Raw genomic sequence first — 144,179 nt, 5'->3', positions numbered from 1 at the left:
AAATCCCGTCAGGGGATGGTGGTATATAAATATAATATAATAAAATAAATAAAATAAAATAAAATAAAATAAAAAGCAGAGAGACAGACACATAGACAGAGGAAGGAAGGAAGGAAGGAAGGAAGGAAGGAAGGAAGGAAGGAAGGAAGGAAGGAAGGAAGGAAGGAAGGAAGGAAGGAAGGAAGGAAGGGAAGAGGAGGAAGAGAAGACATGATGATGATGATGATATTGGATTTATATCCTGCCCTATACTCTGAATCTCAGAGTCTCAGAGCTGTCACAATCTCCTTTACCTTCCCCCACACACACACACAACAGATACCCTGTGAGGTAGGTGGGACTGAGAGAGCTTTTACAGCAGCTGCCCTTTCAAGGACAACTCCTACAAGAGCTGTGGCTGACCCAAGGCCATTACAGCAGGTGCAAGGGAAGGAAGGAAGGAAGGAAGGAAGGAAGGAAGGAAGGAAGGAAGGAAGGAAGGAAGGAAGGAAGGAAGGAAGGAATGTTGGAAAGGATGGAATTATCTCATAATCTCACCAAGTATTTATATAGCACTTTTAGGGTATACACATACTTAAAAAAAAAAATCCATGTTATACATTCTGCACAATCATCTGCTTACACTTATCTTGGATGGCTTCACATCAGGCTGCCGGGCAGCAATTGCTCATCTGAACACTCTCCCTTAGAGAAACAAAGAATGTCGGAGACTCAGCCTAGCCTTTCCCCTGAGATGCTACTCTTCTGTGTGTGGAGAATTTTCTCACCCTTCCCCAGTGTACTTTTTGTAAATCTGCAGGGACAGATAAAATCCCTACACAACTTGTACCCTGCAGACGGAGGGAGGGGGGAAACAGGTTGGGGAAGGGGACCCTGAACTTTAAGAAAATGCAGGAGTAAGTTAAGCAGTCTCTCTCCACATGCCATACGCCACCTGCTTTGGGTTGGTAGTGGAAAGTGGTGTCAAGTTGAAGCCAACTTACAATTACCCCAAAGAGTTTTCAAATCAAGATATGAACAGAAGTGATTTGCCATTACCTGCCTCTGTGCAGCAACTTTGGCCTTCCTTGGTGGTCTCCCAACCAAGTAGAAGCCAGGGCTGACCCTGCTTAGCTTCAGAGATCTGACAAGATTGGATTAGCCTGGCCCATCCAAGCCTTTGGGTTAAACCTGCGCAACAGCGGAGAAAAGAGCCACCACCTTGTGTGTTGGTTTGTGCAGGTACTGCAGTCTCACAGACAGAACTCTTACAGAATCACAGAGTTGGAAGGGGCCATAGAGGCTGTCTAGTCCAACCCTCTGCTCAATGAAGGATCAGCCTACAGCAGGTGTGGCCAGACTTGCTTAATGTAAGAGCCGCATAAAATAAATGTCAGATGTTTGAGAGCTGCAACTAGTTATGAATGTCAGATGTTTGAGAGCCACAAGACATGAAGGTTAGATATTTGAGAGCCATAAGGAAGGCAGGAAGGCAAAGAGATGGGGGAAGGGAAGATGGAAAAGCAAGCAACTTTAACTTTAAATGCATTTCCCAAGCTGCCAGCTGGCTCGGCTTGGAAAAGTGATTTGAAGAGAGAAACTCCTTCTCCAAGTTGGCCAATGGGGCAGTGAGAGCTTCAAGAGCCACACAATATGTGAAAGAGCCACATGTGGCTCCCGAGCCACAGTTTGGCCACCCCTGGCCTACAGCATCCCTGACCAGTGTTCGTCCAGCCACTGCTTAAAGGTTGCCAGTGAGGGGGAGCTCACCACCTCCCTCAGTAGCTGACTCCACTGTTGTACAACTTTTACTGTAAAAAAACTTTTTTCCTAATATCCAGTCAATACCTTCCCACCGCTAATTGAAACCTATTAGTACGGGTCTTCTCCCCTACTCCTCTGATCTTCATTACACTGAGAGTTCACGGCCCAGATCCCAAACATACAAAAATCCCTAGCTGACCCTTTGTCATTTGGCAGAGGGAATCGCATCAACCCTTTCATACTGAACAGGTGAGTGCAAAATTTCACCGATGGCAAGACAAACCATGGATTCATGGGCAGAGGAGCCATTAACTGGACGCGACCAGGCGGTGGTGACCTTTGCACCTGGTGCTGCTGAATCAGAAAGCTGATTGTCTTTGGAAGAACGATTCACGCTGACCCTTTGCCCCAAATGAGCACAGTGTTCTACTGGCTCCTATTAAGCCAGAAGGCAAAAAAGAGATATTGTCTTAATCACATCATTTCTAGGAAGATATAAAGACATTCCCTAGCAGGCAGGCAGAAGTGAGTAGTTTTGTCAGTCCCCCACTGGGCAGCCATCCCTGACTTTTGGAGCAGGGAGGGTGAGCATGGGTCAGTCTAAGGGTGTGCACTTGAATATCCCTGACTCAAAATTTCCTGTTTTCTTTCAGGTCAGGAATACCTAAAACCAAACACTCCTGATATTTTGGCATTCCTGAAATTCATCACCCTGAATTTTCAGGAGAGTTTCAGCTTTTGGGTTCTGCTATCATCAGTGTTCCCTGGAAGATCAGATACTGAAGCTGAAGCTGAAATACTTTGGCCACCAAATGAGAAGGAAGCACTCACTGGAGAAGACCCTGATGCTGGGAAAAACTGAAGGTAAAAGAAGAAGAGGACGGCAAAGGATGAGATGGTTAGACAATGCTATCGATGCAATGAACATGAATTTGAACAAACTTAAGAGGACGGTGGACGATAGAAGGGCCTGGCATGATGTGGTCCATGGAGTCGTGAAGAGTTGGACTCAACTATGTGACTGAACAAAAATCATCAGTGAGTGGTAAGACCTGGTGTCCAGAGTCTGGCTGCCATGTCTGTTGTCATTTTTGTCATCAAGCCACTGCTGGTTTACAGCAACCCCATAGGGTTTTCAAGACAAGAGATGTTCAGAGGTGGTTTGCCATTGCCTGCCTCCACGTCACAGCCCTCGTATTCCTTGGAGGTCTCCCATCCAGGGCTGACCCTGCATAGCTTCTGATATCAGACTAGCCTGAGCCATCTAGGCCAGGGCGATGAACTCTGCCAAGTCTACCACCTAATTAAAACAGAGGCAGTAGAGTCCGGATGCCAGGTCTGTTGATATTCTGAACAATTCCCTGAAACAATATCAATACGCCCATCATTTTGTACGCTTGGTAATTCTTCCCTTTCTGAAACGCTGAAACGAAATTAAAATGAAAGCTTTTGAAGTGCACACCCCTAGTGCAGTCTGAAGTATGCCTATCATTATATACCTACATCTGTCATTATGTCTGAAAAAGCCCCGTGCATTATTGCCCATCATCATATGGGAATTTCACAGAAACGTTTTTTGCTGCTTGTACATTCTTCCCAGCTGGCAACAGATCCTCCAAAATAAGCTATTATGTGATCTGTACCAACAATAGTACACAAGGCTAACTGTATACACCTTCAAAGCACAGTCCTTGTGTGAATTATGGTCCCAAGAGGCTTTGTATTTGACTAGTTCTGTTGAACTGGGCCTAAAAGGGCTTGCAATAACAAGGAGATATTTACTGGAACTGTCCCTGGTCCCGCTGGATGAAGAATTCTGCAGAAACCATCTCATGTGCAGCTATCAGAGCCAGTTTGATGCAGTGGTTAAGAGTGATAGACTCTAATCTGGAGAATTGGGTTTGATTCTCCACATACAGCCAGCTGGGTGACCTTGGGCCAGTTCCAGTTCTCTGAGTTGTTCTTTCAAGAGCAGTTCTCTCAGAGTTCTCTCAGCCCCACCTACCTCACAGGGTATCCGTCAAGCCCATAACTATGGGGGGGGGGGGGTTCTGGAGGCCCTGCCCTGATTTCCCATGGAGACCCCCAACTCAGTCCCACAACCTGGTGGAGAAGGAAGGGAGGGCGAGAGGCAACTGCTGTGGATCTTTGAAGCCAGCTGTGAAAGCTGGAAGACTTGGCCAGGGAAGCTGACTCTCAGGGGTGTAGCCAAGATTTGTTTTAGGTTGTGGGGCTTTTGAAAAATTTGAGTCCACTCCCAGTTTTTAAAGCCCCCCACTCAGGGCTTTTTTGGTAGAAAAAGCCAAGCAGGAAATCATTTGCATATTAGGCCACACCCCCTAATGTCACTATTATTTGGCACAAGACTTTTTTTGTAGAAAAAGCCCAGCGGAAACTCATTTGCATATTAGGTCACACCCTCTGATACAAAGCCAGCCGGAACTGTGTTCCTATGCATTCCTGCTCAAAAAAAAGCCCTGTCCCCACCTAAAAAAAAAATCCTGGCTACGCCCCCTGTATCTGTTGTGGGGAGAGGAGGGGAAAGAGATTTGTAAGCCACTCTGAGTGAAGAGCAGGGTATAAATCCAATCTCATCCTACTACTCCTTTTTCCCAAGCTAAACCATCAGTCTATAAACCAATAATATATTGTCTACTCCAACTGGCAGCAGCTCTCCAGGGTCTCAGGCAGAGGTCTCTCCCATCACCTCCTGCCTGATTCTTTCAGCTGGAGAGGCCCACAGCTGCATCTGGGATCTTCCGCATGCAAAGCAAAAGCTCTACCACTTGGTCATGGCCATGTCAAAAGGAGGGCAACAATGTCACCTATAAAAGATATCGCCTTTGGAAGCAATATGACAATCTCTGTCTACTTGCTTCTGAAGCAGAAGTGGCCATTCAGGAGTGCCACAAAGTATTAGCCCGAAGAAGCCCTCCCTCCCCAAAGCTGGGATGGTTTTGCCCCTAATCTATTAGACAGAGGAACAGGCACCAGAGCAGTATAGGAGAGACAGGGGAAGATGGACCTGACTCAGTACCATAATTTGGTCCATGGCATTCCTGCTTCCACTCAGGAGTGCTACAAAACCCTGCTGCTGGTGCCAATTGTTCCATCAGCTTTCAAAAGACCCACTGCTTTTTAATCCCCATCTGGTTTGGATAGGATCCCAAAGACTACCTCTCTTGGTATGCAAGCCAACTTAAACTAGGAAATTACAGGAAGAGTTCCCACCTCCAAGTACCTTCTCAGGCATGCGTTTGGATGGGCAAGGTGGAACAGTCTAACGTGCACATATGGCAAACACATGGCTAGCAAATAAATATGGGAAAACTCATGTGAAATGAAATGTTGGCCTTGTACCTGAGTTTGAAACCCCACTCTTCCAAGAAAGTAGCCTTGGGCAAGATGCATCCATCCAGCATGTAGACTGACCAGATGTGTGTATAAAGTGCCATCAAGTTACAACCAACTTATGATAACCCCAGCAAGAGGATTTCAAGGTAAATGAGAAGCAGAGGTGGTTGGCCATTGCCTTCCTCTGCAAAGTCTTCCTTGGAGATCTCCCTTCCAAATACTGATCCTGCTTAGCTTCCAAGATTAGATAGGATCAGGCTCTCTGATGCCACCTTCCCTCCCCCTGACCAGATGTACCTGCTAAATTCTCTGTCTTGTGCCATTGCGAGTCCTTTCCTAGACAATGGGAGAAATGAGGGAATGAACACAAGGTATGATAATATTTACACCTTACTTGGCAGTGTAGCAATAAAGATAGAAATTAGATGGGAATTGGGCAGCTCTAGCTTAAAGGAAAAGATAGCCAAGGGCAGTGTATTGGCCTACAAATCTAGCTCACTCATAGCAAATGTCTGAGGAAAAGGAAATATCCACGAGAGTGCTTTTATGCCCTTGGAGTTCTTCACAAATATCCAGTGTTTTGAGTAGGAAAATCAAAAAAATTTCAACAAACATTGGTCTGAGAAGTTTAAAGTTCAAAATTCAAATTTGTATTTTGATAGTGTGAAAGTTTACCTCAGAACATAAAATATAAGCACTTGAGACATGTTGGCACCCCTTGGGCCTTCTGGCGGGCATCAAATACGAAGTCTCGTGAGAGAGCTGTCAACTCTCAAATAATATCAAGTGCTAAATACCATTCAAAATGTCAAATACTGAAATCAAATATCACTGGATGCCAAATAACAGATATATCTGTGGGTATCTGGCAAATAACCAAGTATTCTGGGAACACATGGGGGATATTTGACATTAGAAAAACCACAAAGGAGAATTCTGAAACAGCTGGTTTTGTTTTGGCTTTGCTATAAGCCCACGAAAAAGTGAACAGTGACTCACGAAAGCTCGCCCCCTGCCACAACTTCTGTTAGTTTTTAAAATGCTGCTGGACTCTTGCTCTTTTCTACTGCTATAATCCATACCCAAAGTTTCCTTGTAAGGCAGTGGTTCTCAGGCTTTTTGCAGTGAGACCCACTCCTGTGTTTACTCTGTCTTTCAGACCCACCACTGCACTGCCTCAGGCTGAGGCTGGGTTTGGGCCCAGCTGCTGCCGACTGGCAAAGACCCAAGAGGCAACGGGCATAGACTATACCTCCTGCCTCCCATATCTGTGCCACCTGGCCCCAAGGCCCGGCAATAACCCAAGCTAGCCCCGGCCACCAGCAATGCAGTTTGGAGAACTATGGGCATAAGACTACACCCATCACCTCCCACACTGCAGGTGGCTGAGAGTGAGGCCACCTGGCAAAAGGAAGGGGAAGGAGTATGGCTGCTCTGTTTAACTTCTCCTTTCCCAGCTGCTAGGAAGAGGGGGGGAGGCTCACAGGCTCTTCTCATACTCATAGAGAGTATGGAGACCCCCTGAGCACTGAGTCATCATGGCCCGCCTTTCCCAGTAGTAAGACACAGTTTTGAGAACCACTGTTGTGAGGGAAGCATGAGCCAGTGCGGTACAGTGGTCACATTCAGCCTGGATTGTGCGTTCTACCTTTTTCATGACTTTTGCGACTGCTTGCTTTTACATGGCATTCACTTCCTACATCCACTCCCCCCCTCATCTTACCACCTATATATCTCTGGCCAGTTTCCATGTACCCTTCATGCGTATGACGAAGGGAACTGTGTTTCTTGAAAGCTTACGCTACAATAAAATTTGTTAGTCTTAAAGGTGCTACCAGGCTTTTTGCTATTTTTGTGATATAATGGAAACAGAGGGTTCAAATCCTGACTTAATGATAAAAATCAATGGGTAACTTTGGGCTAGGGTTGCTAGGTGCCTGCAGAAAGCAGGCGAACTCCTTTCCCTAGGGCTGTCACCCCCTGGGTGGTACTTGGAGATCTCCCACTATTACAGTTGATCTCCAGGCAACCCAGTTTAGCTGCCCTGGAGAAAATGGCTGCTTTGGAGGGTGGACTCTAGGACATTTAGAGTTGCCAAGTGCCCCGCAGCCTCTGATGGGGGACTGTTTTCGTGAGTGCTCTGCATGCGTGGTACAATGACATCACTTGCAAGTGACATCATTGCGCTAGCAACATTGTGCACTCTATGGTTTTCCTGGACACTCTAGCAATTTGTGAGGGGGGACACTATGGTACTGTAGAGTTTTCCCTCCCAAATTGCTAGAGCATCCGGGAAAACCATAGAGTTTTCCTGGAAGCTCCTAAAGCAGCTGGTGCATGACGTCGTCAGCATGACGACGTCGCTGCAAGGATCCCCCCCGCCGGCCGAATGCAGGCCAGCAGGTTGGGAACCTCCCAGGCAGGGGAACCCCCACCTGGCCTGGGAACTTGGCAGCCCTAATGGCATTGTATCATGCTGAGGCCCCTCCCCTCCCCAAGCCCCGCCCTCTCCTGGATCCACCTCCAAAATCTCTAGGTATTTTCCAACACAAATGGCAACCGTAGATCTCTCCCCATGCCAAACTTCATCCTCCCCAGGTTCTACCTCCAAAATCTTCAGGTATTTTCCAACCCAGAGCTGGCAACCCTACCTTCCTCCCCACCTCACATTTCCTTCCCTTGCTCCAGTGAGTAGCAGGAGAAACACTGTTAATGCTCTATATTACTTTTGGGTGAAGACTTGGAAGTGGGCAGCTCCCAGGGATCACGGGCACTGGCCTGGCAACCCTATTGAGTCAATCATTCTGAGGTCTCCCATTTACCCACCCCCAGTCCCAATTACCAGCCCCTGAGGAAATGAGGAGTAAGAGGAAGAAATGACAGCCATGCGGTGAAGCTCTAAGGTATTTCCTCTAGAGACGAGGGGAGGCAGCCTAGACTGTCACCTGGAAGTGACTTCACAACAAACTCTCTTCTCAAACTCTGGTCTCCCCAGGCCTCCCAAATTTCCAAGCATTTGCCAAGGTAGCATTAAGAATCCTAGCCACTCTCTGCCTGTCTGTCTCTGTCTCTGTCTCTCTCTCTCCTACTTCCAAGGTTACTGTGAGGATAAAATGTAGGAAATAACCATGTACTCTGCCCTGAGCTTCTTAGAGGAAGATGTGATTGCTAAAGTCAGTTAAGGGAGCAAAGTTTCTATCTCCCAAGAAGAGGGGAGAAGAGATAGAAACACAACCTCCTGTCTGGCAGGTGTCCTGTTTTTTAAATGAGAAAATTGTCCCAAAGACCTCTGGAGTAGCCTCTCTCATTTTCTAGATTTAGGGTTGGCCTGCCAGATCCAGAGTTTCTGAGGAGAATGACATACAGACTCTGCATGCCTCCAGCCTTCTTTGTTCTTTGGCTATGAAAAGCCCAACTGTCTCCCCACTCCCCGCCTGCCTGGCTGTAGCTACTACAGACACATCTTGACATATAGTTTGCTGGCATCTACTTTATTTACAGCCATTACTGGAGCTTACTTTGGAACAGAATCTAATCGCCTGGCAAATATCATCCATCTTCCTTGAGACCAAACATCTTGCTTTTGTATTTGCCTGCACTGGAATTTGCCATTCCAAAATATTGTTATATTTTGAGAGCAAGATGTTCTAAACATACATATTTCAGACAAGCAAACATGAAAGCATGTTTTCTGGACTGCAGTGGAAAATAGGGAGGTGGAGGGGAAGGGATCATTCTTAGCAGAGGTGGATTTATGCACAACCTAAGTACACAGCAGGTTAGACATTCAGATTTTGAGCTTCCTCTAAAAACAAACAAACAAACAACTAAAATTTCCTTTTGTGAAAAGCCGTGGAGTTCCTAGCCGTAGTTTTCGACCTGAATATGGCCCTAATTCTAAAATCCTTTTGTAGGGCATGCAATTTAGCTCCATAGCAGAAAATCTCTCCCTCTTTGCAGGGCCGGATATTTGTGGGGGGTCAGAGGGGGGGCTTGCCCCAGACACCGACAGACGGGGGGTGCCAAATTGGATATGGAGTCAATTGTATTCTATGGGACCATAAGACAGAATGGCCCATAAGGGGGCGTCATTTTTTAATTTTGCCCCTCCTCAAAAAAATGTAGATCCGGTCCTGCCTCTTTGCTATATTACAAACACTTAGTCTGAATACAGACTCACAGATCTTTTCAAGAATGGGCTGTAGAGCTCATCAAGTAAGAGAGAGAAAAATGAGGCTCCACTAGGGTTGCCAGCTCTGGGTTGGGAAATTCCTAGTGAGTTGAGGGTGGAGCCTGAGGAGGGTGGGGTTTGGGGAGGTGAAAGACTTTAAGACAGGGGTGTCAAACATGTGGCCACATCAAGCTCCTAGAGTGCCCTGAGCAACTGGCTGTTGTCTGCTTCCTTCTGCATCACAGCTTGCTTTGCAAGGCTTGCTCAACCGCACAGGAGCTACAGAGCAATTTTCTCTACCGGCTGAGGCTTCTCCCTTGGGGAGGAAGGTGGGGAGAGATAGCTTGCTTTTCCAGGCTCTCTCAGTCGCACAGCAGAGCTACTGAGCCAAGCCTCTCTTCCTTCTACTGGCTGAAGCTCCTCCCCTTCCTGGTCACCTGGGGAAGGAAGGAAAGAGCCAGAGCTTCCTTTGCCCAGTTCCCTAGATCCCATGGGAACAGAAGATTCTGTTCACTTACCATGAAGTCTTCCTTCTCTGTGGTCCCAGAGTGGTCCATTCCTTCTACTCCTGGGATCATAGCTCCTCTTCTCTGTGGGCAGGGCCAGCAGACTTGAACCTGGAGGGGAGGTGTTTGACCCTCTGCTTCCAGTCAGTCTTCGAGCCCTCACACCTCCCTGTATCTAACTAACATCATATAACAAGGAGAAAAAACACACAAACATTCTCCCCTAACCATGCCCCAGAATCCTTAGGGCAAAAAACCCTGCCCCTGAAGTGGGCCTATGCCCGGGGTCGCGGGTAACATATTAATTGATTCAGAACCCAGAATAGTGCAGAAGCTGAAGAAACCACAAGAAAAGGGTGGGTAGGAATGGACCACTCTGGGACCACAGAGAAGGAAGATTTCACGGTAAGTGAACAGAATCTTCCGTTCTCCAGTGGTCCCAGGAGAGGTCCATTCCTTCTGCTCCTGGGATGTAAAAAAGTGGTGTCCCTAGGGTGGATCTTCTCAGCTTCCCAACTATACAGCATGCTGAAGCACCCTCCTACTAAAGGCAGCCTCAGCAGAAGCAAATTTGTCTATTCTGTAATGCCTAGTAAAAGAATGGATCAACTTCCATGTGGCAGCTTTGCAGACTACCTCCATGGAGGCAAAGGAATGATATACTGCTGATGTGGCCGCCCCTCTAAGGGAATGAGCTGTAACCTCGTGTGGAGGTTCCATGCCCTTTGCTTTATAGGCCTCAATTATACAACTCCAAAGCCATCGACTAGTAGTGGCGGGAGAGATTCTGCTCCCCATCGAGGCCTTCCTGAATGAAACAAAAAGAGACTCAGTCTTGCAAACTGCCTTAGTCTTGTCTAGGTAAAAGCTAAGTGCCCTACGGACATCTAACTGATGCCACAATTTTTTCTTATCGTGCACTGGATTTGAACAGAAAGAAGGCAAAATAATATCCTCACCCCGGTGAAAACTGGAATTAATTTTGAGGGTGAGAGCTGGGTCCGGCTTAAGCACTACCTTATCCTGGTGGAACTGGCATAGTTCCTTATGACTAGAAAGGGCCTGAATTTCCGAAATGCTACATGCTGAAGTAATGCCAACTAAAAATACCGTCTTAAAAGTCAGAAATTTTAGGCTACATGACGCCATGGGCTCAAACGGCTTGAAGCATAGAGCGTCTAGAACCGTGTTCAAATTCCAGGAAGGGAAGCGGTGTACCTGCAGGGGATTACTTTGGGTAACCCCTTTTAGGAAATCCCTAATATGAGGATGGGAAGAAATATATCTTCCCTTTTTCGCCCCCCTTACCATGGAAATGGCTGCCATTTGCCTACGAAGAGTACTAGTGCTAAGCCCTTTTTCTAGACCAGCCTGAAGAAAGGAGAGGATTGAAGCAATCTTAGCCACTATGGGGTCAATTTGCCTCTCCTGACACCTTGCTCCAAACACTTGCCAGGTCGTGTTATAAACTCTGTTAGTGGACGCTTTCCATGAAGAAAGCATGGTGTCTACAACCTCCTTGGGATATCCCAGACTAACTAACTGATTCCTCTCAACCTCCAGACAGTGAGTTTGAGTAACTCCGGACGTGGATGGGATAGACTCCCTTGGGTGAGAAGGTCTGGCTGACAGGGTAGCCTCCAGGCTGGACCCTCTGCTAGACCCAGAAGGTCCTGGAACCACGCCCGTCTGGGCCAGAACGACGCCACCATGATTACGTTTGCCCTTAGTTCTCATACTCTTTGCAGAAAACGGTGCAGAATCTGGAATGGCGGAAAGGCATACAGCAGAGTTGACGGCCAGTCCGCATTTAGGGCATCTATGCCCATCGCTGCCCTATCTCTTGTTCTGGAGAAGTCCATCTGGTGATTCTGCGCTGAGGCAAACAGGTTGACTTCTGAGGTCCCAAACTGTTTGCAAATTTGAAGGAAGACTGCCCGATGAAGGGACCATTCCGACTGGGCTATGGACTGGAGACTCAGCCAGTCCTCTATCGTGTTGTCCCAGCTGGCCATGTGCATCACCTTGATGGAAAGAAGATGGCTTTCCACCCAAAGGAAGAGAAGCTTCGCTTCGGCATGAAGTGTCTTGAACCTCGTCCCCCCTTGTCTGTTCACATAAGCCTTGGCTGTCATGTTGTCCATTTGGACTAAAACATGTTTCCCTTCTACATGTCTCGCCATACTTAGCAAGGCTAAACGAATGGTCCTCAGCTCCAGAAAGTTGATGCTTTTGGCAGATTCCTAAAGGGATCATTTGCCTTGGGTCACTGTGCTCATTAGGTGGGCCCCCCAACCAAAGAGACTCACGTCAGTTGTCAATACCAACCTCTTCGGATCCCTCATCACTTGACCCTGTGTGAAATGGTCAGGAGCCATCCACCAGCGAAGGGCTTGTCTCAGATGTGTGGGAATTGTCAACATCAGGGGTTTCTTCAGTCTGATCTCCCTCTGAAAGGGTCAAAGGAAAATCTGAAGGGGCTGAGTGTGGAAGTGGACCCACTGCACCACATCCTGGCAGGAAACCAGCATTCCTGGTAGTTGTGCTAGACCCATGAGGCTTTCCGTCCTCATGGACACCTGGACCAGGAGATTTGCAAGTTTGGACCTCCTCTCCTGAGAAAGAAAGACTCTGTCCCTGAGCGTATCTATCTGTACTCCTAGATGAGTCAGGTTCTGCATCGACACCAGGGAACTCTTCTGAGTGTTGATGACGAAACCGTGGGTCGACAAGGTCATAATGGTTTGTTCCAGATGCAGTCTGATCTGTTCCTTGGACGGGGCTTTTACCAGAATGTTGTCCAGGTACGGAAACAGGGACACACCCTGAATCCGAAGGACTGTCCCCAAGGTCACTAGAACTTTGGTAAACACTCTGGGGGATGACTTGAGTCCGAATGGAAGTGCCTGATACTGAAAATGTCGTCCGTCGTATGCGAACCTCAGGAAGCGACGATGAGAAGGGGCAATCAGGATATGAAGATAGGCTTCTGACAGGTCGATCGATGCTAGGAAATCCCCCGATGGGTGGCAACTAGGATGGATCTTAGAGTTTCCATGAGGAACTTCCTTGTCACGATGCGCCTGTTTACCCATTTCAGGTCCAAGATTCCACAGACATCTCCGTTCTTCTTTGGAACTACGAAAAACACCGAGTAGACTTCCAGAAATTTTTCTATTCGGGGAACCTCTCTATTGCTTCTATGTTGATCAGATGGTCGATGGTGAGCAGCAACTATCGATGTTTTTCAGGTGACTGAGATCTGGAGACCTCCAGGAAATGGTCTCTGGGGATGGAGTGAAATTGCAGTGAATAGCCATTGGTGACTGTCTCCAATACCCACTTGTCCAACACCGTTTGCTGCCACCTGGGAGTGAACCTCTGAAGACGCCCCCCAATCCCCATACTGGGAGCCTACTTGGGGTAGTCATGCTGAAGAGTTTTTCTTTGAACCCTTGGAAGGGATACTCTGCCTTCCCAAGAAGGAGAGCCTGTTATCTCTAGACTTGGGTTGCCATTTCTGTCTGAAAGTTTTGTGGGTGTTCTGCCTGGAATCTCTCCTGTTGTCCCGAAAGGACTGAAATCTGCGATTGTTCCTATTTTCCCTTGTCTTGGAAGGAAGGACCTTCTTCTTATCTTTGTCTTTTATTAGGTATCTGTCGAGTGCATCACCAAAAAGGAAACCACCTTTAAAGGGAACAGCAGCCACCTTGGCTCTGGCCGAAGGGTCAGCATCCCAACTCCATAGCCAGGTGTTCCTGCAAGCGATGACACTAGAAGCCATTGCTCTAGCCGAAAGCTGCATTGCCTCCAAGGTAGCGTCCGACGCGAAGGCATTGGCTAGGGTGGCTTTCTTCAAACTATCTTTAACATCCTTGGGAAGGTCGTCCCTTTTGGAAAGCTTCGATAGCCAGATATAGGAGGCTCTGCAGAAATGAGAGGCCGTAGCTGAGACTTTAAGAGAATTTGAAGACGCTTCAAAGTCTTGCTGGAGGACCTGTTCTATTCTCTTGTCTGAAGGGTCCTTTGGCATCCTGTCTGCATCCATAGGAAGGATAGAGTTTGAGGCTAGGCTGTTGACTGGGTCGTCCACCGTAGGCAGTTTCAGCCGTCTGGTAGCCTCAGGAATGAATGAGTAGAATTTGGAGAAGTTAGAAGAAGCAGTCTTGGGTTTTGCAGGATGTTCCCACTCAGACTTGATGATGGTGAGAAAGCCGCTGGTAGGGGAACCTGAAGAGGCTTGTAGCTGGATTTGGGGATGGTGTCTTCATCTTCCACTGGGAAATCTGCCTCTTCCTGCTCCTTGAGCTTAGGTGTATATTGAAGCTTAGGAGTCCTGATAACCTTAGGTAAAAGCCGTGGATAAATGTCCTGAGGAAACAGTTTAGAGTGATTAGTTGCAATCGCCTCCTCTTCTTCCTCTGAGAGTTCCCCATCATCTTTGGGTAGGGAATCCTCAGAAGCATCAGAGTCCTCTTCCTGGTCTGAAGAAGCAGGACTCAGGGATTCGGATCCAGCTTGACCCCCTGATCTTGCCCGTTTGGAAGGGGTGGGGAACAGCAAGTCCTCTCTATGCGTCTGTTTGGATGCCTTCTTGGACTGGGGTTCAGAAGGGTTACTGGCTAGAGAAGCATTCTGAGCCTCTCTTTTGACCAGTTGCTGGATCCAAGCAAAAAGATTTGTTTTGGCCTCTTCCCCTGAAAGGAGCACAGAGTTCTCTTCCTGGATAGGGGAATCAGTCAGGTCTAGGTCACAGGTCTCATTCTCCAATACTGCTCCTTTTGGGAAGGAAGAAGGAGCAGCCATCTTGAAAGTCTTAATCTGAAAGTGAAAGAGAGCAGAAAATGGCCGCTTTTCCCACCTAAAAAGGATCCTGCTGAAAGGATATATTTGCTCCTGTCTTCCCCTTACCTGGAAAGCCATAGGCAAAGGTACCTTCTTAGGATCCAAGTCCCTACAAGCCCAGAGCCCCTTAGAAAAAAATTCCAAAGGGAGGGGGCAGGAAGAGAAAAAAGAGGGGGCGGAAGAGAACTGGTGAGGGCAGACACAGGTCGACCTCCTCGCCCCTGCTCCCGCTCCGAGGCTGAGTACCCTGGCTTCCTTAAGAAGAAGCTCCTACCAGGCTCCTCTGGAGTGTTGCGAACTGCCGCCAGTGCCTGTCGCCGCCACTGGACGCCAGGAATGCGGTCACTTCTCCTCTGGCAGCTTCTGGCAGTCTGGGAGGACAGCGCGATGCCACATTTCCTCTCCCGGCTCTACCCAGCTCTACTGCCACTCAGCAGGCCCCTGGGATCGCCGGAGTGCCTTTGTGCTGTGCATGGGAGCCAGGCGCGGTGATCTGCGGCCTCCCTACTTGCCGCGGGGCTGCAGACCATCGGAAGCAGCTCACTGGCCACACTGGGAACGGCGATGGTGGGAAATTATCCCCCCAGTGTCTCCTTCAGTGCGCCTTGTGCCGCTTGGCATTCAAAGAACTTTAAAAAAAAAACTCTGGGCAAAAGAGCCTAGAGCTCTGCTGGCACGTCCTGCTCCGATGGCAGGGCCACAAACTAGAAGCAGAGGGTCAAGCACCTCCCCTCCGGGTTCAAGTCTGCTGGCCCTGCCCACAGAGGGGAGGAGCTATGATCCCAGGAGTAGAAGGAATGGACCACTCCTGGGACCACAGGAGAAAGAAAGATCAAAGAAATCACCTTTAAGACCAACGAGTGCTAATGTTTTAATCCTGTTTTATTTTAAGTTTTTAAAAGACCTTTGTGTTTGTCTGTGCCCCTTATAAAGTTTATATCTCTGCTATCTGGCATTACATTTTATGACACACATGGCCTGGCCCAACAAGGTATCATTTATGTCAGATTTGGCCTTCATAACAAATGAGTTCGACACCCCAGCCTTAGGTATAATGTCCACCCCCCTCAAGCAGCCATTTTGTACAGAGGAACTGAACTCAGTTGTAATTCCAGATCTCCAGGCACCCCTTGGAGGCTGACAACCCTAGACTTCACTGGTATTGGGGCCTGTTTGATGTGGTGTATGAAGCCAGGAATATCCAAAGGAAGTACATTTCTTTGTGAGCACAGGATAGCTTCGAGCACTTGAAGACTTGTTTGAACCCTCGTGATCTGTTGGTCTCTAGATTTGATTGCAAGTACATTCCCATGCTGATTGCACAAGTACTCTGGATGTCGTGCCTGAACTACAGCAGTGCAAAATGTACCAAAATTAATATATCTTGCTAGTTATCTGTCTAACCTTGGGAACGCTCTTGGATTTAGCCAAAGTTTTATCGCCCTCTAGTGTCTTGAAACAGGGAAGACAGCTTCTCTCACTGCACTCCATTATTTTTCTACTCCTATGGCAGAGGGAAGGGGTGTCTTCTGCTGAGCCTTCTTCTTCTACTGATCCCTTACAGAAAGAAGGGGAGCCAGGACATTGAGTTTTCACAGCTACCTCACTTGACTGCTGTAGTGTATGCTCTCAGGGGACGGAAGAAAGAAGGAAGTATGTTTTCCACAGGACCTAGGGTTACCAACTATCAGGTGGGACCAGGGGATCTCCAGAAATTACTGATCTCCAGGTGACAGAGATCAGTTCCCCTGGAGAAAATGGCTACTTTGCAGGGTGGACTGTATTCCACTATTCCCTGTTAAGGACCTCCCCTACCCAAATCCTGACCAGGCTCTAGCCTGAAATTCTCAGGAATTTCGCCATCTGGCATTGGCAATCCTACTTATGGCCTCTATGGAAAGCAAGCTTAATGTTCTGCCTGTCAGTCCCAGAAACTGTATTGAAGAAAAGATGACACCAGGGCACACTTGATTTTCCTCAAGACAGAGTATAATAAGGTTGTCAGCCCTCAGCTGACAACCCCCAGAAGCATTGGAGCTGGCAGGGATTACAGATATCAACATTGCACAACACCCTGACATCTCTTCTGGATAGACACCTGGAAGTAATGTCATGAGGCACTCTAGGACTTCCCCAAATCTCTATGATCAAAACCACAGTGATTAGGGAAATTCCTAGAGCATTGGGCAGCATTGTGATGTCACTTCCAGGTATGTACTCAGAAATGATGTCATGACATCATGCAATGCTGGTCTCCCCACCCCCCATTTTTGCTCCTACCATACCATCAACTAGCAGTGGGAGGCTGAGGGATGGAAAGGGAGGTAGCATGCCCCCTCTACAGAATAACAACAATCCACATTTATAATTCTGGGAGCTCCTGCATATAGCTTCCAGGAAAACCCAAACTTATATTTTTATTACTATCATTTTATCATATATTCATATACAAACCATTTTTCAGTTCACAAAGCAGTTGGGAAAAATGAAAAGCAAACCAGTACAACAGAATAAAATAATACAGCAAAATAAAAACAGCCCTGTTCACCGCAGTTTCAGTGAAAGAACAGTTTTTCTCTCGCCTTAAAAAAAAAAAACCGGGGAAGGAGCCAAAATATTCCCCCCCCCCCGGGAGGATTTTAAGAATGGTACCTACAAAACTTCAGAATAAGTAACACTTGAGGAGACCATAAGAAAACAATGTGTTACATATGTAAGAAGATTAAAAAGGGAAAGGTAGTCCCCTGTGCAAACACCCAGTCGTTACCGACTCAAACAGTGACATCACATCCCTATGTTTTCTTGGCAGACTTTTACAGGGTGGTTTGCCATTGCCTTCCCCTGTTATCGACACTTTACCCTCAGCAATCTGGGTACTCATTTTACTGACCTCGGAAGGATGGAAGGCTGAGTCAACCTTGAGCCGGCTACCTGAACCCAGCTTCTGCCAGGATCAGAACTCAGGTCATGAGCAGAGCTTGGATTGCAGTACTGCAGCTTACCACTCAGGCCATAGGGCTTGCTATAAGAAGAGTAACAGTACCTTATTAGACTTGACTGTCCTTTTACTGTGTTAAATTAAAGGTCACTCTCGGACCGATTTCGCACTATGCTTGTTCTGGGGTGGAGAGCTCTTTTGCTACCGGAGCTTCACTCCATTTTTACACAAGTTGCCCTGGAGCTGCAATTTGGTGTGCCACTGTTCTGCAGCAAGTGGAAACTGCATGTCAGTGTATCCCGCTTGCTGTGGAATAGCAGTGCTCCATCTTGCAGCTTCAGAGCAACTTGTGCAAAAGAGGAATGAAGCCCCGATAGCAAAAGGGCTCTCCACCTCAGAACAAGCATAGTGCGAAATCGGTCTCTATGTCACTCTCTTATGGTTACAGCTTATCTCTTCATTTCCATAAGTATTTATACAATGCATAAAATAAGGAAAAGTCAGGTGAGTAGCCATATTGGTTTAGCACAAGAGTCAAGAGAACAACATTTGAGTCCAGTGGCTCCTTTAAGACCAGCAAAGTTTAACTCTGGGTGTGTGCATGCAAACTTCATTATAAAATAAGGAAGATACACTTCAAATAAATAAGCTTGAAAGGTGTTCTGCAGATCCGGGGCTGAAGCAGAAAAGGCCCTGCTGCTGATAAAGGCCAATCTTTCCTTCACATAAAATGACACACACAGTCAGGCTTCCTGACAGATCAAATGCAACAGGGAGGTTATGGGAGGATATATAAAGAGCTGCCTCATCCTATGGGCTGCTATCCAGCTCAGTACTGTCTGCTCTAACTAGCTCTCAAGCTGAGTTCCCAGATCAGCTACCAGTGGCACCTCTGTAATCAGAGACACCAAAGATATAACTTGGAACCTTACATTTTGTATGCATGGAGTCATACCCTCCCCTCCAAAGCCAGCAGATGGTGTTGCACACTAACAAAAATAGGTTGAGCTATGATCCAGGAAGCTAACAGTTCAAATCTCCCTTCAGTCACAAACTAACTAGGGGCTTTTCTGCATGTTTCCCCCCCCCATCATTTCTGGGCTCCCACTGCTTTGGCTTATCCCCTGATTTCTACACACATTTTTGTGCCTTTTGTTGTCACTTGACACACACATGGACACACACCCATTTTGTTGGGGGCGGGGGGTTTGGTTCTTTTGAGACCTTGACCTTTTTTAGTTGCCTTTTTCTTTGTAAATGATGTTTCTGTTGGTTTTCATTGGTCTGCCCACTCCCATCTGTTTGATGACCTGACTGTTCTAGTCAAACCACTCCCTCTCTACTCCCTCCAGATTCTGAAGATGAGTGACTTCTTTTCTTTTTTAAAAACGAGGCACTAAAATATTGATATATCACCAAAACGTTGTCACAATCAACTATCTCTGAATTCCCAGCTTTCATTTTAAAAAATGGAAGTCTCTATCCCTTTCCCTCATGGAGATACAAGGGAAAAGTCATATATATATGAAAGAAGATACTTGAGACTTAATCTTTTAAAAATGAAAGTTGGGAAATCAGAGAACCTGCTAAGCCTATTGCTACAATACTCCAGTGATAGATCAATATTTAAGTGCCATTTTTTAAAAAGCAGGGGGTGCTGTGATGTGACCTATGACACCAAAAAAGACAGCACCCTTCCTTGGACATCGTCATTATTGAAGGTACATGAAGAAGAAAATAACTCGCCAATGAAACACAGAGGGAGGGCAGATTTGTGGCAGAACCCGCCCAAACCGATCCCAGTGCTTATGGATTGACTCCCAAGAAAATCAGGAGTAAGTAAAGCATGTGGGAAAGCCCTCAGTAGCTTTAGGCAGGCCTGTCTGCCCTTTATTATGGAAGACCCATTGAAATCCCCCAGTCTGTAAAGTGGAGATAGCAGTAATGGCCTACATTCAGGGCTGCCCCTAGACTATCTGGCACCCTAGGCAAGGCTAATTTCTGACAAACTCCCGCCCCCGCTACTGATAACCAATTTTCAAAAAAAAAAATTGTGGGGAAAATGAAAAGCACAAAACTTGAAATTGTTTCCTGACCTGATAGCCCAGGCAAGTCTGATCTTGTCAAATCTCGGAAGCTGAGCAGGCCAATTCTGGCAAGTATTTGAATGGGAGACCTCCTTGAAAGAACAAAGTTGGGAGGGTAGGCTCTATGCAGCCGCCTTAGGGGGGAGCCTGGGACAGCAACAGCACATCGCATGACTTCATGCGACATCACTGAGTCACTCGGGGGCACCCAATTTGGCACCCCCAGAAGACCAGCATCCTAGGAAATGGCCTAGTTTGCCTAGTGGCAGGGTTGGCCCTGCCTACATTACAGAACTCTTGACAGGGTTATCACGAACAAAGTTATGCTCCTCTTGAAAGAGTACACTTGCGAGCTACTAGACTGCCCCCTGACCCTTGATAGGGGGTCCCTGATCTATGTGCTTTTCCAGGGGCTTAGGTTGTTTCACCAGCTGTGAAGAAGTAGACCTCACACAGTCACAAATGCCTTGGAAACATCCAGGCCTGACTACTACTAGGGTTGCCTATGTCCAGGTACAACCTCAGGTTCTCCTAGAATTAGAACTGTTCTCCAGACTAAAGAGATCAGTTCTCCTGGAGGAAATGGCAGCTTCAGAAGATGGATTCTGTGATATCAGTTCCCCACTGAGCTCCCTCCCCTCCCTGAACTCTGTCCTTCTTAGGTACCACCACCACCACCCCCAATTTCCAGAAATTTCCCAAGCTGGAATTGGCAGCCCTAACTACTGTGATGCATTCTGCATGGAGCTGTATTTGAAGACAGTCCAGAAATTTCAGCTGGTCTAAAATGATATAAGACAGTTTGGGTCGCCACTGGGGAGAAATTAAGTACATAAATAATAAATATAAGAGCAGATGGGGACAGATAAAAGATAGGTTGGCTGTAGGTTTCCAGAACTTTAGTCTGGCCAAGGGGTCTCCTAGTCTTTGGGACTCTAATCCATCACCCCAAAGCTGGCCAGTGGGGGAAAGCCCATCCCCAAACAGGAACATCATTGCACGACATCCCTAACAAGATGATATCACTCAGAAGTGACATCATTGCATTGCAGGCATCACGTGTCAATGTTCTGGGTTTGGGGCAAACCCCATGGTTTTGTAGGGGAAAACATAGTTTTTGCCCCAAACCTAAAGCTTACGGTGCGATGTCAGTGATGTGTGTGCACAGCAAAAGATTCCAGGATTGGGTCCAGGATCCCCCCCACTGCAGTGAGGTAGAATGCGGTAACCCTAGTTTGTTGGTGCATGGGAAGGAGAGGAAGAAGAAGGGGAAAGTCTGGATACGGGGGCTGCCAGGAGGGGTGAAAGGAAATAATGTGGGGAAGGCAATCCAGGGTAAAGTGAGGTGCCCCCTTAAAGCCCTTGTGGTTCCCCATCATGCTACTGGGTCCAGTGGCCAATACTGTGCAACTCAGCCATAATTTTCCTGGATACCAGGGGGAATGAAGGTGGATAAAAGTAGGTTAGCTGGTGGATGGGAGAGAGAGGGGGGCACAAGAAAAGGGGAGATGCTATGAAGGCTTTCAGAGAAGAGAAAGAAGCAATAGCGGGGTGTGTGTATAAAATGAGATACCCCCACAAGTTCACATGGGCTCCCTTGTATTCTGATGATAAGTATATTTTGCTAGAATGCATTGATTTAGTAGTCAATGCTGGTATTTATATGCCCTAGGGACTGTGTGTATTCTGCAAACACATAATTTAGCATCCTGAGGATCTCACCTCCCATTAAAAACATTACTTAACTGCTACTATATTATTAAACTGTCTCTATTTTACCGTTCTGAGACATACACCTAGCCAGGAGGAATATTAATCTCAGCCACATATCCTGACAAGTGGGTAGGACTTTCCTTTATTGCGTCTAAGAATTTCAGTTGACTATCAATGCATATTAAGCAAGCACTAGAGCCCAGAAGATTTTGGAAGATTTCAAAACCTGGAGCCATTTTTCAACTGATTTCCCATTTCTGGGTTGGTTGGTTTGTTTACATCAAGATTTGATGATCAGATTTTAAAATGGAAACTTGCTATCAAAGTGAGATCATTTAGATGAACTTAAAACTATTTATTTATTTATAATTTCAATTTATACGCCACCCCTCCCCCACAAAGTAGAGCTTAGAGTGGTTCACAGTTGTACAAAAACATGGTAAAGGTATAAAACAGAGTATAAAAAGCAAATAATTTATAACTGATAAGACTTTTTTTGTAGGAAAAGCCCAGCAGGAACTCATTTGCATATTAGACCACACCCCCTGCCATCTCCATTGTTTCATGCTGGGCTTTTTGCAGGAAAAGCCCAGCAGGAACTCATTTGCATATTAGACCACACCCCCTGCCATCACCATTGTTGCATGCAGGGCTTTTTTGCAGGAAAAAACCAGCAGGAACTCATTTGCATAATAGGCCACACACCCTGGCACCAAGCCAGCTGGAACTGCATTCCTGTGCATCCCTGCTCAAAAAAAGCCCTGTAACTGATGGTGATGTATCCAGCATTATGCTCCAAAATTACATTTAACCCGGAAAGACCTGATAGAAAAGCACAGCCTTGCAAGCCCTGCAGAACCTAGAGACAACCCTCAGGGCCTGGGTCTCATCTCAGAGGGCATTCCACTAGGATGGGCTACAACTGAAAAAGGCCTCATCTTGGTAGATACTAAATATGTGACCCGAGGGCCTGGCATCACCAGTAGGCTGTGAGATAACCACAGCTGCCAAGGTGAGTTGTGATGGGAGAAGCAGTCCCTTAGGTATGATGGTCCCAGATCATTTATTTCATTTTATTTGATTTATATTCCGCCCTCTCCACCGAGGCGGTTCAGGGCGGCTTTTTAGGTCATAAACAGGGCTTTAAAGGTCAAAAGCAGCACCTTAGATTTTACCTGGAAACCAATAGGCAGTCAATGCAGCTGATTTGAGACAAGCTGTATATGTGAAGATAGGGTTGCTTCAGAGTTATCAGAAAGCGGGGAGGGGGGTGGTTTGAATGGCTGTGAAACACTCTGTTATAGCCTATGGAGCCTGGTTCCCATAGGATATAATGGAGAATCAATCTGTGGGAATTTAGGGATCCATGGGGGCTGTTTCTTGAGGTAGGGACACCAGATTTTCAGTATAGCATCTGGTGCCTCTCCTCAACACCCCCCCCCCCCCAAGTTTCAAAAAGATTGGACCAGGGGGTCCAATTCTATGAGCTCCAAAAGAAGGTGCCCCCATCCTCCATTATTTCCAATAAAAGGGAGGCATTTAAAAGAAGCATGGTCCCTTTAAATACAATGACTAGAGCTACCTTCAGAGTTCAATTGCACTTGTCACAATCTTGCTCCTGGCTCCACCCCCAATGTCCCCAGATATTTCCTGAGTCGGACCTGGCAACCCTATGCAAAAATCAGGCTGTTCTGGTCAGAAGCCTGGCCAGCTGCATTTTGGACAACTTGAAATCTCTGAAGCATCTCCAAGAGCAGCCCTGCATAGAATGATCTGCAGTAGTCTAGTCTGGAAGTGACTGTGGCATATATCCCTGTGGCCAGGTCCAGCTGAGACAGATAGGAAGCTGGCTGACGGGACTGGCGTAGGTTGTAAAAAGCTTGCTCTGCAAATGTCGATCGACACCTCTTAGCCCAAGGTAAGAGGCATCCAGCCAAATGGGATGGAAAACCACCAAGGAAGTCCAGGAAAACCGCCTCTGAACATTTCTTGCCTTGAAAACCCTGTGGTTTTCTTTATGGCAAACAACAACATGAAAAAAGAAGAAAAAGATAGTACGAGAATGCTTTGCAAGTGGGTCCTGAAAAGTGGAATAAGTTTAGAAGTGGATCCTCACTTCAGAAGGTTTAAGAATCTTTGATCTATCACATCTTATCAAAAATTGACTGCTCCAATATATCAACTATTAAGTGCTGGCTGCTACAGATCAGAGACCATCACACACTGATGGCTGCTGAAAAATATTTGGATGTTGAATACAGATAGTAGCAAGCATTTACATACCCAGGGATTATTTTGAGTCAAAATTCACAAGAAAAAATTAGTGGCAGAGATTTGTTTCAGCTCTGGTACACAGAAGTGATTATCTCAACTTTTTGCTTGAAAGATCCATATGTTTCTCTATTCTCACAGTCAGTATAAGGTGCTGGGCTTGAACCTGTACCCAACACACCAGAGTTTACAGACCAGCTTTAGATTTTTCTTCCAAATAAAACTATCTGAACCATTCAGGTCAATATCAAAATTTTATTTTATTTTATTGGATTTATATCCCGCCCTCCCCGCCAAAGCAGGCTTATATAAGAGAATACTCTTCTCTATATGATCTGTTTTCTGGGGACATTTCAGTTGTAGTGCCTAGAGGCTGCAGGGTTGCCATTCCCCAGGTGACGCCTGGAGATCTCCTGCTAGGGATGCCAGTCTCCAGGTGGGATCTGGGGATCCCCCGGAATTATAGCTCATCTCCAGACTGCAGAGATCAGTTCCCCTGGAGGAAATGGATTGTACCACACTGAGGTCAAGCCTCCCTGGGCTCCACCCCAAATCTCCAGGGTTTCCCAACCTGGATCTGGCAATGAAAACATATCCCACCAGTGGCTAGGGGGGACCTCACAGCCCTGTATTGCAACTGATCTCCAGACAACCAAGATCAGTTCCCCTGGAAAAAATGGCTGAATTGGAGGTAAGTTGTTGAGGTACCTCCCCTCCCCAAACCCCACCCATCCCAAGTTTCACACACAGCCGCCCTGAGCCTGTTTCGAAGGTGAAGACGGGATATAAATCCAATGAATAAAACAAAAAATAATAATAAAATAAAATAAAATTTCCAGGTATTTCTCTTAGGAATTAGAGGTGAGGAGTTTGCATAAAGGAGTCAAAGAACATTGCTTATCAAAAGAAATAAAGTTTACTAGCAAAAAACATCAGGAAAAGGTACTTGGGAGTAAAAGAAATAAACACTGCATTCTGCATGCTGCTTATCTGCTACGTGACTACTTTTACAACCCTTTGCTAAGCTGCTTCTTGTTCTCAGAGAACTTTGAGACAGGAAAACAGGCAATTCAACTTGCATATAACATCAAAGCTTCTCAAACACAAGGTGCCAACTGACCAATACAGTGTTTACATTTTCCAGGGCTTAGAAGAAAAAGTTCCTAATTGGATTTAAACTACAATACATCACATCCTCTTTTTCAGCTAAACAACAACAGTTAACTCTATAATGGCTGGAATGTGCATAACTTGCTTTCCAACAATTTCTCAACCTAGAGCTGGCAACTCTGTAAGGAATGCCAGTTCTGTTTGTCTTTCATTGGCTATTAAAGAGCTTGGTGTTCTGAAAGGACTTGGGGCGGGGTGAGGGGGGGTGCGTTATTGATTCTTAGCTGCCAAGTTTCTAGTTTTCCTCCCTTGCTCTTTTCCTGAAACAGTCTTCCTTTTTTCAAGGAGTATGCGTGCACATGAATAATTACACCTCGAATAAAATTTTGTTGGTCTTAAAGCTGCCACCGGACTCAAACTTTGTTCTGCTGCTTCAGAAAAACATGGCTACCCGTTTGAATCCTTCTTCCCTTTTTGCGTTTGTGTTGCTAGTATCTTGTAAAAATCAGTTTTATGCAACTCTTATGCTCCTCAGCCATCTCAGTGGTCCTTTTTACATGGGAAGGTGGGGTAAACACATTTTCGAGAAAGGAATAGATATGACAACGCTCAGGCTTTCCAAGTGTTGAGACAGAAACCCCAATGCTTAAAGCAAAAGCAATTGTGACAGGCCCTTGAGTGAGAAAATGCAATCAAACAGCACGTCATCGAGGAAGGGAGACGTGTGGAAATTGTCATTACATTTCAGAGGCCAGTTTTATTGGGGAGGGAAGAACCAGTGGTGATTTCAGCTGGGCATAATCATGATTTACATGTTCCAGGTGCAGATTGGCTCAGTATCCAGGCAAAGTCCCAGGTTGCAACTCCGAGTCCCTCATTAAAGAGCTGTGAATACCTCCCTTGCCAAGCTGTCTATATTTAGCCTCCCTTGTGGATACCGGACACATTCCCAGCTTCTCTCAGCCCTAGTTAATCTTCCTTCTGGGAGCCTGCAGTCCAAACAGCTCTTTTGTTTACTGCTCTATGCAGGCATCTCTTGGATCCCAAATGACATCATCAGTGGGCTCATCATACTAGCCAGGTATGATGTCGCAGGCAAAGAGTTATGACCTCACCAGGAATAGGAGCCAATGGAAAAATGAGGAGATCTGAATAATATGCCAATAAACTCTAGCAAGATTATTAAGAAAATAAATAGTAAAACCTCAGTTCTCCAACTTTTGAAGTACCCACAGCGAGCAAATAAGGCTATTACATGGGATATACTATTCTGCTGAACAAAGTGGAGAGATAATAATTTCAATTTGCTGGTGATAAATTAATCTCTTCCCCTCAATTCTCTTTTGTACATTTTGGTGGTGCATTTTTTTTCTCCCAGAATTACTTGAGTTTACAAATGCTGAGAATCCAGAGAGCAATTCTTAGCTGAGAATCAATACCACTGGGGATTAGGGTGAAGAGCTCCAAAATAAGGTATACATTACAGTGTGAGATCATAAGAAAATGATGTCTTATTGAACATTAACAGTATATAGTTCTTGTAAAGCTGCTTCTTGCCACTTTGGCACATCTCATTTTTTCCATCAGGAAACCTGATTGATACTTTTTCTTGAAATAGAGATCGGGTAGCAAGATGATGTGGGATCATCCTGCCTCTTCCTCTGCCCCCTCCCTGTTAGTCAAAGCCCTTGTTCTTACAGCTATAAGGCAGCGCAAGAAGGTGAGAATGAGAAAGTCACCGTATCCAGGAACTAAGGAAGCCACAACTAGAAGGTGCTGATGATCATGGATTACAACAATGAGGCAAACCCATTATTACCTCCTCCTCTCTCCCACCCCTCAGTTCCATCACCAGACCTGCCATGGAGCGAGTGTGGTACTGCAAGCTAATTCCATAGTCATCTTCAATCTGTTACTTTATCCAGAGCTGGGCTCTCATTACATCCAAAGTAGTAAAAAAAGGTAACGATCATCCCTTGTGCAAGCACCAGTCGTTTCTGACTCTGGGGCGACATTGCTTTCATAATGTTTTCACGGCAGACTTTTTACAGGGTGGTTTGCCATTGCCTTCCCCAGTCATCTACACTTTCCCCCCAGCAAGCTGGGTACTCATTTTACCCACCTTGGAAGGATGGAAGGCTGAGTCAACCTGGAACCGGCTAACTGAACCCAGCTTCCGCTGGGATTGAACTCAGGTCGTGAGTAGAGGGCTCCAACTGCAGTACTGCAGCTTTACCACTCTGTGCTACAGGGCTCTATCCAAAGAAGACTACAGCAATTCACTACTGCCCTTGAAGACTGTTCAGTAACCATCTTTGATTCAGTATGTGGTGACAAAACTGCTGGCTGAAGGTTAGTAGGAATGTATCTAGACAGTTCTAAAATATTGTTCCATTCATTCCTTGGTACAATTCGAAGTGCTGGCTCTTATATTTAAAACCTTTAATGGCCTGGGACCAGGGTACTTGAAAAAAGTGCCACCTGTTCCCCTAAAAACCTGCTCAATAGTTAAGATCCCCTGGGCAGGCCTCACTCTGTGTGCCTCCACTTTCTGAAGTAATGTGGACTGAGACTTCTCTGTTGTGGCACCCAATTCATGCAACTCTCTCTGTACCTCTGTTCACCTTACACCTATGCTCTTGTGTATTAGATGCTGAGTATTTTTATTCTGCCAGATCTTTGGCAAGAGATTGTATTTTTCTTTCCTTTTTTGCCTTATCCTCAGCTTGTTGTATCATTTTCGAGGTTTCTAAGGTTTGGTTTGCTGGTGGCTGATGTTTTAGTGTTTTTATTATTTGTTTGTTTGTTTGTTTGTTTATTCATTCATTCATTCATTCATTCATTCATTCATTCATTCATTCATTCAGCTTATATCTCACTCCTTTCCCAGCCAAGAAGGGCTCAGGGTGGCTTCTCACAGTTAAATGTACAACAAAATAAACACAGTATAATTTAAAAACCCAAGATCACCAGTTAAAAACCTAACAATCAATCTGCTATGTCAGATGGCACCTCAACAATCCATCACGGGTGAGCAACTGGGTAGGCAGCCAGCACAGAAAAATTCCTGGCCCAACAGTGGATGAAAAAAATAAGCCCTAGAACAGGGGTGTCGAACTCATTTGTTATGAGGGCCAGATCTGACATAAATGAGACCTTGTTGGGCTGGGCCATGTCGGGTTGGGCCGAGCCATGTCAGGCCAGGCCATGTGTGTACCTATTTAAGATTAGGTAGCAGAGATATAAATTGTATAAAGAACACAGACAAACATAAATATATATTCTAAAAAACTTAAAACGCTAGTACTTATTGGTCTTAAAGATGCTTTCTTTGTATTTCTCCCATGGGATCCAGGGAACTGGGCAAAGGAAGCTCTGGCACTTTCCTTCCTTCCCCGGGGACTGGGCGGGTGAGTCTCAGCCAATAGAAGGAAGAGAGGCTTGGCTCAGTAGCTCTACGGTGCAATTGAGAAAGCCTGGCAAAGCAAGCTATTCCTCCCCCCCCTTTATCTCCAAGGGAGGAGCCTCAGCCAATGGAGAAAACAGAGGTTTTGCCATGTTGCTCCTGTGCAATTGAGCAAGCCTTGCAAAGCAAGCTGTTATGCAGAAGGAAGCAAGCGATGGGGAGAAGGAAGCAGATGACAGCCAGTTGCTCGGGGGCGTGATAGAAGCCCTCCAGGGGCCTGATTTGGCCCTCAAACTGCATGTTTGACACCCCTGCCCTAGAAGAAAGGGCAAGGAAGAAGGGAAAGAAGGATGGTAGGTTCAAGACAGGAAGGAGCAGGACAAAAAGAAAAAGATAGAAGGGGAAATGAAAAACAAGAAAAGGGGGGAAAGAGAGGAGAAAGAGGGAGACCAGTTGATCTCTCTAACAGTAACTGTCCTCTACCATATGCCTAGTGGAACATCTAAGTCTTACAAGCCCCGCAGAATTGAACCAAGTCCCACAGGGCCTGAGTCTAGGGTTGCCAGGTCCAACTCAGAAAATATCTGGGGACTTTGGGGTGGAGCCCATTTCCTAAATAAATAAATAAAAATACACCAGTGCAGCTCCCCTGAATACAGTCTTCATTTCCTCATCTCGCAGCAGCTGCACTTCCACTGCATGAAAGTGAACATGCATACACACACTCTCACAAAGCAGCCAAAATAAACACAGCAGGCACACACTTTTGTGATCTCACGGGGGCAATTTCCTCACGGGAGTTGATGAATGTAACCATCTCCTGTATTTCACCCAACTTCTTCAAACTAATAGGAAAGTGAAAGCAGAGTAGCCTAAGGAATGGAATTTTCCTCCAAACGGAAGGACTGTGCTCACTTCTCTTCTTTTCTCACATGCTTCACACACTCATACTGCCCATTCAGCTTTCCTTTTGCTCAGATTTAAAGGTACACAAACAGTCCAAAACACAGACAGTTTGCAGGCTTCTTTTAAGCCTGCACAAATTTAAAGGCACATGGTGGTTGTTGGGGTGGGGCTTCTCCCTGCTGGTCAGCTGGTTGGCAATGGAGAGTAACCTGCAAAACAAGGGGATCCCCTGCTGGAACCTGGGGGCTGGTGAGCCTACCTGAGTTCCACCTGGTTGGGGCTAGAGCTGAAAAGGCCCTGGTCCTGGTTAAGGACAGCCAGACTACTTCGGGGCTACCAACAGGTCATTGCCAAACGAGCATGATTATTTTATTTTATTTTATTTTATTTAACTTGCCAACTCCAGCTTGAGAAACTCCCAGAGATTTGCCTGGGGAGGATGATGTTTGGGAAGGGACAGTATCTCAGCAAAAATGAGATGCAATTGAGCCTGTCCTCCAATGGTCCATCGGGGAGAATTCCAGATCCCATTTGGAGACTGGCAGGCAACCCTATTACACAAGGGGAGTCGGCCCAGCCCCTGCTGTATCACCTATGATCATTCCAGGGCCTGTTTGCACAAAAGGATGATGACAGAGAAGAGAAAGCTTCCTGGATCAATCCCAGGGCTGGCTACTTTCTCAATGGGATACTCTCAGAGAGAATTAGGGCTTGGCTTCTCTCATTGCTGGAGGGGGGAGGTAGCCAAGTGCTCCCTGTGGCTCAGTTACCAATCTCCTTGTGCTATTTACGGGCTGCAAAGTTTGGGATTCTTGAGCTACTCTGGCCTGGCCCACTCACTGGCTCAGATCCCTCCCTTGTGTGCTGTGAAGCAAAATCAGTGGGTGGGCAGTTCAGGAGCCAAAGTGGCCTGATTCCTTCCGTCGTTCTTTGGCTGAGGTTCCTAATGAACAAAATTAAAACCAGCAGTCTCTAGCAAGAATGGGTCATTTTGTAGAAAAATAGGTGGTGGAGTTCATTAGCATATGCCATCCCCCACCCCCCAGCCAAAAGCAACCCAATGCAAGAAAAGAGAGCCCCGGGCGAGCAAGGCCTGCTTGGGCAGGCTAGAGATCCAGCCAGTCCAAGCAGGCCTTGCTCACCTGGGGCTCTCTCCAGCCCCCCCCCCCAGTCAAAAGGCCAGCAAGCTACCTGCTGCCCAAAATCACATAAGAAGTGGAGAAAGGGTGGTGCGGGCTTCTCCAGGAGTTAATGAGGGCTGCTGGGGGTGTGGCAAAGCCCCTGGTGGCTGGCTGGCTGACTGTTCTCCTAATCCAGGGATTGTTATGCAGCTGCACCTACTATTCAATGGACAAAGTAGGTAGGGAGGAAGAGGGAGAACCCTCAGAAAGGTTCAGGAGCTGTGCTTCTGTGAGCTCCTGCTGAACCTGAGGCCTGCTCGCAAGTACTCTGAAATTAACTTGATTTTCCGTAATGGAGAATTTAGAAGGCTCTAACTTAGCCTCTGAACCATTCGTTCTACCGTTCCTGAAGGCTGTTTGCAAAACATGGATTAAGTAGGCTTGCCAGCTCCAGGCTGAGAAATTCCTGGAGACTGATGGAATGGAGCCTGTGGTGGGGAGGGATCCTCAATAGGGAATGATGCCACAGGGTCCAACCTCCAAAGCAGTCATTTCCCCCAGGGAAACTAGTTTCTATTGTCTAGAGACCAGCTGTAATTCCAATAGATCTCCAGGCTCTTCCTGGATGCTGGCAATCCTAGGGGTTATTCCAGCCCCCCAGCCCCCATGTGACAGCCCTGTAAAGTAGGTTAGGCTCAGAAAGAAAGTGAAGGGCTCAAGATCACATGGTAAGCTTCGATGGTGCGGTCTCATTTGGAATATTGTGTACAATTCTGGTCACCACACCTCAAAAAGGAATTATAGCATTGGAAAAAGTCCAGAAAAGGGCAACTAGAATTAAAGGTTTGGAACACATTCCCTATGAAGAAAGGTTAAAACGCTGGGGCTCTTTAGCTTGGAGAAACGTCAACTGCGGGGTGACACAATAGAGGTTTACAAGATTTTGCATGGGATGGAGAAAGTTGAGAAAGAAGGACTTTTCTCCCTTTCTCACAATACAAGAACTCGTGGGCATTCAATGAAATTGCTGAGCAGTCGGGTTAGAATGGATAAAAGGAAGTACTTCTTCACCCAAAGGGTGATTAACATGTGGAACTCACTGCTGCAGGAGGTGGTGGCGGCTACAAGCACAGACAGCTTCAGGAGGAGATTGGATAAAAATATGGAGCAGAGGTCCATCAGTGGCTATTAGCCACAGCGTATTGTTGGAACTGTCTGAGGCAGTGATGCTCTGTATTCTTGGTGCATGAGGGGGGGCAAAGTGGAAGGGCTTCTAGCCCCACTTGTGAATCTCCTGATGGCACTTGGGCTTTTTGGTTTTTTTGGCCACTGTGTGACACAGAGTGTTGAACTGGATGCACCATTGGCCTGATCCAACATGGCTTCTCTTATGTTCTTATAGCCCAAGCAAGGATTCAAACCCAAATGTCCCCAATCCACATCCTGTGCTGTAATCGCTATCTTGAGCCAGTAAAAACTGGACAACTGAGTCAGAGCCTCTCAGAGCTGCCTAGCTCCTGATCAAAATTTCCTCTGATCCTAGCAAATTCATCAAGCAAGCCTTTATCGTATCTGTGACAGAAGGCTAATCACAGGCCTTCCCCTCACAGAAGGCTGCTGGAACAGAGACAATGGGCATGTAGTGCTTTGAGCAACTGAAATGTACCAGATCAGTACTAAATAATACAAGAAGGACAATTGGCTGTAGGGAACAAGTGATCCTTTAAAATAATGTTTAACTTGATTAAGTAAATAGGATAAATGTGCCCTAACCTTAAAGAAGAGCAAAGTTTTAAGCTCAGAAAACCCCAGCACATCACTCATGTGCTGAGTGTAAAAAATAATATAGCTTCCAGCTAAAGAACATAGAGAAAAATTGTTTAGAGACTGGGGAGAATTCATGGACACAGTGGCTGTCTAGCTGCTATTCATAGGTGCCCCCCCTCCACACCCAAACTTTAAAAGGTTACACTCCTGCTGCTATGGCATAGCAAGCAGGGCTCAGCACTCAGAGTCCATTTTAGAAATACATTTGTGATGGCTGTTGTTAAAATTGTCACTGTAGAGTTGGTGTGGCATGAAGTTTCACCTGTAGCTTCCAGTGATGTTACAGGCATTATCCAATACATGCCTGTGAACTTTGTACAATCATGACATTAATTGGGGCAGCATTTCCCCAGTGACAAAACACTGTGGTTTATTTCAGGGGTTTCCTTTCAATGGACACATGAACTGGAGGAATGGTTTTGGATATAATGGCAACAATTAACAGCGATGCATTTATTACATAACTAGTAATAAGGACCATTGTGAGGAGAAATACAATAGACACTAGAAATTTGCTCTGGATGTATGTCATGGAGTTGGGGAGGGAAGGGAAAGGAAAGGTAGAGGGAGGCAAGGTATGTCTAGAAGGCAGCTTTTGGGAAGAAAAATGGAGAAAGTGGGGGAATGTGGGGTAGGTTATCAGAGAAGGGGGTAGATTGAGAAATAAGAGATGGGTGTGGATTGCTTTCCATCTCCTCCTCCCTCTCTACAGCCTCTACCTAAGAAAAGTACAATCTTTCTCTACAGTGGGGAGCTGTAGATCATTCTTCTTTCCCCTTTTTGATCTACACAACAACCCTGTAAGGCATGTTAGGCTGAAAGCTGTGACTGGTCCAAAATCACTCAGTCAGTTTCCACAGCAAGAAGCTGGTTTTGGCAGACCCTGCTCTGAAGTGCCAACTGCCACATCACACTGGTTGTCATAGGGGGGGGGGGGTGACTTCAGCAGGGTATAATGACTCAGAGAATTCAATTTTCTCCAGGGGGACCGATATCTGCCCATCTGCTGTAATTCTGAGTGACCTCCAGGCCTCACCGGGATATTTGGCAACTAAACAAGGGAAACACAGCCAAGGTGACAAAAACGTTGGGGGATGTGAAAAATTACTGTACAAAGAATAATTACAACTCATGTAACACAGCTTAATACAAGAATTACACAATCTCCACAAACATTATATCAATGCTTAATTGCACTCTGCAATATATTGAGTATTTATGTTAACGGCATTTAAAGGGAAAACACCACAACCAACTTTTTAAACAACAATACTTCTAAGAAAAACATGCAAGGTTTGCCAGGTTTAAACAGCAATTACTTCTGTATGCAACATGCAAAGTTTGCAGTATACTTGACCAACAACAACAGTCCTTGAACTAAGCACAGGCTTAGAAGAATGAATCAAAGGTTGTTTTTCTGTTGATTGTTCACATGTATAGATTCAATAGTGTGGTAACACGCTTCATAGGTTTTCTTATCTTTGCGTGTTTCGAATGTCTTTTTCTTTGACCACGTGATTATACTTCTGGAACCAAGGCTCATAGCATTATAAGGAAATCAATTCCAACATTTACACAGGTAAAATAGCCATTCCTTCCTTCCTTCCTTCCTTCCTTCCTTCCTTCCTTCCTTCCTTCCTTCCTTCCTTCCTTCCTTCCTTCCTTCCTTCCTTCCTTCCTTCCTTCTCTCAAACTTCCATCATTTATACTCTTACGTTAACAAGTTTGGCCACCCCTGTAATATAGTTATCACATTCTTCACTGTATTTTGTTTTGGTTGACCCTCCTGGAGGCTGGCATCCCTAACTGCACAGCTGGCTTTTCTTGCATGCACCTTTTCACACAGCCCAAGTTATTTCTCCTCCCTGCTCTGCCCTTGCTGCATAACTGCTCTGTTCCAACACATTGTTGTTTAAATAGCCAATTAGATCAGCCACAAATCATAAAACTCAAGTCACAAATTAACAGCTTTTTTCAGAGATGCTAATGGCTGCTGAACAGCTAAATCAGCAGCACCATTGTGTGCGTGCATCTTTGCAAAAACCTGGTGCCAACCTGTTCCAGCAAGTGTTCGCAAATGTTCAGCATTTGAACATAGTAATTCCAACCATCCAACACATCTGTGGCAAAAATTCAGAGTATCCTTATGCCTCAGTTGTACATTTGTAAATAAAACGGCTATCCCAAAGCACTTTTTCAATTTCCTGTGCTCACTCTGTCCACAAACACTGGCCCTGTCCAAAGGCTTCTCCTTGAATAGCGTGTGAAAGACACTCTGCACCTGCTCAGAGGCATTGTCCCAATTTCAAACACATTTTAGGGCTAAGGCAAGGTGAAGAGTAACTTTAACAAAGCTTTGTTTTGGGTAGGGTTGCCAGGTCCTACATTGCTGCCAGTAGGGGATAGATCTGCCCCCTCCATAAGTAAGGTTCCCAGCCTCCTGCTGTGGGCAGGGGTTCCCCCGGGTTTTGGGGCTCCCAAACCACTGGTACAGAGCCGGCTGGAGGGGGGATCTTGGCCCCCAAAGAGCTCTGTTAACACCTGACGTGCCCAGAGCAATGATGTCACCCACAAGTGACATCATCATGCCAGGCATGGTGCACAAGAAAGGCTCTAGCATTTGGGTAAAAACCTCTATGGTGGCCATAGAGTTTTTACCCAAATCCTGAGTGCCCCCGTGCAACATACCTGATGCAATGATGTCACTTCCAGGTGACATCATCATGCTGGGCACATTGGGCGCCGATGAAGCTCTTTGGGGGTAGGAATCCCCCCTGCTGGTCAGCTCTGTGCCAGCAGGTCGGGGCCTCAAAACTGGGGGAAACCCTGTCCCCAGCAGGAGGCTGGGAACTCTACTTATGGGGAAGAATGGGATACACATGACACCCCTCTCTAACAGTAGTTGCCAAGCTCCAGGTGGGGCCAGATCTCCTGCTATTACAACTTATCTCCAGGCAATGGTGATCAGTTCCCCTGGAGAAAATGGCTGCTTTGGAGAGTGGTCTCTATGGCATGTTACCCTCCTGAAGTCCCTAACCCCAGGCTCCACCCCCCAAATCTCCAAGGATTCCCCCATCCAGACCTGGCAACCCTATAAATGTACAGTACACATTTTTTCCCCCAGTCCCTGCCCGGAACTAAGGGAAAGCCACCTGCTGTCTGCCAGGCAAATAATAGCAAATGCATGACACAATTGTTTTCTCAGCCTGGCTTTAAAGGAGGCATTTTCAAGAGTGGAGGAATCCCAAACACGCAGATCAAGAGACTCTCATTCGCACTGGGAAGGTGTGTGAGAGAGTGTGTGTTTGTATGTGAGCGAATTAAGCTCTCAGCATGAATTCTCACTCTTTTCCCCAAAGGCCAGCATTTAGTCTGACATTACAGTCAGCAAACACTTCACCTCACTGCCGGGATCAAGTGGCCACACGTTAGTCTCTGCTTTTACCCAAGCAGAATAAAAAGAAGTAAAAACTATTTGGGCTTTGTTTCACATAGGAATGTGTGGGGAGGATTAGGGGTTCCCCACCACCCCCTTTTTTCAGGCTGTAAGGACTCTTGCACCTTTAGCAGCTGCACAACTGTCAGAAATCTGGCAAGGAAAACATCTCCATTTGTCAATCACCAAATATCTGTCTGCTATGCAGCTTGTAAAAAGACTGTCTAGGAAAGGGGAAAGTGATAGCACATAGTGGGGGTGGGGGAGGGAAGGATACCTTTGAAAAGGAGACACTCAATTCCAATCATCCAAAGTAGGCATAGTCTGCTCCAATGGCCTTCAGTGCACAGGTCAGGACCCCAATGTGGGCCATGAACCCCTATTAGGGTTGACTGAACCTGGCAACTAGCTGGAGAATAGGGGCGGGGAAATGGTCTGTGGGCATCACTTGCTTGATGATATCACTTCTGGGCAGGACTTTTTTTTAGCAGGAATGCAGTTGCAGTTGGCTTGGCATCAGGGGGTGTGGCCTAATGTTCAAATGAGTCCCTGCTGGGGTTTTTTTCTACAAAATAAGCCCTGTGTGAAACAATGGTGATGTCAGGGTGTGTGGCCTAATATGTAAATGAGTTTCTGCTGGGCTTTTTCTACCAAAAAAAGAGTGCTGCTTCTGGAAATACCTGGAGCGACAGTGGTAGCACTAAGAACTGCTGGGAACTATAGAGTTTCCAACAATTCCTAGAACTACTGCTGTTGCTTCCACAAATTCCTTGGAAGTGATGTCATAATGCTGTCAGTAAGGGTTTTTTTTTAAATTCTAAGTTTTAAGTTGCCCTCTGATGGGAATGAAAATTTGGGGCAGGGATCCCCTGACCTGACTTGGGGTTTGGCAGCCCTGGCCCCTATAGAACAGCCTCTCTCTGTGCCATTGTTGGGTTTTGCTGCTTTTTGGAAGGAGTTCTTAAGTACAGAAAAAGGGTACCATGCCTCTTTCCTCTCTTTGCCCTCAGGCTAGGAAGAGAGGGGAGATGGCAAGGCAAGGTCACTCAACAGTGAAGAAGATTTCCTTTTTAGCAGGGGAGGGTTCAGAATCTCCCTCCCTGCTCTCCCCAGCCTTCTCCGTGCCTCTCCAGCCAGCTTCCCTTCCAGTTGGACCTTGAGTGCTCCATGAGCACTTGAGAATCCCCCTCAATGACCTCATAACTCCAGAACCTCTTCCTGTCACATGACTCTAATATCATATAACTTCCTGTCATGTGTCAGCAGTTTGATGTGTCCGGGGTCTGGAAAGACTTAAGAGGACTGTACAGTTGAAAAGCTACAAGACACCCACATGTTGATAGTAGCACACAGGATGTCAGACTTCTATGCAGATTATAGGTGACAACATGCATCCCAGGTTGACAAAAGCATGTTTCAATTTTCAGTCTTCTTCTTGTTGCAATAATTAACCAGCGGAACTAGTGCTCACCAATGATCACTAATGCAGTACCTAGTAGTTTAAATGTTATGAAGGCACACAAAGTTTGTCTTGTATAAACGACATAGAAGTTTGACAGTTGTGTGCTGCTATCAACGTACAAGAATACTTTGAAATTTTTATGGACTAAACAGTAATAATAATAATAAGAATAATAATAATAATAATATCAACATTTAAAATTATTTTAAATAACTTTAAAGATGTCAACTTTTTTCTGTTTGGGGCAAAATGTAATAGATTTTCAGGGGGCCTAAACATTTCATTTTTTTCTGTGTGAGAAAAAAAATAAAACATTGTCTTCAGCCATAAAAGTTCATTTTTCTTCTTCTGATTTCAAAAGAAATTAAAATATGTTCATGGCCCCCTAAAAGTATCATGGGCCCTAGGTACTGTGCCTGCTATGCCTAATGGAGAAGTGAGCCCTGAGTGCCCCCCCCCCCACAAAAATAAAATAGCAGTGGGGACAGGCAAGGAACGGCAACCTGAGGCTGAGAACACACCTGCTTTGTTGGATCCCTGCAAGAAAAATAACAATATACAAAGTGCTATGAGATACAGAGTTATGGCCTGGGAAGACAGAGGCTGTCCAGAAAAAAAGGAAGCTTGTCTTAAAATAAAACTTAAGAGACAGTTTGTAAATTCTGGGTGAGATTTCAGGGTTCTATTGAATTCCGCCATCATAAAACACCAGCCAGGGAAGAATGTCCTTCCTCTTACCTGAGTCCAGCAGGTAATCCAGGGAGCAGGTGAAGGGTCACATGGAGATGTGGCCCCGGGGAAGGTCAGAGGTCACCAGCAGCTGAGGATCCAGAAGTCACATCACTCCAGCAGGGGTCAGAAGTCACAGAGGAGGCCTGCTCCTCAGGGGAGCTGTTCAGGAGTCACAAGCAGGCTCCCTCCCCACCCCCACCCCAACGAGACGTCAAGAGTTGAAGGGAAGACGGGGAGGAGAAATATGCTGATTCCACCGGGGGAGCGCTCCACTTTCCTGGCCCGAGCTGCTGCAATGTGACACAATGGGGTCGCTCTGTCTCTCCCTGTTTCTCATCAAAGGCACAGCATGAAGAAGGAACCCACCCACTACCATCACACACACACACAGAAAGATGACAGCCAGAACTCACAGGGTGGCATGCGACTGCTCCGTCAAGTCTCTTTCCACAGGGAGGGAGGGGAGGGCCGAGGTGGGGGAGACACTGACGACCACGACACAGGCAGACCAACCTCCACAGACCCATGGAGTGTGGCAGGAGACAGGGACCCCCTCCCTCCTGTCAACCGGGCACCCGTTTTCTCTTTTGGCAGAGAGCAGCTGACGCTGCCCAGTGGCGGATAGGGCTGGGAATTCTTGTCCCTGCTGAGCTGACAAGTTGGGATGGAAAGAGGGTGGGGGGGGGTAGGACAGTGGCACAGCTGGGAAACGGTGTTGGCTTTCAGCCCTCTTGAACTGTGGAGGGGAGCCAGTTCTTGCTCAAAAGCTACAGTGGGGAGGGGAACATGTGATCGGGAAAGCAGGGAGGAAAAGTGGAATATCTGGCATTCTAAAGGAACTACAAACTTACCATGATGATCTCTCCTCCCCCACCCCCTTCCAAAAAGGATTGTGATCTCTTCTGGCTGATACACTTTCCCTAGCCCTGGTGCTTTTTTCACCAGACTAATGTACAAAGTCTTTTCTCACTAGTTGGTGGTGGAAAGTGCCGTCAAATCACAGTTTACTTAGGGTGACCCCAGGCCTCAGATTCAGTGGGCGCTCACAGGAGCACAGCTCCTGAGCCTTTCTGAGAGTTCCACCTCCTCCTTCCCACCTTGTCAATTGAATAGTAGGTGCAGCTGCATAACAATCCCTGGATGAGTTCCACCACCTATTCTTCTACAAAACGACCCCTGCTCCCATCTAATCACCAAGCCTTCTTAACTTCCGAGATCTGAGGAGACTGGGCTAATCTGGGCTCTCCAGGTCAGGGTTTCTCACTACCGACCCCCTACTAAGAACAGCTTCATGGGCTCAATGTCTGTGTAGCAAAGGCTGCAGTTCGGTGGTTTTAAGAAGTAACTTTGCTTTCTGTCTCAGAACATTCAGATGGAGTCATCCAATGAGATTGATTCCCACCCACCCCCAGTTCTGAACAAAAGTATGTTCACCCAAGCTACAGCTTCTGGAGTGCTTGCCACAAGATACAGTGATAGCATACATGGATTTCTCCAACCATTTGGCATCTCAACTAATATCTGCCTATGGATGGTTTACTAGCTGCGATGGTGAAATAGAAGAAAAGTTCCATTTGAATGAGTACTGTTGCCAACTGACCAGAGAAAAGGCCTGCCCTGCTCATGTGCAAGTTTACCAACAATCCATTCTTTCAACTGATAATGGGTTTGTGTGTTACAATTAGGGTTGCCAGCCTCCAGGTGGCACCTGGAGATCTCCTATTATAGTTGATCTCCAGACAGCCAAGATCAGTTCCTCTGCAGAAAATGGCTGCTTGGGAGGGTGGTATGATATTATACCTCACAGAGGTCCCTTCTTTCTCCAACCCTTCCCTCCCCAGGCTCCACCCCCAATATCTCCAGGAATTTCCCAATCCAGAGCTGGCTGCCCTATGCAGAGTGAAACAAAGGAGCATTGTCAGAGACAGAAGTGAAAAAGCAGGATTTCCTGTATGGGCATCAACCTGTGTGCCCAGTGTAAGAAATCCGCTTGTGGTGGAATGTATTTCCAGCATCTGGTACAGTGTCTTGCATGGTTATAGACTGCGTGCTCTTATCTATTTGTTGAGATAATTCATATCTGGCCTCATTTGAAAAAATTAAGAGGGACATTTGCAGTATCCCAGTGAATTGACATGCATTGCAATAAACTATAAGTGTGTATGCTCATCTCTTTGTGAATTTCCTACACACACTGATTCTCTGTGCTGAAAACAGTCACAGTTGAAGCAGTTCATATGTCACTGTGAAAACTCTTCACTCTAATAATCTTGGTTGCCCTCCTCTGTATTTTTTCAGCTCTGCAGTGTCCTTTTTTATCTAGGGGGACCAGAACTGTATGCAGAAAGAATTGCCGAATGCCAGTGCTATTTATAGAGCTTTTAAGCTTCTATGCCCTGAATTTCCCAGTGTGTTTTTACAAAGCAGTGCCCTCATGTGGCATTCTTTGTTATTACAAATCCTTTAGTTTTCCTCCTTTTAAATCTCAAAGCGATATTATGAGCAATACTGCTATTAGGACCAATGAAATCATTATAAAAGTAGTGAACAAGGTAAAACTTCTTAGCACCTATTAAGTAAAAGAAAAAAGGGAGAGTGAGAAAGATGTTATTGGGCATGAAAACAGGACCAAGATTGCTGTGTGCTATAAAATGGAGGTATTTTGCAAGCCTTCATTTGAACAGAAATTTTATGGTAATCGAAACATCTTAGGCTGTACTAAAGGCTACTGATAGAAGATGCAATGGCTGCTCTCCCTTTGTAATAGTAATGAGACTGGTCTCCAGCACCAGTCAGGATGCAAAATAGTAGGATCTTTAAGACTAACACATTTTACCGTAGCGTAAGCTTTTGAGAAACACAGCTCTCTTCATCATATGCATCTGACACAAGGATTTCTCAAAAGTTTATGCTACAATAAAATCTGTTACTCTTAGGTGCTACTGGATTCTTTATTAGTTTGCAGCAACAGATTAACATGACTGACCCCTCTGGCTCTATGAGTCAGGATACTGGCAGCCCCTTGTAAAACAGAGAGCAGGAGAAAAAAAATTCACTTTGGCCACTGTGTTGTAGAATCCCTATTCTGGCATGGAAATCTGCTAGGTGACCTTGGGCCAGTCACAAACTCTCAGCCTAACCTACCTCACAGGATTGTTATGAGAGTAAAATGGAGGAAAGTACGAAGAAACATGCTTTGGACTCCCACTGGGGAGAAAGGTGAGGTATAAATGGAGTAAAAAAAAATGTTTAAACCTTTAATTGCTTTTTGGGGACTTCCATAGATCATCATGCTGCAATTATTCTGTTTCTAGGTTTTCCCTGTCCAGTGTCCAATACACTCTTTCCCAAACCTGCCTTACTCTGATCTTTTTGGAAAGAATGCCATTGAAGCACACTATCACACAGTCTGGAAGGAATGGTGGCACATTCTCCCACAGTCCTCCCATCCATACCCAAAGGCAAACAGATCAAAGAGGGGTGCACAATTCCAAATTTAATTACCCCTCTGCAGACAAGAAACCACAAAAGGGATAAATGTGATTGCGTGGCCAAAGAAATAGTGAATCTGCAGTTTTAAAAGTTACATGCAACTGCAAGCCACAGTGTAAAAGAGAAGACCAAAGTGACAGCAAAGTGAATTTAATGACTTAAGTTTCTCCTGCAGTGTGTAGTTGGAAATCCTATGGTGAAATCAGTACTTGATAAAAACCAATCATTCTTTAGAGAGCATGACCACGTGACACTGGAACTGGGCACATGGCTCTTTACATCAGTAAGTGAAGGCCAACAGGAACTGTTGAGGTATTTGCAAATCAGATTGTACAGCAGGGATTATCTTCTGGTGATATGTGTGTTTTTGCTTGGAAGTGCTGGGATCTAAGATGCTGCTTGCTTGATATAATGTGGCATTGCTGCATTCTTCACATGAATTTTAGGGCTGCCAGACTCCAGGTGTGGCCGGGAGATCTCCCACTTTTACAACTGGACTCCAGAGGGCAGAGATCAGCTCCCCTGGAAAAAATGGCTGCTTTGAAGGGTGGACTCTATGGCAGGGGTGGCCAACGGTAGCTCTCCAGATGTTTTTTGCCTACAACTCCCATCAGCCCCAGCCAGCATGGCCAATGGCTGGGGCTGATGGGAGTTGTAGGCAAAAACATCTGGAGAGCTACCGTTGGCAACCCCTGCTCTATGGCATTGTACCATGCTGAGGCCCCTCCCCTCCCCAAACCCCACACTCTCCTGGAACTACCCCCAAAGTCTCCAGGTATTTTCCATACAAAGCTGGCAACCCTAAATATAAAGTTGGCTAATAGTAAGTGAAGAACCTCATAGATTTGGGGCATTCGCTCAAATAGATAAGATAGATAAGTGGCACTGTAATGATTTTTTTTTTTTACTATTATATTTTGCTTTGGAATTAGACTTTTTTGTACAATCATGACAGATAGACATTTAATAATCTACATTATACTTTTGTTAGCGTTATTGTTGCTTTTGCGCTGCTGTCCAGTTTTTTGTTTTCTTTGTTGTTTGGTCCATTTGACTGTGACTCCTCTTTTCTCCCACACATAAAACAGAGACATTGTGATTAGACTCATGCTTGTGTACTTGTTTCAGAACATTCCACAAACCATTCATGGGAATCACTTCACAAACAAATGTTATCTATTGCAGGGAGAAAATTACTGCAGGAGGCAGCTGATTTTGATCAACATTAAGACTGATGAAACATAAAACTTTTCAAAATTACATTTTAAATTTAAATTAAAACTTAATTCTAATGAGTCAAACTCTCTTATATATAAACCTACACACATTTCCAACCTGAATTTAGATGTGAAGCTGCTGGAAAAGATAAATCCCAACTGTTGTATTATTGGATCTTCAAGCATGTAAAATGTAATTGATACAAAAGTCACTTTAGTAGCACTGTTCCAGTGATTTTAAATTTTATTATATCTGTGATAAAATTTTATTACATCTAACACAAAGCAAAATATAACACTGCTAAGTCAAAGCAAAGAGACTGAAGCCCTGTGTAGGGTTGTCCAGCAAGAACTGGCCAACAGCAGGGGGACTTACCAATGGCAGAAGGGGACTTACCACAGAGTTTAACCATAGAGTCTAACCATAGAGTCTTGGTAAAATGCTAGAGCTTCCACAGTGTTACCTAATAATGTGCTGACATCACCTCTGGGCAGGGCTTTTTTTGTAGCAGGAACTTCTTTGCATATTAGGCCACACACCCCTGATGTAGCCAATCCTCCTGAGTTTACAGTACGCCCTGTATTAAGAGCCCTGTAAGCTCTTGGAGGATTGGCTACATCAGGGGTGTGTGGCTTAATATGCAAAGGAGTTCCTGCTACAAAAATAGCCCTGCTTCTGGGGTGAACAGGGAGTGATGTCAGCGTGTCGGGATGCTGCTAAAGTTCCACACATTCCATTTGCTGTAGTTTCTCCCCTCACTGGCCTTTAGAGTGGCACAGGGGAACTGCTTGCTGGAGAGAAGGGGTGTGGCCAAGGCAGCTTCCCCTGTGGGAGCAGACAGTAAGGGGTAGTAGTATTAAATTTGAGTAGATTCTGGCATAGATGATCTTTAGAGTTTCCAGGATTCCAGTACAGCACCTCAACAATCCTAGTATGTGGATCCCCTCAAAACCAAAAACCCAGTAGAGTGAAGTTGAACAAGAATCAATATTTAGGAGCTAAAACTGGATGAATTCCACATTTTTGTACAAGACACGAATAATCTTACAAAAAAAAAACTTGGACGAACTGCCCAGGGAGAAAGATAGATTTCCCATCATTTATAATCCCCAAATTAAGATTTGATAACCCTTCTAAAGTAAAGTATACGAAAATGAGCTTCCTGCAAAAATGATAAGTGGAAGGAATTAATTTCCCAGGCTTGGAAAGGAGCAAATGCCTTGATGTCTACAGCTGATCCGAGTTTCTGTGCTATGCTATTGCTGGCCTGTATGACACACCAAGCCCTAACTGTTTTGCCACCAGAGGCAAGAAATATTGTCCCCCACATGCTTTGCTTCTAGGGCTGCCAGCTCCCCAGAAGCTGTTGGTGAGTGAGCCTAGGTGGAGGAAGTTTCACTGATGCTATAATGTCATCCTACCCACAATGCTCTGGGAATTCCCCCAGTCTAGGGTTGCCAAACCCCAGGTGAGGACAGGGGATCCCACCGTTTGGAGGCCATCTCCCCACTTCAGGGCTATCAGAAAGCAGATTGGGGGGAGGGAAATATCTGCTGGGCACTATACCCTATGGAGACCAATTCCCATAGGGTATAATGGAGAATTGATCTGTGGGTATCTGGGGCTCTGGGGAGCTGTTTTTTGAGGAAGAGGTACCAAATTTTCAACATAGTATCCAGTGCCTCTCCTCAAAATACCTCTAGTGTTTCAAAAAGATTGGACCAGGGGGTCCAGTTCTATGAACCCCAAAAGAAGGTGCTCCATCCTTTATTATTTTCAAATGGAGGTAAGGCATTTAAAAGGTGCATGGTTCCTTTAAATGTGATGGCCAGAATTCCCTTTGGAGTTAATCATGCTTGTCACATCCTTGCTCCTGGCTCCACCCCTAAAGTCCACTGGCTCCACCCCCAAAATCTCCAGATATTTCTTGAGTCAGACCTGGCAACCCTACCCTAGTCGCATGATAGACACCATGGAGATTGGGTCAGTTCCTAGAGCAGGGATGCCCAGCCTTTTTGGCATTCTGACACAGGGCGGTCGGAGCAACCACAAAATGGCTGCCCCAGGAGGTAGGGTCAGTTATGAAACAGTGACTGCAAGTGGTGGAGGCAGCAACCAAATGTGAGGGAGTGAGGGTATGAATAACTCTAATACCAACTCTTCAGCAATTCCAGAAGCTCTGGTTAACAGAACGCCTTTTTAAATTAACTAAAAAAATTCTCATATTCACAGAGCTCAGAAACTTAGATTCTATTTGGACTAGTAGGGTTGCCACAAATAAAACCTTTACCAGGAGGTTTTAAAAGTTCTTCTATCTGGCAGGATAGAAGAGACAGGAAGGAGGAAGTCAGTTCAGTGGCTTTCCAGCCTCACCTCAGCTCCTTTTAGGAAATGCAAATAGGTCCAGCTAAAGACAATAGTTTGGTCCAGTCTCCCTCCCTCCCATCTCCAAGCACATAACAGAGATTTGGAGGAATTAAGACAAGAAGGACTTAAGGAAGAAAATTCTGGAGACTTCAGGAAAAGCTTATTTAACCCAGCCTGACCTGGTCAATAGGTGGGGTAAAGAGAGATGATAAAACTCCTGGAAGCAGGGAGGAAGGGATCTTTTTGTGCTGACTCCATCAGAGCAGACAGAACTCACAACTGAGGTCTGGAGGCGGTGTCCATTACCATGTGCTGTCCTGGAAGGCATATGGAAGCTGCAAGGTAATGTTAGTTCTGTAGAGACCTATAACATTCAGTGCTAAGGGGGCTGTCCTATATTTAACAACGGATACAGCAAGTATAGAGGGAGGGACATAGGAATTGCATTTTATTTTTTTTCTTTCGAATCACTTGCTCAGTCTGATGTTGTGCTAAGAGTATGCTTGTAACCACTTTCTTTTTAATATATACTTTATAACTTTTGATTCTGGTAGTGGTTCCCTGTACCACACAGACCACCACCATCTTGGACATGCTATTTTAAAAGAAGCACTTGGGGAAGGCAGTCAGTTGGCAAGCGGCTATGCCTCCAGGGGCACATAAAGCAGTAAATGGTCCCCATGACTAGGCGCTGGGCAGCAGGAGACACAGAGGCAAAGCCTCATAAGAACGTAAGAGAAATCATGTTGGATCAGGCCAACTGCCCGTCCAGTCCAACACTTTGTGTCACACAGTGGCCAAAAAACCCAAGTGCCATCAGGAGGTCCATCAGCGGGGCCAGGACACTAGAAGCCCTCCCACTGTTGTCACCCCACCCCCCGCAAAGCCTTCTCTATCCCATGCATAATCTTTTAAACCTTGATCATGTCACCCCTCAGTCGACATTTCTCCCAGCTAAAGAGCCCCAAACGTTTTAACCTTTCTTCATAGGGAAAGTGTTCCAACCCTTTCATCATTCTAGTTGCCCTTTTCTGGACTTTTTCCAGTGCCATAATGTCTTTTTTGAGGAGCGGTGACCAGAATTGTACACAGTATGCCAAATGAGGCCACACCATTGATTTATACAGGGGCATTATGATACTGGCTGATTTGTTTTCAATTCCCTTCCTAATAATTCCCAGCATAGCATTGCCTTTTTTATTGCAGTTGCACACTGTCTTGACATTTTCAGTGAGCTATCTACCATGACCCCAAGATCTCTCTCTTGGTCAGAACTTGGAAGGAAAGCTGGGTAATTCCTACAGAGGCCAAATGGTGGATTACCAGAGAGAGAGACAAGAGTGTTGGGAAAACCTTGGAGGGTGGAACAGGGTCTGTAGGCCAAACAAGCAGGCCTGTTCCACCACACAGGCCAGTTTGGTGTAGTGGTTAAGTGGACTGACTCTAATCTGGGAGAATTGGGTTTGATTCCCCACTCTTTCACATGCTCCTGCTGTGTGACCTTGGGTCAGCCACAGGTCTCAGAGCTGTTCTCTCAAGAGCAGTTCTCTCAGAGATCTCTCAGCCCCACCTGCCTCAGGGTGTCTGTTACGGGAAGAGGAAGGGAAAGCAGATTGTAAACCTCTCTGAGATTCTAAGTGATGTTGGGGTATAAATCCAATCTTTTCTTCCGCTTCCTCCTCTTCTTGCCTTCCCTCGCTGGTGTTAGTAACATGGGTTTCCCATTCAGATAAAATTAAGCATTTGGGGGTTTACATATCTTCAAATTTAGATCTATTTTGCAAATTTAATATTGTTGCATTTGTTTTGAAAACTAAAATTAAGCTAAACTCTTGGTCATCTTTGAAATTATCTTTTTATGATAGAATTATTATTATCACAATGTTTACTCTTCCAAAGCTAAACTTTCTCCTTCACAACTTCTCAATACATATCCATGACTAAAAATGTCAACAGTAAATACTAAATTGTATCTGGAAAGAAAGCCACCAAGAGTTGATTGGAGTCAGGCTCAAGAAAAATGGAGGCAAGGGGGACTAGCAATTCCTAAATTGTTTTACCGCAAAGCTACTTTGGGTAACAGATTAGTTTTATTTATTTTATTTGTTAGATTTATATCCTGCAAGCAGTCTAACTGTGGTCAGTTAAGTTCGATAGGGCAAATGGAACAACTGATGGCTTCCCTTCCTTTAAAAGAGTGAAAGACAGAGATTTTACACTCCAACATTTATAGTGACAGTTACTATTTTGGGATAGATTATTCTGTTAACAAATTCTCCAGACCGCAGCTATAACTTCAACAGTAATTGAGCATGCCTGTAAACTGGTTGGTCAAGGTCTTAGTGTAAACAATTTAGCCAACCATCGAAATGGAGAGAAGATGAAAGTTCAGTTTAGCCCTTTGGGTTTATCTGACTGAATGGTTACAGGCCCAAAGCCTTTTGAGTTTTTGCCAGTTCCTTCTTCTTTTGAACTTTTTCACGGATTTGCTCCAAAAGAGATTAGAACGTGAGCAGTCAGCAGCCTATTTATTTGGTAGTGCCCTTCTGACAAAGGTAGGCTAGAGCGAGATAAGAGAATGCATCTAGTCCAAAGTGCAGCCAGCTTCCCTGGCAGAAAAGTAGGAGATTTGCTTCCAACTCAATTAGATTCTGGTCAGGCACTCACATCACTACACCACACTAGTTCATGCATATAGCTATTCTGAGGGTGAAGTCCTCCAGGTGGCACCTGGAGACCTCTCACTATTACAGTGGATTTCCAGATAATCAAGTTCTGTTCCCCGGGATAAAATGGCTGCTTTGACAGTTAGACTTTATGGCATTATAACCCGCTGAGGTCCCTCAACTCCCCAAACCCCGCCCTTCCCAGGCTCCGCACCCCCCCTCCCCATCTCCTGGTATTTCCTAATCCACAGCTGGCAACCCTACCCCAGTCGGCGATTCATTCTCATCGGAATCTCCCACCGCCGGCAGGTAAAGAGGCAACGCGGATTCCCTAAAAGCGGTCATCCGACCAAATTCATACTAGTAGTTACAGGAAATCGGGTTCTTTTGGGAGGCTCCGCTGCTCTCTTACTGCGAATCTCTTACTGTGATTATTCTTTAAAAAGTATTCACAGTCCAAACTTTCAAAGTTTATCTGAAAGATTAATCCCATCGGTTACAACAGACTTGAGTCCGGAGCAAGTGCGCGCACATCCCGCAGCCTAGGGCGAGTTAGGAAATAACCGCCCAGCAGCCTTCCGGAGCGTCAGAAACCCCGTCGCCGCTCTAGACTTTCTCTAAGCCCTCTCCGTCTTTTGGGCCAAGCGGGAGTAAGCGTGCGTCTGCGTAAACGTGCAGAATTGTTCAGAAAGGCTGAGAGACGTAGAAAAGCAGCTGCCTTTTGCTCGGAAGAAAGTTTGGCGAGCCATCAGCTTTCACTGTGGTATATTTCTTTTTTCAGGCTCGGGGGAGGATTGGGTCTAGGAGAAATGGAAATGGGAGGCGGGGGTCAAAAGTTTGGGAAGGGGCGTGATTGGCGGCTCTGGGGGGAGGAGGAGGGAATATCTTCTGTTTCGACTCTCTTTAATGAAATGGGCAGCTGGCTGGAGAAAGTGGCAAGCGGACAAGCCGGGAGTTGGAAACTTCCAGGCTCAAATCCAGGTCTAGCCCTGAAGTTTGGGTGGTGTTGCGCAATCCTTTTTTATCCTGTTGGTCGATGGCCCCTTTCCAGCGCTCTCTGCAAAGCAGTTTGTTTTCTGCGTGGCTTGAATTTCTTCTGTAAGGTTAACAAAAAGGCGGAAGCCTTCTTTAACCGTTGAGTGCTTGGAAACTAGTCTGATCGAAGTTTACGAATTACCCTCGCTCGTCTGGGCACGCTTTGGGGATTTTTCACTCCCTGGCTTGTAGATGCTGACAGCACAGAGGCAATAGTGTCTGGAATACTGAGAAGGGCAGTACAGAAGAGGGCAATCATGCTGATTGAGGATTTGGTGCACCTTTCATAATTTTTAGTTTAGAAAATAGAAGGCTAAGGGGGGGAAGACATGACAGGTTTATAAAATGATGCAGGAGGTAGAGAAAGTGGATAATAACTAGAACTCGAGGTCACCCAATTTGACTGTATCATAGATCTATACAGGGACAATACAATATAGGCCATTTCGTTCCCAGTCCTTTAAAAATAATAATTCACAGCATAGTATTTGCCTTTTTCACTGCTGCCACAGTTAATATTTGAATTGGGGTGTATTCTGTAACCTCAAAATCAACATATATTTAAAATTTGGATTCCCCACCCCCCCTCTGGTGTGCTTCACCTTACGCTTGCCAACACAAAAAGGCAACTCAAAATCAGCTTTCAGAAAAACATGGGGGTGAGGACTGGTTTTAGAAGAACCAGAAAAAATGAGGGGGGAACAAAAAACTCAAGGCATAAAACTGTGGGAACCAGAGGATAAACTGAAGCCGAACTGATGGGAGAAACTCATGAGGAAAAGCCTGGAGATATGAAAATTGCATCTTCCTTTGCAAACTTGTAGGCAAGGAAAAAAAAAAAGAATGAATGCACAGAAATGCAGTTCTGGCTGGCTTGGCACCAGGGGTATGGCCTGATATGCAGATGAGTTCCTGCTGGTTCTTTTCCTACAAAAAACCCCTGTTTGAAACAATGTTGATATCAGGGGTGTGGCCTGATATACAAATGATTCCTGCTGGACTTTTTCTACCAAAAAAAAGAAGCACCCTGCTTGTAGAGAACATGTACCAGAGCAGACCTGGGAAAAGTCATGGCAGAGCTGGGGATAACAAAGAAGGGGAATGACCAGATGATGAGGTCAAAGAACCATTGTAGGTTGGGAGGCAAGGGCACCCTGTGGAAACCACTAAATACTCAAAAAAATTTAAAAATGTTTCTCAATATCAACTCATTTGGGCGTTTTGTATAATCCCAAACCTGTTGATAATTACAGTTTCTCTTTCTTTTGTTACTCTAACAGAACTAGTGCTTCAAGCAAAATATTTAATAATGACTAATACCAGGGTCACAGACTCTGGATTGAAAGATTCCTGGAGCTTTGGCAAGGGAGCCTGGGTAAGGGAAGAAACTCAGTAATGCCATAGAGCAGACCCTCCAAAGCAGCTATTTTCTTCAGAGCAACTGATCTCTGTACTCTCTCCCAGTTCCACTTGGAGGCTGGCAGTCCTACTAATATTGCTCTCTCTGATCTTTGCTCCAGTTAGTAACCTGTATGGTGCTGGTTGAGATTTATAGGCACGCATCCTTTCTAGAGTGATTTATGGGAGTAATCTCAGCCATAGTGATATCAGTCCAGTCAACTACATGCAGAGAAAATAGGTAGTAAGGTGCAGAGGAGGCAAAGCAGAGAAGAATCAACAGTGTTGCAACAGGGGAAAAGATTTTTTATTGTTTTCAGTATTGGTGCTCCCCCCCCCTTTTTTTTTTAATACACAGTAGCTCCAAGAGCATAGAATTCTAGTGCTTATGAGAAGGAGGTCTGTATAGTCACAGAGAACCAGCAAGGTGAAGTGATTAACAGCTGCGGACTCTAATCTGGAGACCTGCGTTTGATTCCTCAATCCTCCACATGAAGTCTGCTGGATGACCTTGGGTCAGTCCCAGTTCTCTCAACTCTCTCAGCCACCTCACAGGGTGCCTGTTGTGGGGAGAGGAAGGGAAGAAACTTGTAAGCCTATTGCAGTGGTTTCATTTTTTTTTTTCAAGGGTGGGGGAAGGTTGAGAAATCCCTGGAATATGTGATAGCCTTCCTTGTCCTAACCACCACAATGAAGTTGGGTTCTCCCCCCCCCCTTAATTTAAAGATGCTAATAAGCAGTTTATGTAATAATTTAGTAATAGTATGATCTAGGGATCAAGTATGTTTTAGTGGTTAGAGTGCTGGGTTGTGATGTGGGGGCTCCTGATCCAATCCCCTAGGGTTGCCAACCACTTGGTGGTAAGCAATAACACAACCCAAAGGTTATAGTGACAAATAATTGATGATTTATATAAATGATAAGACAATAAAGAGACATACGTCCCTAACACAGTCTCAACCAAATGATTCACGTGCTCAAAAGCTCCAAACTGAGGACGTCTTTTTCACAATGCAAACGTATTTTTGAATGAAGAATGTTCCTTCAATAGATGCAAAATGAAGACATCTTGGAATTCCCTGGACTGGTCGTCGACTTCTGCCCCACCTGTTTCCCATTCTTTATCAACAGGGGATATTCCATAAATAATCAATAATGAAACTTTTAAGAAGAATTGCAGATTTATATCGCGCCCTTCTCCCTGAATCAGAGACTCAGAGTGGCTTACAATCTCCTATGTCTTCTCCCCCCACAACAGATACCCTGTGAGGTGGGTGGGGCTGGAGAGGGCTCTCACAGCAGCTGCCCTTTCAAGGACAACCTCTGCCAGAGCTATGGCTAACCCAAGGCCATTTCAGCAGGTGCAAGTGGAGGAGTGGGGAATCAAACCCTGTTCTCCCAGATAAGAGTCCGCACACTTAACCACTACACCAAACTGGCTCTCTTTTAAACAACATTCATAGGGACCAATGGTCTCCAATAGAATACTTCACTTGCGGCTACTGCTCAATGATGGCTTTGAGCCTGTCTGAACTCTCTGCTCACGACCTGAGTTCGATTCCGGTGGAAGATGGATTCAGGGTGCTGGCCCAAGGTTGACTCAGCCTTCCATCCTTCCGAGGTCAGTAAGATGAGAACCCAGCTTGCGGGGGGGGGGGGGAGTGTAAAAGACTGGAGAAGGCAATGGCAAACCACCCCATAAAAAGTCTGCTGTAAAAACGTTGTGAAAGCAACATCACCCCAAAGTTGGAAATGACTGGTGCTTGCACAGGGGACCTTTCCTTTCCTAGGGACCTATGTCTCTTTATTGTCTTAATCATTTATATGAATCATTAGTTATTTGTCACTATAACTTTTGGGTTGCGTTATTGCTTACTCTTACAGTGACTTCTCTCATTTGCACGTTAACCACTTGATGGTGGGTGGAGATCTCCTGGGATAACAACTGATCTCTAGGCAACAGTGATCAGTTTGACTGGAGTAAATGGCTGCTTTGGAAGGCTGGACTCTATAGCATTATTCCCCCAATTGGAGTCCCTCCCCTCCCCAGACCGCACCCTCCTCAGGCTCCACCCCCAATATCTCGAGGTGTTTCCCAATCCAAAATTGGCAAACCTACAAATCCCCTGCTTTTACTATGTGATCTTTAGCCTGTCATTCTCACCCAAGGCCAAATTACACAATATGTTTTTTACTTAGCCTACTTTCTCCACAGCTATATGGCAGGTGTGGGAAACATAGTTTTGCAGGGGCTCCATTTGTGACTGCAGCCTGTGGGAGGCAAGGAGGGGTTCCTTCCTCCCCCCTGAGCTATTTTCCTGAGCTGAAATGGCCCCTGCAGAGGAGTTCTCTGCCTAAGTTCATAGGGAAAAATGCATCATGTAGTTTAGCTGTTAACCTAACCTTCTCTCCTCACTTGCTCTGAGGGATAAAATGGAGGGGGAAACCACATGTGGCACTTGGAGGAAGAACAGGACCAAAATACAACGGATAGATTGCAAAGTTCAAAGGGAAAAATCTGTGCAAATTATTAACTTGGAGGAGGTGAAAAGGCTAACTACTTGTTAACATTTCAGAAGGCCACTGGGGGGTGGTCATAGAACTCAAGGGTTCCTAATATGTCGTAATGCTACATATTTCTTACACAAGGTTTCTTACACAAGGTTATTTAATTTCTTACACAAGGTTATTTAATTTATGAAGAAAAACGAGTTTCTACTTGGAGCGCTTGACAGAAAGTCATAGATTTAGTTTTGAGAGACTATAATCATAGGTGAACATATTTGCATTAAATTCAGATCTCGTTTTTAGATCAAGTTATTTTGAAAAATACTTAAACTTGCTTTTTTGAAAAAAGTAGATTTTAAAAAATTTACCACACTCTTTGTACTGGTATATGGACATCAAATGCACCTAGTAGATGGGCAGGTAGGTGTAATTCACTCTTCTTACGGTAGGTGAGGAAGCTCAACAGGGGTGTGATGCTGTAGAGTTCACCCTTAGAAGCCACCATTTTCTCCTGTGGAACTGATCTCTGTGGTCTGAGATAAAGATCAGTCATAATTCTGGGAGAATCTGGAGACTGGAAACCCTGCATGATTCTCCTTACCACCCAGATCCTTAGAGCCCTTGTGTGTAGCACACCAAAATATCTTTGGCCTGTTCAACAACCACCTCATATGTTGTCAAAGGCTTTCAGGGCTGGAGTTCATTAGTTGTTGTGAATTTTTTGGGCTTGTTGTTGTAGAACCTGACATTTTGCCAGCAGCTGTGACTGGCATCCTCAGAGGTATAACACAGAAGGCTAGAGTTCTTTCTGTGTCAAAGCAGAGAGAACTCTAGCCTTCTGTGTTATACCTCTGAGGATGGCCTTATGCTGATTGATAATCTGGTATCCCATACTTCTCATCCTTCAGAGGCTAGATGGCCATCTGACAGAAATGCTGATTCTGTGAATTTAGGCAAATCATGAGAGGGAGGGCAGGAATGGTTGCACCAGTGCTTAGTTCTTGTGGCCCTTTCTGACATGTCCAGGGAAATGCTGATTGACACTCTGGGGTCAGGCAGCAATTTTTCTCCAGGCCAGTTTGGCAAGGGATCCTGGAGAGTCCCCTCCCTATCTTCTTGGCTTGGAGCAGGGGTCACTGGAAGTGTATATGTGAGGGGAGGTATTTATGAATTCCTTGCATTGTGCAGGAGGTTGGACTAGAAGATGATCCTGTAGGTCTCTTCCAACTCTATGATTCTGTTATTCTGTTCTATTATTCTCTTTCAGCTGCAGCAAGCTTGGCCATGTGGCACTACTTAGCCATCCTCCTGGGCCTCTATCTCCTGTTCCGATGGTATCGTGACAAGCAGAGCATAAGCAACGTGACAGATAAGTATGTCTTCATAACAGGCTGCTGCTCTGGGTTCGGGAACCTCCTGGCCAGACAGCTGGACGCTCGGGGATTTCGTGTGTTGGCAGCCTGTTTCACACCAGAGGGAGCGGAGAAGCTAAAAGAGAATGCATCAGAAAGACTGCAAACCACCATCTTGGATGTCTGCAGCACTGAAAGTGTGGCCAGAGCCACAGAATGGGTCAAAAACCAGATTGGCGACAAAGGTTAGAATGGAAGAATTCTGAGGTTCTCACAGTCCTTGTGCTTTCTGAGTAGCTTTCCTTGACTGAGCAAACACATTTTTCATTCCAATTTTGCTGGTTAAGAGTAGCAGACTGTAATCTGAAAAACCGGGTTTTATTCTCCACTCCTCCTCCTCCTCCACATAATGCCAACTGGGTGATCTTGGGCCAGTCACAGTTCTCTCAGAGTTCTCTTAGTCCTGCCTACCTCACAGGGTGTGTCTGTTGTGGGGAGAGGAAGGGAAGGTGATTGTAAGTCATTGCAAGGCTCCTTTGGATAATGAAGGACAGGGTATAAAACCAGCTCTCCTCCCTGTCCTCTTCCTCCCTCCTCCCCCTATTCACCCAGGTAGCTTATGGGCAGACTATCACCATGGCAAACTCTGCAGCCAAGAACCACTTGGCAAGCAGGAGTTTCATACAAGCACATCATCTTGTGTGCCTTGCATTGTGGTGCAGCAAGAAGCCTGTGAAGTAAGGTGCTGGTTGTGTTTAGAAGTGAATATGTCTAGCTGTGTGCCAAAGTGATAGTCACCAGATTGGACCAAGTTGTCTGTCTTTGCACATTAAGGATTCCTAGCACTCAGGCCTCAGATTCAGCAGGAGCTCACAGGAGTGCAGCTCCTGAACCTTTCTGAGGATTCCCCCTCTTCCTCCCCACCTACCTTGTCCATTGAATTGTAGGTGCAGCTGCATAACAATCCCTGGATTATGAGAGTGGGCAGCCAGCCAACCACCAGGGGCTTTGCCACACTCCAAGCAGCCCTCATTAACCCCTGGAGAAGCCCACACCACCCTTTCTCCACTCCTTATGTGATTTTGGGTGGCGGGTGGTTTGCTGGCCTTTTGCCTGGCGGGGGGGGGGGGGGCAGCCCAGGAGAGCCCCAGGCAAACAAGACCTGCTTGGGCTGGCTGGATCTCTAGCCATCCCAAGCAGACCTTGCTCACACGGGGTTCTCCTTTCTTGCATTGAGTTGCTTTTGGCTGGGGGGGGGGCAGAGGCATATGCTAATGAGTTATGTTAATGAGCTCCGCCACCTATTTTTCTACAAAACGACCCCTACTCATCACGGATGCATTACTCAGTTTCCTCCTACTTGTAAAAAATTGCTGCAACTTCTTCCAAAATCTGGACACTGAGGTGGCACCACACACTATTTGTGAGAATCACCTGATCCCCCCCCCCTCCAGAAATACATTTTGAGGAGCATGGCAGGCTGTAGAGGAGAGGAGGTGTGTTCTGCGAATGCAACTCTGTGCATAATGCATAGGATCCAGCCCTGTGACTTATGCTGAAACGCTATGCCCTACTTGTGAGCATTGCTAAAAATGCTTTCTCTGGATCTGTATCAAAGCTATAATGTTGGCAAAGAGCTTGCTGTACTGTTGGGAATAACTATCGGGTAGGCATACATGATAGAATACGTTGCCTCCTCTGCAGGAATGCATTGGTGGCCTGGGAATGGGGTTGGAGAAAAAAAATGTTCTCTCCTTTTATCTGAATGGAAGAAATTTATCAGGTAACATTATTTATTTCCATGCCATAAAAAGCTTAATCAACACATTTCCATATATTAGGCTTCTGTTAAAGGGAAAGGACATCTTTCTTAGGGTCTCTAGGCAACCCTGCATGGAAAATGCTTCACTGAATTTGTCCCCAGAGCATCATTATTTATTCATTTATATTTCAGTTTTCTCCCGTAATGGGAACCCAGAGTGGCTTACATCATTCTCTTTTCCTGTTTTATATTCATAACAACCCAGTGAGGTAGGTTAGGCTGAAACTGTGTGACTAGCCCAAGGTCACCCAGCAAACTTCTACACCACGCTGGATCACAATTATCCAATCATTATCCAATGCTGGATAATGATAGTCCTCTCTTACAGGCACTGGGAGGCAGTATTTTTTGAAAAATTCAATAAATAAATCCACAGACATGAAACATGAACTACAATCATACAGTCATCTAAGTCATACATCGATTATCTGCAATTGTCTAAGTCATGTGTAAAAGGGTCCTAGCTTCCAGCATTTTTCCTTTCATTTTTAATATGCAGTTCTGGGCTACAACCACTAGGGGTGCAAGGAAGTCTGAGCATAGCAAAAAGCATGCTAGGATCGGTTAAACTTTCCATTCTCCAAGAATGAAGCAAACTTAAAAATTGAGACAGCAGCAATTTCCAGCCTGCAGGTTATTTTCTCCAAAAATCCAGCCTTTCTCTTTCTCTCTTCCTTTCCTGATACCCAGCTCAGCCAGATCTTGCAAAGCGGGAGTTAGGGAGGCTTTTTACATTTACCAATGGAAACCAGAAGGGAATCAGTATTGTGCCGCCCTGGAGTAATGTGGGACAAGGATGGGAGTTTCTGGAATTTTCTTTCCAGAATTCCGTGTCTGAAGTGAGCTATTTCACACTATTCCGATTTTATCTTGCTTCTGGGAGCACCGGCCATTTTCGTGCCCTTTTTTGCCAGCTGGCGAGCAATCTCCGACTTTTTTTGTGGGGGGAACATCGGTGTAAGAGCATCATAGCAGTATAACAACATATCAAGAACAGAAAGCCGGCGATTGTATGCCAGCCAGCAAAAAAGGGCGTGACAATGGCCTGCGCTCCCAGAATCCCCATGGGGGATTTCACACAGCGCACCATAGCGATTTCAATCTGGAAGGAGGGGTTGAAAACTGGAGGGAACTGCTCTTGGTAAAAAATGTCTCAGGCACGCCTGAGGGACTGCATGAAAAGGTAACAGTATTCTGGTAGCAGCCAGTTACTGAATCGGGTCTGTCTGAAATAACAGCAGTAACCTGTTACTGTTCAGTAACTGGCCGGCTGCCCTGCCAGAATACTTAGGCTGTGTGAAAAAGCTCAGGGTGTTGCAGCAAGAACAACCTTTCCCTTTCTTAATTTATCCCTCTTTCCCATTCTCATTCATTTCTATTTCTCTTCGCCTAATTTTTGTGTCTCCCCCCTTCTCCTTATTTTCAGTTCTTGATCTCAAGACTTTCTCATCCCTGTCCTGTTTGATGACAGAATGTATTTAAGAGTAGTATAATAGCAGACTTTTGTTCATATTATGAACAGAAGGCAAACTTATTTTACATTGCCTGGTGAGCACCAAGAAGACAGTGCTCAAGATGCATACCTGTTGTGTCTCTGATCTCTCTTCTCAGGCCTCTGGGGGTTGGTGAACAACGCAGGCATCTCTATCCCGTGTGGTCCCAATGAATGGATGACCAAGGAAGACTTCAAGAAGATTATGGATGTCAACTTTTTTGGGGTGGTGGACGTGACGATACACCTGATGCCTTTGTTACGAAAAGCCAGAGGGAGGGTGGTCAACGTGTCCAGCATCGTGGGGCGGTTCTCCATTGCTGGGGGTGGCTACTGCCCTTCAAAATATGCAGTCGAGGCTTTCTCCGACAGTCTCAGGTAATTGTTAACGAGTCCAGATCAATGGAGAAGATGCGGGATGGTGACAACAAGGGTTAGATTCTGTTGTCGTGGTAGGGAAGAGAGGAACTCTGGGTGACTGATACCTTTATTGCAGAGGTCCCCCACATTTCCAAAGCCATGAGCAACTCTGGAATTCTGATGCAGTGCTACAAAATGACTGCTGCAGCTTTCCTTTGGTCCCACTAAGCAGATTCTTGTGCTGTGGTTGCAGCTGCTGCCAAGGCAACATTTTTTTAAAAATCTGCACAGCCAGTGAAATGTCCAGTGCCCAATCAGAAGCCTTGACGAGAAAAAGCCCCACATGGCCCTGCCCACTTTCTAAAACCACCTGGAAAAGTCTACAAGCATCATGGCGCCCACCAAACTTGACTTCTTGCATTCAGTTCAAATTGCTCTTTTTGTTGTTGTTCTTCAGTTGCACAGTCGAGTTTTCAGAAGAGCTTTTGCAGCCTAATTTAAACTAGGCAGAAAAGGGTTCCAATCTATAGTAGTAGTAGGCTTCTTGATACCTACATTCTTTAGCTAGTTGTGGTGGCTTTCCAGATCTCAGTTTCCTGCATTGTGCAGGGCATTGAACTAGGTGACCCTGAGGGTCCCTTCCAACTCTATGATATTGTGATTCAGTTCTCCTCTGTTAGAGGACAGTTGTATTAGTCAGGGCTTTTTTGTGTAGAAAAAGTCCAGCAGGAACTAATTTGCATATTAGGCCACACTCCCTGATACCCAGCCAGCTAAAACTGCGTTCCTGTGCATTCCTGCTCAAAAAAAGCCCTGATATTAGTCTGTTGCAGCAAAATGAATAGAAGTCCACTGGCGGCTTAAAGCGGAATAAAATTTATTTTGACCTGAGCATCATGGAATCACAGCTCAACAACCTTGTTCAGGAGGGGTTTGGCTGAGAGTGGCCCAAGGTCACCTGGCAGGCTGCTGTGCAGATTTAAACCCTGGTCTTCCAAATCCTAGGCCAACAGTCTAATCACTGCATCATGCACGACAGCATACATTTATGAGCCAGTGTGGTGTAGTGATTAAGAGCAGCAGACTCTAATCTGGAGAACTGGTTTCAATTTTGCACTCCTCCACATGAAGCCAGCTGAGTGAACTTGAGTCAGTCACAGCTCTATCAGAGCTCTCTCAGTCCTTCCCTCAAATAAGTCAAGCTTACCACCTAGTGGTGCATAATGCTAAAAGAGTTAGAACTTAAAGCTGCTGGACAATCTTCTGATTTCCTGGCTATACTATACTACACACAATGCCATAGGATAATTATTAACTATTATAGGCTGTCCTGACAGTTTTTGGGGGGCTCTCATCCCCCACCCTGGAGCCACCCCTCTCACTCCTGCACGATTTATATTGTGGGGGAGCAGAGCTGGCCCTGCCACTTGGCAAACTAGGCAATTGCCTGGGGCGCTGGCCTTTTGGGGGCACCGATTTGGGCACCCTGATGTGACTTGGTGATGTTATCAGTGTGTGTGTGGGGGGGGGAGTGTGTGACAGAAGTCAGCCTTGCCTAGGGTGCCAGTCAGTCTAGGGCCAGCCCTATGTGGGAGGGGTGCCCAGAAGCAGCGTGTCCTGCACCATTTAAAGGGCCCAGCTCTAAAATATGCAGGAGGGGCTGCAGGAGTAGCCTCCCAGTCCCATGTGATTTAAAGGGTCTGTAGATCAGCTGATTGGCAGCTCCTTTAAATTGGGTGGAAGGGGTGGCAGCTGCTCCTGCATTCCATTCCTTGCAGGATTTCAATCGTGCATGAGGGGAGAGGGGCAACCCCCAGTCTCTTCAGTTGCTGCTCTCACCCCTGTGGTCCCCCTCGGCCCCTAGTGACAGGGCTGGCTATTGTTATGCATGCATTTAGAGCGGATGTGCTTATTCTAAGCATTGCAAGCAACAGAAAGAAGGGGAATGAGGAGGTGTTGCAAAAAGCGGCCAGTTTGAAATGATATGAAATTACTCCATTCGGGGACCATTGCTGGTGTTGATGATGGGCAAAGTAGGACTGTCATACAATCAGACTTCATCAGGAGGGTGGAAACCACAAATGAATTAATGTGACTTGCTCTTTCAATATGTCTATTAGTTCGGCTTGTATGCCACGCTGCATTTCAATTGCTTAATTCAGTTAAAACCAGAGTACTTTGCGTTAAATTGGTGGCTGACCACACTGTGGGACATGAAAGCACCTTAGATAATCCTAACCACTTTACTTCTGTATGTAATTTTCACTTGATAGGTGGAAGGCAGAGGAATTTGGCTTATACCCAGCAAGAGCTAGTGAGAATTTGGCTTTTCTACCCAGCAAGAGCTAGGGAGGCGATGGTTCCAATTAGTGAATAGCAGGCAGGAGGGGAGAAAGGTCCATGTGTTCAGCCCTTGATCCCATCAAGACCCTCCCCCCCCCCCTGCTATCATATGAACATATGAAGCTGTCTTACACTGAATCAGACCCTCGGTCCATCAAAGTCAGTATTGTGATCAGTCAGTATTGAGATCAAAGTGGTATGATCTCATTTGGATAGTGATCTTGTTGAATCTCAAAAGCTAAGCAGGGTCAGCCCTGGTTCACACCCAGATGAGAGTTGTTCTTGTTGTTAGCTGTGTCTGAATCTTGGTAATTCTATGGGCCAGCTATGAGTATAAGCCATTCTGAGATGGGAGACGACCAAGGAAGTCCAGGGTTGCTACACAGAGGTGGGCAATCACAAACCAACTCTGAAAGTCTCTTGTCTTGAAAACTCTACAGCAAGCTTGTCCAACCTGTGGCCCAAGGGCCTCATGCAGCCCAGGATAGCTTTGAATGTAACCCCAACACAAACTCATACACTTTCTTAAAACAGCAGCTGGAACTGTTTGCTGCAGCATTGGCAGATCCTGGGACTGAGGCTATATCTAGTTGTTTTTTCCACCTGCTTGCTTCCCCCCCCCCCCCCCCCACCAAAGAGAGCGCCAGAGCTGACTCAAAGCATGTGTGTGTGTGAGTGCTCTTCCTTTGCTCCTGGGTGTTCTCTGGCTCTTCTTTCTTCCTGCTGCGGCCCCTCTGGATCTCCCGCCCAGGACAAAGAGCCCTCAGCTGTGCTCTGGAGGTATCAGGGGTGGCTGTGGACCCCTCTCTGGGAAAATTAGGGAGTAGCATAGCCAGCTCCTGGGTGGCCTGGTGGGGTGGGGTGGGAGTTTTCCCCATTGTGGGGCTGCTGGCCCCTCTCTGTAAAGGTTGGAGGTGGTGGGGTGCGTGAGGGGGAGCTGGACTTGCTGTCCCCAAAATGGAGACGCTCCACTGCCTCAGGTGGATTTTCTATATCAGTGATTGCAAACTTGGGACCTGCTTGACAATTTTTAAAGACCTTCCGAATGGAGCGGTACATAATTAGGATTATTATGTGAGGGCTTTTCTGCGGTGGTGGCGGATATCACGAAAATTAGGTATGGATGTTTTTTAGCTCATCATCAGCTATCATTAGTGTTTGTGTGTTTTATGTGCGGGCGCGGCCCAAGAAAATTCTTCTTCTTCCAATGTGGCCCAGAGAAGCCAAAAGGTTGGACACCCCTGCTCTACAGGTTTGTCAACAGTCATCTCCAATGTGATGGCAAAAAAACCCCAAACTACAGATATAGGAAGCCATACTAATTTTGTTTTTTACACATGACCTTTAAGGGATTACTCAACTTTCACACATATTCCCATGCCAATGAAACTCACCACCTTTAACTGGGCTGCAGATAAAAAGATTAAGGGATTGTGTGAAGGCACTTAGGTGATAGGTTCTATCAACAGGTGTTGGTGAAAGGAAACAATAAAGTTACCAGCCACACCTCTGAACTGTGAGTGCTGAAGGCAAGCAAAGGAAGGTCTGTTGATGAACATTTGATAACTTACAGTTGGGAAGAGAATCCTGGATGAAATAGACCTGATGGCCTCTTCCTAATGTTTATGTTCTTAGCCTCTCAAGGCATTTTGATGTCCCTAGAACTGTGGTGACACAGTGTTTCTCAGTTGTCTTGGTTTTCAGACGTGAGAATGCATCCTTTGGGTTGAAGGTCTCCATGGTCGAGCCAGGCTTCTTCAAAACTGCTATCACCAATGAAAAGATCTTGAGCGACAGCTGCAAGAGCCTTTGGGAACGGCTCCCGGATGAAACCAAGAGAGCATATGGGGAATCTTTCATAGAAAAATGTGAGTACTGTCCTCCCATCTTTCTTAATTTTGGTGCTTCTTTAATTCCTTCGTGTTCTGCATCTGGTAGCCGTAAAATATTGATTAGTGAGATTGCTGCTTGTTCTGTAGTGACGTCATAGGTTTTGGCTCACAGAATTGCTGCTGATTTCTAAAGCATGTTTGCTTGTATGCAAGCTTGATTGTGTCCAGACACCCAAATGCATATGTGTAGGACTGCAGCTTTAAGCAATTGGAGTTCTTTGTGCAGAAAACAACATCCTGCCCCAACAGCAACAAAATATGTGATTTAGTGATGCAGAGGGGGACGAAAGCCCTGTGGGAAGATGGAAGCCTCATCCACTAGAGATTTTAAGCACACACAAACCGCAGTTTATGAAATTCTGATGAGGGAACCATGAATGCCAACATGTACTGTGACATACTGAATCAGAGCATGATCCCCTCCCTTCGGAGACTGGGCTGCGGGGCAGTATTCCAACATGATAACGACCCCAAACACACCTCCAAAACAACCACTGCCTCGCTAAAGAAGCTGAGGGTAAAGGTGATGGACTGGCCAAGCATGTCTCCAGACCAAAACCCTATTGAGCATCTGTGGGGCATCCTGAAAAGGAAAGTGAAGGTGCGCAAGGTGTATGTGACGTCCTCATGGTGGAGCTGAAGAGGACTCCAGTGGCAACCTGTGAAGCTCTGGTGAACTCTATGCCCAAGAGGGTTAAGGCAGTGCTAGCAAATAATGGTGGGCACACAAAATATTGACACTTTGGGCCCCATTTGGACATTATCACTTAGGGGTGTACTCACTTTTGTTGCCAGCAGTTTAGACATTAATGGCTGTGTGTTGCGTAATTTTGAGGGGACAGCACATTTACCTGCTATACAAGCTGAAGACTCGCTACTTTACATTGTAGCCAAGTGTAATTTCTTCAGTGTTGTCACATGAAAAAATATACTTAAATATTTACAAAATGTGAGGGGATGTACTCACTTCTGTGACATACTGTATATAGGAAGTGGGGATTTAAAGACAAACATACAGTCCAGGCTCCCTGACCTATGTTGCCCAGGCTAGTTTGATCGTGTAAGATCTCAGAAGCTAAGCTGGGTGAGTCCTGGTCAGTACTTGGATGAGAGGCCTGCAAGGAATACCAGGGGGCAGGCAGTAGAAAACCACCTCTGGATGTCTCTTGCCTTGAAAACCCTAGCAAGGTTGTCAAACATGCGGCCTGGGAGCTGAATTAGGCCCCCAAAGGGCTCCTATTAGCCCCTGAGCAATTGGCTGTTGTCTGCTTTCTTCTCCCTCTCTCTTGCTTCCTTCTGCATCACAGCTTGTTTTGCTCAATTGCACAGGAGCTACAGAGTGAAGCCTCTATTTTCTCCATTGGCTGAGGCTCCTTCCGTGGGGAGGAAGGGGGGAGGAATAGCTTGCTTTGCCAGGCTCTCTCAGTTACACAGCAGAGCTATTGAGCCAAGTCTCTCTTCCTTCTATTGGCTGAGGCTCCTCCCCCTCCTGGTCCCCTGAAGAAGGAAGGAAAGAACCACAGCTTCCTTTGCCCAGTTCCCTGGATCCCATGGGAGAGATACAAAAAAAAGCACCTTTAAGACCAACAGGTGCTAATGTTTTAAGTGTGGTTTAAGTTTCTCTGTATCCTTTATAAAGTTTATATCTCTGCTACCTGGCATTATATTTTATGACACACATGGCCCAGCCTGACAAGGTCTCCTTTACGTCATATCTGGCCCTCATAACAAATGAGTTCGATGCTCCTGTGGCCCTTTAGGGTTGCCATAAGTCAGCTGTGAATTGGTAGCAAAAAAATTAAAAAAACCCACAGCCTTGCAGTGTTACCTCTAACCTGTGGAGTCATGTGAGCAAAAAAATCTACTTTGTGAGCCGCTGGCATTAAAGTTCTGAGCTGCTGGCGTTAAAGTTCTGAGGTACTGCATAAATTAGCTTGCTCTAGGACCATTTTTCCTGAGCTGAGTCAAAAATGTGTGAGCCAGAGGCTAAAAAAATGTGAGCTAGCTCACACTAATTCAGCCTAGAGGAAACACTGCAGCCCTTGCAGATCACGTATGGGGAAATGGCTGAGTAGGTAGACATGATTTGTTGGAATTAATTCATGCTTTTCGTAAAGGAAATGAAAGTGTGGCTGAATCTTTTTTTTCCTCATGCCCTCCCCATAGTTTATGAAGTCATCAGTCAGATGCAAACAAACTGCAATCCCAACCTCTCGCTGGTGACCAACTGCATGGAGCACGCGCTGACTGCCGTTCACCCTCGCACCCGCTACTCAGCTGGCTGGGACGCCAAGTTGCTTTACATCCCTCTGAGCTACATGCCGACATGGGTACAAGACAGTGTGGCCACCTTGTCTTACCCAAAACTAGGACAGGGCAAGTAGGGGCATGAAACCATTTCATGTAAACAGTAGCATTTGCAATGGGGCTAGAAAAGGTGGGATGCGCTAGAAAAATTGCCAGCATTTGGAGAAATTTATTGTTTTTAAAGACTTTCATTTAGGTAAGTGGTATTAGTGTGTGTGTGTGTGGGGGGGGTTCTTCCCCTAATGCTCTTTTCATAGAGTATGAAGACTTTGTTTTCCATCTCTCCCAGGTGAGCTTCCTGCTTTTGTATAGTGTTGGATCAGTGCCTTGATATCTTTCCCAGAGCTTCCATAGCAGCATCGCCATGTGGCTGGCTGTTGTGCAATCTCTGCACTATAGGAGTGTTTTGCACAGGTCTTTTTTTCGTAGCAGTAACTCCTTTGCATATTAGGCCACACCCACCTGATGTAGCCACCCTGAGCCTGCCTCGGCGGGGAGGGCGGGATATAAGTATGAAAAATAAATAAATAAATCTTCCTGGAGCTTACAGTAGACCCTGTACTAAAAGGCCTGTAAGTTCTTGGACAATTGGCTACATCAGGGGTGTGACCTAATAAGCAAAGGAGTTCCAGCTACAAAAAAGCCCTGGTTTTTGTAACAATAATGTTTTGTCCTTGCAGGAAAAAATCCAGTTGTGGATGACTGCTTATAGTGTAATGATTGTATCATCTCAATGGCACATGGATGCAATCTTTCTCAGTGGTCAGTGGCGGGGGTTGTTTTATTTTTATTCCTTTTTTCACTTTCTGGCACTGAGTCCTCTTCTAGGCCCTGCGCAGCGTCCCGCTAGCTTCCCTTTCCTTTGCCAGATGCCACAACACTGCTGTTACAGACAGGCCATTTGGTGTTGAGCGGCAAATCTCTTTGCCCTGGGGCCTGGCCACTCAGTAAGGATGGATTGGCTGTTAGGCCCACAGGGGGAAAAAAATCTCAGTGGGACAATGGCTGAGGGGAAGGTATTTGTTGAATGCCCAGCCCAGCCTCCCCTGCATCAGGTGGAGCATAACATTGAAGTAGGGCCCTTTCTAGAAAGCCAGTGTGGTGTAGTGGGTAGAGTGGTAGATTAGGATCTTGGGCAACTTGGGTTTGTATTTCCCCTTCTTGCTGGGTAGCGTTGGGCCCGTCACAAACTCTTGGCTTGGCCTACCTGATTGGGTTGTTGTGAGAGAACAGAGGAGGGGAACAATCATGTTCTAAGCTGCTTTGAGTCCCAACAGGGGGATAAAAGCAGGACATAACTAAATTAATAAATGCAAATGCTGTTTTGGCATCCCATTCTTTCCCTGCAAAGTAACTCTGTAAACCGTTTACCCAGGAGGTTGTGTGCAGATGTCATCCGTGCAAACAGGAATTGTGCTGTCTGTGGCACAGCTCTGGTGCCACTGAGGTCTGTGCCACGTAGAGACAGTTGGTGAGCATAACTGTCTTCAGTTCTGCCTCATAGCAGAGCCATGTCGCTCGCCTGTTCTGAGTTAGCTCTCTAAGGTGACGTCTGAATTGTGGTCAGTGTGGCTTTTCTCCTGTAGGGCGGCCCCAGCTTCAAAATCTGCCATCATATGCATTCATACATACCAGCTGGATGCAGGTGCATTGATTGGTTTCATCCCCTCCCCTCATACACACTTTATCCGAGGACCCACAGGGACCCTCACTCTGCTCCAGAACCTCTCCTTCCAGGATTCTCCAAGCTCTCAGGGGTTTGAGCAGACTAGTTTCTTTTCCCTAATCTTTCCCCCTCTTTAATGAAACTGGCATTTGTCTCCTGGAGCAGATTCTGTCTTCATCGAGCCCCACTTCCTCAGGGCTTCTGTTGTTGCTGCTGCTGCTGCTTCTTTTTGAGTCATATTGTGCTGCATCCTCGGGGAGTCCCACAAATAGAAAAAGTCCCCTCTATTATCGGTGGGTGGATCAGTTTGTACAGTTTGGGGTTTGGCATGTGAATGTCACTGTTATAAATTGTATGCAGACATGTTCGCCTTATTAAAAACCTTGCAAGAATTTTTTTTGAAAGTGTACTTCAAGGATTGGGGGAGGGGAACTGGATTGGTGATGTCACAGGTGCTAGCCCAGCGGTGCCAACTTTTCCCTGTTTCAAACTGAACACTTTGCACTTTTCTGGAGTTCAGGTGCTAGCCAAGCGGCGCCAACTTTTCCCTGTTTCAAACTGAACACTTTGTACTTTTCTGGAGTTCACTATGAGACCTAAAGGATACAGTTCATAATAAATAAGGTACTTTTCAACTCTTAAAGTTTTATATCTTAGTATGAGCTTGAATGTCTTAAATATATCCTAAACTTGAGACCTGACAGAAGGGATAAAGACAACGATCTTTAACAGCAATTTAAATTTGAATAAATAGGGAGTTTTTTTCTTGAGCACAGAGGTTAAGTTCAACATATCCCAATATAGTCTTTAATCATCCTGCACTGACAAAACAACACATTCTTTGAATAGTTTACCCAGAGCACAGAAAATTTGGGTAAATATTTCACTACATAAAGCAGTTCCACTTTAATGCCTTATTAAATGGTATCCAGTGTTTTTAGTGGGGGGGGGGGGGGGTTGAGGGGGAGGGTTTGAGGTTGTTTTTTTTTTTTAGGGGGGTGTGATTCTTGGAAAACTCAGAATTGGTACCCACAAGGATTAGTCTGGTATGGCAGGCAGAAAAATGAGCAGAGCAACATATAGGGCTTTCCATCCTCCCGACGTCAGTAAAATGAGTACCCAGCTTGCTGGGTGTAAAGTGTAGATGACTGGGGAAGGCAATGGCAAACCACTCCATAACAAAAAGTCTGCCAAGAAAACGTTGTGATGTGACGTCACCCCATGGATCAGTAATGACTTGGTGCTTGCACAGGGGACTGTCTTTACCTAACTCCCTGACTGGCAATGGGAAATAATCACATGTATGTGTATATGTCACATATACACATATATATATGTAATCACGCACACACACACACATATATATATGCAGCTGCATGAAAGAGACTATTTCCAGCCATGCAAAATAATATCCTGAAGGACACACCATAACAAAAGTAATATTCTTAGTATTCCAGAAAATTCTCTAGGCCTAAGAGGCTTTGAATGAAGCAGACAAAGAGTGTTTCATTTGAGTTTCTTTTATTGCCCCGTTCTCCCTCATATTCTATAAGTCTTCTACAGGAGAGAGGCCGCTTCCCAAAATGTTGGAAGTTGACACAAGTGTTGTTTATCAAATGGAGAAACTGGTGCACAGTCAGTTCTGAATGTAGATATTTAGATAGCTGCCCTTGAGAGATTCTGAAGCACTGATTTGGTGGTGGGCTGTAACTAGGTTGAAGGTTCCAAGATCTGGAGTCTTGGGGGTTCTGTCTCTGGACAATCAGTATTCTCCTGGTATCTCTTTCCTGTTGTCCAGTTTCACCTCAGTGGACCAGCACTTCCATTCTGTGGCTCCCTTTCTTTCTGCAGACGGGTGCTGTGCCCTGTTTCTCTGCCGTCTCCACTACCTTGACAGTGATGCTACCTTGCTTGGACTTCACCAGGAACCTGAAGGTGACCAGAAGAGCCACAGGTTAGAAGAAGACAATGTGCCAGGTGCAGTCTAACTAGAAAGAAGGTAGCAGCAGCCTTTGCCAGAATTTCAGTTTCATTTCAGGCTATTAGCACAAACTGTTCAGTTGAGGGGAAAGCATCTCTTGTTATTGAAGTGGCAACTAATAAGTTTGCAAACAACCTGGGGCTGAATGGTCAAATCTGCATGAGATGTAACTTTGTTCACACAAGGTAGGGGTCAAGGCTAAGGTCTTCAGTAAAATCAAACCAAGTAAGTTCAAAAACTTGTGGAGATGGTCATAAATCTTTAAGCTTTGTGATTTTTTGGCAATCTATTTTGGTTACAGTGGGAAAAACAAGGGGTAAGAAATTTAAAGTACCGTACTTTAAATATTCAGAGTGAGCTGAAATTTCCTGGGCAAATGCCTTCAGTGCAAAGGAAGTTCAGAGGGACCAAAATTGTATTCAAAGGACTCCCAACCACCAAGAGCCTTCCTCCCTGCACTGTTTTGCTCCTGCTAGCTGCAAGCTGCTGCTTGGTGTTATTTTTCCTTTTTAAAACAAAGGGTTCTTCTTGTTGACTATATAAGCTAGCTATTACAATCATGTCAGAAATCCATAAAGCCTGTCAGAATTGGCTATGTGATAAGCACCACAAAGCCAGATCAAGGAAAGATTATACCCAGCCCTCCAGGGGTGGAATTCTAGGAGGAGCTCCTTCGCATATTAGGCCACACACCCCCGATGTAGCCAACCCTCCAAGAGTTTGCAAGGCTCTTTTTTGTAAGCTCTTGGAGGATTGGCTACATCAGGGGAGTGTGGCCTAATATGCAAAGGAGTTCCAGCCAGAATTCCACCCCTGCGTGCCCTCCATCTGAATGGGAGAAGGGAGAGATTTTTGCTTTGTTTCATTATCACTGCCAAAACACAGGCCAGTATTTTACAGAAAGCAAAACTTCACCACCACCTTCGCACACAAAATGCTCCACTGCCACCCATCTTAGCTGAGCTCTACTGAATGTGGCCAATGCACAACTAATTCTCAAGGTGTTATACAAAAAAATAATATCCTCAACCACTGATGGAGGTTATGGGTTTTGCACTATAGTGAAAATAGCTTAGCCTTGTTTGTACCCCTTCTCCTGTCTGTCTAAATCTTGCTCAATAAGTCTTTGGTAGATTAAAGTGGCTGTTCTCTGTGTAAGAAATATAGGAAAGAGAGACAAATACTCCCCAAAAAGACTCCCAACACTTGGTCCGAAGAGCTTCCCATCATCCTTCACCCATTTCCAAGTCTGCCCTTACTCATCAGTCACTTGGAGTTTCAATTTCTGCTTTGTAGTCTCCAATATTGTCTGGTGGAGTCGGGTGACCAGTTCAATCAGGTGGTCGCTGATAAGCAAGAAGTCCCCTTTGCCACTCGCTGTGGAAGACTGCAAAAGGGAGAGGAGTTTTCACCTATTGAAGTCATCACCCTAGTCCCTTCCCAAGCTGGCAAATGGAAAGAGCTTCCCCTTCTTAATCAACTACCTTACTAACTGAACCATGACCTTACAGACCTAACACATAGAATTCACTTCCACAGGAGGTGGTGGCAGCTACAAGCATAGACAGCTTCAAGAGGGGATTGGATAAATATATGGAGCAGAGATGCAACAGGGCTTATTAGCCATAGGGTATAGATGGAACTCTCTTTCTGGGGCAAGTGATGCTCTGTATCAGAGGTGGCCAAACTTGCTTAATGTAAGAGCCACGTTTATTCTAATGTCAGATGTTTGAGAGCCACAGGAAGGAACTAAGAAGGGAAATAGATTGGGGGGAGAGGGGTGGAAAGAAAGCAACTTTAACTTTAAATGTATTATCTCAGCTGCTGGCTGGCTTGGCTTGGAGAAGTGATTTCAAGAGAGAAAAGCCTTCTCCAGGCTGGCTGATGGGGCAGTGGGGGCTTCAAGAGCCACACAATTTGTGTGAAAGAGCCACATGTGGCTCCCGAGCCACAGTTTGGCCATCCCTGCTCTGTATTCTTGGTGCTTAGAGGGGCCACAGTGGGAAAGCTTCTAGTGTTCTGGCCTCACTGGTGGACCTCTTGATGGCACCTGGTTTTTTGGCCATTGTGTGACAGAGTGTTGGGTGGGATGGGCCATTGGCCTGATCCAACATTGATCTTATGTTCTTAGACCCATATGTGTGACACCCACTGTTACTCCCTTATGCAGTTGAAAGGCCACCCACTCATCTGCAGATGCTTGGTCACCCATACCTGTGTTGACTCCCACGCCCTTTGGTCAGCCTTGGTCTTGGTTTTCAGGATTTTCAGACCAGCTTTATTACATTCTTGATCGAATGTAATATAATGTCTCATTGCATTGTTCCACAGCCTTGTAATTCCCACTTTACTGCCTGTATTGTCTTTTTAGGCCAAGGTTCTAATATTGTGGGTTGTATTGTATGTATTATACTAACCTGCCTTGAGTCTCAATGAGAAAGGCAGACGACAAATGAAGTAAATAACTTCTTGTCATGTAATGGCCTTTTAAACTCTGGCAGTCTTGGGACTATAGGAATAGGCAGTAGAGAGGCGGGGTTGGAGCCAGTCTAAATTTTCCACGGATGGAAGCCACTTCCATCAGTGGAACAGAACTTCCTGGATCCAGCCTACAGGGTAGGAATGCTGGCAAGTACTGAAGTCTCCCAAATCCTGATCGTTTCAAATTGGCAATGAGGGACAGAAGAAGGGAAATAGGTGCAATGAATTTTTAAATACAGATGTCATCAAATAGCCATCACTGGGAAGGGAAGAGTTAGTTTTCAAGTGGGGATGGAATAAGATGCTCCTCTCCTGCTTTTCTCCTAAACTGGCCTATGTTAGTTAAAAATAACTTGGAATTGGGGCTGGAGGAACACAGTGAACTAACAAAGATTTCTTCATAAACCACTGATTAACCCAGTGAATTATCATCTGCTGAGAAAGTATCACGTAACTTTTTAAAAGTGTTCTTCAAATCCAGGCTTTAAAAAGCTAAATTTGAACATTCAACATTTCAAATATGATTTGCACAAATCTGGGTCCCCCCCCCCCCCAAAAAAAATTCAGCTGTGGCAAAAAGTAACATCTAAAAACAAGCATGGTGTAACATCATATAGCCCAGGGGTGGCCAACGGTAGCTCTCCGGATGTTTTTTTTTTGCCTACAACTCCAATCAGCCCCAGCCATTGGCCATGCTGGCTGGGGCTGATGGGAGTTGTAGGCAAAAAACATCTGGAGAGCTACCGTTGGCCACCCCCAATATAGTCTAATCCTGTCAAGAGGGTTTCAGAGAGGCAAAAAGCATCAAACTGACTTCTGGTATCTTTCTAGCATGTCTCAATTCCTTGCTGAGGACCCCCCATCTCCCCCTCCAGTACCTCTTTAAGGTGCAAAGCGAAGAACCCATCTGAGTAGCAGCTGACAGAGACACAGTCAATGTCACTCAAGGTGATTACGGTTTTGGGTTGAGCTGCCTTGGGATCAGCCAGGATCACATGACTCTTGGTGAGAAGGAAAAGTCTAGGAAATGCCTGACAAAGACAAAGAACAAATGAGAAACAGAGAATGGAAAGTTCTTCAGTCACTCACAGGAAAGAGACACCATTGTAAACATTTTATGGCATCTTGACCTGATCTGGATGGCCCAGGCTACGCCAATCTTGTCAGATTTCGGAAGCTAAGCACAGTTGGCCCTGGTTAGTATTTGGATGGGGCAGGACTTTTTTGTAGCAGGAATTCCTTTGCATATTAGGGCACACACCCCTGATGTAGCCAATCCTCCAAGAGCTTACAATAGGCCCTGTTCTAAGAGCCCTGTAAGCTCTTGGAGGATTGGCTACATCAGAAGGTGTGGCCTAATATGCAAAAGAGCTCCTGCTACAAAAAAGGCTCTGGATGGGAGATCACCAAGGAAGTCCAGGGTTGGTACCTCACAGCAACCCTGTCCAGGCTCTGGCAAACCACCTCTGAGCATCTCTTGCCTTGAAAACTCTGTAGGGTCACCATAAGTTGCCTGCAATTTGATGGCTCTTTTCCACCATGGCAAGATCTTAAGAATATGAGGCCTTTTGAAACAAAACCAAAGGTTTATCTAGTCCCAGTCATGACCGGGATGCTTCTGAGAAGTTTTTGAGCAAAACAAGAAGGCAACAAGCCTCTCTAGCATCTGAATGTGGAGGATTTAATTGTCAGGACCAATGGGTCTTAAGCGGGCTTGGCAAAAGTCAAACATTTGGAATTGTTGAATGACAAGAGGCCACCCTTTCTTTTCTGTCAGCAGCACTTTGCATTCTGCTTCTGAACACGTATGCCCGTGTTATGTGCCATCAAGTCACTTCCGACTTTTGGGCACCTTATGAATTAATGTCCTCCAAAACATCCTCACTTTAACAGTCTTGCTCAGGTCTGTTAAACTGAATGTCATGGTTTCCTTTATAAAGTCAATCCATTTCTTCTTGGATTTCCTCTTTTCCTGCAGCCTTCAATTTTTCCTAGCAGCAGCAGAAGAAGAATTGCAGATTTATACCCCGCCCTTCTCTCTGAATCAGAGACTCAGAGCGGCTTACAATCTCCTTTCTCTCCCCCCCCCCCACAACAGACACCCTGTGAGGTGGATGGGGCTGAGAGGACTCTCACAGCAGCTGCCCTTTCAAGGACAACCTCTGCCAGAGCTATGGCTGACCCAAGGCCATTCCAGCAGGTGCAAGTGGAGGAGTGGGGAATCAAACCCGGTTCTCCCAGATAAGAGTTCACACACTTAACCACTACACCAAACTTGCTCTCAATTGTCTTTTCTGGTGACTCTTCTCATGATGTGACAAATGTATGATAGTCTCAGTATAGTCATTTCTAAGGCGAATTCAGGCTTGATTTGATCTAGAACCCACATATTTGTTTTGTTGTTTGTTTTGGCAGTCCATGGTATCTGTAAAACTCTCTTCCAACTCCATTTAATTATCATTGTTTATATGCTGTACTTGATAGTAATGTAGATGACTGGTGTCATCTTATCCACAGACAAGGTACAGGTTTCTACCTACTTGGAAGATATGCATAAAAATATTAATTTCTGCATTGTGAAAAAGAGAATGACTCCCATTCCCAAATGCCTGGTGCGAACACATTTTTCACCTTCGCATCTGCCCGGTTGACTTTCCTCACGTTGTCTGCCATCACCAGTTTGCCATCAACGGTGGACTGGAGCTTGCGATACTTGGGGTTGTCTTTCAGACCCACGTATTCCCCTTGGAAAGGCTGCAGGAGACTGGAAGACACAAAACACAAATTGTAGTCCTGACAGACTGAACCCTTTCAGCTGGGTTGGATGGTCTTGGCTCCTGCCTTCGTTCTTGTTGGGAAAGACAATGTGAGGTGTACAAAGCAGAAGAGAAGAAGACCTGCAGGAGACAGCAAAAAGCCAATTAGACAGGATAGTGAGGACAGCATCTTCTCTTTCCTGTTAAGTGTCATTCCTTACCACCGGCTACACTGCACCACAGAAAGAAGGATATAGATCCGAACTGCAGAAAATGTTGTGGCCTTAAAGGCAATTTTATACATGGCTGGTGGCTTTGTAAATATATACAACCATTTTGGATACCTATAGTACAACAGATTAAACAAATAACACTGACTGAATTGCACTTACTACCAGAAATATTACCACTGGGTACTTGGTCTGATTCTCAGAGTAATAAAATAAAAAATGAAACTATACCAACTATTCTATTTTAGCAAAACAGATTGTGGGAATATTTTGTAATGTATAAAATCACATCTAACATAACACCACCTATTTCAGAAACTCAAGACTACGTTAATTGTGATCTGGTATCCAGTAACAATATCTCACAGATAAAGAGGTTATACCAAACAACCAACTTCATCAAAGAATGATGCATTTCTGAATACATGAAGTAATTCTATTTATATTCCTTGGCTTGATTATCTTCTTTTTGGAACTGTGTCTTCCTTTTGAACTATTTATTACTTATATTATTATTGTATTAGTATTAATAATATTTTTTAAAAGTGCCATTCCTTTCTGTTTCCAGATTGCTACTCTTAGGGCAATTTCCCCCCGCTTCTTGGAGGTGCCACAAGGAATCTTAACCTTCTCAGCAAGAGATGCAGTTAGGAACCTATTTCTGTCTCTCCTCTTTCCTGTCAAGTACATTAGTTCCTAAGTAAACCTTTATCTTCTCTTTAATCAGGTTGTGTACCATTGCTGTGATAATTACTCTGCCAATAGTTCTCACCTCTTGGCATACAAGCTTTTCTTGCCCCGGAACAACTCACTGGCACACAGTTTATCTTGGAGAGCTGCTTTTCTCTGTGGTGGCAGCTGGTCCCGATATTTCTTACACTGCAAGAGAGAAGCAGGCAGGAGGGAAAAACCAAGTCAGGATAAGCGTTGTCTTACTATGGATTCAATTACATATATATATTCCTCTTTGGAATGCAATGTGACATATTAGAAGTTTGCATGTTAGGCTAGGATTGTGCCCCCTTTGAGTTAGAGGGCAAGAGCAGCCAGGCTGCAGCCCACAGTGGCCTTTGCTTGACTGAGGAAGTGTTGCCATTGGGGAGAGGCAGTGGCTTAGTGGTAGAGTGTCTGCCAGGCACACAAAAGGTACCCAGTTCAATCCCTGACATCTCCAGGTAAAAGTGCTAGGTGATTCAAAAGACCGCCATCTGGACCCTCGAGTGTTATTTGAATGGGCAGTACTGGCCTTGATAGACCACCTGATTCACTAGAAGCCAGCTTTGTGAGCTCCTGTCTTCCTAAGCAGGAACTGAAGTAAATTGGGGAAGCCACAGAGTAACACGGGTGTGCAGATTTGGAAATGGGTTAGGGTGTGTGGATTAGGAGAGCTTCCAGTGGCCCCACCAACCACTAGATGCAATGTTAATAGATACCTACCTCAAAGTTCTAGCACTGTTACACTTCAGGGTGTCTGTTGTGGGGGGAGAAGCTATACGAGATTGTAAGCCGCTCTGAGTTTCTGATTCAGAGAGAAGGGTGGGGTATAAGTCTGCAGTCTTCTGTTAGAAAGCTAAAATTCTGACATCAGCCATAAATGTTAGCTTTTTAAGTGGAGGAGTGTCAAGGCAGAGAGCATTTTAAGAGAATTTTCTAGTCTGCTCCAGCTGAAGCTACATTGTTCCCAACCTACTTCACTGTTCCACATCATTCCTTGATTTACTGCAAGGGCTGAGTAGCCCCCAAACTGGCAGATATTTGGCAAGGCCATCCACCCAGGCCTGCTAATTGAACGTACTTAGTTCAGCTGTGGATCTGGCATGTAAGGAAGGCCTTCCTCTCAACTGGAAGATTCTATGGACAGTGTCCAGTGATTGGTTGAGAAGGTCAGGAGGCTATGGCCTGCATTTTTCTAAATAAAAGTGGTCAGTGAGAAGAGGTGTTATCCTTAGGCCTTACCCTTTCTTCTCCATGCTGCCAAGAAGACATCCATATTATGCTCAAGGATGCTTTGCTTCCAGAGCCAGCTGTGCTGTGCTAAGACTCCAGTAATGGGTAGCTAGTTAGCTTTCTTGTGTTCTTGTGCATTTCACTGCCACAGAACTACATGCCTTGCTTTTAAACCTCTTTTCTAAAATTTCTTCAATAAAGCTTTATTGTGCGTGACAGTGTGTGTAGCTGAGGGGGTTTCTGCCCGGTACAACTTGGTTACGTTACCACACCAGGGCGGGTCCCGTTCTGACAGGGGGATAGAGGAAAAAGAAGGGAGAGAGTGTCACCCCCCCTCCCACTGCAATATATTGCAAATTCTCATATACAGGTAAGGTTAATGGGCATAATATATTCTGACCACAGCATTTGCCCCACCAAGCACATGGCCGTTTATATAATGCACCCAAAGAGCTCAGGGCAGCTTGACTCTAGAAGGAGAATTAAGCCAAGTGAGCCACGTTCAATCTCTAACCCGCCAATGGTGGAAGATCTTCTTTAATTCTTGGTTAGCATCTGTGAGAAATCTGTAGGGAGCAGGGGGCCAAGCGTGGTCCGTCACCGTCATGGAAGGCAAGTTGTTTTTCAGAGTCAGGAGAAATTTTTGTATCTATAAAAAGAGAAAAAGAGACCATAGCTCATCAGATGTCAAAGAAAGACCCAGGAGATGGTTTGAAGGTTCATGATGCAGCAACTTAGTAGAAAGTGTAACAATGGCCGTTTTCCCACTTACCTTACCCCGGAGTGACGTCCCTCTTCACCGCGCTGCGTCTGCGCGGATTTCGCACAAACTGCTGCGCAGCACCAGGAAGAGCCGCGTAGTCCTGGGGCTTTTGCGTTGCAAATGTAAACCTGCTTTTTGGCGGTTTATATTCAGCATTGTAATTCAAAAACTTAAAAGTCCCTTTCTCATCCTCCTTACTATATCTTTTCCCCAACGGACTTTGCCAGGAACTTACTTACCAGGCTTTGGTAGATAAAAGTGGCGATGCAGACAGAAGCCCCAGAACGGAAATACTTCTTGTACTCCTTTCGTGTCTGTGAATGCACACACAAAAAAGCCATGCTTAGTAGAACACCACAGACTGACAGTGTTATAATTTTCTCTAGGTAGATGTTCTTTCACAAGGTACAAACACTTAGGGAAACAGGAATTAGATTAAGGGTCACCATGTAAATGGCCCATTGCAAATTTCAGCTCTGGAACATGGCAGAGTAGACCAAAACAAGAGACCATTGTGGTTCATTCCTGGATGTGGCTAGTAGTGAAATCTTTGATATGGGGAAGGAAGGAAAACCAAGCCCCAAATGTTCAGCATCAAAAAAAATACAAAAACCTTCCCTCCCCCCCACCCAAGACAGTAGTCTCTTTAAAGAATCTCTAGTGTCTTTCCAACATCTTTGACATTAAGTGTTTCTAAAAACACATCAAATATGCTCTTAAGAGAAATATTAAAACACTGTGACTGTGTAGGATAAACCATTTACAGTAGTCGTATTCATGCAAAGAACTGTATTTGGGTGTGTTCACACTACACTAAATGTGTTTTGCAAGTGGATTTTTGCTATTCTTACACAGTAAAAATCCAGTTGTAATGTGCATTATTTAGTGTAGTGTGAATGCACCCTTTGTAAGGCCAGCCTAAGAAAAGAAGAGACTAGTATAGCCCACATAGCTGGACCAAGAAAGACAAATGGTGCATTCACACACATTAAATAAGTGCAATTTTTACAGTGTAAGAATAGCAAAATCCACTTGCAACTGCAGCAGCAAACCTCAGCTGCTGGTGGTCCAGGCAGAGATCAGGCCACAGGCAAGTTTAGAAATACAGCAAACTTTTATTTAATGTGTACACGGACCAGTTGCCGGGTGAATGCGCCCAGAGAAACTTAATTTTAAGATCACACACACATAATTTCTCTTTCCAAAATGAAAGAGGAATAACGTCTCCCTGCATAATTGTGTGAATGGCATAATTGTGTGAATGGCCAAACAACATGTTCAGGTTCTCTGAGTTCCCCAGAATCAAGTTCCCTGTGGCTGCACAACAGCAGCAAACTAGAACCCAAACAGGCTTGGAACACCACCATGATTACTGCCTTCCCTCCAAGGCTGTTTTCCCACATGGAAACAGAGCTAGAGGGAGTAATTTCCTCATTTTCACACCTATGCATGTGGAACAGCAATAGCAAGGCAATCACCCCTGCACTGTTTATATGAGGGGAAATGGCTTGGGAGGGAAGGCAGGAGCCCTTCCAACCCCCTGTGGTAGCATTCCAAGACTGTTTGGGGTCTCGTTTACCTTTTAACAGTGATTCATGCAGCTGCTATAAGGCTGCAGCCTGCAGGGAACCCAAACATGTAGTTCGGCCCTAAATTCAAATCCCTGTCCAGGGGTGGAATTCTAGCAGGATATTAGGCCACACACCCCTGATGTAGCCAGTCCTCCAAGAGCTTACAAGGCTCTTTTTTGTAAGCTCTTGGAGGACTGGCTACTTCAGGGGTGTGTGGCCTAATATGCAAAGGATTCCATCCCTGCCTGTTTCAAACAATTAAGGATTGTCCCTTAGGTGGAAACAGGGCTAGCCCTAAACTAACTGGCACCCTAGGCAAGGCTAACTTCTGGCACCTCCCTGCACTGAGTCACATGGGGGGGGCACCCAATCTGGCACCCCCAGAAGGATGGTGCACTAGTCAGTTGGTTAGTTTGCCTAGTGGGAGGGCTGGCCCTGAGTGGAAAAGCAAATTTATGAGGCGAGCCGCAGCTACAATATAGAGTTCTGAAAATCCAGGGGCAACTGCCAGTTTACATAAAAATCTGCTATTTAAAATTAATATGGGGCACAGCCACCCAAATTCATAGCAGTATCTGCACATGTGCATACACAGTTTTTTTTAAAAAACGCCAACCTGGGGGCAACATCTTGGGTTGCCATAGCAATCTTTACTGGGATGGTGGAGATGGAAAGGAGAGCAGGCAGGCAGGTAGAAGGAGGGAAGAAAGTTCAGGTGGGTGGGTGAGGAGAAGTCAAAGTGGGCAGAGAGGGGAAGTGGGTGTGGGGACAGCAAACTAATGCTGGAGCAGATGGGGAGGCAAGCCAGAGGCAGGGAAGCAGAAGACGGAGATCAAGAGGTTAAAGCCAGAGGCAGTATCCTCAATATTCAATGTACAGATGCCAGCTCCGTCAGAGGTGGCTGCAAGGAGTCTTTTGAAAATCGCTTGAAACACAAACTCTTATAGCACTTTCAGTGTACAAACATTTTTTTCTATTTATTGTGAAACAATTTTCATATTGGATTTGAGATGAGAAATGTATGTTGAAGATATTCTTGCAGAATATAGAGTGGTTGTGGGTGAATGAGTGATGAGAGAGTGTGCGTGTAATTAATGAATTGTGGTTGGTGTGTCACCCTTGTCATTGTGAATGTGATTATTATTGGAACTATAGTATGTATATTGCAATTCTACACTTATGAAATTCTTCTACTAAATATTTTGTAAATTTATGTAATGTGTTTTCGTAATTAGAGTCACGGTTTACATGCCGGGTTCCCACCTAGGGATTGGCAACCCTGCTCTTCCACAACCCCCACCCCCACCCCCACATACATACTTGTGGTCTTTGGTGTGGCCCTCTTTCCTTGGTCACCCTAAAACCCAGAGATCTAGAAATGAAATCCTTGCCCTGTCTTATCAATTGGAAGCGGAAGCAGTCCAATCCTCTGACTGTAAAATTCCAGTAAATTCACTCAAACGCAAAATGGGAACAAAAGGGGGGCCATGAGGGCTGTTGTGACTTTTCAGCTCTCTCCCCTTCAGCCCAGGAACACACTTCCTGCCATAATATGATTATATCCCCTCAACTCATTCCTCCACAAGCCTGGCCACAGCCCTGAGGTAACTATTCCAGCGAGCAAATGATAACTTTAAAATTATTAAACTTGGCTTCATTGTGGTTTTAGTGGGATATTTTATGGTTATATCTTACTATGATGGTGCTGCTGGGCCTTTTTGTTTGTTTTTGTTTTAAATGTTTCATTATAATGGTGTTTTTCATTGATTTTTATTGGCTGAAAGCCATTTTGAAGGCTTTTGAAAAGCAAAGAGGCAGAATATGAATTTCAAACGAACAAATAAATAACACGCTCCAACTCTGCTGACAAAAAAAGTCTGAAGATGGAATGAATTCAGGATAATTGATTGTGTGAGCTGCACATTATGGCTCCTTCTGCTGCAGCTCAGGAAATATTCTCCCAAAGCTGCAGAGAATTTTTATTATTATTGCTGCTGCTAAGTGCTGGACCTTATGTTTTCAAGGGCAGCATGCCCATTCTTTTCCCCTGAGTCTCTGTACTACCTGCCCCAATGCTGCCTGAAATCTAAGTGCAATAACATCAAATAAACCAGCCAATTGGGCAACTTGGCCAGTTTGGTTACAGTGAAAGAAAAGGTTCCGGAAGAAGAAGAAGATATTGGATTTATATCCCGCCTTCCACTCTGAAGAGTCTCAGAGCGGCTCACAATCTCCTTTACCTTCCTCCCCCACAACAGTCACCCTGTGAGGTGGGTGGGGCTGGAGAGGGCTCTCACAGCAGCTGCCCTTTCAAGGACAACCTCTGCCAGAGCTATGGCTGACCCAAGGCCATGCTAGCAGGTGCAAGTGGAGGAGTGGGGAATCAAACACGGTTCTCCCAGATAAGAGTCCGCACACTTAACCACTACATCAAACCAGCCCAGGTCTGAATTCATGCCCTCCCCATGCCATGGAAACTGCCTGTGTGATCTTAAGCCAGTCAGCCTAACCATCCTCACAACTGTTGTATTTTAAAATTGCAGATATAGGGACCATTCCACCATGGCCCTGAACGAAGGACAGATCAGCACTCTCTCTAGCTTACCAGCGACACTCCTGATGTGCTGGAAGGGTCACTGGCAGCTAGAAACAAGCCAAACCATGTGGATGATACATTGCTTGCAGCACCACAGTGGCTATTCACATTGGCCACATCAACAATGACAAGGGTCACCAGGCATCCCGACACAGCAGGAGTCTCCTGTTGGCAGCTGTTCTAGTCTACCACCATTCCAAGAAAAAATATATTTTATTTTTTAAAAAATTGGTGTTATGTGCACTGCTACATCTCTCCAGGGAAAACCCAGAAGTGACATAGAGTAGCTCTAGGAATCACCAGCAGCTCTATGGTACCACAAAGTTTCCAGTGCTTCCTAGAGCAACCCTATGCCATGCCTGGGCTTTCCAGGGACAACCCCCATGTCCCTGCAAAGCCTGGCAACTCTAGCAACGACAACCCTAATAACCCTAACAATGACCATGACAACCTTAACAACGACTGACAATCCTAACAACAATCGCTAGGCTTGGCAACCCTAACAATGACAATGGGTGTAGGTTAGGGTTACCTGCTCTGGGTTGGGAAATACCTGAAGTTTTTTTTTAAGGGGGGTGCTTGAGGAGGGTGGGGTTTGGGGAGGGGAGAGACCTCAGTGGGGTACAATGCCACAGAATCCACCTTTGAAAGTGGCCATGGGAAGTGTAATAGAGATCTCCAGCCACTACCTGTTGGCAGCCCTAGTGTAGGCCTACTTGGCTAAGCTTGTTCCAGGGCTGTTTCAACATGCCAATCTGCCCCTGCCCTGAACCAACATGTTCTTCCCCTCATTTTGTTATTTTTCCTCTGGACATCCACAGGTAGGGACAGGCATGAACCAGTTGATGAACTAAAGTTCGTCACAAATTTTGGTTGGTTTGTTGTTTGCAAAGCAATGTTCGCAAACTGAATGCAGTTAGTGTTGATGCAGTTAATGAAGATTCATGAAAATCTGCAAAGAGTCTCAGTTAACTCCCACAATTAGAAAAGATTCTTTTACAGATTTATCTCCTATTTTGTCACATTTATTCCTTCAACTGTTGTTCCTCCTTAACTTAATCCATACAGCTGTTGACTCTACACGCTTAACTTGTTATTCCTGCTTTGCCTCTGGATATCTTAAAAAAATCTTCATCATATTATATGCTAATTCACTGTTCAGCCTCTGTCTATAACTCTGAATGGTTTTCTTCCATGTCATTATATCTGAAGAAGTGTGTATGCACACAAAAGCTCAAACCTTGAATAAAATGTTGTTGATCTTAAAGTTGCCACTGTACTTTAACTTTATTCTATTGCTTCAGACCAACATGGCTACCCAGCTGGATCTAAGTTCCTGTGATGGTTACTGTTCACACATTTAAATACATACAATAAGGGTAGGGCTTTTTTTGTAGTAGGAACCCCTTTGCATATTAGGCCACAAACCCCCTGATGTAGCCAATCCTCCAACAGCTTACAGAGTTCTTAACACAGGGCCTACTGTAAGCTCCAGGAGGACTGACATTGGGCTTTTTCACACAGTCTATGTATTCCGGTGTGGAAGCTGGTCAGTTACTGAACAGTAATGGGTTTCTGCTGGCATTTCAGACAGACCCGATTCAGTAACTGGCTGCTACCGGAATACTCTCACCTTTTCACACACTCCCGCGGCTGTCCCGGTAGTGAGGCGTGCCTGAGTCGTTACAAAGAAAGAGCAGCTTCTTCCACTTTTCAACCCCTCCTTCCGGGTTGAAATCGCTATGGGGTGCTGTGTGAAATGTCCAGTATCTAACCCGGGAGCAGTTTTCGCGCCCTTTTTCGCCCGCCGGCGTGCGCGATCTCCGGCTTTTTTTTTTTTTGGAACGTCGGGCTAAGATTGCTATAGCGGTCGGGCTAAGATAGCTATAGCGCTATAGCGACGTATCACAACAGCATCACCATAGGGATGCCTGGGCTCCATTAAGATGCCAGATATCGCCTCCGCTGAAACCTGGTAACTTATCTCAATAGAGCCTAGCCATCTCTATGGTGTTGCTGCTGTGATACGTCGCTATAGTGCTATAGTGATCTTAGCCCGACGTTCCAAAAAAAATAATAATAAACTGGAGATAGCGAGCCGGCAGGCAAAAACGGCTGGCTCTGGTGGAAGCGAGATAAGAGCGGAACAGTGTGAAATGGCTCGCTTCAATCACGGAACCCTACCGGAAAAAAAAACATGTGTCTGAAAACTCCCATCCCTGTCTCGGATTACTGCAAGCGGCACAATACCGACTCCCTTCCGGTTTCCACTGGTAAGTGTGAAAAGGGCCATTATCAGGGGTGTGTGGCCTAATATGCAAAGGAGTTCCTGCTACAAAAAAAGCCCTGACAAATGTAATTCTTAAAGAATCTAGAAATGCCTAATCCAGAGTTGGAGGGGGAACTGGTGAGATCAGGAACCGTCTATCCTCAAAAATTATATCTATGTGACCACACCTTGTGGATGCATATCCCAGGTGCAGAAGGCAGATATATGAGGGGAGAGCAAGAATAGGGCAATTGATGGTGTGGCAACCACTGTGTCCGCCAAGGTGTATTTTCTCAAAGTTACCTGATAACCTTTCCAATAAGCACCAATGGTATTGGCAGCCCGAGTGCGGCGCTTCTCTTCCTTCAGCTCCTGCAAGAGCTTGCGAGACTGTGGAAGGGAGGGGATAGATAAAAAACCCCACAGGAGCTCGGAAAAGAAGAGAGGGAGTGACACACCAGCCAGCCCGAAGACCACAGTTTTCACAGAGTCATGTGTTTTGCCTGCTCAGGCACTAGCTTTAGTTGACTAATCAGCAATAGATCAATTTTAATCAGCAAGGGCAACAAAACTGAGCTAAGGACATGCTTTCATTTGTTTGGAGGTCATTAAAGTTCTGGTTTATCGCTGTAAGAGCGAATTTTAAAAAGACATGATTAAGGGTTGATTTTGTCTTTTCGATTTATGGTACCTTTTGTTGATTAAGCCTTCAGTGTTTATTTTAATATCTTACTCAGTATGGTTCTCATACTTGTATGCATTAAAATATCACCATGAAGTATGATACTTCATGGTGATGTTTCAATGCATTTTTATATTATGTGATCTGCTTTGTGTATTTCCTTTTAGAAAACTGTATCAGTATTTACAGCAGCAATGCAAAAAAACCCCACACTGATGGTTTTTAAATATGTAAATACTTTTAAATTTAAGAGGTTGGTCAATTAAATTAATTTCTGCATCAGCTAAAGGCAAATGACTGATCAACTAAGCAAAATCTTTCATTGTTTGACAGTCCATGAGTGATTACAGACCGGCACTTTGAGCCGACTCAGAGACACCTTAGAAATTGACTAGAAAAATCCTTCCCATACCTGTCCTGTACTCACCCCATCCTCCAGCCTCTGCAGAGTGGCTCAAAAAGCTACCACTTCCAAAGTGGTAGCAAATCTTTAAGCCGAACACCAGTCACCTCCTCACCATCTGGAAGTGGAAGGACGCAAGCGAGGCACCTTGGTGGTGTGAAACCACCAAGCCGCCCCAAGCCACATCCAGCTTTTTTTAAACAAAAAACTGTTCAGAGCACATGTGTGCATGTGGATGAGTGCATGTGCACATCTGCATACGCATGTGCATGACTACTAAAAACATATGAGGGGGGGACCCAAACTGAGCCACAGGAATGGTGCACAAAAGCCATCTGATCACACTGGTGTCACCCTGTGGATGAGATAGGGACGGCTTGCGGGTGTGTGGAGGCTTCAGAATGGCTCTTTTTGAGCCGGTCCAATTTGAAATGCCTCCCATCTGCCCCAAACTGCCTGTCTGTTATCACCCTTTGTGTGCTTTCTTATTTTTAACATGATGACCATAAATATTCCCTAGAAGATTGCAAGCCGAATCATTTCTGTAGGAAGCAGCATTTGTCTACAGTCGTATTCTTAAAGAAATGCATACTTATTGGAGAGGAAAATGTGAAATGCACTAACAGTTTGTGATGTGATATAATGTTCAGCTCTATTTTTACCAGAGATGTTTGTGTACAAACAGGCCAAATAGCAGGTCTTGGGGGAGGAGGGGGGAGAATAGTCCCTCCAGGGTGCTTTTATCAAGGAAATGACCCCAAAGATGTCTAGTGCAGTTATTCTGTTTCTAATGCATAGCAGTTGGGGCAGCACTGAAAAGTGGGAGTATAATCAGTCCCACTGCTATTGCAACTTAAAACTAAAAACAGAAAAACCACATGGGAATTGATGAAGTTCTAGCGATGGCTTTGCTCAAGGGGGTGGGTGGAAATCCTGCAGATAGCAAGGAAATGTAAGGCTTTCTGAAATATTCCAGATATTTGGTTTGCCAACCTGAACATGTTTCTTCTGATCTTACTGTGTTATTAGACTGATGTTGCATGGTTATTACATTTTGTTCCTTATAATTATTGTTCCTTGTTTTATTTTAAATATAAAATATTTGTGAATATGGGTACATACTTCATTTGCTGCATTTGCTTTAAGATTCCCTGAGGGCTTTTAAAAAGTTCAACTGGGTCATTAATTAATTAATTAAGTATGAAGCACAGAAACCCCAACTTAAAAATAACAACCAATGACTCCGTGCTTGCACAGGGGACTACCTTTACCTTTTTACTATTTCATTGACATTGTGACATCCACAGATGACAAAGGGGGTTACGTCTGCCAGGTCCCCCTGGTCACTGATAGGAAATGGGGGTGGGTAGGGTTGACAGATCCAAGTTGGCAACTCCTGGAAGTTTGGGGATGGAGCCTGGGAAAGACAGGGACCTCAGCCGGTACAATGCCCCAGAGTCCACCCTCCAAAACTTCCATTTTCTCCAGGGGAACTGATCTCTATTATCTGGAGATGAGCTGTAATTCCAGGGGATCCTCAGGCCCCACCTGGAGGCTGGCATCCCTAGTTTGAATCTCAAGCCCTTTATCTTGTCAGTTTTTGACAAATCATGAATCAAAAATGTTGTGAGAAATATCTGAGGAACGTATTGACTTCCAAGAGGGCGTTAGCCCAAGATAATGGACTGTGTAAACTTCACTTTATGACCTCCTGGAACTCAGGAAACATTCTTCCAAAGCTGGTGATAACAAACATTGATATATAACAACACAAATATAAGGGAGCAGGGCTTTTTTTGTAGCAGGAACTCCTTTGCATATTAGGCTACACCCCTCAATAAAGGAGCAGGGCTTTTTTTGTAGCAGGAACTCCTTTGCATATTAGGTTACACCCCTCAATGTAGCCAATCCTCCAGGAGCTTACATTAGGCCCTATGAGAAGAGCCCTGTAAACTCTTGGAGGATTGGCTACATCAGGGGTGTGTGGCCTAATATGCAAAGCAGTTCCTGTTACAAAAAAGGAGTATACAGTTGTTGAAAGGGAGCTAGGCAGGCCTAGTCAGAAAAAACTGAGGGCAGAAAAAAACCACTGCTTTGAATTGCGAGCCCCTCTTGAATGCATCTGGGCAACCTACAGATTTTATGGATGTATTATTTTGCTTGTGGACAGCAAAGGAGAAGGTTCTAGTGGTGTGCGCTCAAAATACACGGCTCTCAAAGCATAGTCATTACCTGATAACCTTTCCAATAAGCAGAAATGATCGTGGCTGCCTGGGTGCGGCGCTTCTGTTCCTTCAACTCTCGCAGAAGCCTACGAGACTGTGGAGGAAGGGAGGGGACAGATAAGAACCCCAAAGGAGCCCAGAGAAAAAGAGAGGCAGAGAGACACCAATCCCAGAGGGCAGAATTACAGGTTGCAGAAACCCTGCGTTGTTTACAAGAACCAGCAGATTAACCAACTAAAATTTTAGGGCATTAAACAGTCTGGGTCTAATTTCCATCAGAAGGGATGTGATATTTCAGGCTATTTTGACTCTAGTTTGATAGGGAATGAAAAAATGCCTCATTAACAATAAATGTTAGCTTTTGTTTCTTAAATTGTGTTATTTTATGTATCTGTTAATCTGGCTCAGTTTACCCAGTTCCATTCACTACCCAGTTTGCCCTCTACTGGAGGCTGGCTCCAAGCTGTCCATCTACCTATTACAAAGTCCTTGTGTTTGTAGGGGAACAACACAAGGACTTTGTATCACACTGTACTGCGAGTTTTGCACCAGTTCTTTTTCTGTTTGTAACAACAGCACACAGGGAGAAGTGGCTGTCACCTCCCACCACAAGCACCACTGTGTCACCTCCACCAGAGAGATTGGGCAACCCTAATGCATGCTGGCAGGGCTTTTTTTGTAGAAAAAACCCATCAAGAACTCATTTGCATATTAGGCCAAACCCCCTGACACCAAGCCAGCCAGAAATGCGTTCCTGTGCATTCCAGCTCAAACAAAGCCCTGCATACTGGAACAAAGGCAGAGAGGAGAGTCAGGAAAAAGTACTACAGAGAATTTCCCAAAGGAGGTTAAGTTCAGGAATGGCCTGTGATCTAGAACAGGGTTTCCCAACTTGTGGGTCAGGACCTTAAGTGGGTTGTGATTTGTGATGCCTTTGAGAGTAAGTTACAGGACAGCCTTCTCTAATGACAGCTCTCTTGATGAACTCCCACTTGGTTGGGGTTCATAGTGGGGGCCAGGAACTCCTTTGCATATTAGGCCACACACCTAATGTAGCCAATCATCCAAGGAAGGAAGGAATTTGAGATGAGCGAGAGGTGGAAAGAAAGCAGCTTTAAATGCATTATCCAAGCTACCAGCTGGCTTGGCTTAGAGAAGTGATTTAAAGGGACAATTGCCTTCTCCAAGCTGGCCAATGGGGTAGTGGGGGCTTCAAGAGCCGCACAATATGTATGAAAGAGCCACATGTGGTTCCTGAGCCCTGTGGCTCCCATCCATGTTCTTGCTGATTTTAAAAAAGACCCCAGTAGGGAGAAGAACGTCTGCAGAGGGGTACTGGGGCAATGCAGGGAAACATGCCATGGGGAAGCCTTGTTGCTGTTTGTGCTGTAACAGCAACCACAGCAGCAACAGGAAACCACTCAAGCCCATTCCTGTGTGGGGAAAAAACTTTTCACTTTTTTATACAACATCACTGGAAGAGTGCTTCAGAACCAGCAGCGGGGCTACAGTGTATGTTACCAGTTGGTGAGGACATTTTTAAAGCTGTTGCAGTAATTTTGGAATTAGTGAGTAGTTCATTAATTATTATGATTATTCATGAGCAATTCAGTTTATCATTAATAATAGTGTCACAGACAATTGATAGGTGTCAGTCAGCAATGTCCCTAATGGAAATCACAACAGAAATGGAGAAAGAATCACATTTCCCCCACCACCACCAAAAAAATGAAAACACAACATATCCAGTCATGGGAAAATGTGACATTTCCACAACAGAAGCAAAAAAATTGAAAGAAGATGGCTGAAGGTCTCCTGGGATTACAACCGATTTCCAGGTGACAGAGATCAGTTCAGTTGGAAAAAAATGGTCACTTTGGATGGTGGACAGTATGGCATTACACCCCAATGAACTGAAGTAAATCCCCTCCCTGAACCCCACCCTCCTTCAGCTCCACCCTCCAAATCTCCAGCTATTTCCCCACCTGCAGGTGCCAACTCTACCTGGTACCCAGCAAACAGGTAACAGTTGGGCACTTGCTCCATTAAAACTTCATTATGTACAAAGGCATGCATCCAGCATGAGCACTAGGGGTATGGGGAAAAAACTGCATTTTTTTTGTTTGGGTATATTAAATCCCCAAAATATTATTATCTCCTGATGTTCCAGAATCCCAATACTGGTATGGTGTTTGGATTCAGTAAATATTCAGGTTTCTCAATTCCCACCCCCCCAGCTCCATTATACCCTGTGGGGACCATTGCAATGGGGGATCAATCCAGGGGTATCTGGGGCTCTGGAGGGGCTGCTTTTTGAGGTAGAGGCACAAAATTTGCAGTATAGTTGTTGGTGCCTCTCCTAAAAACCCCCACCAAGTTTCAAAACAATTAGACTGGGGGCCCAATTCTATGGGCCCCCAAAGAAAGTGCCCCCATCCTCCATTAGTTTCAATGGAGGAGGGGAAGGCATTTAAAGAGTCTGTGATTCTTTTAAATGCTTTCACCAAGCCACGCAAGCAGCATGACTCTGATGGTGTTTAAAGGGGCCATGATCCCTCTAAACACCTTCTTCAGCTATCCAGCACCCGCAATCCTGAATATTTTTTGGGACTGGCCATTTTGAATAGCCAGATTTATGTGAATGCACACCCCTAAAGTGCACTTTAGTAGAGCAGATATAAGGATTCTACATGGATGTCACTATCAGTACAACAACTGCTACTACTGCACACTACTTCATGTTAAAAAAACAACTATACAGCTGAATAAAAGACCAGAGTCTTGCAAGAGCAGACAGGAATGTACCATAAATAGGAGACAACAAATAAGAAATCGCATTTTCTCCCCCCACCCCGCACCACCACAAAACAAAAAACCTCACTCCCTGTAACTAAAAACAAACTAGCCAGGAACACCAGAACCTTTCTCCTGCTGTGCTAATTTATACTTTACAGATAAGTCTTTAAAAAAAACAAACCAACACAGGAGAGAATGCAAGGCCTCATCTTCTTCCCAGTGGGAGGATTTGGGGGCATTCCAGGAGGGGCAGGGGTGACATCATAGCGTTGGGGAAGCAGCAATGTGCGTGCATGCCCCCCACTATTCCCAACCATTTAAAGGGAACTTTCGCTTTAAATGGTTGGGGGGAAAGTGAGACCCCACACATCGGCTCTGAAAGCTGTGAATTCACCACTTGTAGGGCTGGGGCATACAGTGCCTGTTCTTTTCATGTGGGGCTGCAGGTGACTGTTGGGGGCTGGGCTTCCACCCCTGGCCAGCTGACTGGCATCTGGGGAGAGCTCAAAAAATCAGGGAATCCCCTTCTTCTCCTCAGGACTGACATCTCTAATTCAAAATGGCACTCTGAAACAAGCAGTCTATTCAATCACCTCTAAATTCTAACACACATAAGCCAGAGCTAACAAGTAAACCAACAAGTAGGGTCTGTCTATACTTGTGAAGCTATGTACTGATCCTGTAAATATTTCCCTCCGCATTTCCGCCCACCATTTCTCTCCTGGCAAAGTGGGGACATGGTGGTCACAACAGAAAGAAGGGTATGCTGATGATTGTTTTATTTTAAAGTCCGTATAGTCAAAGGGATGGTATTCCCGAGGGGCAGGGGATCTGAAGCTCCCTCCGCCAATCAGATGGTGGGAGAACTTACTGGCAGGGGAGGCACGCCTAGGTTGCTGTCACCAGTGGTGCAGCAATGTCATTTTCAGTGAGCATGGGAAGTGACTCCATCATGTTGGTGGTGTCGCAGCAACACTCTGATATTTGGGCAAAAACTCTATGGTAGAAGCCATTTTTACCACAGAGCTTTTGCCCAAATGTCTCTGCCATGCCAGAAACATGATAATGTCACTTCCAGTGCACATCAGAAGTTATGTCATTGTGTTGCCAGCAATGAGGCCTAGACCTCCTTCCACAACATACCTGGAAACCCTAATTAAGAGGTTTATAATTTACAGCCAAGGGAGCAAAGGTTCACAGGCATGGCCAGTTAGTAAAATTGCTCCTGCATTACACTAACCCTCACAAGCTTGAGCTTCAGCAGGAGAGAGAATACCTAGAGCTTGACTGATTAGGGAACTGCTGGTTTCTTTGCAGATATGTGATGGGTCCAAACAGGGAGAAATTGCATATTAGAATTTCCATTTTAGGTGATATTACAAAGGAAGGGCTTATCAAGCTGTCATTTGAGTGCGGTTAAGATATTGTTCAAAACTCTTTCCCTTGAGTCATTTGCCAGAGGCCAGGGCAAAACTGCATATTAGAATTTTCATTTTAAGAGATATTATACAGGAAGATTTTCTCAGAGATTGTTCATAATGCTTCTCCCTGTGTCAGTCTGGCCTGCAGCAGGAGACAGAATGCTTAGAGCTTGACTGAAGGAACTGCTACTTTCTTTGCAGGCCAAAACGAGAAAAAATAAAGTATAAAGAGCAGCAGCTGCTGCTGCCACCACTGAAGAGCTCACAGAGGAAGAAGCAGCCCTGCCTTTCTTTCGCATTTTGGACTGTCTCTTTTCCTTTGTTGCTGGGATCTGTTTGGTAGGATTTGCCTTTGTTCTGAGTGCCCTTTCTGAAGGGCACTGACGATCCCATCTTTGAAAATGTCACTATGTTCATAGCAGTAATAATGCAGTTATATCTGCAGTTGTAAAGCTGGGTTTTATTAAAGGTGTTTGTAACCTTGAAAAACCATAAGAAGATGATGATGATATTGGATTTATACACCGCCCTTCACTCTGAATCTCAGAGTCTCAGAGAAGCTTACAATCTCCTTTACCTTCCTCCCCCACAACAGACACCCTGTGAGGTAGGTGGGGCTGAGAGAGCTCTCACAGAAGCTGCCCTTTCAAGGTCAGCTCTGCGAGAGCTATGACTGACCCAGGGCCATTCCAATGGCTGGAAATGGAGGAGTGGGGAATCAAACCCCGTTCTCGCAGATAAGAGTCCGCACACTTAACCACTACCCCAAACCTTGAATGTTCTCTTTTTGAAACAATTTCATAATTACTTTCCAAACAACCAAGGGTGTTGTCATTTATTGAGTTGAATACTGCACCCCCCCCAATTAGGCTTGTCAATCCCCAGGTCCCAGCGGGGGTTCTTCCACTTTCCCAGGCTCCTTCCCGCCCCCAGTCAGCTGGCCGGCGGGGGGAATCCCCGCCCCCAAAGCCACCATGTGACTTTCCCCCTCCAGAGGCTCCAGTCTCCAATTGGAAAGGCTTCCTCTTGGGATGGGGTGTCTGTGTTACTTGGAAGAAGTTGGCTGCAACTCGTGAGTAGAGAGGCCAATCCCTCACTTCAGAGTCACCAGAAACGGGGGGGGGGGGGGGAAGTCTGCTGAGCACTTCATTATTCCCTTTATTATGTGGAGATCGATTCTCATAGGGTATAATGGGGAATTGATCTGGAGGTTTTGGGGGCTCTGGGAGAGCTGTTTTTTGAGGTAGAGACACCAAATTTTCCATATAGTATCTAGTGCCTCTCCCCAAAGTACCTCCCAATTTTCAAAACGATTGGACCAGGGGGTCCAATTCTATGAGCCCCAAAAGAAGGTGCCCCTATCCATTATTTCCTATGGAAGGAAGGCATTTAAAAAGGTGTGCGGTCCCTTTAAATGTGATGTCCAGAACTCCCTTGGAGTTCAATTATGCTTGTCACACCCTTGTTTCTGGCTCCTCCCCCAATGTCTCCTGGCTCCTCCCCCAAATTCTCCTGGCTCCACCCCAAAGTCCCCAGATATTTCTTGAATTGGACTTGGCAACCCTACCCCCAATACATCTCTAAATGAAAAATATAATTTAGGAGAGGGATCTATGTAGCCAGTGTTCTGCTAGGTTGCATGCATGGCCAAGCAATCCTAGGTGGCCTTATTGGTGATGTGCAGGGCTTTTTTTGTAGAACAAGCCCAGAAAGATCTCATTTGCATATTAGGCCACACCCCCTGGTGTCACTGTTCACTAGGTTACTTTCTGCATATTGACACAGTACAGTGCCATCAGCTGCATTTCATGGATGTGTGTTTTCACACAGCCCAGTGAGAGACTTTGTCCCCACCCCCCCAAAAAATGCAGACCTGTCAGTTCTCTGTATTGTTCCACAACCAATTATTTCAATAGTAAGCAAACCAATCAGTCATTTATAAATAACCTGTTTTTAACAACTATTAACATTTGATGTTCATTTAAATTTATGTTACTAAATTAGTCTATGTTACTAACTTAGTTAGTTCATGTCCTGGCCGCACTGATGGACCTCTTGATGGCACCTGGGTTTTTGGCCACTGTGTGACACAGAGTGTTGGGCTGGATGGGCCATTGGCCTGATCCAACATGGCTTCACTTATGTTCTTATGTACTGAGTTTGCACATAGCATACTGGGAGATGCAGTCCCCATATAATATCATTACTTTACTTTTACTTTATTTATAGTCTGCCTTTCTCACTGGGATTCAAGTTGGATTATCAAGTGTATATGTAGATGCAGACTGATAAATTCATAGAACATGGCCATGTAAAAAGATGAAAAACATTTCTGCAAACTTGAGAGGACACCCAGAGTTGCAAAAAAATCTCCAAACCTTATACATTTAAAAACCCAAAAGGAGAAGTGTTGCCTGCAGCAAAGGCAATGTAATAACAAAATAATTCTTGGCTGCCATTGCAAAGGCCCAGCTTCTCCCAGGAGGGGGCACCCATGAGTAGCTCTTCATCTCTCACTCTCTTTGCAAGCCCATTGGAGGCTGGAGGTGGTAGAGAGGCCAGAGTGCGTGGTCTGGGATAACGTGGCTGCCTAGTGCCTCTGCTGGAGACCTTTGTTTGAGCTGGAGCCCTGGCCAAGCCAGCTTGAACTACATTCCTGTGCATTCCTGCTCAAAAAAAGCCCTGATGATGTGATGTCATATGTGGTATATCTCCTTGCCCTGGTAAAAAGCACTGGGCAGAAAAATGTTACTGTAAGACAGGATTGGCAGGGGATCAGTGCAAGGTTGCCATTTTCAATGGTTGCTCAGCCTAGAATATTGCTTCTACGTTTGTCTTGAGATCTAACAGATCTTCAGAACCACAAGGATTTCAGAATTGGCCCATGGAGTGTGTACTTCATAGGTCACTCTCATCTGCCCACAACCCTTACTAGCAACTCCTATGCTGATTGTAAGTGACACAAGAATTCCAAACTAAGAAAGAGTTGCATCCCTTAGATTCTGGTGCAAAAAATTTGTAGCTGTAAGTATGCAACACTAGAATCTACACTTGTTATTACAAAACACTTCTTGAATACTTTTAAAAAATTAACTCTATAACTCTTAGGACCCCTAAGAGCTTGACTATGTTCAGTTTCCAAGTCTGCTACACTTCTTACCTTCCAGCCTCGGACATAGGCCTGGATAAGAAGAGCTGACCTCTTCATCTTGGTATACTTCTTCTTTTGCTGCAAAATAAAATTTTTGCCTCAGTACAAAGACGGACCATGGGCAAATGGGCAAACTGGGTCCCATTTGTTTCAGGCAAGCAGCAGACAAGAACACATGCACTCTACAGTTTCACAGCATTTGTCCTCAGGTAAATTAATTTTACCCTGGCATAAAGTCCATGGCTGGGTACAGACTGGTAGCTTGTAGTGGCAGCCTCCAGGCTCAGGAAAAAGTCAGTGTAGTTTGAGGTGCCCCAAAAGGGTCAGACAGCATGTGTCCCACAGCCAGAGGAGGGATAGGCTGCGTGCATCCCCAAGGAGCAATCACACCACTCATGCATTTGGGAGGTGCTTCCCTGGCACTCCTAGGCCATTTATACTGCCAGGAAAGGTGGCAGAGAAGTGCTTCACAGATTTGCCACCAGTTTTGGAAGTGGCATACAGGCATCAGAGGATGAGATAAGGGTGGGAGTGAGGTGGGACCCAGATATGTGCATTTGAACGTGCCATTTTAATTCAGGCACCAGGGGGTGCCTGTATTGGCCCAAATTGGCCATCTGTCCCCTATGCTACACATTAGTATAGGGTGCAAGAAATTACCTCTATCTAACAAATGCTTGGAAGTTCATTACTTCTATCTAACAAAGGCTTGGAAGTTCATAAAGGAAGCTGTATCCTAGGGTAGGGGTCCTTAACCTTTTTGAGCCTGTGGGCACCTTTGGAATTCTGACATAGAGTAGTGGTTGTAACCACAAAGTGGCTGCTATGGAAGATTCAGCCAACCAGAAAATGGCTCCTGTGGGAGACATAGCCATACACACTTAGAAGAAACAAGGGCAGAGGAGAAGGCAGTAATTTTAAAAAGAGAGGAGAGAGAGTAAAACCAGCTGCCACTGAAACAACATTTCTGAAAATCTGCTCAGCCAACCATTCCTCTAGTGGTTAATTAGATGTCTTGTTAGGCAAAAGCACTACCTGGTCCCACCCATATCCTAAACACACTGGGGACGTCAGGGTGTCATAGTATCCAGGGACACCATGTAGCAGAACCCTTCTTAGGGCATATCTGCAGTTTAGATCAGTTCTGAACCAGTTTAACTATCATGGCTTCTATCAAAGTATCTTGTGAACTGTAGTTTAGGAAGGAGGGGTTGACAGTGAAGAGCTTCGCCGAACCACAAATCCGAGGGGACTCTGAGGAAAAGGGATGACTGTTGAACCCGATTAAGTCTGTGATGCAATTATGACTCGTTACAAAGGAGACACGACAACAGATGCCCATACCAAATAAATTGAGGCCATCACAGCTCCTCATTGGTCATGCACTAGGCAAAGATCTAACACAGCACAGCAAACACTGAGGCATGCAAGCCACAAACCCATACAGAAATGCCCACATCTTACTTACTGCATTGCCACGGAACCAGGCAGAGAGAAGGATCTGGCTCTTGCGCATCTTTTGATAGTGCATGCGGCATTTCCATGCCCGGTAAGTTGCTTGGATCAGGGCAGCTAGCTCTTGTACTCGCCGCTGACGTCGGTCTTCCAAGTCAAAAAGCTGCAGAGGGAGGATTGGGAACCAGCAATTTCAAGAGTCAGACCTGATGGCACTGGGAGTTTGCCCTGATTTGCATTAATTCTAGCATTGGTGACTTTACAAGTTTCCATTGTAAGAAGGCATGCCTTCGGAACCTCACAGTTTCATAAGTCAATTCATGCTTAAACCAGTTAAAAATATGAAGGTAAAAATTACAGTAGTTAGCATATGCGGTAGCTAGGATGCAAATTTCATAAATAATTAATTCAAAAACGAAACAAAATGAAAAGATGACATATACATTCCTACTTCAATTAGAATGGATGATGGCTGGATTGAGAGAGTGGAGGGCGGGGCTTTTTTGGAGGTGGGAGCACACAGGAGCGGAGCTCAGCCTGGGCTGGCCAAGGCTTCAGCTGGCACACTGGGGAAGGTGTGGGAGGCATCTTTAAACACTTCCCTGATGGACTCTAATTTGGTACCTGCTATCAGCTGCTAGGACATTGTATGCGCAGCTTTGGAAGCAAGAAAAAATACCGGATAAATGGGATTGGACTATGAAAGTTCTATCGTGGAGTGAAATGGATAAATTAACTAGAACATTAAGAGACTATGATTTGGAGATATTTAAAAAAGAGTGGAGGAAGTTTAAAGAATACATAGAGAAAGAGTCGAATGTAAGAAGACATTGGACAATTTTTTAGTAATAATGGGGGGGGGGGAAATGAAGAAGCAAGAAGGGGGTGGGAATATTTATATAACGAATTTTGATTAGTCAGATGTATCTTTAGTATTGAATTAGAATCTATAACCTCGGGGAAGTCTATATTGGAGGGAGGGGGGATTGAAAAGTCATATGGGTTAGTATTGAAGCAACGAAGGGAAATTAAGTTCTGTAACCATATGCTATCAATAAATTGGTTAAAACAAAAAAAAAATCTGGGTTACAATTGTTTCTCATGGAACATAGAGCTTGTGCTGAACCAGCCAAGATTCTTTCTTTACTCAGAGCCATTCCCACCACCTGTCTCTCTAGGGTAGTAGCCAGGAACTGGCAAGAGTCTAGGGTGGTAGGGGCATGGGGAGAGTACTGTTGCAAGACGGAATTAGGAAAACACGGAAATAGCATCATGCTAGTCTAGAAATCAGGCAACCCCGTGGCGCAGAGTGGTAAAGCTGCAGTACTGCAGTCCTAAGCTCTGCTCATGACCTGAGTTTGATCCTGGTGGAAGCTGGGTTCAGCTAGCTGGCTCCAGGTTGATTCAGCCTTCCATCCTTCTGAAGTTGGTAAAATGAGTACCCAGCTCACTGGGGGGAAAGTGCAGATTACTGGGGAAGGCAATGGCAAACCACCCCGTAAAAAGTCTGCTATGAAAACGTTGTGAAAGCAACATCACCCCAGAGTCGGAAACAACTAGCTCTTGCACAGAGGACTACCTTTACATTTTTAGTCTAGAAATCACCAGAAACTCTATGGTTTCTGCCAATTTCTAGAATGGTATGACATCACACTGACTGTGATTTTGTACTTTATTTTTTGGGGAGCTGGGGATGGGAGATCTCCAGCTCCCCATGGGTAACTGACAACCCTAATTTCCAGTTATGGGGACTGAATCCACTTCCTATCCTTTCTAAGTACTGGACATCAGGCGCAATTTATTTCCCCATTGCTGTGTTACGGATAATTAGTATCAAAAAGCTGAGCTGAGAAAGTGCAGAGTTGCCAAGGGCTGAGATCAAACCAGAGCTCTTAGTAAGAGCTCAGTTCCTGTGCAGGGTAATTAAATGTAAAGTCTGCAAACCAATGTACATTCACAAACAGCAGAGATGAATAAATTTTGCTCCATTTTTAACCCTAAGACATAAAATAGAGAGTACCCTAATTTAAAAATTTCAACCTCAACACTAAGAGAAATTTTAAGTTGTACGTATTTCATTGTCCAAATATAAGGAATAAAGCCTATCCCAAGATTCTGATTTTATTGCAAGCATATTTGGCATAGAAGCAACATTTAGACATTCTTTTGAAAATGGTTAAGTCGTTCTCACTCATAATGAACCCAGGGCTTTTTTTGAGTAAGAACACAGTTCTGGCTGGCTTGGCATCAGGGGGTGCGGCCTAACATGCAACTGAGTTTTTGCTGGTCTTTGAACAGACCAATCTTACCAAGTCTACTCAGCAGGGGTGGAATTCTAGCAGGAGTTCTTTTGCATATTAGGCCACACTTTCCTGATGTAGCCAATCCTCCAAGAGCTTACAAGGCTCTTTTTTATAAGCTCTTGGAGGATTGGCTACGTCAGTGGGGTGTAGCCTAATATGCAAAGGAGCTCCTGCTAGCATTTCAATCCAGTTCAGCAGCACCGCTTTCTTCAGCAATGGCTGCGAGCACAGACAGCTTTAAAAGGGGGTTAGACAAATTTGTGGAGGAGACCCTGGGCTAAAAGAGGCTAGGATTCATTCCACCAGAGCAAGAGCCTTCTCGGTTGTGGTCCCAATAGTTTGGAACACCCTCCCAGAAACCATCAGGGCCCTGTGGGACTTATCGCAGTTCTGCAGGGCCTGCAAGCCTGAACTGTTTCAGATGGCATATAACATCTAATGGGAAAGGGCTGCCACCACACCTGGATCTATCGCGCTTAAATACTAACTGCCTAGGATCTGTACGCGCTTAGAAAGGAAAATATTATATGATCTGCCTGAAGTAGCACCGTTGTAATTTATTTGATTGTTTTATTGTTTTAATATTGCTTATTGCTTATCGTGTATTTTATGCTGTTAGCCGCCTTGAATTTGCATAGAATGGGCAGGATATAAATATAATGGGGGAAAAAAGATTATCTGCAAAATCTAAGCATTTGGGGACAGAATCTTCAACATCATCCAAGTTTAAGCCTGACAATCCAAAATGGAGACTTTGTTGCACATCCCCAATACTCTTCCTTTCTCTAAACTCTGGAAAAACTATCATGCTCTCCTACATCTTACACTCCATTCCCCTCTCCCCCAAATATCAGCAGCTCACCAGAGCAGGGGTGCGGATGAAGATCTTGGTGTGTCCATATGCCAGCTCCTTGGGATCAATTGGCAGGCTGCCCAAGAGGGTTTGAACACCATCTCTGTACCAGGAAATGGACAATGGGAAAGAGATAAATGATTAACTAGCCCAATCATAACTCAGGCAATGCCACTCACTTTTTAAGTGGGACAGCACAGAGATGATTCTCCACGTGACCAATGTCAGGTAGCACTTTGCCAGTGCAAACTAGGTCTATTGGCAAGTAATTAACACAGAAACAGTGAGCAATCTGATTAAAGAGTGGATAAAGGTTTATTTAGGAATTAATATACTTGATAGGAAAGGAAAGGACAAAGAGAATCCTGCTTACATCTCTAGTTAAGAGAGAGGGTAAGATTGAGTGTGTCACTCCCAAGAAGAAGGGGAAAATTGCCCTAAGAGTAGCAATCTAGGGACAGACGAGGAATGACACTTAACAGAAGAGAAGGTGTTGTCCTCGCTATCCTAATTGTCTTCTTGCTGCCCGCTGCAGGGTCTTCTTCTCTTCTTCTTTGTACACCAGACATGTATTCCAACAAGGCCTGCCCACCATTACAGACAGACACGTAGTTGAAAAGTTTGGGGTGGAGGCAGACCAGGCATGGGAACCAAAGTATAAATAGTCGAACAGGGTTTTTTGGTAGCAGGAACTCATTTGCATATTAGGCCACAACCCTTTGATATACCCAGTCCTCCTGGGGCTTACAGTAGGCCCTGTAAGAAGAGCCCTGTAAGCTCTTGGAGGATTGGCTACATCAGGGTGTGTGGCTTACTATGCAAAGCAGTTCCTGCTACAAAAAAGCCCTATAGTCAAATATGTTTTAATCAATATATGAATTAATTTTAAACAGAACAATATTAGCATTTAATATCATTAAAAATAAGTGCCACTTGTTTGTCTATCATCCCAATACATTTCTACTTGGGGGCAAAATGAGAAGGCAGTCTTACTCAGAGGATGAATAGAATATCAGCAATCCCCCGTCCTCCTTTCATAACTCTGTAAGTAACAGGGATAGCAGGGTTGGCCATGGGCAGTAGTTGCATGGGAGACCACCATGCAGAGGAAGTCAATGGCAAACCACTTCTGAACATCTTTTACCATGAAAACCACACAGTCCTAGGAGTCGCCATGAGTTCTTTGCAACTTGATGGCAACTAGCCATACAAGTAACAGGGACAGAGACTACTTTGTCTTAATTGCAAGCTTTATGAAATTCAGAGAAGTGGCCTAACATAGCCATACAGTGACTAGAGCCTAAAAAACCCTCCCATAACCAGAGCCCAGGTGTGGACAGATCCTACCAGATACAGGTGCTCCAGCCAGTCCCTCTTCCAAATACCCTTGCTGAAGTTCAACAGCAGTTCCAAGTGGACTGCCTAAAAGGAGACCTCAGCCTCTGTGTGATCTCTAGCTTTGGGATGGCCCCAACACACACCAATATTCTCCGTGACTATTCCACAAGGCCATAAGCTTTTTCCAGTATTCCCTTCCAAGCGAACCCCATCCCAATCTCCCTGCTTAGCCACAGTTAGCAATTCATTGGATACTTTTACCCTAAGAACATCACAGTTTCTCTATCCTACCCGGCGCTTCCATTCCAGTGTGGCCAGGTCTCCTTGCAGAGCATTTTGTAGCGTTCCAGGCATGGCTCATAGACTTGGCGATAGGCATAGCCAGCTCTTCGAACACGTACGTTCTCCAGCAGGCCAAGGTAGCGCACTTGTGTCTGTACCAGTGCTTCGGTGAACACAGCAGGCTTCTTGGTATCATTTGGCTTGATGCACCTAGTGATGAAGGGAACAACCTCACTTGGCAAAGGGAACAACCTCAGCCGGTTTGGTGTAGTAGTAAAGAGCACAGACTCTAATCCACAGAACCGGGTTTGATTCCTCCACTCCTTCACGTGCAGCTTCTGGTGTGACCTTGGATCAGTCACAAGTTCTCTCAAGAGCAATTCTCAAAGAGCTCTCTCAGCCTCACCTACCTCACAGGGTGTCTGTTGTGGGGAGGGGGAGGGAAAGGAGATTGTAGGCCACTCTGCGACTCTGAGTGAAGGGTGGGGTATAACTCCAATCTCTTCTTTTGCTGCTTCTTCTAAATCAGCTAATTTGTCTGTCTCTCATCCATGTTCTCTCACCAGATTGCCCGCATCCAAGTATAGCTCAGGGTTCTGCCCTCGGTTTTGCACATGACCGGCACACACATTAGTTACCTGATATAGTTGGGCTTCTTGGCATAGAGGTTCTTCATCAGGGTGGCCACAGATGCTTTGAACTGGAAGCCAGCAGTTGGCGGACGCTTGAGTGAGACTTTTTCGGGATCCCCCTCAGGGAACAGGGTGCGTAACAACTCATGCTTGGCCTTCCACATGGCTTGTGACAGGTCTCTAAACAACAGGTCATTGTTCTTCTCTATGAATCCAGTCACATTGTAGGTCACCTGAGGTGGAAGAAACTCAATGGCTTAGGGAGGCCTTTGGAATCCACTCTAGTGGACTAAGTAACTTCCCACATCCCCCATGCTGGTGCCCACCCTTGCTACTGACAGCTGAGAAAACATCATACTCACTTTGCCAGCATAATGATGAATTCGGAAGCAATCAGAAAGCATGCTGGCATCCATGATATGTTTGGCATTCTGGGTGACTCTGCTCTCATAGCGTTTGTGTTCTTTAAATACTTGGTTGAGTTTGGCCAGGAAAGTAGCTTCATTCACTGTCCCTGGGCGGAGACACTCCTCGTCCAGCATGGCAAGAATCCCACCTGTGTTCTGCACACACACACAAAACCCAAGGTAGTTACAGCACAGTTCTGCTCATACTGCTTCTCACTAGAATTGATCTCAGTTGGATCAACTGGGCATTTGTCCCAGCTGCTGGTCTGGTGGCAAATACTACAGGAGACAACTGCTTGCTTCTAGAAATGGGAGGGAAAGAGGGCATGGAGATACTGGCTCCTGGAGACAATTGGAAGATGACATTTCATTCTTTAAAAGAGAGATGCAGGAGTTTAGGCTTGATGCAAGAGCTGAGTCATCCATCATGTAAGCCCAGTGCTTTGACTCAGCATGGAGAAAGTCCGGGTTGCTCAAAGGCACTATCAACAGTGTTGATTACTAACCCTACTACAATGTGTGGACCACTCCTAAACTCTACAGACTTTCTCCCTAGCAAAAACAAAATTCAAGTTCATATATCTATATTTGTTTACATTTATCCTTGGTATATTCTTACTCTCTCTATCTCTTAGTTGTCTTTCACTCCTGCAACTGACCAGTGTTTAACAGGGCAATCCTAAACCAGGGCTGTGATCCCACATACTCAATAATGCACTTTCAATCCACTTTCAGTGCACTTTCCAACCAGATTTTGCCAGTTCACACAGTAAAATCCAGTTGAAATGCATTGAAAGTGCTTTGAAAGTGCATTATTTCGTGTGTGTGATCACAGCCCAGGCAATCTTAAGTAAATGTGTAAACTCCCTGCACATGCTAAATACTGCAGTTTCAATTCACTTTGGACACTGCTTGAAAGTGGATTTTTCCATTTCACAGAGCAAATTCCAATTGAAAAGTGGATTGAAACTGCATTACTGTGTGACTGCACCCAGGGAAAGGAACCTGGGTTTTTAAATAAACACGACTCTGGAAATGCACCAAGTACAAAAAAAATAATACATATAGCAACTGTAGCATTATTTATTTATTTATTTATTTTGCTACTATTAAAGTGGAGGACCCACAAAGGACTTATGAGAGGTATCTCACTTTCTCCGTATCCCCCTCTCCCATGATTTCCTCTTTCCCTTCCCCAGCAGCCCTCACGGCCTCTTCCCATTCCCTGATTCCTTCTTCCCATTTACTGGCCCATCTACCTTTATCTGCCTCCTCTGTCTTCTGTTCTCCCTCCTCCTAGCAATTCCTCCTGGGAAAAGCGTAGCCACATTGCACAGCGGCTGCCAGTGCCAGGCCAGGTCAACTTGTAGCATCAACCTTCTTCACATAATGCAGGTGCTCTACCACTGACCCACAGCACCTCCTCCCACAAAAAAGGGGCAACATCTGAAGTGAAACTACTCCCTGATACTTTCTAATTTAATTTTTAATTTAATTTTCTATTTATACCCCGCCCTATCCTGCAAGCGGACTCAGGGCGGCTTACAATATTAAAAACTTTACAGCAAGATTAAGTAAACCACATCCAAACTAAACAATATCATAATTACAAAATTATCAAATAAGATCAAAACCATGATCCACATCATTGGCAACAAGTCATAAAGCCACATATAGGCTGGTAGTATTCAGCATAACTTGAGCATCTAGGTAGTTAGATGCTGGGGGAAGCATGCTGGGGGAATTCTTGAAACCCATCTGAAAACAACTTACATCCTCAATCAAGTCACAGATGATGCTGTTATCAAAGAAGTCCACAGCAGTCCACGCAATGCCCTATGGAAGGAGACAAATATTATCAGCAGTTTTAAGGAAGCCTTGCAGTAACCAGGGCTTTTTTTAAAAAGCAGGAACGCACAGGCATGCAGTTCCAGCTGGCTTGGCACCAGGGGGTGTGGCCTAATATGTAAATGAGTTCCTCCTGGCTTTTTTCCTACAATTTCACAGTTCCTACAGTTTCACAGTTCACTCTGAAATATACTTATGGTGCCTGGCTAATGGCCAACACCCCTACATCAAAGGGGAGAGGGTTGGCAGGGAGAAAGCAATTGAAGGCAACTCTCCCCAGTGAAGCCGGTTAGCTCTGGAGCTGACCCTTGCCCTAGATGCCGACAGTCTCACAGGAGTGTGGAACTGAGTCTGTAAACCAGAGGTTGGAACCAGGAAGTAGGCAGATCCAAAGAAATAATGAAAAATCATTGTATCAAGAATGTGGACATGTTAATGAAGGAGCCAAATGGCAATCATTAGCAGCTCTCTTCGTTAACATGCAAACAAAACAAATATGAAACATTTTTTTAAGATGCTGGTTTAGGATGCAGCTCTTTGAAAAGGGTTGAGGGCATATCCTCCTCTTCCATGTAACCAAGGTCAGTCCTGAGTCAGAAAGCTTGTTCTTTCAGAACTGGGTAATATCCCTCAGACAAAAACCAAGGTTTGAATCCAGCGACGCACAAAAGCTTATATCCAGAATTAAACTATGCTGGTCTTAAAAGTGCCCCTGGCACTCAAACTTCATTCTATTGCTTCAGATCAACATGGCTACCAACCTAAATCAGACAAAGACTGTAACTTTTAAAAATGACCAGTACGTATGTAAAGTGTACATGAACAAGCTACGAGTTTATGTACTGTCCTATCTTTAATCTGGTTTATAACATAGCCTGCCATTTCCCCTGGTTTTCGGGTAGACCTTGGAGGTGTTCAGTGATGGTGGAAAGTCCCGTCAAGTCACAAGTGACTTATGGTGACCATATGGTTTTCAGATCACGAAATGAATAGAGGTGGTTCTGTGTGGAAACCCTAAACCTCCTTGGTGGTCTCCCACTTAAATTCTAATCAGAGTCAAGCCAGCTTAGTTTCTGAGATCTGTCAAGGTTGGACTTCCCTTGGACATTTTGATTAAGATAGCGGTATTTACACCTTATTAAGGAGCAGGGGTGGAACTCTAGCAGGAGCCCCTTTGCATATTAGACCACACACCCCTGATGTAGCCAATCCTCCAAGAGCTTACAAGGCTCTTTTTTGTAATCTCTTGGAGGATTGGCTACATCAGGGGTGTGTGGCTTAATATGCAAAGGAGCTCCTGCTAGAATTCCACCCCTGCTAAGGAGCAACAGAAGGCCACTAGTAACAGCAGTGTCCAGGACAGCATGAAATTCTCCCTTACGAAGGATAACACTTGGCAGAAAAATACCTTAAAGGCATGTCTGTCATTGCAACTGAATTCCCTTTGGTGGTTAGCCACATATACATTAGTAAATGCTTTCCATGAACTTCTAAACCCTTTCAGTGCTTCCGCTAAGTATTGCCTATAATGGCTGCCAGTCCAGTAAGAAAGGAAAATAAGCTGCTTCTCGTGAAGTTTTATTTTTTTAAGCATTGCAGCATTTGTTTTGGGAAGCAGCAAACATCTCATCCACTTAATTTTTTAATTGTTTTTGAAAACACAAAAGATTATGTCTGTATGGACCTTCTGGGCCTAAGGAAGTCCGTCTCAAGACAACCAGAGACAGGGCCTTTTCTACAATGGCCCCTACATGGTGGAACCAGCTACCGGAAGAGGTGAGGGCCCTGCGAGATCTTACCCAGTTCCGCAGAGCCTGTAAGACAACCCTCTTCCGGTTAGCCTACGCCTGACTGGATAAATGTAGCTTATTAGACTCTGTGAATTATACTGTATAGTTTTAATGTTAAGATTTTAATGTTTTTAGGCTTTTAAATGCTGTGATTTTTAAATGTAATAACTCTGCACTTTGTTTTATTGTTTTATCGTTTGCTGTGAGCCGCCCTGAGCCGTTTTGTGGGAAGGGCGGGATATAAGTTATAGAATAAATAAATAAGTATAGCTTCCAATCCCTCTGTTCTGGTGGCCAGACACTCCAGCTCATTAACCACAAAGAATCACAAACTCAAATCTTGGCTTCAAAAGAAAGCCTATGTCACATTTGTCATTCCACTAAATTTATTTTAAGAACCAAATCTGAGAATATGCATACATTTTATGGCACAGAATATTTATGAACCAACTGTGGCTCAGAAAAATGGGCTACCTCCCGGATGTATTCCTCTTGTTCTTCTTTCAGGGTCAGCAAGATGAAGATCTGTTGCAGTTTCTCATTACAGTAATTGATAATGAACTGCTCAAAGCTGTTGTTCTACAAAGAAAAGACAGAGAAAGAGACAGATTGGAAGCAGAAAGCGTAAAATTACACAGTGCCAGGTTAAGGACTGCTTGTATTTGGTTCCTTGAGGCCTTGTGGCACCTTAAAGACTAACACTTTGTTGAAGCTTTCATGGGCCTTTAGATTGTCACAGTGGCTGTGACCACACATTAAATCAGGGGTGTCAAACATGAAGCCCAGGGGCTAGATCAAGCCCCTGGAAGGCTCCTATGAGGCCTGCGAGCAAGTCTGCTTCCTTCCCCTTCTCTCTTGCTTCTTTCTGTGTCACAACTTGCTTCGCCAGGATTTTTCAATTGCACAGGAGCTACAGAGCAAAGATGTGATATCATAGCCAATTTATTTTTTTGCTACAACAGACTAATATGGCTTTGAACATGTGCTGTCGAGTTGCAACCAACTTACAGCAGCCCCAGCAAAGAGCTTCCAAGACAAGTGAGGAGAGGCAGTTTGCCATTGCCTTCCTCTCCAAAGTCTTCCTTGGAGGTCTCCCATCCCTTCCAAGATCTGATGAGATCAGTCTATACTAGGGGTGGCCAACAGTAGCTCTCCAGATGTTTTTTGCCTACATCAGCCCCAGCCAGCATGGCCAATTGCTGGGGCTAATGGGAGTTGTAGGCAAAAAACATACTGCGTCCCTCTAATAAGGCTACCCTTCTGTAATATGCATCCCACTCTCTGTCAATGTATGCCACTCAGTTCTTGCTAACGTACCTACAACTAACAACCACATTAAGGCTTCTCATATCTTCAAGTGCCAGGAACCTTCAGTCAAGTCCAGATCCACTGCCCGAGGCTCTCACCAGAAATTTGCTTTAAGAAGCAAATTTCAAGATTATCCATCACCCACCTGAAAAACCTCAAAGCCATAAATATCCAGAACACCCATCACTTTCTTGCGCTCAGTTGTTTTCACCTAAGAAATGAAAAAGCAGTTGGTCACTGGATTCTCTGAAAGCATACACAGTTCACAGTCCTTCTAGGCACTTAAAGAATACATACTATCATTACCCAATACTGATTTCTCAGTCCCAAACACAGATTAAAATGCTACTTCCCTACATTAATATTTACCACATTTGCACCCCATCACCCCAGAGTCGGAAGCGACTGACGCTTGCACAGGGGACCTTTCCTTTCTTTTCCTTTCCTTCTCCATGAAGCTCAAAACAGCATTCTGATTTTATCTCTCAACAAGGCAAAGAAGGTAGTTGAGACAATGGGTGCTTTCACAAGGCAATTGTTTGCAAGTGGATTTTTGCCATTTTACACAGTAAAATCCAGGTGCAAAGTGCATTATTGAATGTGGGTGAATGCACTGAAGGTCACCCAGGGAACTTAACAGTCAAATAAGGGCTCTGAACATTGAGTTCTCCTTATCCAAAACCACCACTTCCACCACTGCATCATTCAGTTTGCAGCACTGACAGAACAGGGAGAAATCTACCAACTATCCTTTAGTATGACTATGAAGAAAAAAGGGGAGTCCCAAACTCTAAACCAAGGAGCAAAGCAAGAATCTACAATGGAAGGAAGGAAGGAACTGGCCAAACCTCCTCCCCATTTTTCCACTGGTTAAAGCACCTTTGACAAGTGAAAAATATAGCTAGGAATAGGATCCAGAACATAACATCTGGGTACCATTTACTTCAATTTAACAAGTCCTCATAATTTTTAAAAGATTTATATATATATATATATATGTGGCGCAGAGTGTTAAAGCTGCAGTACTGCAGTCCTAAGCTTTGTTCATGACCTGAGTTCTATCCCCGGCGGAAGCTGGGTTTTCAGGTAGCTGACTCAGCCTTCCATCCTTCCGGGGTCGGTAAAATGAGTACCCAGCTTGCTGGGGGGGAAAGCGTAGATAACTGGGGAAGGCAACTGCAAACCACCACATAAAAAGTCTGCCGTGAAAACGTTGTGAAAGCAACATCACCCCAGAGTAGGAAACGACTGGTGCTTGCACAGGGGACCTTTCCTTTTCATAATTCTTTGACTAAAAGTCAAAGCAGGTGAGATGCTGCAAGATTCATGCTAAATAGTAATACAGATAATTTAGATTGCTGCCAACTCTTTCCCTACTCTGCTATTTTCCCAAGCCTTAATCCCACCCTGCAACCCCCACTATTTTTCACACCAGGAGAAGCATAGATACTACATAAGGCAAATTGTATGTTTTCCCAGGAAGATCCAATAGCAGTTCCAGGGTGATATTTAGGCTCAGGATGGAGAAGAAGTTCACATACACCTAATGAAGCAGCCCTGATCCAAATGTGGTACTATTTAACAGTTAAAGAAAGTGCACCATTTACAAATATTTAACCAGCCCCACAGGTACTATTTAACGGTTAAAGAAAGTGCACCATTTACAAATATTTCAGCATCTCTTCTGTTTGGCTGTTGGAAGATACCACTTAATTTGACCGAGATCAGGTTCAGGACCAAGAGTAGTAAGTACCTCTTCACACAATTAATGTGGTCACACTTGCTAAGTTCACACAGTAAAATCCAATTGGAAAATGCATTGAAAGTGGATTGAAACTGCATTATTTAGCAAGTGTGATCACAGCAAATATGTTATTAATTTATGGAATTCACACAAGTCCAAGAAGCAGTGATGGCCACTAGCTGGGAAAGCTTTAAAAAGTATTAAACAGATTAATGAAGATTATGGATCTTCCTTATGGTTGTTAGACCAAACAGGTAAACTAAATCTCAGATAGTATTGTGAGGAAAAGCCCCCTACTTTTCATACATGTGAACATCATGATCACCAGCATGGTTGCCAGGGTGCCTGGAGATTTGACTCTCACACCTCTGCTCTAAGAAGTGGACTTTGCTTGCAGTTTCTAAGGCTTATGTGGATACCATAAGCCTCAGCTTTGCATTCTACGTCTCTGAAGAGTGTTAGCCAGAACTACAGACATGCTCCAGCTGCTCCTTGTGTGCCCAGTCTTGGCCACTGCAGTGGAAGAAGCCAGGCCACCATGTTTCCAGCCTGGCTCCATGGACCTAAAGCTAACAACAGCAGAAATCCATCTTGCTTTCCTGACCCAAGCATACCCCACCAGGCTGAACTCATTCCTTCTTAGTGGGAAAGTCACACGTACACACCCTGAGCCTGCAAGCAACCCATCTGTTTTATGAATGGATTAATAGCTCAACTGTTGATCCTAATTGCTCAGCAATACCAGAACAATAACTCTTGTCCAGCAGAAGATGAGATAAGAGGAAGGACATCTCCTGTCTTCATCAAGTCTTTTGTCTACACCGGGTGGTACCTAGGCCAGCATTTGATTCCCTATTGTCACCTTCCCAGCTAATCCCATTTAATCTTAAGTATCCAGCCATTTCCATTCTCACCCTAGTCTAATACCTTGGAGCCGCCCCAGGCAGCATCGCAGCTTGGAAATTTCCAGCTTCACCAGACTAAGGTGAAGTTCATTGGTCAAAACTGGCATCCAATTAGGTGTCAGCAAGGGATGTCCAGCCTCCTTGGTCATCATAGAGCCTCCCCCTGCTCCTCCCCAAGACCTCCCAGTCCCTTAGGGTCTGAGGAAGCCTATTTAACCTCTGACCCAACTCCACTCATGTGTGCCTTCTATTCAGCAACCCACCTTCCGCTGTCTAGATCCATCCCCAATTCTGGCCACAGTTTTGGGTCCATTTCCCCTGTCCTCTCATGTCGCCATTGGAACCTTCCTGGAAGAACTACGATGGTAAATATCGCCCTGTATGTCTACCCTGATATGTGTCCCTATCAATCTATCTATTTTTCCTAGACCTGTATGAATGTGTGAATGTTTTGTATTTTACCTTGTGTGAAAGAACTACTATTCTAAATAAATTACAATTGGTTTTTATTAAATTAGAGTCCATGTTTATTGAGCATTGACTATCTGAATGGTCGAGCCTGGTATACACAGATAACAAAGATTCCCTTTTAGGGCCAGCTGTCTCTCAATCTAATTCCCCAATCTCATTTTGAGAGCAGTTTCCCTAACAGAAATTGGTGGAGAATGCGGGCATTACCCTGTTTGTGTGAACGCACGCGAGTCGACACGCGTGCCTTCATACAGACAGACGTAAGGTTGCACCATTCAGAAAGTCTTGCTAGCGAGGCTATTGCGTGAGTGATTGAGTGAATGAGTTCTGTGTGAACGGCTCTAGCGAGCATTTCTATAAATTGTGGGTTGGGCTGCTCCCCTTTCTATCATTCAGCGTTGGACTTCTCAGCCGCACCTAGGATATAATTTATTATTAATAATTTATTATTATTATATTAGGAGGCCAGACACCTCGCAAGAGGACTGAGCCCGATAGAACGCAAGGGGGAAGTCCCGTGAAGTCTGGCCGCCGTCCTGAGGCCTTCTAAACGTGTCTATCGTGGGAGGGAATGTCAGGACAGGCTAGGATTGTTTAAGATCTGGATAGAGCACCCTTCCCTTCTCCCTTTTCTTTAGAGCTTAGTGCACACACGCACACACACTACATACACACTCATACACTTACACACACACCGCAAGTCCTTACACGAACCTAGGCCAAGGCTAGTCTAAGGCACCCGACAGTCAAGAAGGCAGGCGGGCCGGTGGACCGATGCAATCTGACTGACGGGCAACATTTTTGGGTCGAGGCGCAGCCGACGGCTGGCTCGTTCCCTTAATTGTAGTCGAGGCGCAGCCGGCGGCTGGCTCACTACCCTTTTCTTGGATCGAGGCGCAGCCGGCGGCTGGCTCGTTACCCTAACTGTAGTTGAGGCGCAGCCGGCGGCTGGCTCACTACCCTTTTCTTGGATCGAGGCACAGCCGGCGGCTGGCTCGTTCCCTTAACTGTAGTCGAGGCGCAGCCGGCGGCTGGCTCACTACCCTCTTCTTTGGTCGAGGCGCAGCCGGCGGCTGGCTCGTTACCCTAATTGTAGTTGAGGCGCAACCGGCGGTTGGCTCACTACCCTTCTCTTTGGTCGAGGCGCAGCCGGCGGCTGGCTTGACATTTAAACCCCTAACCAAAGTCAAACAAAGAAAACTAACTAACATACGCTGCCATGCAACGCTTGGCCGAGACGGAAGAAATCCCCAAGCTAGAAAAGTGGCTGATAAAGAAAGGAGAAAACCCTTGGAAGAAGGGAGCCTTTGGCGAAGGCCCAGACCCCCTTCAGACCCTCCGAGAGACCTTAGACGAATTAAGCAAAGACAAAAAGATCAGCTCTGGAAAAAAAGATCTTTTTGCCACGTGGGGCTTGTTTGAAGCCCTACGAGATAGCACTACCCTGATTAAACAACTCAGGGAACAGCTTACGCAGAGAGATCAGCAAATAAAGCAGCACGAGGTGCAGATAGAAAAGAAGGAACAAGAATTAGAGGAAATTCTTAAAAAGCATGCAGAAGCACTGGATCAGGAGTTCCAAAAACATACCGCTGAAAAGGAACTCCTGCTCCAGAACCATGAGGTAGAAAAAGCGGAATTGCATAGAAAACACGCCGCAGAGATAAATAGGCTGGCGGCGGAAAACAATAGCTTGGACCTCGACTGGCAACATGCAAGTCGAACCATAGAGGAGATTAAGGCAGAGAAACACACCTTAAACTTAGCCTACCAGAGCACTGTGTCCGCTCTAAATAAGGCTCAATCGCAGGTAAAGGCGTTGAGCAAAGAGCTGGAGCAAACAAAAGACCGAAATAATAAGTTGCAACATGCCTTTGAGATCACCACAGAAGCGGTGAGAAAATCCAAAGAAGCAGCCAATCATGAGGCATGTAAAAAGGAGATTGCCTTACTGCATCAAAAGCTAGACCGTAAAAACGCTCTTATAGCGACGGTCTCTCCATCCACCCTTTATGCTTTTTCGGATGGGGAAAGTGAGGATGAAGAGGTGGTAGATGGAAATAAAAACAGCTCAGCCCCAGTCCGTCCTGTGGTCACTAAAAAGACCACAGCCAGAAAACAGCATGAAGCTGAATCTGTAAAAATAATGAAGGAAACCTTTGGAAAACTGGGATAATGGTTGGCAAACAAAGGACCAAACCCTTGGTACCCAGAGTTCTTCCAGGAAATGGATATCCTGGAGAGACTTAGGAATTTCCTTGACAAATACTGTGAATATATAGGATCCGAATTGGACAGGTTTGTTGCATGGGGCTTGTTCACAGCATTGCAAGCCTCAGTGGAACATACCAAAGATGCCCAAAAGCTCTATGGGGAAACCTACCAAAACTTAGAAAAGTCAGAAGCTAAGCTAAAAGAATGCCAGGAGCAGGCTGCCCATAAGGTAGAAGAACAGCAGAAACAGGTATCCTCTAAGCTTAGGAAGACAGAAGCTTGGTTAAAAACTTATGAGAAGGAATTAGAAAGGTTCAGGGCTGAGAAATATGATTACTTAATAGACAAACAAAATCTAACCCACGCTCTCCAGGAGGCCAAATGGAGACTGGAGAATGCTTTAAAGCATGCCCAAGAATCTGAGAAGAAGGCTGCTGTTTTAGAAACACAGCTCACTCAAGCACAATTAAATAGAAAAGACCAGTACCCTGTTTACTGGAATCAGGAACAGGACGGGCATGGAAAAGAAAGCCAGAACTGGAAGTTCCAAAACAGTGGCTTTGGTTCCAGCTCTTCTTGCCATCCCCAGCTTGCCCCAAGGGTTCCCCTCTACAAGCAGGCTTATGCTCCTAGGCGACGCTGTCCCCACTCAGCCCAGTGGACCCCTCGAGACAAAGTCAGAATGGTAGCTTGGTCCCAGCTTAGAGCCACTGGAGCAGACATGAGGCAGTTTGATAAGCAGCCCACACATGTGCTACTTGCTGCACTTTCAGAAGCCATGAAGCCACCAGGGCACATGGCTCCCAATGCCACAGGGTTTGCAGAAAATGGAGATAGCCTCCCCAAAGCTACTGCTTTGGAAGACTTCCCTAATAAGGAAAGGGTAGGGAAACTTACAAATCCTACTCATGAAAAGGATTTAGAAATCCAACAGCTCGCTGAGAAAAATCTGGAACTTCAGAAAAAGTTAGAAGCTGGTGGGAAAGAAAAGGAAACTGCCAGTCTCCTGCAACATGTCCTGGAATCTTGCAGGGCCACAGAGAGGAGACTGGAAATTCTGGAAGTGCAGGATAAAAGGAAATATGGCGGGGCAAACCCAGCTGTGCAGCCCCAGACTTCTTTCCCCCATGAAAATGAGAAAACAGTCCCTATTTCAGTTCTCTTACCCCAGAATCATGAAGGAAATGTGGTCTCTGAGCCTATGCAGAGTTCCCCACTTATGGCACAAGGTATTTCTTTTAGCAAGGACTTGCTCCAGACACTCCTACATGAACAAGCCTCAGCCCTTTACGCCAGAAATTTTCTGTCTTTAACTCATCCCATTTGGGGAATTTGAAAGCTAGAATTCTGTGGAACTTCAGAGAATGGTAATCCCACATGGGCAGGCAAGGTTCCTTTGTCTCTGAACCTCCCCCCCACCCAAAGGAAAATCTAACATCTAGACTTGAATGTCTCTTAAAACAGAGAGATCTAGCTTCATTAGGGTTTAAGGTAACAAGGGCGCCTTTTCCCTTGACTAAACAAGAAAACATACAAGCAATGACTTGGACTACAATTAGACCAGGCCATTTCTCCAGGTGAGGCCTGGAGATCTCCTGGAATCCCAGCAAGGGTTCCAGCCTGCAGAGTTAGTTTTCTCTGCAGGGTAATGGGAGCTTGATTTAATATATCTTCAGTTTAACCCTTTAAAGATGCCAGCATCAAGTACCTGAGAAAGAGAGACTGCACTAGTTTTTGTTAATTCAAAACATTTAGAGCAAAATGTAAGAAACTGACTGTTTTAACTTTCAAATTGGATGAATGAAAATCTGTGAAACTCCCAAGTTCATCTTCCTCTCTCTTGCTTATAAAGTAAATATATATATATATATATATTTCCTCAGTTCTATTAATTTTAAGTGGTATAGCCTCTGAGCTTGTACAGAGTGCCTGCAGATTGGCCCAAATAGAACTGGCTAAAGTATTGCAAATGCTCAGCACTCCTGCCATCAGGAAGAAATGCTAATTGTGCTCCCTCTTGCTCAATGGAGATCTGTAGCAGTAAAGATGTGATAAGTAGCTAAGGCAAAGGAATAGAGTTTTAAATGCATTGCCCTGAGAAGTTAAATTGTTGTTTATCTCAGGTCTCCTTAAGGTACAAGCAACTCAGTGTCTTTGAGAGAAAGCCTCATTTTCTTATAGACCTATAACTAGCCAGTGGCAAGAGGAACCACAGTTTTTGTTTGCCACCATTCTCAAAAGTCAAAAGTCATCTAGCTTTTGCAAAGCAGAAGTGGAGAATACAGAAATATCCTCCTGTTACAGCTCTGATGAGAATAAAGCCTTTGATATTGCAATGGAAAGACCCAATATAACTCCTTCAGGAGTATCTAGAATGTGCCTTTTAAAAGGAAAATGCAGCATAAGAAGGAGGAGGGATCCGCAGAGCATTTTTCATTCATGTCGATGCATGGCACTCACTTTGATGCTCTCGTTGATCCTGTTAACTAGCCAGTTAAATAGCCGGTTATAGATATTCTTTGCAAGGGCATCTCGTGCATAGTAACCCTAAGAAACAAACAGAAATTATTAGTGACTGAAATCCAGCCACTCAGAAAAGCTAAGAAGGGCTAACCATTGTCCCAGGAATGGCCCAACCCCAGAGCTAGGGCACAGCCCATTCTGTGAGCTTTCCCTTGCATATATGCAACCAGTTTTCATATAATGACTCCTCCTGTGTGCCAATCGCAAGTGTACATTTGTGAGAATAATTTGCACTGCTTTGAAACTGTTTAATGGCCACCTATAACAGGACTATGCATAAGTAGCACTGATGAGTCTAGCAAGACTTACAATCAGTCTAGCAGGACTATACTATTCATAAAGCAATCTACATTTTTCGCACAAAGTGAAATACCTACAATAAAACACAATGCTTAGGGCAGAGGTCCTTAACCTTTATGAGCCTGCAAGCACCTTTGGAATTCTGACACAGAATAGTGGCTGCTGCCAATGACTGCTGCGGGAGGCAAAGCCAGCCACAAAATGGCTACTGCAGATCAGGGGTGGAATTCTAGCAGGAGCTCCTTTGCATATTAGGCCACACACCCCTGATGTAGCCAATCCTCCAAAAGCTTACAAAAAAGAGCCTTGTAAGTATAATATAGTGGGTTCTATGCATGGATGAGGCGAGGTGGTAGTGATAACAAGTTCTTTCTTAGATACAGCATGGTAGGTGGCTGCACTACAAAGACTGGAAGACTGGGCCAACGGAGCCAACTATATACAACACTGGGTTCCCACGCCCGCATGTTATTGGTTCATTCAAACCAACTGGGGTCTTTGATTGGTGCATGGCAGCAGGGATTTGGATCCTGCGGCCCACTGTTCCCGAGTCTCCAAGCTCAGTTTTTATGGCTCCAATGAACCAGGCAGGAACTCCTAAAACAGTCTTCACTTGTAGTAGTAGTTGTTTGTTTATTCACAGCCTAAACCAGCATTTAAAACAGTAAAATCATACAAAATTAAAACTGTTTGACCATAAAATCATACATAAAAAGGCATAAAATACTGTTGTAAAACTACAAATATGGCAGTTACAGCAAACAGATTGGCAAAGGTGTTTAGACATTTCCCTACTGAATTATTAGAGTTTTCCTTATTCTTGTGGCAAGCCAGCCAAATTTTCCTAATTTGTATGTAACCTCAGGGTTCTTATTACCAAGATGATTCTTAAGGAGTTGCAATTTTGGCTACTGGTAAAAGGTATGGCTGTGGAAAATGGAAATACTTCCCAATTATCATTATAAGCCTCACAGTCAAATATGACATGGACTAGAGATTCTATACCAGCATTGCAGCAGGGACATAATCATTCTTGGAATGGCACTTTTTTGTATCTCCCCTCCACCACCGTTGAAGGGAGAACGTCCCACCTCATAAAAGTAAACTTTTTCCTATATTCATTATTTGTTAAGCAGTATAGGTAGGGCATCGGGGTCACCCTGTTGATTGGTTATGTCAGATCTCGCCATTTGGTTGTGCTATTAAGGTCATTTTGTCTGACAACGTCCGATATTTTTCACTTGAGTCCAGTACACAACGCTCAGTCTTCACTTGAGTCCAGTACACAACAGTAAGCTCTTGGAGGATTGGCTACATCATGGGTGTGTAGCTTTATATGCAAAGGAGCTCCTGCTAGAATTCCACCCCTGCTGCAGATTATCTTCAGTCACACACGGAAGACTCTTGTGCTATGATGGCAACTGCTGTCAAAGCTATGTCTTTACAAATCTGTGCTGACAATCAAATCTCATCTTTACAAATCTGTGCTGACAATCAAATCTCCAAGGGCAAAAACTACACCTGGCCATACACACTTTCTAATAATTCTTGGCAATTACCAGGCACCATGGCACTAGGGTTGCAAGACCCCCAGTCTGACAAGGGGATTCCCCCCGCCCCGAGTCTTTGGGGCTCCAAATGGCCACCAGTCGGCTGGCCAGTGGGGGAAACCCCATTCTTCAAACAGGGACATTGTTGTGTGACATCCTTGATACAATGACATCACTCAGAAGTGACATCATCACACCAGGGACATCATGTGATGATGCTCTGTTTTTTGGGCAAACTCTATGGTTTGCAAACTCTATGGTTCCAGGATCACCCCACCAGCAGCAAGGTAGGACCTGGTAATCTTATATAGCCTCCATGCACACTATGTTGGAGACCTCTGCCATAGAGAGAGGCAAGGAGGAAATCAGTCCAGGATATCCTATGAAGGCTCAGTTTGTTATGAGCCTGCTGGCAGCTCGGAGTAGTTTTACAATGGCTTGTCCCATATATCTGCATTTGTGTATTTTAGTATGATATATATGTTTATGTATATGTTATGACTTTTAACTGGCATATAAAAAAAATTTATAAGACTTTTACCCAGTGTTTGCTTTTGGAACGTGAACTTTATTGCTCCGTAAATAAAACAGATCTTTTAAGGTTATCGTGAATGAATCACTTACATGTCCATGAGTAACATTTTACCGTTAATTCATGTTGCAGCATTTATTATTGTTATGTTATGCTCTGTTGGATATTTGTCTTGATATGTCTTTGTAGATGGCCATTAAAAAGTACTGCAAAATGTGCAGTGATTTTTTTGTTGTTGTTAGATTATTGTGGTACTTCACATGCTTTTCCCTTCGCATTATTTTCTTGTTTTCTTCTCTGTTTGGCTGCAATATTTTTAGCAGCCCCACCTTTTAGACTGAAGAAAATGACTTTGCAATATTGCTTAATGTTTGCTGTGGAGTGCTGGAAGTCAGTCTCTAAGTGGCACAGTGTGGCACATAACACTGGCTAAACCAGAAGTTCCCACCCTTTATTTAGCCTGTGGACACCTTTGGAATTCTGACACAGTGTGGTGGGTGCAGAATAGTGTTGTCAGGTCTACTTACCTGGTCAACAGGGGGTGGAAGGGAGCCTTCCAAGAGTGGGGAGGGCAGGGTGACATCACTGTGTGCAACATCATTGGCGCAATGATAGTGATATCACACTGGGCAGGCTGCATGACAGTGCTCTGGCACAGCGATCCCCAACCTTTTTGGCACCAGGGACCGGTTGTGTGGAAGACAATTTTTCCATGGACTGGGGTGGGGGGGGTGCGATGGTTTTGGGATGATACAATTTATTTTGGTGTTGTGGTTAAGTGTGCAGACTCTTATCTGGGAGAACTAAGTTTGATTCCCCACTCCTCCACTTGCAGCTGCTGAAATGGCCTTGGGTCAGCCATAGCTCTTGCAGAGCTGTTCTTGAAAGGGCTGCTTCTGGAAAAGCTCTCTCAACCCCACCCACCTCACAGGATGTCTGTTGTGGGGGAGGAAGGTAAAGGAGATTGTGAGCCACTCTGAGATTCAGAGTAGAGGGCAGGATATAAATCCAATATCTTATTATTATTATTATTATTATTATTATTATTACATTGTAATATATAATGAAATAATTATACAACCCACAGCCCAGTTGCTAACAGCCACAGACCAGTACTGGTTCATGGCCCAGGGGCTGGGGAACCCTGCTGTAGCATGTTTGTCAAAATGCTAGAGCGTCACCATGAGACATGCCTGATGCAATGACATCACTTCCATGACATTGACATAGGAGGGGGCTGTTTGGGGGCGAAGGGGTGGAGTTTCTTCTGCTGGCCAGAGAGGATTGCAGCCCTTGAAAGCAGGGGAAATCCTGCTCTGACTAGGGCTTAGCAACCCTAATACAGAAACAAAATGGCTGCCAAAGGAGGTGGAACTAGCTACAAAATGGCTGCCACATCTTACCTGCAGTCATACCATGATGTGGTGTTGTGTTGGCAGATGCTTCCAAAGCAACATTTAAAAAAAATTACTGTACGACCAATCTATTCTCCAATGGCCAATAGCCTCTCCTGACCCTATCCACTTTTTAAAAATACTTGGCAGGCACCAGGAAGGTGCTAAATCATGGGCTAAAGGGGCTAAACCATGAGCTAATGTGATCAGCTTTTTGTGAGATTATTACAAATTGGTGAAATTGGAAAAATAGGTTCAAGTGTCCATGAAAGAAGCATAACACAGCTGAGATCCTTTCTAAAGAGGAAACAAGCAATATCGCAAAAGCAGCATTCAGTTCTCTACACAGCATACTTACTTGAGAGACCCTCAAAGTTGTCACCACCTTCTCCTGATGGGTCTCTACAGTACGAGAGCACAAAGCATGTTCAAATACTGTTTCGTCCAGCTGGATCAGCTGACATATCTCCCTTATCACTGCAAAAATAAAATCAGGTACAGGGAGGATAGTAGTTTCTTGTTAGTGTTTGACACTTTCTTGTTAGACTTTGGCACTGATGACACATTACCACTACCAGACTTCCTTGGGAGGCAGTGGGCTCTCCTTCCTTGGAGGTTTTTAAACAGAGGCTAGATAACTATCTGACAGCCATGCTGATTCTGTGAATTAGGCAGATCATGAGAAGGAGGGCAGGAAGGCTGCATCAGTGCTTAGTTCTCATGGTCCTTTCTTACACACCCAGGGAAATGCTGGTTGCCACTTTGGGGTCAGGAAGCAATTTTTCTCCAGGCTGGTTTGGCAAGGTATCCTGGAGATTTTTACCATCTTCTGGGCATGGAGCAGAGCAATGATCCCTCTAAGCTGTGGGATCTTGTGAGCAAAAATTCTACTTCATGAGCTACTGACATTAAAGTTGTGAGCTACTGCATAAATTAGTTTGCTCTGGGGCTATCCTTCCTGAGCAAAGACAAAAAAGTTTGAGGTGGAGGCTAAAAAACTGAGTTAGCTCACACTAACACAGCTTAGAGGGAACATTGGAGCAAGGGTCATTGGGGATGTGTGTGGCAGGGAGATATTTGTGAAGTTCCTGCATTGTGCAGAGGGTTGGACTAGATGACTCTAGAGGTCCCTTCCACCTCTATGATTCTCTTACCCTCCAAAAAACCCCTACATCATCCATCCATTCCATCTATCTATCCATTCATCAGCAACATAAGGGTTTTAGGTTGGACAACAGTATGTTGGAAAAGGATTAACTCCCCTCTCTCTGTACTGGGATCCTGAACCAAATTGGGGCCCTACTTGCATCTGTTTAGTGGAAAGTGCCATCAAGTCACAGCCAACACAGTGGCCCCATCGGATTTTCAAGATGAGACATTCAGAGGTGGTTCATCATCTCCTGCCTTTGTGTTTCAACCCTGGACTTCCTTGGTTTTCTCCCATTCAAGTACTAACCAGAGCCAACCCTGCTTAGCTTCCAAGATCTGATGAGATTGGGCTAGCCTGGGCCATCCAGGTCAGTCAGCAGGTATTTACAAAGGGGGAGGGAATGCTTGGGAGAACCAGCCAGCCATGACTCTCCCAGCGTCGCATCTAGTTAGGCCCTAAACTGTTTTGCATCCAAGCTTGGGCTGAGTTCCCCACCTGAACCACTGATATGGATTTTCTATGCTGACCTTGCTCATTCTTGATTCCACAGGACTCTGCTCCACTGGCTTGAAATTGTTCGCTCAGTTGCACGTTGCCCAGTTTGAGGACGACAGCTGTCACCTCCAGCACTGCAGTCACTTCTGCTGAGGAAAAGCCAATGGCTTTCATTGCATCCTTTGTGAGAAAACAACATGGAAGAGCATTAGACAATCTGACTAGGGTTGTCAATCCTCAGGTGGGGGCTGGAGATCCTCAGGTTTGGAGGTTCTCCCCCTGCTTCAGGGTCATCAGAAAGTGGAGGAAGGAGGAAATGTCTGCTGGGGATTCCATTATTCCCTATGGAAGCCAATTCCCATAGGGTATAATAGATAATTGATCCATGAGTATCTGGTGCTTTGGGGGGCTGTTTTTTGGGGAAGAGGCACCAAATTTGCAGCATAACATCCAATGCCTCCCCTCAAAACACTCTCCATGTTTCAAAAGGATTGGACTAGGGGGTCCAATTCTATGAGCCCCAAAAGAAGGTGTCCCAATTGTTCATTATTTCCAATGGAGGGAAGACATTTAAAAGGTGTGTGGACCCTTTAAGTGTGATGGCCAGAACTCCCTTTAGAGTTCAATTATGCTTGTCACAACCATGCTCTTGGCTCCACTCCAAAGTCTCCTGGCTCCACCCCCAAAGTCCCCATCTATTTCTTGGATTAGATTTGGCAACTCTAAACCTGACTCTTGTAGAATTGCATAAGAATACTGTTATGTATGTGCTTTAAGATAGGTGATTCCTGCCAGCTCATTGGAGCCAGGAGAGCAGAGCTTGGGGACTGGAGAACAATGGGGAGTGGGATCCAAATTCCTGCTGCCCTACACTAGTCACAGACCCCTGCCTGTTTGAATGAACCAATGGCAAGCTAACGTCGGAGATTGGAGTTGTATATAGGTTTGGCCTACAGGCCCTTTGTCAGTCTTGCTGGAAGCAGCCATTACCATGCTGCCTTGAAGAAAGAGCTGTTATCACTGTATCTCGTCTCATCGATGCGTTAAACCCGCTATATAACAAATACTGAGGACTAAAGGCAAAATGCAATCTTCTAGGGCAGAACATGAGTCTGCAGAGGCTCCAGTTGGTTACCTAAGCACTGGGCTTTTCCACATTCTCAACTTCCTCAGTTGTAAGTTCCTGTTTCTTTGGTGGGGGGGGGGGGATGGACACTGAGACCAAGCAGTCTTTAATACTGAACACAGTCTTCACATAAAGCAGGGGTGGCCAATGGCTGGGGCTGAAAACATCTGGAGAGCTACCGTTGGCCACCCCTGACATAAAGTTTTCACTGATCCACGTGTAAGCTGTAGAGAGAGTTTGGTTCTGAATGTTTAAAGTTGCCTTGCATTTGTATAAGCTTGGAGAAAGCAGCCAGCAAAACAGGACCTGCGTACCAGTTTTGCCTGTTACTGCATTGGTATGATAAATGGATTTGAAATATACATCTGTAATCTACTGCACGGGAACCAGAGTAAACTTTATACAATGACTGTGAACAGTTCAATTTAAAGACTGCTTGGTCTCAGCGCCCCATATATCCATGAGCAATTGGATTTGCCCATGAAAGAAGTTACAAGCACATTGTCATTATTTTGAAACTTTATTATAAAGGATTTTGCACTTGTTACAACAGACTGAAGAGGTATGTTTTGGGCATGGAGCCTTACAGCTTGTTTTCTATCCTACGTGGATGGTGGCAACCCTAGGGAAGGTTGGACAAAGCACAGGAGAGGATACTTTGTCACCCATGCTTTTATTCTTTGTGTATAGGAACATATTTCTGTAAACAAAAGTTTTAAACATTCTTCTCTTGAACCCCATATTTTAAACGTTGGGTTTCCCACACAAGTAGGAACATTCTCCCTTTTTGTCAGTGAAATTTAAGTACAAATAATGTAGATAATTGAGTCTTCTGTATTAAAGAAGGCTCACTTCTGGAAACTCCTCAGAAGGTTTACAGGTAACACCAAATCAGTATGATCCATGTCCCAACCCTGCCATAATCCAGTCAGTACCTGAACAGCCCTGAAGTTAGCAGCATCATCCACTCCCTGCAGGCTTGAGGCCTCCTTGTTGAGGTAATCATAAAGGCCACAGTCTCGCTCTAGCTTCAGCTGTTCTGTTGGAAAAGAGAGACACGCTGTTGACACAACCGCTTCCTCTTCCTTCCAGAGCCCCTTTTACATTAAGAGGCCTGTCCTCTTTAGGGTTGCCAAGTCCAATTCAAGAAATATCTGGGGACTTTGGGGGTGGAGCCAGGAGACATTAGGGGTGGAGCAAAGATCAAGGCTGTGACAACCATAATTGAACTGCAAAGGGAATTCTGGCCATCGCATTTAAAGGGACGGCACACCTTTTCAATTCCTTCCTTCCATAGGAAATCATGAAGAATAGGGGCACCTTCTTTTGGGGCTCATAGAATTGGACCCCCTGGTCCAATCTTTTTGAAACTTGGGGGGTATTTTGGGGAGAGGCTCTAGATGCTATACTGAAATTTTGGTGCCTCTACCCCAAAAAAACAGCCCCCCCACAGAGCCCCAGATACCCATGGATCAATTCTCCATGATTTTCTATGGGAATAAATCTCCATAGGGAATAACAGAGTTCCCAGCAGACATTTCCCTCCCCTCCCCCTGCTTTCTGATGACCCTGAAGCAGGGGGAAGGCCTCCAAACCAGGGGATCCCCTGCCCCCACCTGGGGATTGGCAACCTTAGTCCTCTTACCTCTTTTCCTATTCAGACCCTGACTCCACATAACCAAAAGTACACTAAGACTGCACTCCTTGCCCCTGACTCGGTCAGACCTCTTGTCAGGGCCGGCCTTGCCACTAGGCAAACTAGGCAGTTGCCTAGGGCTCCAGTAGGTTGGGGGCGCTGAATTGGGCACTTCCCATGTGACTCGGTGAGGCAGCTACTCAGTGGCCACCACTGCTGCGCAACTCCAGAGAAGAGGATTTAAACTTCAAACCCCTTCTCTGCTGTGGCGCTGCAGAGGGGCATGCAAAGTTAGTTTTGCCTAGGGTGCAAAATGCTCTAGGGTCAGCCCTGCCTCCTGGGCACAGAACACAGCTGTCTACCAGTGCAAGGATTTTCTTTTTCCAATTAAAATTGCAAATACAGCTAAAGCTGTATATCCTAACATGCAAGTCATCCAGATTTGAAGCTACCCTACAGTCTGAGCCACCATCCTTCATCTTAAGTGGCCCTGTTGCCAGAGGAACAGCCGCTGCCATCGAAGGAAGTCTCCACAGACTGGAGTAGGGTTGCAGGTCCTCCCCGGCCACAGGCAGGGGTTGGGGGGCCAGGGTTCAAAGCTAGCTAACTAGAGTGATAAGACACAGGCTAAATATTTTCTTCTTTGCTGAAATTAAGATTTTGTGTGAGTATGTTTGTGGTTTAATGTGACATTGATTTACTTATTAATCATTATTTGTTAGTAATACATCATGTATTGTTTATTTATTGGTAAATTCCTAGGGCAAATGCTTTTCTAAAGCATACTATTAAAAGGAATGTTTAGCTAAATTTTCTGTCCAGCAGCCTCTGTGAACTCCCAACCCATCCTATGTGAGCTTTCTCTTGACTATTCACATCTTACTAGGCTAACAAGACTTACGGTCTTCCAAAATGAGTTTTCTAAGCTCCCACAAAAGTGCCCCATATCCTTCTACTTTTCCTTCATTTCCCTAGTCCCTTCCCTTCTAACCACAGGGCATGAGATCTAGCCATGTACAAGCTTCAGAGATTCTGTAGGTTAACATACTGAGCAACTGATCGGAGCCTCCAGACAGGAGCTGATAGAAGATGTGGAAGTTCCTCTCGCCCTTGACGTGATGCACCACCCGTGATTTCTCCAGCAGGTCTGATAATCAACAAGGTAACAAAAAAAAAGGGAAACAGGGTTGAAAAGGCCTAAGGCAAGAGTAGCCATCTTAGAAAAGGCCCTATTGACAATGACTTCTCCACCAAGCCATGGAGGAAACTTTGACCCTCTAGTCCAGAGGTCCCCAACCTTTTTTATCCCAGGGACTGGCCTCAGAGTTAGTGGCCACCCCCAACCCCCCCCCCCCATGGATCCTCCTTCTCCACCCGTTTCCTCCTCCCTACTCTGCCCCACCCCCGCGCAGCCTCACTGCCTCCTGTTTTTACCACTTTAATGCCAGGGAAGGTGAAGTGCCTTCCAGACCAACCCCCCCCCCCCCCGCTGATCAGCTGATCCAATTGGCTGGGAAAACCGCGGCAGCACAGCTGTTTCAGCGGTCGCTTGCTGCTGCCGCCACAGTTTCCCCCACTGATTGGATAAGCTAATCAGCAGGGGGTGGGGGAGGTCGGCCTGGAAAGCGCTTCATGCCACCTTCCCCGGCCTTAAAGTGGTATAAACAGGGGATGGCGAGGCTGCCCGGGAGGATGATGAGGCTGCGTTGTGGGAGGGTGGCTGCGCGGCCCACTCGGAAACAGGCCGCGGACCGGGACTGGCCCGTGGTCCGGGGGTTGGGGACGCCTGCTCTAGTCCTTCCTTTAACTTCATCCCTAGTGCAGAGTTGCAGAAGTGTGTTTTTCAAAGTCCTGGCTGTTCCTGTATTTGCAGATGGCCTTTTTCCTCATGATGAGAACCAGCTTTTGTTTAAAGATCCCAACACGTCTCAGCAAGTATCATGCAGCCCATCCTTAATTAATTTCCACCTGGAGGCAAGATAGCTATCGTTCTGACAAATGTTTAATGATATTTCTTTATACTATGGGTTTCAGTACAACCAATTCATAAGCAATTTTAACAAAAGTACAAATCAGACCCAGGAAGTATCCTTTTTCCTTCATAAGGAGAGATTCAATTTTCTTTCTTTCTTTTTTTTAAACCCTGACATTAGATGTCCAATGGTTAGAAAGCAGAAGGAGAGGTCACAGTCTGAAGGGTTAAAGCACAAAAAGGTTCTTAGCCCCCATCCCAACCTAACTTTTAAAGGTGAAGGATTCTTGTCCCATGCCACCATCAAAAACATAACAAGATTCACATTTCTTCCCTGCCCCTGGGTTTTTGGGGTGGGGGTTAGCAGAGCCTCTATTTCTTGCAGCTGCCCAGGAAGAAGAAATTGTGCCTGTGTCTGTGAAATTCTGGAACCCTACTGAGGAGGAGAGGAAGAGAAGTGGGGCTGGCAGTTCATACTCACAATTGCTGATGACACCACCCAAAGGATCACCCTTGAAGTCAAACTCAATATCCATGTATTTGCCCTAGAGACCAAAGAGGGGAAAGCCAATGAGCTAGAACAGCACCACTCACTTAGTGCCTTACAGAGAGCCACGTTCATAATCACCTCGCCATCAACCAAAAGAACCATCTTTATTTCCACCTCTGGCACAAGGCCTGTACCTCAGGTGGGGGCTCACAGCTTACCTATCCTCCTGACACCTTTCCTGGCACTCACCAAGTAAGGTGGCAATTTTATGAGACAGACTATATGGCATTTCCCCCATTGAGGTCCCTCCTCTCCAAACCGCATCCTCCCCAGGCTCTACACCATAAATCTCCACTATTTCCCAACCCAGAGCTGGCAATCCTACCACCAAGTGTTTTTAGAATTGGAATAGTTGGTGTATAAAAAAGAAGAGAAGACTCTAAAGGGGGCAGCAAGAAGGCAATAAGATAGGATACAGAGGTCAGTACCCTTCTCTCCTTTTAAGTGTTATTCCTTGTCTGTCTCCAGATTGCTACTCTCAGGGCAATATCCTGATTCTTCTTGGAAGTTCCACACTTAGTCTTGCTTTCTCTCTCTCTCAGCTATTGATGTAGTCAGGACTCTCTCTTCTCTTTCCTGTCAAGTATGTTAGTTCCTAAATAAACCTTTATCTATACTTCTTTGAGAATTTTGTTTTCACAAAGAGGTTCTGGAACTCTGTTCCACCATGTTCCCCCAGGAAAAAAAGCCCTGTGTGGGGAAATAAAGACTTGCCAAAATGATAATGGCAGGGATTAATTAAAGGCCCTTTATTCCTTAGTGTTGGGTGCCTAAATTAAAAAAAGGACCATAACACAATTAAGAAGGTTCCAGCTAAAGCCCAATTTTATCCACAGCGGAGAGAGCTGGGGGCCCTCCTAACTGTGTTAGTTTTATTACTGAGAGGTCCAACTCAGTAACCTCCCTTAGTCCAAGAATCTCAATGATGACACATCAGCTCTCTTGAAATGTCCCAGGCAAAATCTTCATTGATGCATTTCACCCTTCTAGGGGATACGGAAGGGGATCCTACATTCAGGACTTGTTTTCTTTAATGTGCTCTCATGTATGCAAGAATGGAACTTGGTATTGGGTTTTGGATTAAGCATCTAGGAAATCTAGGCTTCCCAATCCCCAGGTCCCAGTGGGGGATTCCCCAATTTTACAAGCTTCCCCCACCCCCAGCCAGCTGGCCGGCGGGGAAAGCCCCTCCCCCACACCCACCATGTACCTCTAGATCTGGGGCAGGACCTGCAAACGAGGCAGGTTTTAAAATGTGTGTGTGCCTTTAAATTGGAGCAGGAAGTACTTCATGGGGAAGGGTTAGCAACAGCAGATCTCCAAGTGCATCCCCTCTGTTTTGCTTTCGTTTTGGACAAGTGAGAGTGTGTGTAAAAGAGCAGGGTAGTCCCTGTATTTTCCAGACCTGGTTGTGGAGGCACCAGAGACTCCTGCTTTGTTCTACTGCTTCAGACCAACACAGCTGGCCACTTGCACCAGAGACAGTTAAGCGTTTGTGTGAGTGAGAGAGAGAAAGCGAGGGGAGGGGAGGGAATTACCGTATTTTTCACACCATAAGACGCACTTCCCCCCCCCCCAAAAAAAAGTGGGTGGAAAAGTGTGTGCGTCTTATGGAGCGAAGGTACCGGTACCTACCTTCCTGGGGGGGAGGCAATCCGCTGCCTCTGCCTCTGATCCCGGCGCTTCCCCCGCGCCTGCCTGCCTGGCTCCAGCTCTGACGCTTACAGCAAGTGCCAGGATCGCTCCCTCTGCTCTCCGATCCCGGCGCTTGCTGTAAGCATCAGAGCTGAAGCCAGGCAGAAAGGCACGGAGGAAGCACCCGCCCCCTCCGCAAACCCAGCGCTTGGCGAGCACCGGCTGTGGAGAGGGCAGCGTGCTTCCTCTGTGCCTGCCTGCCTGGCTTCAGCTCTGACACTTACAGCAAGTGCCAGGATCGCTCCCTCTGCCCTACGATCCCGGCGCTTGCTGTAAGCATCAGAGCTGAAGCCAGGCAGAAAGGCACAGAGGAAGCACGCTGCCCCCTCCACAGCCGGCACTCGCAAAGCGCTGGGTTTGCGGAGGGGGCGGGTGCTTCCTCCATGCCTGCCTGCCTGGCTTCAGCTCTGATGCTTACAGCAAGCGCCGGGATCGGAGGGCAGAGAGAGCGATCCTGGCGCTTGCTGTAAGCGTCAGAGCTGGAGCCAGGCAGGCAGGCATGGAGGAAGCGCCGGGATCGGAGGCAGCGGATCGCCCCCCAGGAGGAAGATGCGTCCTATCGTCTGGAGCGCCTTATGGTGCGAAAAATACAGTATTCCCTATGGAGACTTATTCTCATAGGAAATAATGGAGAATTGATCCACGGGTATCTGGGGCTCTGGGGGGCTGTTTTTTTAGATAGAGGCACCAGATTTGCTGCATAGCATCCAGTAACTCTCCCCAAAATACCCCCCAAGTTTCAAAAAGATTGGACCAGGGGGTCCAATTCTATGAGCCCCAAAAGAAGGTGCCTCTATCCTTCATTATTTCCTATGGAGGGAAGGGATTTAAAAGATGTGCAGTCCCTTTAAATGTGATGGCCAGAAGTCCCTTGAAGTTCAATTATGCTTGTCACACCCTTGCTCCTGGCTCTGCCCCAATGTCTCCTGGCTCTACCCCCAAAGTCCCCAGATATTTCTTGAATTGGACTTGGCAACCCTAAGGAAATCTCAGCTTTTTTTACTTGCTATTACAAGTTTTTAGCTCTTAAGGGTATGAAAACAAATGCCTTTTGAAATCTTAGAAGTTGGGGAGACAAATATCCAGGAGTGACAAGGGGTTACATGCCACTTGACCCTTTATCATACAGAGCAGAAGCACATGAAATTATGCGAAATATGCATACATTTGTCACAGCATCACATGCACTTCAAGAGGTCCAACCAGTTATCTCACAAAACATTCATTCTCACCATCTCTGTATTAATACTTACAAATCTTGAGGAGTTGTCATTACGGATGGTTTTTGCATTCCCAAAGGCTGCAAAGGAAAAGGATTGAAGAGGACTGCTTAACTAAGGTTGCCACGTCCTACCTGGCTGCTGATGGGGTGGGCGGGATCATGGGTCTTTTCTGCAATTTTCTGCCATGTGTGCACAGCACACACAGCACAATGACATCATCCAGAAGTGATGTCATCACATTGCTGATGTCAGGGGCAAGCTCTATGGTTTATAGCTGATTTTACCATAGAGGTTTGCCCTTGGGGGTGAGATTTCCCCCTTCCAGCCAGTTGGCTGGTGGCAGGGAAGTGCCCTGCAAAAGCAGGCATTCCCCTATTCCCAGCAGGCATCTGGCAACCGTATACTTAAAGTGACACATTTATCCCAGAATGCTTTGGGTGGCATCCAATGTTTCCTGGGCTAGGTGGTGGGCAATGTTCCCTCTAAGCTGCAGAGTCTTGTGAGCAAAAATTCTACTATGTGAGCTACTGGCATTAAAGTTGCAAGCTACTGGCATTAAAATTGTGAGCTACCGCATAAATTAGTTTGCTCTGGGGCCATTTTTCCTGAGCTAAGACAAAAACCTGTGAGCTGGAGGCTAAAAACCTGTGAGCTGGCTCACGCTAACTCAGCTTGCAACCCTGGTGGTGGGAGGAACATATAGAAACATGGGGGCTAAACAAATACAGCAGTGGTCCCCAACTTTGCTGAGACTGTGGGCACTTCTGAAATTTTTGAGAAAGGTTGTGGGCATCACCATAAGATGGCTGTTATGGGGGAACACAACAAAAGTATGGGAGGTCCAAAGCATGAAGCAGGCAGCTTTTTTTGAATGGATGCTCCCTGTGGACTTAAAGTGATGCTTTTTAAGTTCTTCTAAAGCACCTCTTAGGAGGGAAGGCAGCATGGTATAATCCAATCTTGTCAGATCTCAGAAGCTGAGCAGAGTCAGTATTGGATGGGAGGCCTCGAAGAAAGACCCTGCAGAGGAAGGCAATGGCAAACCACCTTTACTTCTCACTTCCCTTGAAAGCCCCTTGCTGGGGTCACCATCAATCGGCTGCCACTTGATGGCACTTTTCACACACAAAGCATCTCCTTCCCCTAGGAGGTAGAGGAAAGCCAGGACTGGCTTTTTGCTTTGGAGGTGAAGTGCTTTGAGGAAGAAACAAGTGGACATCAGGGAGCACATCACTGGGTGCTATGGCAGGCACGAGTGTCATGCTGGGGGACCACTGAAATAGAAGACTGAAATGTAATTCCCAAGGACTGGCTGGACTTGAGAGCCCTAGACATGATCAGGCATCCACATGTATGAATTCACATGTCTGACTTCACCTGGAAAACAGCCCAGTGACATAAGTTTTGCCTTGAGGGAAAATAGCTGAATCCCTCAAAAGAAACAGACAACAAAAATTCAGTTACTGTCCTTTTACAAAACAGCCTTGATTCAATTGTGGACTCTATTCCTTCCCTATTCTATTTCTCAGAAAGGAGTCAGTGGGCACATACCTTCCAGGACAGGGTTTGACTGCAGCAGCTGTTCCTTCACACGGTTCACCTGTTCACCTTTTCCACAGACAGCTGCCACATACGACATCACTAGTTTGCTGGCCTCTGAGGAAGAGAAAGGATGGGGCTCAGAGATTTAAAAAAATCACATGGGAAATAGAGGAAGGCTAGGAGTGCCTTGATCTTCCTGTACCCCTGTTACATGAATTTGCTGACTGAACTGATTTATTTGCAGACTGAATTGATTTAAACCACATGCACATTTGAACCTTACTAAAAATTGCCTTGCTGATCAAAACAAGGTTTACCTAATCTGGCATTCCACCTGGGAAATATATATATATAGTCAAGGCTATGTCAAATCCCAGTAGTGAAACCCTAGCATTCAGTAATAAATTAAATGTGTGTATAAAAACATCACAGGAGAAAAGACGGGCAACAGTGTTAACCTGTTTCATTATGGTCATGTAGCACAAATAATGGCTTTTCAATGCTGAAGGAACATGATAGTGTGTGGTTTTTTTCCAGAGAACTGAAGGCAGTTTGAAAGAACATCTAACATTCCTCTGTGCACACTTATTCAGTTTTGGCTCCTGCAAACAGATTCTGCAGGTTGATATATTTTAAAAACCTGCAAAACTTGTTTAGCCATGGGCAAGAGTGAATATGCAAAGATGTATGTAATGCCCCTGTATAAATCAATGGTATGGCTTCATTTGGAGTACTGTGTACAATTCTGGTCACCGCACCCCAAAAAAGATATTATAGCATTGGAAAAATTACAGAAAAGGGCAACTAGAATGATTAAAGGGTGAGAACACTTTCCCTATGAAGAAAGGTTAAAATGCTTGGGGCTCTTTAGCTTGGAGAAATGTTGACAGCAGGGTAACATGATAGAGGTTTACAAGATTATGCATGGGATAGAGAAGGCAGAGAAAGAAGGACTTTTCTCCCTTTCTCACAATACAAGAACTCATGGGCATTCAATGAAATTGCTGAGCAGTTGGGTTAGAATTGATAAAAGGAAGTATTTCTTCACCCAAAGGGTGATTAACATGTGGAATTCACTGCCACAGGAGGTGGTGGTGGCTACAAGCATAGACAGCTTCAAGAGGGGAATGGATAAGCATATGGAGCAGAGGTCCATCAGTGGCTATTAGCCACAGCTTATTGTTGGAACTCTCTGTCTGGGGCAGTGATGCTCTGTATTCTGGTGCTTGGGGGGGAGCACAGTGGAAGTGCTTCTTGCCCCACTGGGGGACCTCTTGATGGCACTTGGTTTTTTTGGTCACTGTGTGACACAGAATGTTGGACTGGATGGGCCATTGACCTGATCAAACATGGCTTCTCTTATGTTCTTATGTATACATTGTGGGAAATTAAAGTCTTTACCAAAGCACTTTCAGCTCTCCTAGGAGTCAACTCCAGCAAAGAAACTGCTGAAACCAGTCAGCTCTACTAAACAAATGTATCCTACATCCTCCTGTTTCCATTTCTATGTACCCTTTTCACTTCCACACTGCTGCTGTAATCCTGCTCCATGCACTTTGTAAGTCCACATCAGACAATTTGTCAACTATCACAATTCACACCACATAAATCATGTCACTTAGTCTCCAAGGTGGTGCTGAAACTATTTTCCCAATATAAACCTTGCCTCTCCAACCTATTCTTTAGACTTCTGGCTGTTGCTATCAATGTTCCCTCTAAGCTGAGTTAGTGTGAGCTAGCTCACAGAAGGATGGTCCCAGAGCACACTAATTTATGCAGTAGCTCACGATTTAATGCCAGGAGTTCACTATTTTAATGCCAGTAGAATTTTTGCTCACAAGATTCTGCAGCTAGAGGGAACATTGGTTGCTATATGTGTCATTATCCCTCCTATCCCCATCCCCAACACCACCACTTTCCTCCCAGTAGTGCTTTCTTGTACAATGACTTCCCCGGGGGCTTTTTTTTGTAGCAGGAACTCCTTTGCATATTAGGCTAGACACCCCTGATGTAGCCAATTCTCTTGGAACTTACAATAGGCCCTGTACTAAGAGCCCTGTAAGCTCTTGGAGGATTGGCTACATCAGGGGTGTGAGGCCTAATATGCAAAGGAGTTCCTGCTACAAAAAAAGTCCTGAGTCTTCCCCTTAAAGCCTCACTCACTCACCTGTTTTGCCAGCTCCGCTCTCGCCTGTAATAAGGACACACTGGTCCTTGTCCTGATCTCTCAGGGAGTGGTAAGCATCATCAGCTATAGCATAGCTACACAGGACAAAGAGGAGACATATTAGGAGGGCTGGTTTCTCTCTCATCATTACCTCCCCACATTCCTTGGGGTTTTGACTCTCACAAGATCTTACTTACATGTGGGGCTTTATGGCAAAGAAGTTACAGTTCTTGTACTGTTCCACCGTCTCTTCTGAGTAAATGGGCAGGGGCTGATAGGGGTTCACTGAGATCACCACATTCCCAATGTAAGTCTGAGGCAGAAATATTGTTATTAACAGCATGTACAGAAAGGTGGGTATATGGTATATATCGTATGGTATAGCCAGGGTTTTGTTTGTAGCAGGAACTTCTTTGCATATTAGGCCACACACCCTTGATGAAGCCAATCCTCCAAGAGCTTACAGGGCTCTTAGTGCTGGGCCTACTGTAAGCTCCAGGAGGATTGGCTATATCAGGGGGTGTGGCCTAAAATGCAAAGGAGTTCCTGCTACAAAAAAAGCCCTGGGTATAGCACAATCTAAGCAGGGTCAAAATGTGGCTAAGATAAAGGAGAATGATGTAAGCTGCTTTGGTTCCCATTGGAGAGAAAGGTAGGATATAAATGAAGTAAAGAGAAAAAATGTTCATATCTAGGTTCTAACGCCTTTTGTGTGTGTAAAGTGTTGTCAAGTCACAGCTGACTTACAGCAACCTTAACAAGGGGCTTTCCAGGCAAGTGAGAAGCCGAGCCGGTTTGCTATTGCCTCCCTCTGCAGAGTCTTCCTTGGTGGTCTCCCACCCAAGTACCAACCCTGTTCAGCTTCTGAGATCTGACACAATCAGGCTATACCATGCCGCCTTCCCTCCCTCTATTATATACAATATACTCCCTCTTCTTCTCCCTCCACCCTGCCCTGCCCTCTTTGATCAGCTTCTCTGTCTCAGCTTCTATGGTCATAGACTAAGTGGGCATGGATTAATCTCATACCATACCAAGTTTCCAAATCTCCATCAACCCTTCCTAAACTGGAAACACTCCCACCTCAGTTATTCCTCATCTCCCACTCATCTTACATAGATTTCGTTATGTTGGAAGCGTTCTTTCAGGTTTTGCAGCAATGTGTCTTCGGTCAGTGGATCAAGCAGTACCAGGTCTGCCACCCCAACGGTGTTGAGTAGGGTCAGATCAGTATCCATGGCTTTGTGGGGGAGGGGGGGGCTCCAGCCTGTGGGTTAATAAAACAGCTTGATTAGGTCAAATGATTTTTACCTCCAGAACATAGCCCTCCCCATCAATGTTCCCTCTAAGCTGTAGAGTCTTTTGAGCAAAAATTCTACTTTGTGAACTACTGGTATTAAAGTTGTGAGCTACTGGCATTAATGTTGTGAGCTGCTGCATAAATGCGCTCTGGGACCATTTTTCCTGAGCTAAGACAAAAATGTGTGAGCTGGAGGCTAAAAATCTGTGAGCTAGCTCATGCTAACTCAGCTTAGATGGAACACTGCTCCCCATTCTGCAACATACAATGAGACTACAGGGTCTTCACACAGCAAGAGAAGGGTTATATACAAGACACAAACCACTGTAAGCCAAAAAAAAACCCCTTTGGTACAAAAAAGGTTGTCCATCTCACTCTGTTCAGATCCTTCCTGACATGAAACTCGTGTGTGTGTGCATGCGATGTTGTCTCAAATCATTTCTGGGTTATGGTGACCCAATGAATTAAAGACCTCCAGACTGTCCTATCATTAACACCCTTGCTCAGATCTTGTGAAATGAAAGCCATGGCTTCCTTCATTGAGTCAGTTGGGTCTTCCTCCTTTCCTACTGTCTTCAACATTTCCTAGCATTATTGTCTATATATGCTACACCTGCCTACAGTAAAATGTGCAAAGATTTTGTAGACTCTTGATGAATAAAGAACCACAAATACAAATATATTGAAGGCATTATCAAATCACTAAATGTAAAAAGGCAGTCCCTGGTGCAAGCACCAAGCCATTACTGACCCATGGGGGTGTTGTCACATTGCAACATTTTCTTGGCAAACTTTCTGTTACGGGGTGGTTTGCCATTGCCTTCCCCAGTCATCTACACTTTACCCCCAACAAGCTGGGTAATCATTTTACTGACCTCAGGACAGAAGGCTGAGTCAACCTTGAGATGGCTACCTGCACCCAGCTTCTGCAGGGATTGAATTCAGATCACGAGCAGAGCTTGGACTGAAGTACTGCAACTTACCACTCTGCACCACAGAGCTCCTTGTCAAATCACTATAGGCTAATTAATCTGGGTTTTTAAAAATTATTCTTATTAACCCATATTGTGAGAACGTTTCCACTTGCAAAAGTTTATACTGTAATAAAATGTTGTTACTCTTATGATACGATAGGGTTTTTTTGTTAATAAGATGCCACTAGACTCCTGCTTATTTTTGTCAAAACAGATTTCACTCATTACCCAGTCCTTGTGTTTCCCATTGTGTCTTCTACTGGGTCCTGTCAATAGGAGCTCTGGAAATTTCATACATTTCCAGGTCTGCAAGGGCCCAATTTTGGTCAGCCTAATGGCACCTAGTGAGAGGATTTTAAGCCTTCTACTTTGGGCCATTTTCCTGACCCACTTGTGTAGTTCATCACAACACATAAGTTTCCTAAGTGGGGCAAATAACAGCTAGCCAAAGCTGTTGTCTGTATGTAAAGTGTCAACAAATCACAGCTCACTTCTGGTAACTCCATGGGATTTTCAAGGTAAACCAGCAGAGGCAGTTTGCCGTTGCCTGCCTCTGTGTAGCAACTCTGGAGTTCCTTGGTGGTCTCCCATCAAAGTATTGAATAGGGCTGCCCTTGCTTAGCTTCCAAGATCTGGAGAGATCAGGCTAGCCTGGGCCATCCAGGTCAAGCCCTGGGACTGTTACATGTCAGAAAAACAGTACAGGAAAGAGCTAATCTCTCTCTTCCTGGGTTTAGCAGTTCCGATCTGAATCAGGCCACATACACCTAGAAATCAAGGTTTGGATCCTATGGCTTTGTTCTGTGTATCTTGGAAATTCTTCATTGTGAAGTGCATTTCCTCTGCTGCTAGTGCTATTGCTGGCACAATATCAACGTTTTTCAATGAGCTCTTTCAGTGAGTGCTACCGGCAAAGGAAGCATATTCGGCAGCAGCGCGTGTGGAAATGCTGTCTTAGGATCCAAGCCAATGTTTCCAAACACAGGTTTTTTAGAACAACAAGACCCATGACAGACAAACGGGAGACTATATCAGACTTCAGGAAAATGGGGAGTGCATAATGATACTCCCACTGCAGTATGCCCCATCAGCATGCGGAGAGAGAGATTTCTGCTAGCCCTACAATAACTATGGAACAGTTACTTTGAAGCTCTGATAAAATCCAAAAACTTATACTTTCCAGAATCCTTGTGATAACTTTAATGTTCAATGCAAAGCTAGTGTGGAGTGATATTTATTTTAGCATATAGTAGTTTATCTTGTCAGTTTTGTTGCACTGTAGATTTGATTGTGGTAGGCACCAGAATCTTGAGATGAGGTGGAATATACAAGGAAGAAGGAGGAGGAGGTAGTGATACTGTGTTATGAGATCAGATGTACATATCCCAGCTGTAAGTGTGAATTCTTGATACCCAAATGAAACATAGCCCAGGAGTGGATGGCCCAGGGGCAAATCTGATCTTTTCAGATAACAGAAGCTAAGCAGGGTCAGCCCTGGTTAGTACTTGAATGAGAGACCACTAGGAAGTCCAGGGTCACAATGCAGAAGCAGGCAATGGCAAATCATTTCTGTAAATCTCTTGCCTTGAAAACCCAATGAGGTCACCATACATCAGCTAAGACTTGATGGCACAAAAAGCCCCAAACCAGCCCCCTCCCCCAGTATTTTTTAAAGATGAATCAATCCAGAACACAAATACTCCCTCTATGTGAACTATTGCAATAAAAATTTTAATGATTCTTGTCATACATTATGACTAGCAGAACTGTTGCTGTATAAGTTTCTGTACACGACTACAGCACACTTTGCCTGAAGCATGGCTATTCTTAGTTGCTGCTGAGGAGAAAACTTAATACATCTAGCCAAGTAGGCTCTAGTCTAGCCCACTGAAGTCCATGCCACAATAAAGCTGACAATATTAAGCTGCCACATGAGTCACATGTTGTAATTTTCTTTAAACTCTGTAACTGAATGTCGCAAACTGATTGGGTTGCCAGTTATTAAGGGCAGAATTTGGGGAGGGAAGGGACTTCAATGGGAGTCCACCATCCAAAGAGGCCATTTTCTCCAAGTGAACAAATCTCTATTGCCTAGAGATCAGTTGTAATCCAAGGAGATTTCCAGACACCACCTGGAGGATGGCAACAACCCTACATGAGGAGTGGGAGCAAGTCTGCACCATTGCAAATGCAACCAGCCCTGCCCCGCCAGCAGGCGAGGAAGCAGACACTGGCGGAAACACATGCCAGGAAGGCCACAAGGTTGCCAGCTCAGAAGTGCTTTTTGAGGGGCTGCCTGGCTTCTTTTCCTGAAGAGCCAGGCCAGCTGACAGGTGTTGGTGGCTCAGCTTCCCGCTCTGCAAGCCTGGAGGGTGCTTCCCACTGGTATTAACTGCTTCAGTGCTGGTTCTGCTGCCTAATTCATGGAGGAGAGTCTCTTTCTTATATTGTTCAGTGCTGCAACCTGTGACAGGATTAAAAAGCAACTGTGAGGGGCTCTGCCCCTGGAAACCAAAGGGAGGGTTAGTTCTTCCTGCTGCGCCATTTCCCAGATTGAAAATGGCCTGGATGTCCCTCTAGGTAAAAAAGAAACATGCCTGTATCCTGCCTATTGTTTTTACTTCAAGTCACAGTTTACCTTATAGTGACCCAGCAAGGTTTTTCAAGGCAAAAGATGAGCAGAGCTGTTTTGCCATTGCCTGACTCTGCATAGCAATTCCCAGGGCTTCTTTTGGTAGAAAAGGCCCAACAGGAACTCATTTGCATATTAGACCACATCCAAGCCAACCAGAACTGCGTTCCTGTGCATTCCTGCTCAAAAAAAGCCCTGGCAACTCCCAAGTCCTAACCCTAAGCTCCCTTGCCCTCACCCACTGACTCTGGGGTCTCAAGTTCCTCATCCTTGATCACAAAGATCGAGCCTGAGCTGCATTTAAATCAAAGAAAAACAAAGAAGGGAAAGAAACTTAACCCAAAAACTGGAGTAAGAAACCTTAAATGTTAATATGCAATTAAAGAGCCAAACATTAAAAACAAAGGGTAAAAAAAATCATAAATCAACATACATGTATTTATTGTTGAAAGCTAAAACCATTTAAGAGCCCATCATAAGCCTCTATCCTATGTAAAATCATAAAACCTCAATGGGAACCCACTCAACTTGACCTGACGTGTTTCGACCTAAATTGGTCTTCTTCAGAGGTCGGAAAGGAAAGTACACATATTGGCTCATAATACAGAACAGAATAAAACAATAGAACAATGCTGGACCACAAGGAAATTTCTGTAATATAAAAGAGAAAAATTATAAATTTGTAAAAATATTTTTTCATGCTATTTAAGGATAGTATTTAGAATTAATTACTTACAGTGAAGTGACAAAAGCTTAGAGATATTCTTGAGGCCTCTTGTTCTATAGCCTTATGTCTTAATCAAGAGCATACCTATAGCATTCAGTGTTTTTTTGTATGCCTAAGAACAAAATATTAACCAAAATATAAAAGTTAAGCCACACTAAAAATAATACCGAATAAAACCATAAATTTCAAATTTAATCAGTTGTCTCACCACGAGGTCCAGAACTGATCAAGTAAAGTCAGAGCCTATGTGCCAAGAGTTGTGTGTAGTGCACTGAAGCTGGTGCTCAGCTTGATCAATTCTGGTGAGTGGTGAGACAACTGATTAAATTTGAAATTTATGGTTTTATTCGGTATTATTTTTAGTGTGGCTTAACTTTTATATTTTGGTTAATATTTTGTTCTTAGGCATACAAAAAAACACTGAATGCTATAGGTATGCTCTTGATTAAGACATAAGGCTATAGAACAAGAGGCCTCAAGAATACCTCTTAAGCCTTTGTCACTTCACTGTAAGTAATTAATTCTAAATACTATCCTTAAATAGCATGAAAAATATTTTTACAAATTTATAATTTTTCTCTTTTATATTACAGAAATTTCCTTGTGGTCTAGCATTGTTCTATTGTTTTATTCTGTTCTGTATTATGAGCCAATATGTGTACTTACCTTTCTGACTTCTGAAGAAGAGCAATTTAGGTCGAAACGCGTCAGGTCAAGTTGAGTGGGTTCCCATTGAGGTTTTATGATTTTACATAGGATAGAGGCTTATGATGGGCCCTTACATGGTTTTAGCTTTTAACAATAAATACATGTATGTTGATTTATGATTTTTTTACACTTTGCTTTTAATGTTCGGCCCTTTAATTGCATATTAACCTTTTAGGTTTCTTGCTGCTTTTAAATCACCCATTTCACTTCTAGAGTTCCAGTGGCAGAACTCCAGTCTCACATGCAGCTTGGTTGTAAAGCTATTGTGTCTGCTTCAGCCTGCAGATTCAACCAAAACAGAAAGCCAACATGGTGCAGTGGTTTAGAGTGATAAACTCTAATCTGGAGAATCAGGTTTGATTCTCTACTGCTCTTCCATATGAAGCCAACTGGGTGAACTTGGGCCAGTCACTCTGAAAGAGCTCTCTCAGCCCCCCCCCCCGCAGTAAGTCTCGCTCACCACACAGTGGTGCATAATGCTAAAAGGGCTAGAACTTCAGCCTGCCAGACAATCTTAGGATCTCCTGTCTATACTACATACAATTCCATAGGATAATAATTAATTATTATTATTCAACCAAAATTAGTGCAATAATTGAGGCTGCAATCCTAATGCACAGCTACTTGGAAGAAAGTCCCATGTAAATCAGTGGGGCTTCTAAGTAATCCCAAACAGGACTGTGGGCACAAATCCTGCTTATTCCAGCACTGAATTTTTACATCACTCCTTCAGTTTCTTTTCTTCCGTCTGGGCTATGAATTTTTCTGTTTAAGCCATCTAAGCTGAGGCAAATGCTTGCCAAATGAACACATATACTATTATCACTACTGGTTACTTTTGTACCCTGCCCTTTCTCTAAGGAGTGCCAAGGTGCAGGTTGGCCTGTGAGCTTCAGTTCAATTGAGAGGTAGTGCCTAGACTTATACCAGGAAGACTAGAGCTGTAATTCCTACTCAGGTGTATATAAATTGTTGGGTGACCTCTGGACTCACATACTCTCAGCCTAGATAGCCCACATGTATCCTGTTCCAAGCACCTCGAAAGAAGTGTAGAGTATAAGTATGAGAAGGAAATAAACAGCATCTGCTATGCACAACTGGCAAACTTAGGGGGCAACTGCCCTTGTTTGTATTTGGTTACTCTGTATTCACTCATACTAGGAGTCCCAGCCTCCCACTGGGGACAGGGGCTCCCCCAATTTTTGGGTCTCCAACCCACTGGCACACAACTGGCCAGTTAGGTTAAAAATTCTATGGCACCATAGTTTTTTACCCAAGTACTAGAGCATCCCCATGCAACGTGCCCAGTGTGATGACATCACTCCTGGATTGTCATCACTTTGCACTTGAGAGAGAAAACCCCCTCCCCCGCCAGCTGCCAAGTAAGACTTAGCAACCCTAACTCATACACAGGTAAGTGTGATCAAGTCAGAACTGAGTTATGGTGACCCCAGCAAGGGCCTTCCAAGGCAAGGGAGAAGCAGAGGTGTTTGGCCATTAGCCTTCTTCTGAAGTGCCTTCCTTGGTGGCCCCCCCAAGCCAAGTACCAACCCTGCTTAGCTTCCAAGATCTCATGAGATCAGGTTAAACTAGGGTTGCCAACTTCCAGGTGAAGTCTGAAGATCTCCTGGAATTACAAATAATCTCCAGACTACAGCGATTAGTTCCCATGGAAAATGGCTGCTTTGGAGGGTGGAGACTCTTATGGCATTATACTCTGTTGAAGAAAAGCAGATTAATGATTGTACAATATGTGATAGTAGAAATTATTATATTATTGATTTTTTTAGCATTTCCTTATTGTTCCCTTCCCCTTTCCTTTCCCTATATTCTTATAAAAATTAATAAATACCTTTATAACTGGGGGAAAAATAAATATTAACTCCCCCCTTCTGTCCATAATATGTACAGAAGTTTACTTCTAAACTACTATTAAATACGTTCTAAGTTGTCAACCAGGATAAGTGAGGTGGCAATAAAACTGAAAAATAAAGGGCGGCATAAACAATTAGAAATTGGAATACATTCATTCATTCATTGCTACCACACACTAAGAAGGCTGCCCTGGCAAGTCGTGGCTATGCAGGAGCTGGGTGGAACTAAAGGCAAAAGAAAACCATAAACCTTGTTAGGAGGCAGCAGAACTCAGTTGTATGTCTGGTGCTTTTTAACTTGTTAATTAATTATTTGGAGTTGGAAGTAAGTGATCAAGTGGCTGTTTGCAGCTGACAGTTGTAGAAGTGGGGAGGACAGTGAGGAATCTGTCAAGGCTGGGCGAATGGACGTCATTGTGGCAAATGAGGTTCAAAATGGGCAAATGCAAAGTAGTCATTGTGCAAAGTGCACATTGGGGCCAAAATCTTAGGTATAAATTAGGGTTGCCAAGTCAGAGGTCATGGGGGACTTTATTTGAGTGCACAATGTGCGGAAAAAGGACTGGGGGTCCATAGATTTCTGGGAGAGTATTATCAGAGATCTGAGGAAGAAACCCCCACAGTACCACTGACTCTCGGGGCTGCAACACTCCTACCACCTGTGGGGATTCCAGGATGACGAGACTTGAGGAGAGGACCCCCAAGCTGGTGGGTCCGGAAACACAACCGCGGAGTGGATGCAAGAAGCCTTAGCCACCCAAAGCAGCCAACTCCATGAGGAGATGCAAGCCATGCACACCTTCATGATCCAAGAGATGTAGAACCTCACCTGGCAAGTGAGGGGGATGGGGGAGTGGATCGCGCGCCCCCCCCGCAACCAGCCCTGGCAGGGGTTGAGAGACCATTGATTCCAGCTGGGGGGAGCCCCCGCAGAAGGTTGACCTACCCGTGGGGGACGACCTGGTGCCCCAACCTCAACTGGGGCTGGAGAAGCCAGCACCGGTACCAAGGGGCCCCCAAGTAAGTGAGGCAAGATTCGACGGGGACACATCTGAACTGGCCTATTTCATCGTGATGATGTGGAGGCACCTCAGCATCTGGGCCTGCAACTTCCTGATGGAACAATCGCAGGTAGTGTACATCGGCAGCTGTCTCCGAGGCCCGGCGGCTCAATGGTATGTCACCCTATTCGAGAGGTGATCCCCCACCCTGAACTCAGTCACTGATCTCCTGAGGGCTCTATGAAGCCACTTCGAATACCCTCTACAAGAGACTAATGCAATAGTGATGTTGTTAGACCTATCGGCAGCGTTCGATACGGTCGACCATCAGTTGCTGACCTGCCATCTCACCGACATGGGGATTCAGGGGTTGGCTTTACAATGGCTGACCTCTTTCCTTGAGGGTCAGGGACAAAGAGTGGTGATCAGGAACAAACTGTCCCAGAGGCGCCCGCTTGATTGCGGGGTGCCTCAGGGGGCAGCTCTCTCCCCGATGTTGTTCAACATCTACATGCGCCCCCTTGCCCAGATTGCCCGGAGATATGGGCTGGGTTGCCACCAGTACGCTGATGACACCCAGCTCTATCTACTTATGGATGGATGGCCTGCCTGTGTCCCAGAAAACCTGGACGTGGCGTTGCAAGCCGTGGCTGGATGGCTCAGGCTGAGCAGATTGAAACTAAATCCAGCGAAGATAGAGGTCCTTTGCTTGGGTCGCCGTGGTCTGGGAGATTCCCTTACCAGTCCTCAATGGTGTGCCTCTGACAGCAGTGCACAGGGTCAGGAGCCTGGGGGTGCTATTGGAGCCTACTATGGAGGTTCAGATAGCAGCCACCGCCAAGTCTGCATTTTTTCACCTTAGGCGGGCAAGGCAGTTGGCTCCTTTCCTGGAGAACGGCAATCTGGCAACAGTGATCCATGCAATGGTCACCTTGAGGCTGGACTACTGCAATGCCCTCTACATGGGGCTGCCCCTGTGCCAAACCCGGAAGCTACAGCTAGTGCAGAATGCCGCTGCCCGGCTGTTGTTAGGGCTCCCTAGAAGGGAGCACATTCAGCCGGGGCTCGGGGACTGCATTGGCTGCCGATAGCATACCGAGTTCGGTACAAGGTGCTGGTTATGACCTTTAAAGCCCTTTATGGTCTAGGGCCTGCCTACCTTAGGGACCGTCTCTCCCCACATGTTCCCCAGAGAGTGCTGAGATTGGGGTCTCAGAACCTCCTTACAATCCCTGGGCCAAAGGAGGCCCGTCTGAAAACAACTAGGGACAGGGCCTTTTCAATTGCAGCCCCCTGTTGGTGGAACCAGCTCCCGGAGGAGGTGAGGGCCCTGCGGAATCTTGGACAGTTCCACAGGGCCTGTAAGACAACCCTCTTCCGGCTGGCATACAACTGACCGATATCTGAATATCCAAATTCATGAACATCAGCATATCTGAACATTGGAATACTTGAAGAACCAACTTTTAGGGAAGATGTAGCATGGTATATTGATAAATGTGTTTTTATGTATTTTACTGTATTAATTATTAATGTATTTTAAGCTGATTTATTGTTAGAGTTTTATGTTGTAAGCCGCCCTGAGCCCGCTTCGGTGGGGTAGGGCGGGATATAAATCGAATAAAATAAATAAAAATAAATAATAAATAATAGCGGCCCTGCAAGACCTGAAGCAGGATGCCAGGTCAGTCCAAGACTACCTATATGAATTCAGGGCACTGAATTCCAAGGTCCAGCGATGGGATGATGGGGCCAGGATCGAGCAGTTCAAAAGGGGCCTAAATTCCCACATCTACGAGGAGGCTTGGAAACTGGGGGAACCGCGAGATCTGGTCGGCTGGACCCGATTGGCTTGCGAGATAGAGGATCGCAGTAAGATTGCCCTCCATAAGAAACAACAACGGGGGCCCCCAAAAGAAGCCTGGGAGAAAATGCCCCAACCCAGCCTGCCCAAGCGAGCCCCTGAGCAGCTCTCACTTGAGGAGCATGACCGGAGAGCAAAAGCAATACTGTGCTTCAAGTGTGGGCTGGGGGAATCACATCGCCAGCGAGTGTCCCAGCAAGCTGAAAGGGCCAAGGACATCCACGCCCCTGAAGTCAGAGGCGAAGGAAAAGACCGGCATTGCCAGCGCCCCCACAGCCAAGGACAAGTTGGCGGTGTTGTAGTTCCAGGAGCTGATCCCAGAGGAATCTGAGGAGGAGGACAGAGGGGCCCAGCTTCTGGGAAACGACCAAGACCTGCTGTGAGGAGCGCACAACAGCAGGTCCGAGTCACGGCCGTGCCACTACGGGTGAGATTATCCGGGACTTTGTACTCTGTGCCCATAACATTAGTAAAGCCCATCACAAAACGGTTTTCCTGCATCAGGGCCCTACTGAACTCAGGATGCTCCAAAGACTTGCTATCCCCTAGCTTGGTGGAAGCATTAGGACTAAAAACTGTACCCCTTTGAGAATCCTATGTGTTTGAACAGATGGACGAGAGCCCAATTAAGGGGGAGCCGTGTAGTACGGGGACAGAAGTATGCGCCCTGGGGTGGGAGAACATTGGGATCCCCGCACGTTCATCATTGCCCTGGCTGCCAAATTTCAAGGTGTCCTCAGCCTGGAATGGCTGGCCGATCACAACCCGCTTGTCCAGTGGAGCGGGAGTGCTATCTACTTCTTAGACCCAGTGTGCAAGAGTCACCGGTGAAATAAAGAATGGGGACCTCACCCTCCCCTCCATAACTCGAGAAACTTTGTGTCACCAAGGTCGAAGTACCCAGTTTGCTCCCCAAATACCAAGATCTACAAAAAGTGTTTGACACCCAGGAGGCGGACGAGCTCCCCACACACAGACCCACTGACTGTGCCATCAAACTGGTGGAGGGGGAGCCCCTGCCCAAAGCCAAGTTGTACTCAATGAGCCAGGGGGAGAGGGAGGAGTTACAAAGATTCCTGGAACTCAACCTATGTAGGGGGTTCATACAACCCGCCAAGTCCCCCCATGCTGCCCCAGTGTTATTCAGAAAGAAAAAGGATGGCAGTTTACTGCTGTGCACTGACTTCTGCTTGAACACGATTTCCATGAGTTTCCACGATTTCTCCCTCATACGAGACCTCCTAGGAGAAGCGTCTCAAGGGAAGATTTTCACTAAGCTTGATCTTCGCGATGCTTACTTCCAGGTGCGCATCAAGGAAGGGGATGAGTGGAAAACTGTCTTTAACACACCACGGGGTCAATATGAATATTTGTTCATGCCGTTCAGTCTCAAGGGGGCCCCGGGAGAATTCATGAACTTAATCAATGAAGTGTTGCACAAATACCTCCATAAGGGTGTGGTCTGTTACCTGGATGATGTTTTGATATACTCTCAAGATCTGCCCTCGCATGTTCGCTTGGTGAGGGAGGTGCTACAGACCCTGTATGACCACAAACTGTTTACCAAACTGTCCAAATGTGAATTCCACAAAACAGAGCTCGATTTTTTGGGGTACCACATCTCCACAGGGAAGCTAGGGATAGACCCAAATAAAATACAAGCCATGGTGGAGTGGGAGTCCCCTCGAACCCGCAAATAGCTCCAAAGTTTCCTTGGGTTTGCAAATTTCTATAGGGGATTTATTAATAACTTCACCGAGGTCACCCTACCCCTCACAGAACTATTGAAGACCAAGGGGAGGGGACCGCAAGCCTCAAAGGGTAGTTCCAGCCTCCCATGGATGGGAGAGTGCCAAAAAGCATTAGATGAATTGAAGGCCCAGTTTACATCCGAGCCCTGTCTAATGCACCCCAATGAGAACAAAAGGTTTGTGGTGCAATGTGATGCGAGCAATGTCGCCCGCGCAACCGTACTGCTTCAGGAGGGGCGAGATGGCCAGTTGCAGCCCTGTGCATACTTGTCCCAAAAATTCAGCCCAACTGAACGCAATTGGTCGGTGTGGGATAAGGAAGCCTCCACCATAAAATCTGCCTTAGAAAAATGGAGGCACTGCCTAGAGGGAGCCCTTCGAACTCTGGACAGACCACAAAAATCTAGCCACCTTCATCGCCACCCGAAACTTCAACAATAAACAAATACGGTGGGCGGGGTTGTTTCGACGGTTCAATTTCAAACTGGGTCACATCCCCAGGAAACTGAACTTCCTGGCAGATGCGTTGTCCCACCTCCCTCAACATGACAGCAAGAGGGAGGAGGTTGTTGACTTGCTGTTTACTCCCTCCCAACAGCGCCTTGGTAATCATGCGTGCACAGAGTCGGAAGGAGGCAGAGCCCCCTGACGGGTTCCTGGGGGAACTGAAGCAAGCATTCCTCGATAAACCCCCAGAGGAGAATTTACAATTAGCAAATTCAGGAGACAGACTCTGGCACTGAGGGGAGAAACTCTACGTGCCCCCGCTTACATAAACAAGTGATCCAAAGGGCGCACAATTCCAAGTTGGGGGGGGCATTTTGGTTTTGTTAAAGCAGTGCATTTGATTCAAAGGCAATTCTGGTGGCCGGGACTGAGGAAGGATGGGGGGGAATATACTGCTGGGTGCTCCACCTCTATCATGGCGAAGAAGAGGGGGGACCTGCCACCAGGACAATTACAACCCCTTCCCCCTGCTTCACACCTCTGGCAATGTATATCTTTGGATTTCATAACTGATTTGCCCCCATCGATGGGGAAAACTGTGATTTGAGTAGTTGTGGACACTTTTTCTAAACAGTCTCACTTTGTGCCCTGCAAACAACTACCGACGGTCAACAGTGG

General features: G+C 45.3%; 2 protein-coding genes across 5 annotated transcripts; one reads left to right on the top strand and one right to left on the bottom strand.

Moving 5' to 3' along the window:
- The first annotated feature begins 47,636 nt into the window (after positions 1–47,636).
- LOC132581417 (retinol dehydrogenase 16-like) lies at positions 47,637–65,938 on the top strand. Of its 2 annotated transcripts, none has more exons than XM_060252660.1 (5): positions 47,637–48,134; positions 53,580–53,909; positions 57,098–57,356; positions 61,386–61,549; positions 63,740–65,938. In XM_060252660.1, the coding sequence occupies exons 2-5, from the start codon at positions 53,597–53,599 to the stop codon at positions 63,955–63,957; spliced, it is 954 nt and encodes a 317-aa protein (XP_060108643.1). In that variant the 5' UTR covers positions 47,637–48,134; positions 53,580–53,596; the 3' UTR covers positions 63,958–65,938. The 2 variants fall into 2 exon arrangements, with proteins under 2 accessions (XP_060108643.1, XP_060108642.1); XM_060252659.1 differs by having other exon boundaries at positions 47,642–47,680.
- Positions 65,939–67,050: 1,112 nt separating this feature from the next.
- LOC132581558 (unconventional myosin-Ia-like) lies at positions 67,051–131,472 on the bottom strand. 3 transcript variants are annotated; one of them, XM_060252864.1, is made up of 29 exons: positions 131,339–131,472; positions 130,421–130,536; positions 130,224–130,318; positions 128,066–128,170; positions 126,545–126,591; positions 123,528–123,591; positions 122,123–122,221; positions 120,374–120,477; positions 118,345–118,492; positions 117,026–117,144; positions 112,829–112,915; positions 105,180–105,245; positions 104,201–104,305; positions 101,862–101,924; positions 100,044–100,244; positions 99,688–99,914; positions 99,059–99,259; positions 97,439–97,532; positions 94,287–94,436; positions 92,828–92,896; positions 85,458–85,544; positions 82,444–82,530; positions 75,944–76,018; positions 75,456–75,590; positions 73,767–73,873; positions 72,640–72,772; positions 70,887–71,039; positions 68,787–68,914; positions 67,051–67,475 (listed from the first exon to the last, which is right to left on the bottom strand). In XM_060252864.1, exons 1-29 carry the CDS (start codon positions 131,459–131,461, stop codon positions 67,352–67,354), a joined length of 3,312 nt encoding a protein of 1,103 aa, XP_060108847.1. In that variant the 5' UTR covers positions 131,462–131,472; the 3' UTR covers positions 67,051–67,351. The 3 variants fall into 3 exon arrangements, with proteins under 3 accessions (XP_060108847.1, XP_060108849.1, XP_060108850.1); XM_060252866.1 differs by lacking the exon at positions 82,444–82,530; XM_060252867.1 differs by lacking the exons at positions 82,444–82,530; positions 85,458–85,544.
- Between the last annotated feature and the right edge of the window lie 12,707 nt (positions 131,473–144,179).

The sequence above is a fragment of the Heteronotia binoei genome, chromosome 13 (assembly GCF_032191835.1).
Source record: "Heteronotia binoei isolate CCM8104 ecotype False Entrance Well chromosome 13, APGP_CSIRO_Hbin_v1, whole genome shotgun sequence".
Classification (NCBI taxonomy): Eukaryota; Metazoa; Chordata; class Lepidosauria; order Squamata; family Gekkonidae; genus Heteronotia; species Heteronotia binoei.
Note: the sequence above shows the minus strand (reverse complement) of the source record. Positions and strands in the feature narration are given on the sequence as shown.

Bases quoted from the DNA above. Each gene is read 5' to 3' on its own strand.
- LOC132581417 (XM_060252660.1), top strand. From the start codon at position 53,597: ATGTGGCACTACTTAGCCATCCTCCTGGGCCTCTATCTCCTGTTCCGA. The intron at 53,910-57,097 runs GTTAGAATGGAA...CTCTCTTCTCAG, and splicing joins AAACCAGATTGGCGACAAAG to GCCTCTGGGGGTTGGTGAAC. The intron at 57,357-61,385 runs GTAATTGTTAAC...CTTGGTTTTCAG, and splicing joins GCTTTCTCCGACAGTCTCAG to ACGTGAGAATGCATCCTTTG.
- LOC132581558 (XM_060252864.1), bottom strand. From the start codon at position 131,461: ATGGATACTGATCTGACCCTACTCAACACCGTTGGGGTGGCAGACCTG. The intron at 104,306-105,179 runs GTGGGTGATGGA...TTTTCTTTGTAG, and splicing joins ATGGCTTTGAGGTTTTTCAG to AACAACAGCTTTGAGCAGTT. The intron at 68,915-70,886 runs GTACTGGAGGGG...TCCCTTTTGCAG, and splicing joins TCGCTTTGCACCTTAAAGAG to TCTTCCACAGCGAGTGGCAA.